This window comes from Hippopotamus amphibius, chromosome 4 (assembly GCF_030028045.1).
Source record: "Hippopotamus amphibius kiboko isolate mHipAmp2 chromosome 4, mHipAmp2.hap2, whole genome shotgun sequence".
NCBI classification, from domain to species: domain Eukaryota; kingdom Metazoa; phylum Chordata; class Mammalia; order Artiodactyla; family Hippopotamidae; genus Hippopotamus; species Hippopotamus amphibius.
The window spans coordinates 70,594,471-70,738,649 of record NC_080189.1 but is presented as its reverse complement, the minus strand read 5'-3'; the positions used below and the strand labels follow the sequence as shown (position 1 = coordinate 70,738,649).

At 36.4% G+C, this 144,179-nt stretch overlaps 1 protein-coding gene across 3 annotated transcripts; it reads right to left on the bottom strand.

Annotated features, from left to right (window-relative positions):
• Nucleotides 1-83,702: 83,702 nt before the first annotated feature.
• Nucleotides 83,703-128,800, bottom strand: AHR (aryl hydrocarbon receptor). 3 transcript variants are annotated; one of them, XM_057731297.1, is made up of 12 exons: nt 128,226-128,542; nt 118,623-118,707; nt 117,946-118,133; nt 104,194-104,297; nt 98,938-99,027; nt 96,638-96,761; nt 95,811-95,941; nt 94,230-94,432; nt 93,389-93,498; nt 92,625-92,766; nt 88,660-89,911; nt 83,717-86,285 (listed from the first exon to the last, which is right to left on the bottom strand). In XM_057731297.1, exons 2-12 carry the CDS (start codon nt 118,628-118,630, stop codon nt 86,151-86,153), a joined length of 2,487 nt encoding a protein of 828 aa, XP_057587280.1. In that variant the 5' UTR covers nt 118,631-118,707; nt 128,226-128,542; the 3' UTR covers nt 83,717-86,150. The 3 variants fall into 3 exon arrangements, with proteins under 3 accessions (XP_057587278.1, XP_057587280.1, XP_057587279.1); XM_057731295.1 differs by lacking the exon at nt 118,623-118,707 and having other exon boundaries at nt 83,703-86,285; nt 128,226-128,800; XM_057731296.1 differs by lacking the exon at nt 128,226-128,542 and having other exon boundaries at nt 118,538-118,642.
• Nucleotides 128,801-144,179: the final 15,379 nt, after the last annotated feature.

Below are 144,179 nucleotides of genomic sequence, written 5' to 3'. Positions count from 1 at the left end.
GGCTCTAAGGATAAGTCTCTCTGATGCAGAGCTCAAACTCTTTTAAAAAAAGTTATTTTATTTTATTTATTTTATTTTTGCGTTAAATTTTATCTGAGTATAGTTGCGTTACAGTGTTGTGTTAGTTTCTGCTGTACAGCAAAGTGAATCAGCTATACATATACATATAGCCCCTCTTTTTTGGATTTCCTTTCCATTCAGATCACCACAGAGTAGAGTTCCCTGTGCTATACAGTAGGTTCTCATTAGTTATCTATTTTATACATGGTAGGTATATATGTCAATCCCATCTTCCCAATTCATCCCACCACCACCCTCCCCCCTTGGTATTCAAACGTTTGTTCTCTACATCTGTGTCTCTATATCTGCTTTGCAAATAAGTTCATCTGTACCATTTTTCTAGATTCCACATGTAAGCAATATACGATACTTGTTTTTCTCTTTCTGACTCACTTCACTCTGTATGACAGTCTGTAGGCCCATCCATGTCTCTGCAGATGGCACAATTTCAGTCATTTATATGGCTGAGTAATATTCCATTATATATATGTACCCCATCTTCTTTATACATCCCTTTGTTGATGGACATTTAGGTTGCTTCCATGTCCTGGCTATTGTAAATAGTGCTGCAATGAACACTGGGGTGCATGTATCTTTTGGAATTATGGTTTGCTCCAGGTATATACACCCAGGAGCAGGATCTTACTTCCCAGACCAGGGATTGAACCAGTACCCCCTGCATGGGAAGCACAGAGTCTTAACCACTGGACAACCAGGGAAGTCCCTCAAACACTTTCTACTATGCCCTGCTCTCTGTGCCCTCTATGTTATCCTAGAAGGTATGTTTAGTTTCACTAGGAAAAGAAAGCCTTCTGAGAACATAGGAACCAAAGTCAGTACTCTTGGGGGAAGAGGACTATATAAAAGAATTTAAGATGTCAACATGGACACCTGAGAGGGTGTATGATGTGGGCATCTAGCAGAGTGCTTGGCGTGGCATTGAGGCTCAATGTATGGTACTATTTATGGAGGACAAGGAGGACCCAAGAGGCAGGTTTAGGCTGGATGGATAAACAGCCAAGTAGAAAGATTTTTCTTTTCCTTTGAATGAAATTTATTGGAGCCTGTGTGGAGTCCTATCAACTTCCCTCCCGTTTCAAAGAAATGGAGGGAAGCATACACAGCTGAGGTCATGCCAGAGATAGGGTTTCTGCAGGAATGAAAAAGAAACATCCCTTCAAGATCTGAGGTTTGGAGGCATGGTCTCCAAATCCCCCTGCCAACAGAGTGCATCCTTATCCCATCAGTCATCATGTGTGAAGGGCAAGGCACTTCAAAGAGTTGGGGCTTCAGAGGTTTAGGATATATATTTTCTTTACAATTGCTTGTTTTGTCACTTATTTCTGTTAAACTTGTAAAGCTGGCTCTGTGTTAAGTGCTTGCCAGGGAGAAAGTGATTGTTTGGTTCCTCATCTTTTCTCAGGCTTGCTGTAGATCACAAGGGGCTATTCATCAACACTGCTATCTGAGTTTCCACATCATTTTGTAAAAAGTTTCACTTTTTTCTCATGACATACTGAAATGATTTCGGGGCACTCATCATGACCTCGAACATTTTTCAAAAGAAAAAAATAGACATTTGAAATAAAGGAAAACCTTAAGTATTTAGAGGTATTTTGATTTTGATCAGGATGTGGTATGGAGAATTTGTACTAAATAGCAGAGCCATAGAAAGAGGCAGTCGAGCATGAAACCCTAGGTAACATTGACTAGAAGACCAAATAAAAGTTTCGGGTTTTTTTTTGAAATATCACATTTCTTAAGGTATCTTAACATGTCTGAACCATGCCTAAGTCCATCTTAGCAAAGTTGTGACTAAAAAGTTAGCTAAATGTTTTCACTCTACATTTTGAACATTTCTAGGGTAAAATTTTGGTCCCTTTCCTTTATATTTTGGTAGAAAATTATTGGTAGAAAATTTTTATTTCAAAATATACCCTGTAAGTATTTCATGGTTTCTGATTATAAAAAGTAAGGCATTATTTTCACTTTTCCAAAAGAAAAACATAAATAATCATCAAACTCAATTTGCAAACTACAGAACAATGTAAAAAGGAAACATAATCGCCATCCGAAGATAGCAATTTTGTATATTTCCTACATGGCTGTCTTTGGGACTGGAGAAGAATGATATGTTTTGATAGGACTTTTGTTCAGGCTGCCAAGATCAGGACCTGCGCTGCTCTTGTTTTTCCCTGGGACTGTTGCCTTTAAGAGAAGGATGGTTAGAAAATTCATAGCAATGGCTCTACAATCTAAGTCTGCACTTCCCAAGCAAAGGAAAGAAATGATTCTTTCCACGCTATAAAGTAATAAACCTGTGTCTAGAAAATGAACTGTTCCATAAATGTTTGAGAACAATTGCTTACAAATGTGTACCTTTTTAAAGTTACATACAATATTATCCAATCTGAAATTCCAGCATTTTTTTTCCGGGATTTTTTTTTATTAATAAACTTTATTTTTTAAGAGCAGTTTTCACAGGAAAAAAGAAAGAAAATGAACGACTAACTCTTTACATTATAGATAATATACAGAATGACTTCAGATTTTCCAGACTCAATCTGCATGATTTTGCATGTTCATAATTTGTAGATGATTCTGGAGACCAAGCGGCAACCTCTCCCCTTCTAATGTGGGCCTGGTTTCCAGGCTTCTAGCCTCATTTTTCTTTAAGGAATGATGTACCACGAGACTATTTTCATACTTCAATCTAAGGATACTCTTGGATTTCAGGTATGCATTTCCTTTTCTAGACATAGTCTATTAACTACACCCTGTTCTAGAGTAAGTTCCTATCTACGCTTCTTTTCAAAGAATCCTTTAACTCAGGCATTAAGCTGCACAGCCTCATTTTCAGCAATTCTTTAGGCAGGTATTGGTTTTACTGGTTCCTTGTTCCACATTATTTCTTATTTCCATACCTCTCTTTCTTGGATTCATGTTTCATTTGCTAGACTACGTTCACAGTGGCTCTCTGCACATCTGAAAGGTTTAAATTGGCTAGTTTTTGTGTAATACCTATTAACGATGCCTCAGAACAGGTGTTTCATGAAATACACTTTGGAAAACAATGTTATAAGTTTACTAAGCTTATGTTGACTGGACACACAGATTTTTGAAGCATGGCTTGATTTCGTTATTAAGATGAAACATTCTTGTGACCAAAGAACCCCCATAAATATTAGTTCAAATCGGCTCCACACAAATAATTGCCAGGAGTACACATTTACCTTATTGTAATGTATGACATATCAGTTCTACTTTCTCCCTCTGTTCTACTGCACTGCTGTGTTACAAACGGAAATAGGAAATTAAACACGTTTCACCTAAAGTCTTAGGGAAAAGTAAAAGCTTCTCAAAAAGGTAGGATAAGGGAAGCTGTAGGTTTATTAGTATTTCTTCTACTACATTAGCCTCACCCCCATCATAGGTAAATTAAATCATAGTTATGTACATAAGACAATAAGATAGCACACCCTATGCTTGTGAGCTAATATTACTAATGAGCTTCGTGTGGCCAAAATTACCTTTGCTAACAGGGTATGGAAAATGAGAAAACAAGGTTTGGGAAAGAATAAATGCTAAGGTAAGGAGTGAAGAGCCACACTTGTGAAATAAGACTTCCTAAGTAAGTGCTGGTCGTCTGTAACCGGAAATTTCCACCCTCCCTAGCCCCCCGACCTGCCCTAGTTACCTGTACTCGAAATTCATTGCCAGGGATGCCAACCCGTAGTGTGAAGGTGTTTAAGGAAACCATATCGGCAACGAGCTCTGGAAATATGGAGTCACATTTAAAAGACAAATCTCTCATTGGAGTCTGGTTACATTAGAATTTTCTGGCTATGGAAAATGAATACCGTGGCCTTTCCCTTCACTTCCTGGAGGAGCCCTGCCGTGCCCACCGGAATTCCTACTTGAGGACTTGAAACGAGATCTGATTTTCAGCCTCCACCATGTGCACATGGTGGAGCTCCGAATGGCTTCTAAGCCTTTTGATGTTCACGAAGAGGAAGGAGCAGGGAGCTGTTTCCTGGAAGAGTATGGGGCACCAGGGAGCATTAAAGAAAGAAACAATGGCAAAGGAAATGTCAGTCTTTTGCACTTATTATGTTCCTGTGAACAATCAATTTCATGAGTTTTGGGTCCTTGAATGCACATGTTACAGGTTCCAATCCTGTTCCCAGCACTGTCTGGGGGACCACACAGAATACTTTAGAATTACACTTGAGAAAACAACCAACATTGTACCTCCTTCCGCAGCTCACTTAGTGGGGATACTGGCTTATTTTAATTACAGACAATATGAAAAGCCTTTTGGAACATTTGTAGTTTGAAAATTTATTAAAAGGCATGATTGTATCGTCTTAGTGTTTCCACCCCTCAATTCCTCATGTTAATTTTCTCCTTCTTAAGGATAGAGAATACTAGAAAAACGTAAAGAGGAAAATAATAACCCTCTATATGTATACGTTAACTTCTCCCTAACTTTCAATATGTATCCTTACGGTTGTAAATGTGTATGTGTTGTTTTGCTCTTAAAGAATTAAGAGTTTTGTAAGTTATAACAAATGGGATTGATTTTTAAAATTTTAAGCACAGTTATTCAAATAGAAGTCATTTGTAGATTTTATTTCCTGCAACACTTTGTTTCTGCCAAACAACTACCCTAATTTTTATTTTCTCTGACCTTAAGGCACAGTAATGCTCTACAAATTTTTTAATGGATTTTGTACAACTCAGACATATCACATGTTTTATCCAGAACATATGCAAACCCTTAGGTTGCTCCGAAGTTACAGAAAGAGAAATCACGGTGATGTGGACAACGCCTTACTCAGAAATCTGTGTAGGAACTGTTCAGCTGACAAAGCCCCAGTCAGAGTCTAATCTACTCTTAAGCTTATTACCTTAGCACCTTCAGTGCGAATATGGTTGAACAGCAAATAACAAACTAGCACCTACAATTTCCAAAGAACTGTGTTAGAAACAAAAAGTAGAAGTCATGGTTCCTATGACCTTTCATCCCTGCCATGCTTTTAGAGAGGTATCTTAGGAGAATTATTCCATACTCAACCTCCACTGTGACACTCAACGTTAATTAACCATTCAGGAATGAGAGTTATTTAAATGTCAGGTATCCCCAGACCTGGCTTATTTCTCCCTACTTCCCTCATGTCTTAATTTAGAGCTGTGCCTCATGTTTTTCATTTCCCCTCCTCTTTTTTTTTTTTTTTTTAATAATTACCAACCCATTAAGAAGTATATAAATGAGGAGAAGAGAGTCTTTATTGAGTATTAAGCTGTTAGTAATACCCTATATTAGCATGTGCTTAGCACTTCAAAAATATTATCTACTCTTACCTCTTGCTTTGATATTGGTATTTATGATATCTATCTAATAGTTATTCACCCTCAAAATCCCATTCCCCCCTTTTCCTGGGCCCATGGCCTCTCTGTGATCCCATTTGTCAGTTTCTCATGCTCTTCCCCTTACATCCTATGGGTGAGAGCTCGTCATGTGATCAACGGAGGTGCAGTAAAGAGTAAAACCTTTGCGAGTGCAACTTATTTATAGAAGATGGTTCATCCTGGAATTCCTCTTTCCCCACTTGGTGCTGGCTGGCTGGATTTGCTGCGACCCAGCTGTGCCCTTGTAAAGCTGGAAGAGGGGCTGGAAGATGGAAGGAATCTGTGCTCCTAAATGTCTCAGAGGAGCAGAACCACCCACCCAGCTTAGAATGCCCACCTTAAAATAGTTCCACGAAAAGGAGAGACGCAAACCTCTAATGTAAGTCTTTGCCCCCCCCCTTTTTTTAAAGCATTGTATTTTGAAGTCTCTTTCAGCAGCTAGTCCTTACCTCATCTAAGAAAGATGTATTGATTTCATTTTGCAGATCAAGAAAAGAGAGGCTAACAGGGATAAGTTACTTACATATGAGGATTTTCCCAGCTTCCCCTCTTGCTCAGCAGAGCACATTTCTACTGAGACCCATTGGAATAGGAACAGAATAAAACCCCAAAGTGAATGGGCCCAGGACCAGAGAACACTCTGCTCCTGTAAGATCTAAGTCAAAACTCTCTTTATTCCATTTCTTGATCTCAAACCAGTGCCCTTTTGTTTAGCGGTTCTTCTCAGGTTTGCTTTCTCGGAACAGCTCATCCACACTGCAAGTTCAAAAAAGAGCTTTCAGGGTTGTAGGTCATGTGGCATCACCCCAGTTGATCTCAACACCTCTGACAGACCGCAGCGGAAGAAAGGACTCTTTCTACATGAGTTCCTCATCTGTCCCCATCTCTTAGGGAGGATATTCTTCCTTACCCCCAAAGGCTATCATCTTGTTCTACAAAGGCCAAATAAATATAATTAACACCAAATCTGTGTTCTGCTGACCAAACAGCATAGTCGTAAAAAGATAATCTTCATGAAATAAATGTTGAGGCCTCCTTGGATAAGTCAATAAGGCAAAAACCTTGAGAGTAAATCAAGACAAATGGGAAACCAGCTGGAAGAAATCAAACAGGCAAAGCAGGTGCGTTGGCTTGTGTTTGGGAAGATAAAACACAGCATGAGGCATCGCACATTTACACAAAAGCAAGATCTGTAACCTTTGTCAGGCTTTGAACTGAGCTAAATGCATGACTTATTTAAGAAGAACTGGTAGCTGGGAACTGGTTGAACTAAGAGTGTCAAGACCAATTCTGAAGATGTTTTCTCATACTTAGCCTATTTTCCTGTGCTCTGAGGATTGCCAAACAGCCAGTGGCAGATGGCCCTTCTGCTAAGTGTGTTTTAAGTGATGTGAGGGATGGTGTGATGGACCATTTCCCCAGAGAAGCAGGAAGAAGAAATTCTTGTAAAAAATGCTTCTGTTGTGTGGGGTGACTGTAAAACAGGCAAGGGGTGAGCAGACCTTCGACAGAACCACACTGGGCCAAACAGCCTTGAATGATTTCAGCACACATTTGTGGGCACTCAAGAGGGACAAAAGCATAAATACTGAACCACAGCACAGCCTGGAATACATACTTTAGGCAACATAATCCGGCACCCACTGACACTATCCCCTTTTCCATAGAAGGCTGCCTTGCCCTTGTGGAGGTAGATCTAGATATCACACTTGATTCCATTTGGGCAGCATTCATTAGGCCAAACATAATTGCCTCCTTCATTTCAGGCATCTGAGAATGCTTCAGAAGCTGTAGTCCAGGCATGCAAACACACACGCTGAAGAGTGCGGGAGTCTGAGTTCCAATAGTTTCTGGCTAAGAGCCTTTCCTGATTTCTCACACAAAAATTTGAAGACTAAGAAAAGCCACCAAAAATTTGAATTTTCAGAATCTGGGGGCTCTTACATCCAACTGCAAGATGGACAGAATTGGATGGAAAAATGCAGTTGAGACCCACCGATGCCAGATCTTTGCAACAGAGCAAGCTGCCCAGCTGGAAGAAGAGTAGAGAAATCTCCAAACTATTTGTCTTTTGGCTTCAAAATCTCAGAACTGTACCAGCAAGAAAATTGAGCAGCTGCCACTCTCCTGCACAGGTGTGCGGCCTCACGATGTATACTACAGCTAATACAGCTTTGCTGTGCAAATTAGAGATGGATGCTACCAGAAAAAACTTGAGAGGAGCATGGAGGAGGGTTGCCAGATTTAACAAATACAAATACAGGATGCCCAGTTAAATTTTAATTTCACATAAACTACAAATGTTTCAATATAACTATGTCCAAATAGTAAATGGAAAAAACAGCATAATTTTTTAGTGTGTGTCCCAAATACATGTGGGACATACTTACTCTAAAAGAATTATTTGTATTCTATCTGAAATTCAAACTTAACTGGGCTTCATGTGCTGGAGTAAGGAGGAAGGGAGAGAAGAGAATAGCATCGCCATATTATATCATGGAGATATAGATCCTACAGATAAACGTGTGGAAGGTTGAGGTAAAGTCACAAGAAGCCCTTATAACAGTGCTAACTGGGTGTTACAAATTTACATTTATTAAATCTGTTCAGAACAGCATAACCTGGGAAGGATAATACCCCAAATCTGCCCAATACACTTAAGAACTACTACAATGAAGACTGCATCTTAGAAACTAAGAATTGGGCTACAATGTCTATTCACTGACCTGCCTTCTAGCTGGTTTATAGCTAGATTCCAACAGACACTGAATGTCATGAAAGGAAATCCACATTCCCATCAATTGGCAAACACTGAGTCTAGACAGAGCTTGTTTCCTTAAGAATAAATAAAAGAGAGAAGACAAAATAAAACAAGGGAAATATATCAGAGAAAGTAACTACTAGCTGAAGAACAGAAGTATTTTTTATACTGCTTGACATACTCCATTTGCACTCCATGAAACAAGAGGCAGAAGTCATGAAGATGAATTGAGAAGCAAGATATGTGAGATAAAGAGATTGAGGAATTTAGAATTAAGTATAGTATGAGTATTAGAACTGTTATTGGAGCCAGTGAAGGAGTTAAAAATGTGTAACATTGATTCAGAGTTTAAATATGAGATGCTTTCATAATTTCTAAGAAAAAGTCAAAGATGAAAAAAAGAGATGATAGCTAGAAAGGATGGAGAGCCCTGCAAGTTTCAAGAAAAAACAAACCATCCAAATTAAAATAGAAAAAAAAGTTTGCATCAGACTTGCTTTCTGCAAATATAAATGCCAGGAGAGAGTGTGGAGATATAGCTATAAAATTTGAGTGACAATTGGTCCCCTGATGTCCACGTTTACCTAAATTATTCTTCTTGTGTAAAGAAATAAGATGTTCTCATATGTGAAATATTTGGAAAACATATCACATGTGCATGTTTCTTGAAAGTAAATTTCATTGAGAAGTTCAACATGTGATCAAGAAATTAATCAAATTAAGAATTCAAAACTAGGTAAGTCTTGGAGAAAGTGCCTTGATGCTTTCCGTAATCATCTGAAGGACAGCAGCATTCATGCTGGTGAAGCAGTGTGGTTCACAGCACTGGTTCTCAAATGTGGATGTGCATGAGAATTACCTGGGGAACATTTAGAACCACAAGCAATTAAGTCCCATTTCAGATTAATTAAATCAGAAATTTTGAGCAGGGGGGTGTTAATGGAGCTTTAAAAGCTCCACATTTGAGTTTAATATGTAGCCAGGGTTGAGACCCATTATTTAGATACAGAACAGACATGAAATTGGAAGGTGTGGGTTTAAACTCCTTGCCTGTGACTTGTGGGGCAAGTAGTGACTATAGGCAAATGGCTCAATCTATCTAGACTCAGTTTATTAATTTTTTTAGTAAAGCTTTGATAATAATAGTGGTAATAACAATAATACCTGTCACATATATTTGTCATTAGCATAAAATTGGGAAATATATGTGCCATTCACCAAAGGGGACTTATACAATTTCTAGCCACATCACAGTATTTTCTCTTTGCTGGGAATGGCAGCGTGCATGTGCATTTATTTTGTGTGTGTTATCATAAAGAAGGGTTTTGTAGTTTAGTCAGCCTTTCTCCCACAAACCACTAAATTTTATGTAATTCCAAACACATTTCAGTTCTACAGCGAGCAGCAGCTCACTTGCCAGCCTTGAAAGGACCTCTGAAATTTGGCCCCTTTTGTTTATTTCACTGTAAACCAATCAGGCTGCTCTCCTCACTGAATCCTCGCCCAGCCCTAGATGGCTCTGACCCAGCCCTGCTCACTCCTATCCTGATACCTTTGCTCCCTGCTCACGAGTTCCCACGCCTGCTACCTCCTCAAGGCCCAACTCATCTTTCCTCTCCACGGCTCTTTCCTGATGCCCCCAGGTCTCAGTGACCTTCCATAACACTCGTGTAAACTTAGCCCTATTTTCCGACACCTACCTTGTAAAATTTAGTACTCATTTATTATTTTGCGTGTATTTGCCCTAAGTAAACTTTAATTTCCTGTGAGGGAAAGAATACTTAAAAACCTACAAAATGCTCATGATATGGTACTGAAGCAAAAAAAAAGTTGGACACTGAATTGAATATACAATATTGACTCAATTATGGAAAACTGCATAAAGCCAAGACTGGAAAAATAAGGGTTGGCAGTGGTTATCTTAGTGGTCAGATTATGAGGAAATTTTATATGTTTTCTTCATACTTGTCTTTATTTCCCGTGAGCTGTATTTACTAATTCTATAAGTCAGAACATGTTTTATAAAGAAAATGGCATATTGACAGAATCAAACTTTTCAGAAAAAATGTATTATAAAAGTATGAGAATAGTGTATCAAAAATGTTAATAGCATACACCAAAAAAGGTATCTGAATGGCAAATAGGTACATGAAAAGCTTGCCAATTGTCACTATCAAGAAAATGCAAATTAAAGTCACAAGGAAATACCATTGCACTTATCAGAACATGATTAAATTAAAATGTCTGGCAACACCTAATAATAGCCAGGATGTACATCTGTATTCAATGTTGGCAGCAATACCTATAATAGAAAAAATTGGAAATAATTATCTAGCCCTATAGAAATCAGCAGAAAATTATTGTACCACTTAAAAACAGAATATTTTACAGTCAACAGAAATTATGTCTTGAGAGAATTTTAAATGATAGGTTAAAAGCTTATAATATTGAGAAAATGCATCAGATATCAACAATAGTTAATCTTTGGTGGTGGTAGAAGACAGTCAATTTTTTTCTTCACGCTTTTCCAAATGTTAGCGTATATTACGTCTATTAGAAGAAAAAACAAATGTTTTGATGTAATGACTTGTTTCTGGAATACAAATAGAATCACCTCAGCAAGGGAATTCAGTGACCTTTGCCGCTGATCTGTGAATGACTTGGGTTTCTAGGGCAATAGCTTTTCTTCATATATTGTATATTTTTGGTTTAATGACTGGTCAATTTGGTATTCTATATGGGAGTAATGCTCAGAATGTGGTATGTATCACTGGCAGTCTCTGGATTCAAAAACTATTTTCCTAATAATACTAGGACATTATTTGCCTTTTTCATAGTGTGACATTTGCACTGATGGCATGAAAGGAATAGCGGGTAAAACTTCTGGTGCCTTAGGGTAGTGGCACAAGGTAGTGGTACAAAACTGTACCAGTTGTTGTTGTATTCTTTGCTACCATGTACTCACTGCAAACAAACAAAGGATAAAAATATTTACTTCAGAATGTCCGCAAGGACGCAACCAAAATTACTTTATCAAATCTTAGTCCTTGAGTTCGTGTGTTTTTAATACTGTCTATGACACAAGAGGAAATAAACCTAAAGTATACCAAGTATGATGATTGTTTTAAGGGCAAGAACTTGGGCTATTATTGATTGAAATTCTGAGCAGAACTATTAGATTTTTTTTCATTTTTACTTGAAAGAATGACTGACAGAAGGCTATGGTTATCCCGATCTGGATTTTCAATATTTTTTTGAAAATGATCATAGTGAGCCTGTTACTTGAGGGAAAACAATAGGCAGTGTTTGTTGTCAGGGATAAAATCTGAGCTTTCTGATGAAAACGAGAATCTTGAAAAACTGATATCCACCACTATGAACTTAACAGCTTGCCAATACTTAACGACTTTTCTGATAAGCTTCATTCAGTATTACAGACTGTGATTTTTTTAATGTTACATGATGAATGGGTAGACATTTGGAAGAGCTATATAACTCACTGAACCAATATTTTCTAAATAACCAGAGCATGATGATACAGTTATGTTTGTGTGAAAGATCCCTTTGAAGTGCAAGGGAGACCAATATCTTTTAAAGTAACAGAGTAGGAAAAGTTCACGAACAGTTTCAGATTCCAACTTTTAAGAAGCTATTATTAAAATATCCTTTCCTTTTCTAACCATGAATATGAGGTGGCCTTTTCTTTATATACTGCAACCAAAATAACATAACAGATTGAATGCAGAAGCAGATATGATAATCCACTGAAGTTATTGTCAATAAATTCCTGAGTTGGGTTTATGAAGTCCTGAGTTTAGAAGCCCCACAGGTACTGTCTCAGATAAATGAGGATTACTGTCAATTTTCTGGTACCTATATTCAACAAAATAAAGGAAATAGCCTTTTCTTACAAAATTATCTTAATGAGACATTTCCTCTATTGCCTTACATATTGGAAAGAAGTAAATCAATTGCAACTTTATTTTTTGGAAATTATCCTAATGTTATTGACCCCAATATCAAAAATACATTATTCCAATGTATCCGTTAGGATTGTGTTTAGCAACATGTAATATAAAACCAAAATTACAGTGAAAGAGATTTTATTTTTTCTTACATAAAAAGAAGCTTTGATAGGTCCTCTAAGGCTGGTGTGGTGGTTCTACAATGTAGTCAATGTCTTAGGCTTGTTACATCTTTTTGCCTTGCTTCCTTGACATATGATTTTAATCTTCACGTTTGCAAGAGGGCTGCTCTACTACACATGCTCCAGGCAGGGAGAAGGAGGCAAGGGAACAGAGAGAAGCTTTTTACTTCGTTGGCCTGAACCGGGTCATGTGACTACTCACAGCTGAAAGAAATGCTGAGAAATTGAGTTTTAACTTTTACTGTCCTGTGGCAGTCATGGGCAGGGGAGAGATGGGTTTGAAACACAGATTGGATCAAGCAGTCCAAGTGTCTATAGTATGTAGTAAGAATAGGAGTAATGGAAAGAAAAAGAATAGATACTGACTAGCCCCAGGAAAAATTGAGATAGGCATATGCTTCCTCCTGGGTGAAATGAAAAACAATAGGGTTGACAGAGTGGCCAACGTGCTGTTAACTATACAAACATACTCTCTTGAGAGCAAAGAGTAAATGAAGAACTTACATTCTTAAAAACAAGGAGAAAAAGAGTTAGCCTTTAATTTTCCTTGTAGAAAAAAAAATCATTTTAGGATGATTAACCTAATTACAAAATAGAAGACTTAGCTGCAAAACTTCTTCATTTATGTGGCCCACACCATGCAAGGAAGCTAAAAGAAGGAAACACCAAATGATGTCTGTGAGTCAGTCCTTACTAGAAACAATTATCTGAAGATGACACCACAGACCCAGAATCAGTATGAAGTCTTCATTCCTTCCACATTCACTGTTTATCGAGCACAACTATGTGTCTGGCTCTCTGTAGCTATCATGAAGCAATGGGTAACGTATAGGTTTTCCTCTCAGGGAATTCAACATCCCTGAGAAATCTGCTCTGAATACTTGCCCATTACTTTATTTACAGGAGGTTTGATGAGCCAATTGATGTAAAACTGTATAAAAAATGTCTTGTTCTGACATCAAGAACTTGGCTTTTGTTTTACATACTTTATGCTATAGAGTACACTTTGCTCTGCAATTAGGGTACCAAGTACATAATAAATGACTTAGTGACTCTTATTGGATAAGAGCCTGAAGATAATTTTTTGAAGCCAAATTCGTAGGAATTATTTTAAAGTCAGAAGGAGGAAGAGAGTCATATAGCTTTGCTCAGAACAGGTTATTAATTGTTCCTGCACCAAGAAGGGGGATTTGAGGAGAAAAAATTAGGCTGGAAGTTTCTTTCAGCTGAAAGAAACAACTAAATTTTTATCTTCTTTCTTGGAAGAAGATAGCAATATGTAGATTTAAAAAATACTTAATATTTGAAGATCAAAATTGGATGCTTAAGCTTTCTAAAATTTCAGTGGTAGAAAATAATTGTATATATAATATTTTATCATACGCTGGGCTTTTTTTTTTTGTCTTGTTTTTAAATTTTTTAAGCCAAAATTTATTTGGAGCAGCTGTTAAACTTCTTGATGAGTTTTTCTCGTTTACAGTCTGCTATTAGTCCCGAATAAAACCAGATACCAACTAAGATATTTTTAACACTTTATCAAGATTAAATATGCCCAAACCATAACTTTTTTGTGGGTTTGAAATTCTAAATTCTGCTTTCAATGCTGCTTTGAAATCTTTAATTTGGTGAGAAAGGAGATAAAGAAATTTCCCAGTTTATGTGGCCTTTAGGGGAAGTCAGAAGGATAGAGCTGCTTTAGCCATGCCTCTATGTAAATATCCAGCCCTTTTCAACCCAAAGAGGCCCTCTAATAAGTCAGTTCTGCTTCTGTATAACTTTGGACACAACATTTTAGCATTCAGTCCTTTATACAAGTTATAATATTGGAATATCATTGCACATATGAACTTCTTAATTATGAAAAATGTGTGCTTGTTTTTGGGAGGGGGAAGGTCCGTTAAATATTTTATTGGGGAACCTTTATGAATATCAATTCTCTGCTTAGTTTTAAGTTTAAGCTAATATGATTTCTGGTTCTGGATCTATTACTCTAATGAAACAATTACTCCTACATCTGAAACTTTATTTCCTTTATTCTTTACTTGTTAGTTCTATTAAAAGTTCATACCTCTATAATAAAATTTAAACTTTAATTTTTTAAAATCACTCTGCTTGTGTGTAAAAGCCAAGGTATTTTTAGTATAGATATCAAGCGTTAGTATGATGAATACAGTTTTTGAATACAAGGAAAAAGAAAAGGGGAGAAAATATAGGCTCGGAGTGCAAAAGATCTGACCTTTGTCCCAATTCTGCCATCAATCAATTGTTAATCTTCCTTAAACTCCCTTTATTTTTTCATATAAAAAAGTTAGGATATTAAGACAAAATATCTATAAGGTTTTGTGTATTTCTCAAATTCCATAAATCTCTTAAGTATTAGAGAACAGAGTATACTGTGTTTACTATTTATATATCTTTAAATCTTTCCAGGATATTAGCACTCCAATGTTACAATATCATGGAGTACCTTACAGCTTACAAACTTACACATCATATACACTATTAGGTTATTATTTATTATCTCTTTACGCATATCTTCTAGGCAGACTTAATTATAAGGACTAGAACAAATTGTTTCATGGGAAATACTTCCATTGAATAAAGAGCAAGATTTGCGCTTTCAAAATCTCATCTACTATTTTTGTAAAATATATGACCTATTACATCTTAATTCAGAGCATACTTAATACTCAGTAAAACTTCGGCTATTTATGAAATCAAAAGGAAGTTAGATTAGAAAGCAAATGTACAAATTTTGCAAAAATCATACCAATGACCCCACCCTTTTTCATTAGCTTCATATCAAAATACAGTTTTATCCAGGACCCTGCTTCAGGCAACATCTGTTCCACGTTTACTTTACTATTACCAATCCTTTCAGTTTTCTTAACATCTACTTCTAAAGATAGACTTGATTTCGTAGGACTCTAATTTGCAACACTATAAAACAAAGCTTTCTTTGTTGCATTCATCATCTATAGTACTTAGATTATGGAAGTGTTTTTAATGAAAAACTTCATAGGAGGTATTTAGATTATTATTAACTTCAGAATATACCAGTGGGGACTATATTAGCATATTCCTTTCATTGTTTCTCACAAAGTGCTTGTGATGGTTTTATCACGTCCTCAATAGTTTGCTGTTCTTCTACAGATTTTTCCTGAGTTTCAGACTAACATGGTATTTCTCACCCAAAACGCTCTCAGGTAGTTAAACTGCTGTAACTGCCCTCTGGGGCATCTTTATTTCATCTCTAATGACTCATGCAAGAAACACACATGCACACACTCACTCTTAAACTCATTCACAAATATGAACACACACCTGTCATTCCATGGCTTTCGTAATATTTTCCACTTGCAAATATTACTCTATTCTTTCCATTCATGTATTCAATAAACCTTTATTGGGCACCTTTTATATACTGGGCACTATGCTAAGTGTTGCAGACCTAAAGGTAAATATTACATGGGGTTTTTTTTTTTTTGCCCTTAAGTAGAGTGCAATCTAGTGGCTAATACAAACATATACCTAAGTATTACAATGCATAGTGATTAGGTGCTATAAGTGAGGTAAGTGCAAAGTGCAAAGATAAATCAGAGTTGAAAGGATAGCTAGGAAAAAAAATTTAAAAATTGAAAGTAAGAATGAAGGCAAGAACCTAGCGCTACCACATTTGAAAACATTGTAAAGCTGGGACCTGGTGTTCTCTCCATCCTCAAGGGAAACCTGATTCTTCTTCCACACTGTGTCCACCCCACACAGAAGGTGATTATCCAAGCCTCCTAGCTTCCCAGCAACTCATCCATTCTCATTGTCAGATTCAAGCCACTCACTCTCATTCCTCAGGTGAAAACCTCTCTTACTTTGGGGCTCCTGCCATCTGGTTCCTTCCATCTGGTTCTTGTTCACCAACACCCTTGTCACTCCTTCACTTTCCTCAACGGCCTTAGACTCTGATCATTTCTTTTTCTAGGCACCATTTTCCTGGCCAGTTTCAATGTCATTACAGATGACCCCATCCAACCAACTTTCTTCACAGTTCCCCAATCTCTTCAATGCCGGGGACCAGCACCACGCACACCAGACCCCTCCTGGACTTCACCAGCATCCTCCTATTTTCCTGTTCCAGATTCTTAAAGTCTTGGCAGTTCCTTCCCTATCCTCACGTTTCTCTCAACCCCTTATTTTCAGCACTCCACTTACTTGGCCACATCAAGAACACCAACACATTGACTCTCCTTTTCCTCTCTGTCCTTCCACCCTCTCTTGTCTTCTGTTTCTGATTCGCATCTGCCTAAACCCCAGACATGCATTAATACATGAGCACAGGTGCGCCTGTTGCAGCACCTTCCGAGGAAAACACAAAGCCTAGCTCATTCCAGATCTTTCCTCTACTCTTATACCTGAGAATCTTGGCACAGCTGGAGAGAAGGAACAAATGGATCTGATGACATATTCACCGTCTCCAACTTGATGCATACTCTCCTCTTTCCCTGCCTCGCAGAAATCATTTTTAACTTCTGCCAGTCTCCTCGATGCCCTGACTTGCTATTTTACCTGTTAGTTTCAACAGATGACTGAAATCTGAATTCACGAGAAAACAGTGACCATCAGACCAGCGCCTCTTTGGCTTTTTGATCTCTTTCAGCCAATACCTATAAGTGTCATAAACAGTGCCCTTCAGTTTTAATGGGAAGAGAGACACCTACCTCTGATGAAAGCGATTCTTTCCACCTTCACCTGGTTTCCATTTCCTCTTGTAGCCTCAGTCACCTGATTCATCAATTGCCTTCTCTCTTCTACAGCCAGCCTTCCCTTTTCAGAAGATTCACATTCAAGTTTCTGTAACAAAAAAACCAGGACGCTTTTCTGATTCTGCTTTCTGCTCCAGGTATTTCTCTCCTTTCTCTTCTTTTCACATCTAAGCATCCACACACACACACACACACACACACACACACGAAGGGAACATACACTCTCAGCCTCCATGTCCTCACCTTCCACCCATGCTTCATCAATCATTGACTGTAAAATATTTCATGTGTATAATATGCATATAAAGTATATAAATGACAGTTTAAATAATCTGAGCTTATTTCCACAGCTCAGCTTAGGAAATAGAATATTACTAGCGGCTTTTTTTTTTAATTTATTTATTGGGTGCATTGGGTCTTCGTTGCTGTGCGTGGGCTTTCTCTAATTGCGGTGTGTGGGGGCTACTCTTCATGGCAGTGCACAGGCTTCTCGGTGCAGTGGCTTCTCTTGTTGCGGAGTACAAGCGCTAGGTGCCAGGGCTTCAGTAGTTGTGGCGCACAGGCTTAGTTGCTCCACGGCATATGGGATCTTCCTGCACCAGGGCTCCAGCTCGTGTCCCCTGCATTGGCAGGTGGATTCTCAACCACTGCACCACCAGGGAAGCCCATTACCAGTGCCTTTAAAATAGGTTTGTGTTTCCCAACCCACACCCTCCCCTATAAAGGACTCATTTTTGCTTGTTTTTCATTAGTTTCTTCATAATTTATACCCACCTAACCAATACATGGTTTATGCTCACATGTCTGGTTTTATATAAATTCTCTCATTGTTGGTAATATAATTCATTTTGTTTGTTGTTTTTGCTCCATATTAGCGCTGTGCAATTTATCTGTGTTGATAAACAGGGTGACTGTGGTTCGTAATGCAGTAGTTCATGACAGTTTACTATAATGGACACTGTTTTCAGTTGTTGCTATTATTACATTGAGCCACATGAAATTGCAGCTTTCGTAGATCAAAAACATTTGATTATCAGGATTTAGTATGGTTTAACCTATACCAACAACTCTGCTGCAGACATTCCTGTACATGTCTTCTTATGCCATGTGTGAGAATTTCTCAAGGTCAAGGTAGAAGTGGAATTTATTGTTCCAGTAAACATCTCCATATTTACTTCATAATGTCAAATTGGTTTTCAAAATTATTGTTCCAGTCAGTATCGCTACTATTAATATTTAAACGTCCTCACTGGTTCACATTGTCAACACAGATAGTGTAAGAGGAAAACATTTGCAAATCTGAGATATGTAAAATTACATTTCAGTATGTCTTAAAAAAATGGTCTTAATACAAAAAAAAAATAAGAGAGGTTGCACGTTCAAGCAAAATTGAGGGAAGGTACAGGGATTTTCCATATACATCCTCCCCCTACACACATACATAGCCTTTTCCATTATCAACACCTGCCACCAGAGGGGCACAGTTGCTACAACTGACCGATCTACATGGAAACATAACCACAGGAAGGCTATAGTTTACATTACGGTTCACTATGTGGGTTTGGATAAATGTATAATGACATGTATCCATCATTATGGTTTCATTATAGTGCCCTGAAACTCCTTTGTGCTCTGTCCGTTCATTCCTCCCCTCCCCCAACACCCAGCAACCACCTATCTTTTTGCTGCCTCCAGAGTTTTGCCTTTTCCACAGTGTTATATGATTGAAATCATACAATATGTAGCCTTCTCAGATTGGCCTCTTTCACTTAGTAATATTAATATTAATTACTTAATAAATTTCCTCTGGTTTTTTTCATGGCTTGATAGCTCATTCCTTTTAGCACTGAATAATATTGCATTGTTTGGGTGTACCACAGTTCATCCATTCACCTACTGAAGGACATCTTGGTTGCTTCCAAGTTGCTGCTATAAACATCTGCGTGCAGATCTTTGTGCGGAGATAAGGATTCGACTCCTTTTGGTAAATACCAAGGAGTGTGATACCTGAATCGTGTAGTAGGAGTATGTTTCGTTTCGTAAGAAACCACCAAAGTGGCTGTACTGTTTTGCACTCCCACCAGCAGTGAATGAGAGTTCCTGTTGCTCCATGTCCTCGCCAGCACTGGGTGTTGTCAGTGTTCCAGATTTTGGCCGTTCTAATTGGTGTGTAGTGATATCTCATAGTTTTTGTTCGCAGTACCCTGATGGCAAATAATGTGGAGCAACTTCTCATATGCTTTTTCCCATCTGTATACGTTCTTTGGTGAAGAGTCTGTTAAGGTCTTTGGCCCATTTTAAGTGGTTGTTTACTTTCTTACTGTTGAGTGATTAGGTCTCAGTCTTTGCAGGAGCCTGTATCTCTGGACTATGAACTTCACTCGTGTTTCTGTTTTTTTCTACCCCCTTAGGTGGGACAGGATGACTAGAGAAGACTGGAGTTGATATTTTGCTTCTCCCATGCAGAAGGTACAGCTGACTGCAGCTGAGATTCTCCACCCCGCCCCAGTCAGTTAGGTCCTTGATTATACGCCAGCAGGTTAGGCTCTGGTTAACTAGTTTCGCCTGAGGTCAAGCCTTGTTAAGAAGAACAAAGGTGTTAAGTTTTATTTTAAAGTGGTTCTTTGTCTCCTCCGTGTGCCAGGAGCATCACGGGACTTGTCTTTCCTATTTACTGTGGAACCTGGTTGAGCTCCTGGAAGTGAGTCTCACAATATTGTGGGGCGCCCCTAATGACGGGGCTCCCAGGGAGTTTTTAAGTCTCAGAGTTGTGCACACTGAGCCCCCATCAATTCCACAATTACGGCTCTGGCCTTTCTACCCTGGCACTGGCTCCCACGGGTGTTTCTGCTAGTGAGTCTCTGCTCAGGGAAGGGACAACACACATTCTTCCCTAGTCTGTCACTCCAGTCTTGGGGGCAGCAGTTTCCCCTCTGTCCTCCCCTCTTTTTTGGACCCAAGAATTTTTAATATTTCAGTTAGTTCAGCCTTTTACCTGTTGTTAGGATGGAATGACAACGTCCAAGCTCCTTATTTGCAAAGCCAGCTTTTATTATGTCTTAAATTTTCATTTTCCTGATTAGTAATGAGGTTATCTTTTCATATTTTAATTGGCCACATATGTTTTCTCTTTGATTTATGTTTATGTCCTTTTTTCTATTTAAAATTTGTTTGGTAAGACTTATCTATGAGTTCTGGATACTAATTGTTTGCCAGTGATACTATCGCAAATATATCTTTCTAGTTGTGGCATATTTTTCCTCCTTGATTTTCATGGTGTCTTTTGATGAACAGTGTAATGTTCTCAATGTTAATGGAGTCAAATTCACTGATTATTTTCTTTAGTTGTTGTTAAAGAATTCCTTTCCTACTCTACAAGAATAGTTTCCTATTTTGTGATGTAAAATTGTTAAAGTTTTGACTTTTACACTTTATTTTTAAATCCATTTAGAACTGATTTTTGTGTAAGATGTGAAGAAGAAATCCATTTTCAGTTTTTAAAAATATGGATATCGATTTCCAGAGCACCATCTATTGAATAGTTAATTTTTTACTCACACATCTCTATGCTGAATATCGTTTCCTTAAAAGCTTTGGTCTAATTCAGGCTTTTTTCTTCACTTCTTCTGGTTTATTTGTCTATTTCTGGACCAAAGAAGCCAAGATACCTGTGAGGGCTAATATCTACACTTCATTATTTTCTTCTTAAACTTTCAAATCAGTCTTTTAAATTACAAGAGAAGTTTAGTTTAGATTTTGGAAGAAATTTCATTGACTCTATATCAATTTAGGAATAACCAACATATTTAAAATATCGAATCTTGTTATTTATGAATATCTTTCAATTTAGATCTTTTAAAATGTATTTTAAAAGATATAAATTTCTCCATGAAAGGATTGACAATCTTTTATTAAACTGATTCCTAATTACCTACATTTGTTTTTATAATTTGAATTTTATTTTTAACTTTTGTTTATTGATCTAATGTAGTCATTGAACTAAGCTCTTTTAGTAATTTGAATTATTTGTAGCTTTCTTTTGGGTTTTCTATGAAGACAATCATGTCTTCTGCAAATGACATTTTTTTCTATCCTTGTTTTTAATCCTTACATATTTTTCATTTTCTTATTTTCTTGTGCTTTCTGGGGTACTCAGGTCAATGCTAATGTGTATGGTAATAGTAGGCATCTTTCTTTTGTTCCTCTCTTTTAAGAGAATGATTTTACCATTTACCAGTGACTATGTTTCTGTGAAATTTTTATAGATACTCTTTTGCCAATTAGGAAAGTTTCCTTCAATTCAAAGTTTGCTAAGACTTTCTAATATGGGTGAATATTGTGTCTGTTTTATCTGCGAAAACTGAAATGATTTTATGAGTTTTCATGGTTTTTCTGTTAATTTATATTCATAGTTTTTAAAATGTTATGTAGCTTTTTATTTCTTGGGTAAAGCCAGCTTAGTAATATGTGTGTGTGTCTCCCTGTGTGTGTTTTTAATATATTGCTGGATTTAATTTGCCAATATTCTATATAGGATTTTTGCATCTGTGTTCATAATTGAGACCTATAATTTTTTCTTTGAAACTTTCATTATTGGGTTTTGGAATCAAGATTATAATAATGATCTTATAAAACAGGCAAAAGAGGAGTGTGTCATTATTTTTTGTTTCCTGGAAGAATTTATGTGATGTTGGAATTGTTTGCTCCTTATATATCTAGTAGAATTTGTTGTCAAACTGTGGACTTCAGTTTTTTTTGGTGAGAAGACAACAGTTTAATTTCTTCAATGGTTATAAGATTACACAGGTTTTCTAGTTCTTTCATAAGTCAATTTTTGTAAGCGAGAATTTTCTGGCAATGCACCCATTTCATCTAAGTTGTCACAGTCTAAAGTTGTCTATAACATTCTGCTATGCTTCTGGTCTGTTTCTTCTGTAGCTATATTTCCTTTAACTTTGCTAATATTGTTTGTACCTTTCCTCTTTTTTCTTGATCAGTTTTATCAGAGACATCTAGATTTTGTTTTTTTTTAAAAAAACAGACGATTCTGTTTAACTGATTATTTTCTACTTTATTAGTTTTTATTATCTGTGTTAATTTTCTTCTAATTTTTGGGTTTGTCACTGTTTTCCTAAATTTAATTAGGTGCTTAATTTATTAATTATCAGCCTTCCTAACATGTATATAAGACTATAAATTTCTCTCTATGAACTATTTTATCTGTATGCTGCATGTTTTGATATAGAATTTTTCCTAATTGTTTAGTTCTTAGTTCTAAAATTTTCTAATATCTATTTGGATTGCTTTGTGTTTAGAAGTATTTTCAAATTTCTAACCACGAGTCTTTTCATAATCTTCAAACAATTTTGTGGTTAGAAAATATGACCATATCATATCAAATATTCTGTATTTGTTAAAACCAGTTTTATAGTTTATTACGTGGTTTCTATGTATTTATATAGGCAATATGCATCAAGTGTGCTTGAAAATTACATATTGTCTCTGTTTCGTGGTTTACATAATGCAGTTAGTTCAAGCGTGTTATTTGTAATTTCAAAGTCTTTTATATCTTACTGGTGGCTTTTTTTTTTTTCAGTTTGATCTATCAGTTGGCAGGCAATATGTCTCAAAAATCATCAACTGTGATCTGTTTCTCTCTCTTGCTAATATTTACTATCTACATTTTGAATTGTGAAATTTGGTGCATGGGATATTTTTATCACTAGGTAGTGTGACCCTCTAACTGAAATACTGCTTTTTACCTTAAGGTCTATTTTTATCTGACATTAGTATAGCCACATTAAATTTTGTTCACCATTTCATTTAAAAAGATGTTTTTGTGTTTATATTTTAGATTCTTGGTATATTTTGGCTAATTTCTACCATGTTATTTTGTTCTATTCATGCTTAATACAGTTTAAAATTAATCTGTATGTTTTTGAACTTTATACAAGGACTTTAGCATGCTTTCACTCTAATCATGCTCTTTCTGACTTACTCACTGTTTTAGTTTTATCTTGTTTTTTTGTCCCAACTTCTTTGTGCTGAACACACCCTAAGGTGACCCCCTATGAGTCATGCCTTTGCATAATTCTCTCCCCTTGAGTGTGAGCAGAAGTTATGCCTTGCTTGTAACTGATAGAGTATTGTAAAAATAATGGGATGTCACTCCCTTGATAAGATTACGCTATATGGCAAAGGTGATGGGGATGTCCTTTCAGTTACTGTGTTATGTTATGCAGACTGAAGAGAGAGATTCTCCTTACTGGCTTGAAGAAATTAGCTGTCCTGTTATGAGGGGTGTATGGAATGGGATGGCCTCTGGAAACTAAGGGTGGCTGCTAGCTGGCAGCCAGTAAAAGGTCTGGGCCCTCTGTAATAGAGCCTCATATAAATTATTCTGCTAAAAATGTGAACAAGCTTGAAAGTAGATCGTTCCTCAGTGGCCCTTCCAGATGAGAGCACAGCTTGTTTATGCCTTGATTGTAGCCCTCTGATACCCAGATCAGGGGACTCATTAAGCTGGATCCCAACTCATGACCCTTGGAAAATTAGGGACAACACATATGTGTTGTTATAAGCCACTAAATTTGTGGTATGTCATTACACAGCAGCAGGAAACCAATACATTCTCAAATTAGACTTTACTGTTTCATAGTTAATATTTGTTTGGATTCACTTATATCTACCACTTTATTTGCTTACCTTTTCTTCTTGAACTCAATAGTTTTTCTGAAATTATTTTCCTTTTTCTTGAAGTATGTATTTTAGGAGCTTCTGTAGGGAGGAGCTGCTTGTAGGAAATTTCTTGATTTAGTTGTATCTCAAAGTTTCATTATGCTACCATACAACAATTCTAAGTCTGTAGCTATAAATATTTTTTTTCATAATTTTGATTTTATCTCACAGATTTTGTGCTTGCTTTGTTATCATTTAGAATTCAGTTATCATTCTAATTTCTTCTTTGGATATAATGTTTTTGTCTCTTTTTTAAAGTTCTTTGGCATTTGTATTCTACAGCTTGGTTAAGATTGGGATTGTTTTGTTTCCTTAACCTGAGGATTCATATCATCTGGAATTCTGGAATGTCTCTGCTATTATTCTACATAATTTCTTCCAGAATAATTTCTCTCCTATTTTTTTTGCTATTTCTTTTTGGAATTCTGATTTGCCTGTATCCTTTACCTCTGTCAACTGATTTTGTATCCCATCTCTGTCTCTCTGTGCTCTCTTGGGGCTAATTGCTTTACGTCTATATTTCTAGTTTAGTTATTCTTTCTTCAGTCATGTGTAATAGGCTAAGTAGACACCTATTGTTTTTATTAATTCCCATTTTTAACTCTATATGTCCAATTTATTTTTGATTTTTTATTCCAACTGTTCAGTTATCTTTATAGTCACTTCTTTCTTATTCATACATTTGATTTTTTTGTTTGTTTTACTTTAAATGTTTACACACTAATCTCATGTTGTGAATGTGACAGTTACAATATCAGAACTCTTTCTTGGTCCGATTCTGTGTTTATTGTTTCTGCTGATGTTTGCTCCTACTCCTTTTTACCGCGTTTATTTTGTACTTAAATTCTGGCATAGGGACGTTACATGTAGAAATTCTTTGAGGCTTGATTTGATGGTTGATTCATCTAGAAAAAGTTATCATTTGCTTCTGACAGGCACTTAGGTAGGGAAGCTTTAAGACTGGGGTTGCTTGAGTCTTTTTCAGACTCTGCAGGAAGTGAGATGTGAGACCCTAGCCTGTATGAGGACTAGCTTGGGGTTATGAACTCACAGGGGACATTTCTTTGTTTCTTCATTCAAGGCATATTTTACTTATTTTGAATTTTTTTCTAATTCACACTTTCACTGAAGATGCAATTCTGTACAGGTCCTAGAATTTAATTCCAACTCTCCTGCCAGTGCAGACCTGAGTTTATCAAGGTCAGAAGCAAAGCTTTGGGTTTCTGGAATTAACAGATGACTTTGGTGCTTATAACTGCTTGAATTGCTTCTTCCCAGAATTTTTGGTTTCTGATGACTCTGGTAGTTTCTCTTACTCTTTGCAACTCAGTCGTGCATTAAAATATGTTTTTAATTTTGTATCTACTACTCTTAGGAGCTAGGATAAGCAGCAGGATCATTTTTCAGGAAATTTACTTTGCCAATATTGTTGGAAAAGGAAGTTTCTGTCTACTCTTCACCTTCCTGTAACCAAGGTTTGCCCTTAGCATTTTATAGACTCTACCCTTGCTCAGGTCACCGGTGACATCATAATTCCTAAATAAAGTAAATGCTCCTCAGATCTTTTCTCACTTTGTAGCCTTTGAAACTATTGTTCGCTTCGTCTATGAATTACTCTTCTGCCATATATTATCTGATGCCTCCCTCGTGTTACATAGTCATGTACCCTGACACACACTAATTTGGAATTTCCCACTGTCAACTGGTAGGATGGTATTTTCACACTGTCTATTATCCTAATAAGGTCAGTAAGAAATATTACCAAACCAAGGACTTTGTCCTAGCCCTATTTCTGTTCAATGGACTATTGGCCATACATCTCAATACCTTTGTTTCTTATTGCAATAACGGCTTGTCTCTCAAGCCTGCTTTGTCATTCATCTATTCTATAAATGCACCAGCCCATCTTAGAAGTTGTTTGTTACTTAAAATCCTATCACTTCTTGATTTTACTTCACCCTGCTTCACAGTTGATGGATTTACTTTGAATTACCAGTGGATAAATGGCTAAGTGCTTGTTTTAATGGCAACCTTCCAGTTCTGTAGAAGTGATGTCAACTTCAGTAAAGTTCCTTTTGCAATGATTGGGGTGGAAATTCCAGAGCTGTAAGTCACTTCACTACCACAACATCCAGTTGAGGTCTGATTTTCAGCTGTGCCCCTAAGGCAGGATGCAAGATCATCAGCGACCCTTCAGCAATGGCTAGTAAAGAGGGCCCCTTGGTGCCACTCTGGACATCCCTATGATACCTACCTCTCTCTGTTTTGTAGTAAAATGTCCTTTTAAATAAAAATCTATAAATTATGCTCATCAAGCTATATGTGATTGGAAATGTTCCTTTTTTTTCAAACTCAGAGAGAGAATGTCACTGAACATCAGATCAGATGTTAAGATCTGGACTTATTGCTTTAGTGGTTGGCAAGAAACGGGTAAAGCCTGTGCTGAGGAGAGCCCCCTCTGGACCAGAAGAAGACAGAGCCAGTTTCCCTTTCTGCTCCAGCTCCTGAGTTGCAGGCTCCTTCGCCGGCTTCACATTCACTCGGTCCTCTAAAATAGTACTCTTCCCACAGTGTGTGTTCTGCGCAATCATCTCTTCTCATTCCACCTGAGCTCCTTACGTGCAGTTCTTGGCACCACATTTACCCTCGTGACTCCCACACATGTGCTGTTAGCTCCGATAGCCATGTGAGTTTAAGATACAATGTCAAATACTTCCTGGTTATCTCATTTAGAGGCACCTAAAATTCAACATGACTGAAGGTGAACTCTCTCCCTCCTTGTTAGCTGTCAGTTCTCATCACACCAGCACTGAATAAAATCTCTTACTAGTTCACCCCTTACAAATTGCTCCATAAAATTAAAGAAAGCCTAAATACAGCTAAGGAATATCCCATCTTGCTTAATCGTTAGTAGTAATTTTGCCCACAACTTCAGCAGTTTCTGATGCCAGAGAGGTTCCATTCTTCACCTCTGAGTAAAGAAGTTAAACATGTTTTGCAATTTCTGAGTTCCTCTTAACCTTGAGGATGTACTCTCACCTCTGGGTTTACAGCTAAGCTCCTCATGACTGATACTGCTAAAAGCTTCATTTTAATAAAATATTGATGTATATATAAAAGAAATCATCTCACTAGAATTGCTTAATTTGAAGAAAAAGATTTAACGATAAAGACAGAAGCCAATATCCAGTCTCTCAGTAACGTAGACAATAAGAAGAAAAATAATCCTAAAGCATTGGCTTCCCAGAACCCAGGACCCAAAACCCAGCATCTCTCTCACGTCCGGCTTGAGGTGAAGGAAAGCAAAGAGATTTCATTCCTTACGTTGCCATGGTCACAAGATAAATATGAGCTGTCATTATTTTAAAATCAATAAAGAACTTTCCACTGCTACTTTGGCAGCTTTCTACACCAACCACTTCCCCCTCCTGACTCCAGGCAACGGTTCTCACACCTTCTGAGAAAAATAGGTGGAGGATATTTCCTGGAACCTCTGCTGCTGAGCTTGCCCACATTCAGGTAAAATCGCGGGAAACGGCCGAACCACTAAACACCTATTCCTGAAAGACAGAAGTAGAAAAAAAAATTTACACAGATGAGAAAGAGAAGTTGAGATGTTGGGGGTGGTGGTGGGGGAGCCAACTCAATGAGCTTCCTCTCAAGATAAAATAAAATAAAATTGAAGTGTCTGCTGCTATATCGGCAGAAGTCTTTTTATAGCGACCTCAGAGAGTATCTTCAGGATTGCCAAGTGTTTAAACATTTTCAGCTTTAGCACCTGGGGCAACAGGAAGGGTGTAGGCAACCGTGGTAGCAGCACCCTTTGGAAAGGAAGCTGGGTGAGCTCTTCAGGACGGCTTATCATTTCCCTTTTTTGAAGATAGGAAGAATTTAGTGACCTGTCCACGCTGCTTCATTTGAATTCCATGTGAGAGTAAAATAACAATATGATCACATTTCTTTGATACTTGTTATGTTTTAAGGTCTGCCTGAGGAGAACAAGAGCCAAGAAGAAAATAGTACTATGCATGCTCATCTCACCATTGGCTCTAGCTAGCTGATACGGAGGTTGAGTTTGGTATCCAGGTTACTAGGTCTTATTTCTGTGTCTTTTAACTTTTATTGTGTAGATGTTGAATCATAGGTGAGGGAGGGAGGGAGAGGGAGAGAGTGGGAGAGAGAGGGAGGGAGGATGTGAATTCAGAATAGTTCATTATAGTGTGATTTGATTTGGACTGGAAAGGACAGAGGGTCACTAAATAGAAAACCAGAATAGTTGAAATAACTGCCTCGGTGCCAAGAGAGAAAATAGGAGCATCTTGGTCTGGATTAAGGAAGAGTTTGGGTCAAACTGAGGAAAGGGAATGCAGCTGTCTTTCAGGTGAGACAATTATAGGAGTGATGGGAAACGAGAATTAAAAAAAAATATTTCTCTACATCATGGTCAAATGTCTCTTGGGCTCTTTTCAAGATGCTTCCATGGAGAATTAAATTGCCTTTCAGCTGCGGTTTATAGTTGCCCCTTGGATTACTGTGGGATACTGAGATGGGCTGTAAGGAAGAAGCAAGAGGTTCTAGCTGTTCACGTAATTTGTATCTGCCCCACTACAGCAGGGATTACGTTCTCCTTAAGAATAACCTGACGTACTTGTAAGCCACATCAACATTTTTGGCCCGGCTAGCACAGAGTTAAATAAATTAATTCTTTGATCATAGTAATTTGTTACTTTAGTTCTTGGTTGTGTTCACCCAATAATAATAAATATTAATATAATGAATAAGGAGTTGTGTTAAGTGCTATGCATGAGATAGTTTGATTAATCCCTCTAAGAACTCTAGGAGGTCGGTGCTATTTTTATCCTTATTTAAAGGTTGAAGACACTGAGACACAGAGATTTAACGATTTACCCAGTCATACAGCAAATAAGTGGCTAAGCCAGGATTTGAATGGAAGCTGCCTGATCTCTAAGCCTGAGATTTTAAGCTCTGCCTCAAAGGATCTGCTTGACTTATATTAATCTGAAAATGGACCCATCAACACAATTTTGTATTTAGAGTTTAAAAACACATACTTAGATTTTTAAAAGCACAGTCATGGGTAATATATCCTAAAGTCCTATCTTTGAATTGACTGGACTAGTTTTCCACTGGGAAAATTATATTGGTATCCTTTGCAGAGAAAATGATACCTGAATCCTGTCACTAGAGCTTCCTCCTAAAGAGATGTGTCCAGAGAGGGATTTGAAGTTGAAAAATGTTTCCTTTTCCTTAAGACTATTCCGCATACCATTCTAATTAAATGGGAAGATTTTACATTGTGAGATTCACTTGTTTCCTTCTTTTCCCAAATCTAAGAGATCCAAAACAGGATCTGACACCAGAGTAGACTCCCTGTCATTCATCATCTTTGAACATCACACTCATGAAATGTGACATGTTACCCTCAAGATACAATGAAATGGACCAAAGAGATACAGAGAGTTCTATTTTTAGCTTCTCATTCCACAATTTCAAAACTTGGCTTCTGTAAGTCTGCAGGTGGGCTTTGAAAACAATATCTTGTTCTTCCAGATGGCTATGAAAATGAATGAATATGTGAAAGAAAAAGGGCATTTCTATTCTTTAGATCTTGACATTTCAGTGACTGTCTGTCTTTCTATTCACACACACACACACACACACACACACACACACACACCCCTTCCAGCTTCTACTCTGAGTCTCTACAATGATATGCATATCACATGCATACACATGTACACATATGCAAACACTTATATATATCATAAGACTTTTTATGTTTAGGTCACTATTCTTTTTAACACTCTAAAGCTCTAAACAATACTATTGATGACTTCTAAACTGCAAACTTCTAGCAGTCTAAGAATGTGGAGTTCTGGAAAGTCCCTCAACGGACGCCACAACACAAATAAAAAGTGTACTTTGAACAGTTGCCTCTCAAATGACCACACACTTATTCACCTGGGTTATCTGACAACATGTAATGGGAAGAAATAGTAATGCAACCTGATTAGCTTTAGAAAGGCAAGGATGGCAAATGGCTGCCCCAAGAAATATATTCACCTACATGCAATGTGTGTTTCTTTATGGAAAACATACTGAGAGGAAATGAATAATTATACCTTGAATTGGCTATATGAGTATATGACACACAAATACAAATAATGCATTAAAGTCAGCCTACTCTGGTTATGAGAAAATTATAGATTTTTTTTTGAAAAAAGAGAAGTTTCTGGAAACTAAGCCCTAAAATTCTTTTGCTTGGCTTTCCTCTCTTCTAAGTACTTGCTGACATGATTATTTGGCATTTTGACATGCTGAAACACAGAAGTATTTTCTTCAAGGACTTGGGAAGTGTTTTAACACCCTGACTATAGAAAATATAGGTCACATCCATGTATACATGCACACATGCACAAATGCACGCATGCACACACACATCTTCCAGCTTCGACTCCCCTGCCTTCATCGCAAACCACTCAACAGCCAGAGTAATTCCTTTAAAAATGTTGATACATGAGTGTATAGGCACATGGAATTATTTAATTAACTGATCAACTTCCTTTCAAATAAATGTTTCTGGCTTCTAATGCCCCTCCATTTTCACCTCATACTGCCTGCAGTTATCTCACAAGAAACTGTGAAGTTATGGTGAATTTTACAATAAAGGGAGGCAATACAAGATGCTTAACATAGGTGTTGGTGGACCTGTAAGACAGAAAAACAACCAGTTAACTAAGGAGATTTTACTAGCAATGTAACTTTTCTGCAAGAATTCCAGGGTCAGCCCAGACCTTAGAACTCAGATTTTATTGTACTTCAGTGACTATTTTGAACTTTGACTCTATCATCCATACTGGCTCCCCAACTTCTTCTGGTAATTGGCAAGTAGAAAACAAAACCAGTCCACTTGATGGTTTGTATTGTGTAGACCTAGGAGCAAGTTAGCCAAATTCATTGTTCACTAGTTATTATGGTGCCGTGTTGACCCTGCCTTTAGCTTTAGACGTTCTGCGAAGTAGTCACTTAAACTATCCTATTTGAAAGTGGTCACATTGTTGATGGCTGCTACTTACTAAGGCACAGAAAAGAACATCTGTCTGTTAATATGGCTCTGAAGAATCTTAGAGAGTGTTTCCATCGTTTCATTGAAAAATACAAATTAGAGCACTTCACATATGTCAGCTGCCCATAGTGATTGACAAGTAGAAATAAATTCCTCCCTATGGTATGAACATTTTTGATTGAGCTTTTGGAAAATGAAAAGTAACTCTTGATGCACCGTAGATCCATCCTCGGAATGGCTCCTCTTTCCTTAACACCATCTTTCAGCTCTTCCTCAGTATAGAGCTTCCGCAGTTGCTAACTTTCCTGCCATTACTAGTTCCACAGTACTTGCTAATTATCTAGGGTAAGCCTACTTTTCAGACTAATGGCACAAGTATTAAGAAAGAAAAACTAGTATTTTCTCATAAAAATGTATAGATAAATTGACACAGTGTACAAACCTTAGAGAAACTTATGCGGACTCTTTAGGCCAGCTTTGGACCACTGCTTGTTAAGCTACATTTGATGACAGAAAACTTTCATTATCTTCCTTTAGATGGTTGAGTAAAATAATTGCTCAAAAATGTGTACGTTATGCATTTCAATTTTTAAAATTCAGACACGTAGGATTAATCTTGTGGCTGGGAAATGAAACAAAAGCCAAGTTACTAACTCCAACATACTGTATTTTGAAAAACAAACAAAAGACAAACCAGTAGTCCCTGTGTTGGATCCATAAGCAATACATTTCATATGTATGACCAAGAAAAATTAGGACAAAACTCGTGTAATTCCAGGTAAATGATTCTTAGGAAGAAATTTCTCAGTTGAGGAAGAGATTTTACAATTTTGGCTTGACACAATACTTTTCAAATGTTAGCAGTTGCTTCTTTTTTTAACCCAAGGGCATAGAAACATGCATTGGTTCTTTGAATTTACAAAAAAAGTGGAAAGAAAAATAGGAGTTTATTAGCATTGGATGCTTTGGTGCTTATGTAACAAAAAAAAAGTCTGGCTGCAGTGCTTTGGCAAGTATACAATGCATCATATAGGGCAATAACTTAGGGTGTTTGGAAGAAAAATAAAAGCTGCTAAGATATTGTGGTTTTGAACTTGGCAAAAGAGTTGTAGAATGAAATTGGCCCATGTGCTTTCATAAGAACCTTCACAATGGATAACAGACTTTCTAAGTATCATAAATAATGAGCCGATAAGCAACGTACTATGTTGAATCCTACTGTAACCTTTTTAGTTTCCATAGATTAAGAGAGTCTTAAAGGGAGATTATTTTATAGAGAAGGGTCCTTGGTACATCAATAAATGAACCTTTTGAATATAGTTCAAGAAAGTCATAATTTATCTTATATTTGAGGGATTGCAATATAGCTAATTTTAATTTCACATCAAATATTTAGTGAATACCTCCTATGTGCTGGTATCTATAGAGGATACAAATACTAACTAGTAAGAAAAGACACCGTGCCTTTGTAGAATTTGTTTTATGATCTCCCGTGTTGGCATATAGCCATAACAGTTCTATAGGCAAAATAATGTAAGTTTACAAGACAGGTAAAATATTTCTCTGTTTCAGGTAGTGGGTCAGGAAAAGGCTTTGCTGGTATCACTCTCCAGTCTCTAGGCAAGAGCTGACTATTCCCATTCTCACAACCAACACCAAAACATGAATCAAAAAATAAAATCACTTTCTTCAAAGATGGAAAAATAATATGAGAACAAGTATATGATGAACAAAAGGAAATCCTCAAATATGCTGATTTAAGATATTACAGTAGTGAGTGGAGCAGTCATTCATTTCATGGGAGGATAGAAGAGTTTAAATTTCCTCTTTGTGGTGCTTTCTTCCCTGAATGCTGATATGGCTGATGTGGTCTTTATGGGAGCGTCCAGGGTTCTGAAGCAGCATCCGGTATAGGGCTTTTGGAAAAGGAGGCACCTCTGACTCTTGGCATTGTAGTAAAGGGCAGCGGGTGAATTACAAACTACCCAGGTTTGTGTGCGAGAGCAGGAGGGAGCTGAATATTTGTTGCTAATTCTTATTTGGAAATCAGGAACCTATCTTTTTTTTTTTTTTGGAGTGAATCCCATGAAAATAACCCTCAGAATTAAGAAGAGGTGTTATCATAGGCCACTGGCGGCTCATAAAGGATTTTAGGACTTGGCATGTCAGCTGTTTCTTCTTTATAGGCTTTATGAAAGATCTTTTGAAGTTAGCCTTGAAAGTCACAAAGGATTTCGAGTGGCAGAAATCAGAGGAAGAACACTCTAGAAAAAGGAAGTAGTGTATATATAGGTGTGCAGAAGAAAGGGGGCAGGTTGGGGATGGGGTAGCAGAGCTGGAAAAAATAAGTATTTCAAGAGAGGCAATGCTGGAAAGAGAGGTTGGGGTTGTATTGAAAGCCGGGAGGAGAAAGTTGTGATAAATTTAGTTAGCATGCCTCCAACATTTCTGCTTGAGCACACAACCACCATACCTTTCATATATTCCTTAGGAAGATGTCCTTGCCACCCCCCCCCCCTTTTTTACTTCTGTCCCTTTGAATCTGCTCCATAGACTTCACCCTCCCATTCCTAGATGGAATAATTTTGTATAGATCTGGTAACTTACCCAGGTAATAAATAAATAGTCTCTTTTTCCAAGTATTGAAACACCTTGTCCAGTGTTGTATCAAAACCCAAAGCTGTCATCCGATTTACAACTTCTATTCTTTATTGGGCTGGAAATCTTTTTAAAAATATACACTTGTTTGTTTTCATTCATGATTTCATTTCAGGGTTATTGAGGTATAATATATACATAACAAATTTCACTGTGTTTCAACGTTCAGTTAATGAGCTTTTAAAAATGTATGTTGTCCTGTAACAACACCATGATCAAGATTATAGACCGTTTTCACTCTAACAGAAAGCTTTCTCTCAGTCCTTGCTGTCTCCCCCTTCTCCCAGTCCTTACCAGCCATGGATCTGATTTTTGCCACTATAGTTTTGCCTTCTCTAGGATGTCATATAAACGAAATCATAGAGTATGTATGTTTCACGGTTGGGCTTCTTTCTCTAGCATAATGCTTTGGATATGCATCTAAGTTGTTGCCTGTATCAGTACATTCTTTTTGTTGCTGAGTAGTATGCCAGTGTATGATGTACCTCAACAAGTTATCCGTTTAAGGTTGATGAATATTTCAGTTGTTTCCAGTTTTTGACTATTACGAAAGCTGCTATGAACATCCACATACAGGTCTTTGTGCAGAAATATGTTTTCAGTTCTCTTGGTTTAATACCTAGAAGTGGAATTGCTGGCTCATATGATAAGTTTATACTTAATTTTATATAAGAAACTGCCAAAGTATTTTCTAAAATGGCTTTACCATTTTGTATTCCTGTCAGCAATGTATGAGAATTTTCCATTTTAGCAATTCCAGTGGACATGTTCTGAATGATGTTTGAAGATATCTTTACTAATGATGTCCTTGCCTGGTTTTGGTATTGTATAAAGGGAATGCTGGCCTCATAAAATGACTGAGGAAAAATGCATTCGCTTCTATTTTCTGGAAAAATTTACTTACTCCTTAAATATTTGGCAGAATTTACCAGCGAAGCCATCTGAGCCTGGCTTTTGTTTTCCAGGAAAAAAACCTTTTTTTCCTTTCAGTTTTATTGAGATATAATTGACATACTACACTGTATAAATTTGAGGTGTACAGCATAATGACTTGATGTACATATATTGTAAAATGATTACCACAATAAGTTTATTTAACATCCATCATCTCATACAAACACACACAAAAATAATTCTTTTCCTCTCGTGATGAGAACTTTTAGGATCTACTCTCTTTGAAACTTTCAAATAGATCATACAGCCGTGTAAGCTACAGTCATCATGTTGTACACCCCCAACACTAAGTTACCTTCTAACAGGAAATTTGTACCTTTTGACCAGCTTCATCTAAATTTCCATGGGCTGGGAATCTTGCAGTGGGGAATGGGGAGTAGTTCTCCCTTGAAATACCTCTTCCCTTGCTTTCTAGCTGCATTTTCTGGTGATCAAAGAAAGGCAGAGAGAAGAGGGAAGGGAAGAGACGTCTTACTTGGTTGATACAGTTAATAGGGCACTGGGTACTCTCTAATTGTGGCAGATGACAAAACCTGACTCTCTCGTGGGTGACTTTTGAGAGTTCCTTGGACCCCGTGCCCCCCTCACCTCCCAGACCTTCCACTGCCTTTACCTGGAGCCTACTCAGTTTCAATAATGGATGGATGTTGTACCCACAGCCAGAAGCCCTCTTCCTTTTCAAGAGTGCCACCAGCTCCCCACCTAGCCCATGGAAAATGTGCATCCTTTATTTACCACTGGTCGAAGGACAGCGCTTTATTTATTCCCTCTTTCTTCTCAGAATGCTGCCAAATTATGGCTCTGGGTTATTTTTAGACCGTTGCCTAGCCCCACACTCCGAGGGAAATATGACAAGTTCTTCAAGTGGTTCTTTCAAAGCTCCCTTCATTGACTTGAGACAAATGGGAAGACTCTCTTTCCCCTCGCCCATGGGAGAAGCATGTAACACATTTACTGCTTGCTTCAAAGTTATTACTATCTTCTTCGTGCAAGGATTTGTTCTGTATAAGCTGGATGTGGATGATCAGTTGGACAGTTTAGCATGTGCTGCATAGGGGGTCTTGTGCCTCCATTTAGGATCTTGGGCTTCTTGGAACTTTGCTGGTTTTAGGGGCCTCTGCTGAAATTTGATCACAGGGAAGGTCTAATTTACAATGCATTCCATACATCAACAGGAGATCCAGTGTTTATGAATAGTGTATCTAAAGGTCCACTTGTGAGTTATTTTTTGGAACATTAAAATCATGTTCCCTAAAAACCATGTATAATCATCATACATGAGGTTCAGAGAGGACCTCAAAGATCTGTGTTTGTGTGAGTCACAATTACCAATATTTAACATATTGAAACAGAAACTTTTTAAAACAAGAGTATACAAGCACATGTTCCATTAGACGTCAGAGCGATGACATCATGTGTCACATAGCTTCTGGAAAACTTTGATGTGTACTTGAGAAAAAACAAGTGAAAAAGGCAAATATTTGGCATTATTATGAAAATAGTTTTGGCAGTGTGAACCCCTTGAAAGGATCTCAGGAACCACCCCCCGCCCCCCAGGGGTCCCTGGATGGTGCTTTGATATTTGCCTGTCTAGGGTGAGGAGGGGCTGGGATTTAGGAAAGAAGCATTGTGTTCAGTGCTCTCAAGTGAGGAATTCAGATAATGCTTAGGAGAAGAAGGGGTAATGGAAATAAGGCAATCCATGCATAATGCTCTGAAAATGCTGCATCAGCGGAATACAGCACTGGAAACACAATGCTTATCTGTAGATAAGACAGAGACCTTGCTCCCACAGAGTGTGCGTTTTGCTTTGTAGAGGCAGAGAACATAGTAAACAAAAGCACACGTTAATTTGAAAATCATGAGAAGTTTAAAAGAAGAAGTAATTTGGATAAAACATGAATAGAGAAATCTAGGGTTGAATTGAAGCTTCAGGAGATGGCTCAGTATTCAGAAAAATTATGGGATCATTTCAGGATACATAACACAAAGGTGTGTTTCTTCATGTAGAATGGAAGGAGGAAACAGTAGGCCTGATAATGCTGCTCAGAAGTCTCTCGTCCTCATTCAGCTCTGAAGTCAGAGCAAGACTTCAGAGGAAACAAGATGGAGAAAGAATTTGTGTCATTTTAAATCACAAATTTACTTAGAAACCAATCTCTGATTACAAACAAGGAGGGTAAGAGCACGTGGAGAGGATGAGCCATGCTCTCTCACATCTGCTATGAGAATGCATTTTTGTATCTATGAAAAGTTCTGCCAAGGAATTAACAGTGGTCATTGTTCTGCCATCGAGAACTTTCTTTACAAAGACCTTAGATTGGTGATTATTCAGCGAATTTCACACCTGAATTGACCTTTTATCTATTCTACTTCTAAGTACATAGTCTTTATGTATTGGTGTAGATGTCATAGGTGTGCATTTGGGAATGTGTTTTCTGTGGAAGTATTTCCATAATTATTTACACCATTATCCTTCATTATTAAAGTTAATCAGATCTGTCTGGATGTCTGATTTAAAATCCTGATTAGAGTTATAATAAATCTATTCTCTCCTACATTCTTAGGAGTTTATATATCATTTCAACCTCAGACTTAAAATATTTTAGGATTTTGTTGTTTTGTTTTTGTTTTTTGATGAGTAGTGAGGTTTGTCCTTTGTTTATCCAGAATTATTAAACCATTGTTGGCAAAATATTTTGCCTTGCATGATTTTTTATGGTAAAAAAATTTAGGTAGAATACTTGGAGAAGACCTGGTAGGAATACTTAAGGGCTTAAGATTGTGATCAAAAGTTTCTTATGTATGTATGATATGTGTATAAAATACAAATTTTATTCCATTTCTTCTGGGCCAAAACCTGTGAAATTCAATAGGACACTGTACCAGCACCAACTCTTGGCTTGATGACTTTAGTTGCTTCAGATCACCCCCAATGGCATACAACTTAAGTCCCAGGCCAATTGTAATAAGCTTTTTTGTTGTACCTGGATTTTGTAAGACTCTGTATTGAGCCCTCCACAGTGCACATGTGTGACCAAGACAGAGCTCTTGGTATTAACTGCTTGAATATTTAGAGAAAACAAATATATTTTTCTTACATTTGATCATTTTCTCAACCATACTGCTAAATCAATAAATTGATTAGAGGTTGAGTAATGATTATTTAAAAACCTATTCTATCTACTTTTTTAAAGTGAAAGAAAATAGGCATGAATATTTCATAACTCTGAAGAAGGAAGGGCTCCTAGACTTAAAAAGGGTAGAAGAAATCACAGTTTAAAAAGCAAAAGATAAAAGTTTTGAACTTTGATATTTCTGGAAATAACTGAAATAGATAGCCAAACATAGACATAATCTAAGTAATTCCAGTGGGAATACTGTTACATCTTTTATAGAACTGTTTATTCAAGCTGATAAGAAAAATACTGAGATGTCTAATAAATTAATGGTCAAAGAACTGGAATGGACTTCACAAAAGGCAATTTGCATAAAAGTATTGATCTCCACTAGCAATGGAAGGGACATAAATATACATAAAGATATGTTTACCCATGAAATTAACCAATTTAAGTTATTAAAAAATTCAGTGGTAGTGATATGTGGTCACTAGAGTACTCTTTAGCAACTGTATCCAGGAACCATAATTTTAAAAACTTTTTTAGAAAACAATTTAGTAATAAGTCTTCAAATAATCACATCTTTTGATCCAGTAATTCACTTGGATTGTTGCTTTATCTTAAAAAAAAAAGTCTTGGGCACCAAAATAGTTACAGTGCCATTTTAAATGACAAAAATAAAAGCAACATAAATGTCAATATCAAGAAAATGATTAAGTAAATTATGGCGCCTCAACATGATGGAGCACTTTGCTTCTACTTGAAAAGATATTTGCTTCTTTTAGAAAGCAGTGTTATCTGCAGCCTGACATTTTTCAAATCCCCACGTAGTAGCCATGTGTCCTTGGGCAAGTGACATAACCTCATAACACACAATGATTGTCTTAATTTTAAGAAGGGGAAATTATTGAAGCATTTGAATTTAATAAAGAAGGGCATGATATCTGTCCTCATGAAGTTAAGAATTCAACAGAGGACTAAAGTTAAGAACAGGAAGAATTAGCATTTAGGGCAGAATGTATTAATTACTAGCACAAAGAAAGTAGGGGATCGATCCAACAGAAGATAGATGAGATGCTTCACAGGGAAGTAGCATTTGGCTAAGGCCTGACTGAATTATATTTAAGTACATGGGAAGAGCTAAACTTTTCAGACTGTAACAGCAACGAGGACAAAGGCAAGAATGTGGAAGGACCAGTTGCTGACAAGTCACTTGGACCGATTGGAACATACGATACTTGTACAAAAATTGAAAAGGCTGTTTGGAATCCATAATGGAAGGTCTTAAATGTTTTCTGAAAGCAATTGGATATATTCAGGTTTTTATTATCAATCATCTTTTTAAAGAAGAATATAGAGGAGGTTTAACTCCCGCTGAAATATTATCTTCTACCTAAAAATATTAAACCGTAAAACAACATTACCGCAGCCCTTTGATTCTTCGCAATGAGCAAATCCTTAGCGAACTTGCTCATGTTAGTAGCTAAGGGCCCCTGGGGTCTGCTTGCAACCAACTTCCCCAGCCCTCTCTGTGTTTACCCACACCTGGTGGGCTACCATCCATCTCCTGAGCAAATACTCCTTCCAACTTTGGTCAAGAAACCCTTTTGTCCTCCAGCTTATCTTTTTGACTGCAATGCTGATTTATTTCCACACTCAGCTCAGTTTTTGATTCCATCTCTGCCAGGACAGTCCTCTGTGACTCTCTGTGCTTGTTCTCTCCAGAGACACATACATTTAGTCTATTGCGTACTGCCTTGAGATCCCTCAATATTCTTGCTGTGCATATATGTGTTGGGCCTGGTACTCATTTTTAGGAGTTAAAAGTATATTTGGGTTCAGGGTCAATTGCGATGCTTCTTGGTGTCCTCCATGAACAATCATTTACACCCAGTCAGTGTTCAGCTCATTTTTGTGGTGCATATTTCTTTGACCCAGTCAATAAATTACGGAGCAGCACTCTGGATGTACAAGAAGAGCTCACTTCATGGATCCCATTCTGTTTTTGCTCAGGTCTGTCAGGAAATAGGATTTTCTCATGAAATCCATCTAATTTTCAGATGTTATTAGTATCTGTAATTCTTATGAAGAGTTTTAGATGTTTAGCTGTTATTTCCAAATACTGTAGCCAAACCAAATTGTTTTCTAGTCTAAGATTATTTCTCCTGGTATGATTTTTAGATGTAAATGAAAATAATGAGATCTATATTTAGAAAATTACTGGATTTAAGTGGATAATATTTATAGTTTAAAGCAGTCCATTTGGAGACAGTTAAATTAGCTTCAGTTTTGCAACTAATAAAAAAAAAGATGCATGAAACCGGGGAAAAGTCTAGTGGATAGTGGGAGGATTCTCAATTAAAGGCATTTCATGATAAATGCCCTGAGAAGTGATATTGAGGTTTATGCTGATCATTTTTCCTTGTATCCTTGATACAAGCATGCAAATGAAATATTTATAATTTCAACTCAGTTTCACATTAAAAATAGCACTGGCAAGGATTTTTAAATGACAGAACTCAGAGATTGGCAAGACTGTAACAAATGAGCACTTCCCTACATTGCTAGTGAGGGTGTTGATTGATTCCATATTCGGCAGCATAATTGAATCCATATTGCCAGAAGCTTTAAAAAGAGCATATCCTTTTAATATAGCCGACTTCTAGGAATTTTTTCCTAAGGAAATAATCCTGGATGTGCACACAAATATAGCTATGAAGACGCTTGTTGTGATCATTTTTGTAACGTGTAGAATATCAGATCACTGTGTCGTACACCAGGAACTCACACAATATTGTAGGTCAATTATCCTTTAAAAACAAACAAACGAACTTGTAGAAAAAGAGATCAGGTTTGTGGTTACCAGAGATGGGGAGTCGAGGGGAGAAGGAATTGAATAAAAGTAGTCAGAAGGGACAAACTTCCAGTTAGAAGGTTAAATAAGTCCTAGGGTTGTAATGTACAACATGGTAAATATAATTAAAACTGCTGATGTTATATATGAAGGTTGTTAAGAAAGTGAATCCTAAGAGTTCTCATCACAAGGAAGAAATATTTTTTCCTTTTATTTTGTGTCTAAGAGATTCATGGGTGTCCACTAAACCTATTAGCGTAATCATTTCATGATGCATGTAAGTTAAATTATTGTGTTGTACACTTTAAACGTGTGCAGTGCTATGTGTCAATTATATCTCAACAAAACTGGAAGAAAAAAAGATTCAAAGTGGTAAAAGAAATTTAATAATGTATACCAAAAACATTGTAAACTTTTTTTATTTTATTTTATTTTATTTTTTTTTTATTTTTTGGGGGGTACACCAAGTTCAATCATCTGTCTCTACACACAAATCCCCACATTCTCTCCCCCCCGACTCCCCCCCCACCCTCCCTCGAGTCCCCCCCACCCTCCCCGTCCCAGTCCTCCAAGGCATCTTCCATTGTATACTTTAAATGGAGGAATTGTATTTCATTGTGAGATTAGACATAGTTAGGTAAGTGAATTATATCTCAGTAAAGCCGTTTAAAAACAGAAACAACTGCTGTTTGGAAAACCATGGCTCATGAGCCAAATCTGGAACACCATCTGTTTTTGTAAATAAAATACTATTGGAACAACAACAACAGCAACAACACACAAAAACAACAACAAAGATGTTTACCACTTTATGATCAACATAGTGGAAAATTGGAAAAGACCAAAATGTCCCGCATTTGAAACTCTGACATTTTAGACTGATAAAAATAATTTATGACACACACATAAACACAGAGTCACTGGATATAGCCACCACATGATGTTCTGGGAAAATATTTTCTGACATGGAAAAATGTTCATGGTATGGTCAGTTCCAATTAACAGACCTACAAATACTTCCTGAAAAATAAAAATGTGCCTGACATTGGTTGTAGTTGATATAAACATGTCAAGAGACATACTTCAACCACAAACAAATGAATTTCAGGTACTGCTATGGACTAAAAAGAAAATAAAATTAGGGTGTTGTCATCAAGAGTAAAAGGGCGGCTGGGGAGGGGCTGCTTTGTCTAGACGGGGCAGAGAAGGCCTCTCTACAGAGGTGACATTTGAATTGAAACCTGAATGAGGCAGGCACACGTTGATCTGGGGAAGAATATTTTAAGCAAAAGAAGCAGAAGTGGAAAGGCCTTAGGACAGGAACGAGGTCTATAAATATGTGTATCAGAATGCTAACTAATAATGGTGAGTTCCTACTGGTGAGATTATAGATTAATTAAAAAATTAATTTTTACTTTATTGTATTTGCTTACCTGTAATAGTCTAAGTTTTCTATAGTCAACGTGGATTTTTAATAAGAAAAAATGAAAGGTAATAATAAATACCACTTTCATCTATATGCTTTAGGTGGCAGTTTCCCAAAATGATTGCCTACAGTAACAAAGATAAGGCCTTAATCTAGAAAGTAAATAGGGCATACTTTGCCAACTGTGTGACTGAAATGGCCTATTTTATAGATCATTCTTATCTTGCTGTTTTCTTTGACTGGGAAGTAATTCATTTAACCTAGTTAAGATTTTCTCTGAAAGCGTAAGGGTAGTTTAGAGTTGCACATTCGCCAAAGAAACTAGGTCTAGGCTAACATGATGGCCGTACATAGATTGGGGCAAATTTATTCTGGCTCAGTGTTACGATAAGCGAAATGCAACCCACTTACACAGTGTTAACATCACATAGGACCGGGGCAGCAGTCTTTCACACATGACTGCCAGTAACCCAAATCCACATTTAGATGCAAACATGCTAAATATCATCTTCTGTACAGGACTTACATAGAATACCGATTGCCAGGGAGGAAAAAGAAGACATCTGCTTTCTATTGATTCTGTAGGGAGCAACTCACTGAATCATCACATTTCTTCCCAGTGAAATAAGCACTTTGGTCTTTGGTCCATTTTCTGATAAGAGGTTAATAAATAATCCAAAGGAAAATACACGTTTGGAATCATGCTGTATAGCGATTCTGAATTTTTTATTTAAATCAGTTTTACTTAATCTCTAAACACTGGTTGTTTGCTGTGGCAGCAGAGAGAAATGTGATTAGAACCACACAGCTGGTTAATTCACTAAAGATGCAGAAGGTCTATGGAGAAAGGAACTATTCCTTTGCAAATAATGTAAAGTTAACAATGCAAATGTACTTTGGCAAAAGAAAGAGGAGGCTTTGAACTGGGCTAAATTTTTATGAGCAGTTGTACCACAAAATTGAAATTCAGTTGTGTGTGGGATTTGGATTAAGTACACCTTTGGGGATATAGAAAAAGGGAAGGATGGATGTTTTGGAGGAAGACCAGGGGAAAAATCACTTTCTGAAAATTTTGCTTTACTTTGGCTCTGCCTAAGGGATTTTTAGGATTTATCTGATTTCTGAAGTTCTATCAGACTTTACCTTTTAATGAAAAGCAGATTAGATGTAGAGTCATAAGGGGCTCACTTGGTAGAAACTTTAATTAAAATTGACGGTTTGTAAGAATATTTATATTAAGCCTTCAGTCTTCTCATTTTTCTTTCAGATGCATTTATTGTCAAAAAATGTTTTTTAATTTCTCTGAAGAAATGAGGCCATGGTTTAAAGCAGTTTATAAAGCAGACAGAGCTGTGTGCTTTCTGTAGACCAAAGGACCTCACAAAGTCTTGGTAGGACAGATAATAAAGGGTAGTTTTGCTTGGATTACATGGAAGTCAAATAAAAATGCATCAGATTAATATCTTGAATAACGGAAGAGACAGAACATTTGGTATTATTTTGAAGTGCTAAAAAGGGTTATTGTAGTTACTGCATTTATAAATGAAAAAGATTGGCCCTTCAGAGGGCATGATAAAAATAAGATGTTTTTCAAATAATGGAAATTTCATGGAAATCACAGAATCATTAAATTGCTGATTTGGATCTATTTTTACAAAGGTTGCTGGGAAAGAGTCAGGATTCAAAAAACAATTTTATTTACCCCTCCCAAAACTTGTTAGAATTAATCAAAATAATAGGAAAATGTAAACCAAATGAAGTGCTAAATAGATTAAATAAAAGTCAACTATGAGTCCATCATTGCAGATTCTGCCCCGAATGTGACCAGCACAAATCAGTTGGTAATTATTGTGTGCGGCTATTAAAATGAACAATCCTGTGAGCCTTTTAAACTTTTTTCTTTCTTGCCAACTAAAACCCCCTCTGTGACTTGACTTAACCAAGGAGCTCTGGACAATTGTACCTGCAATTGAAAGACTGACGGAATTTATGATGAGTCTTGATAATAAGGTATAGACAGTCTTCTTTCAAATGCGTTAATAAATACACAGAATATGTCCAGGAGCAGCTCATTCTCTAAATTTCATTCAAGGAAGAGCCACCTCCAGGACAACCTGAAGTTGTGGACTATTTATATATTTTTGCAACAGTTACATATTTATATCTTGTTTTCAGGTTTGTCTTTAAAAATGAAGTATTTTAAAAACATATACCAAATTAGATTTGTCCGTTAAAGAATTTAAATATAATGAGGTGGGTTGCCCATTGCAAAGGTCTTTAGGCCTTGCAAGAAGCACAATGATACCTTTTTTCTTTTTCTTTTTAATTGAGATATAATTGACACAAACATGATTGTTTCAGGTATACAGCATAGTGATTCGATATATATATATATTGTGAAATGCTCACCACACTAAGTCAAGTTCATATTCATTATCATACCTAGTTACAATTTTCTTCTTGGGATGAAACTTTTAAGAATATTTTAAAAGGCATAGAAGAGAACCTCCAACTCAAGCAAGATACAATATTTATTTTAAAAGTTAATAAAGCTCAAATACACCATTTTAAACTGTAAGTTGTAAAGATATTTAGAACATTTCGATAAAACAGGTGAGAAACTATAGACTTCTTTTTTTGAACTATCTTAATTTGTCATCTTGAGATTTATTAAGGAACTAAGGGAAAATGTTGATAAAATCATTAGAATTATAACAAAAGCAATAAATAGTAAAGTCAAGTTAAATTATTCCAACATCTAGAAAAATATTGTAACAAAAAGTTTTCAATAGATAAACTGCAATATGTCTCTAAATTCTGAAAGGCTGTGAATGACTAAGGATGCTACTGGCTTGTGGAAAGCACTTTGGACACACATTTGTAGTCCGTGACTTATGACTGCAGAAATGCACTAAGAATCCAGGCATTGGTGTCAAAATGGACCAAATATTAGTAGCTTGTTCTCTGTTTATATAAAAAGTACATTTAAATCTAAGATCTGACATTAACTCCCTGCACCCTGTTGGATCCTTCCAGTGCATTTCCTGGGAGGCAAGAACAATGCTTTAGAGACTACTGCTCCTAGGTGTTTTCATGCTGTAAAATTCTAAGATCAGGTCACTATAACACTCCAGTCCATAACTAATTCATCAGGCTTTGATCCAGATGATATTAATTATTCATCTGGGTAACATTCCTTCTGTGACTAATGATCAGTTTTTCCTTAATATAAATACTTAACATGAGCCAGTTAACATATTCATATTAATCCTTTGGTTTCTGGGGATGAAAAATAAAGATGCCTGACCATTTTGCATGTAATTTACCTAAACACTTCACACTTTTCTCCATGTTTAAAATATTTGGAGATATATATATGGTAACTTATAATTAATAGAAAGACATTATTAATGGAAATGTACCACCCATATGGAAAACTGCATTGGAAGAAAGTGCTTTGGGATAAATCTTGGATTAGAAGTTTCAGGGTAAATCCTAAGAGCTGTGTGATTAAAAATAGTAAAACACAGTCTGTTAGACATGCTGCCCAGCAGTTCTCAGAACCCTCTAGTAATCTAGTGACCACATAGTTAGAGCCGAGAGATGGCAATCATCCAACTGAACTTTGTAATTCAACTTAATATAGTTAAAAAAATTATATTTCTATAAATGTCCTTTTCAGTTCATCATGTTAATCATGAAAATAGGCAGTGGTGGATGCATGTAGCTGTCTAGAGAGTATGCACACCTTAACGTTTTGGAGAAAGGAGGTAAGAATACTTCATTATTTGGTGAACTTGGCTAACTTTCTTTTAAATTAGCTTTTTAAACTTGACAATTTTAACATGCATTTCAAGGTCATATAGGTGCATATTCTTGGTCCAAATTCCATGATATTTTAAATAAACCTATAACATGAGGCATTACTGCAGATGTAACTGTGATTTAACAGCCATTAGATAAAATCTTTTGCCTTAAATACATGTCATTTTGCATATGATTTTGAGTGTGAGTACACCTCCAAGAATTTCACACTCGTCACCAGGATCATCCTGCCACCCTCCCATGAGTGTCCCTTTCTATGAGAGTCACAGAAAGTCTCAGATGACATGTTGCTGCATGTAATGCTTGGCTGCAGAAGGGGTAGAAATTTAGCTCTTAATATTTAGCAGTTTTCATTGCTCAGAGTTAAACCTACCTTTGAGTTTAAGGAGATCCATTGTTTTATGATGTTAATCCCACAAGTGGATTATTATTTATAGTGTGAGACACATGATCAAGAAAGTTAAAAAGAGAGCCATGGAGAGGTAGAGTGTGTTCTACTAAGTAAACCCTGTTATTTATTTTTTTTACTTTGGGAAAAATATCAAATATTCCCCTAAATATTAGGGAACAACAAATAGCAGTTTAGGAAACACCCTTTGAACTATATGCCACCAATAAAAAAACTAAAGATGCATCAATTCTTGAAATGACAGCCAAATGAAAGGTGTTCCCAGGTCCTTGGAAGACTAATGCCATGAGAGGGAGGGAAGGAAAATAATCTCTGGGAAAACACATGCACATTCACAAACACGGACATCTACACAGTAACCCATGATAAGCCACTCATGGTCATCCACACGTGTCTATTTGTACCTCTGAATGTTCTCATTGCTAAGTTTAGCTATGTATTTTCTACGAGCCTCTTCATTTAGCTATTTTTCTAAGTCAACAATTTATACAAACTCTTTACTCTGTCTAAAACACACAGACCAAAGCTCTAGAGCACAGACCATTTACAATTAATAGGCTTCATGTACTTTTGTTTCCAAGCAATTGAGTTTTGTCTTGACTGAGGTTCATTTTTATTTGTCTCAAACCTGTAGTTATAAATATTACAAGTGAAGTAAGTGTAACAAGGAAGAAATTTGCTGTGCCTATAAAAATTCAGTTAAATTTTTAAGATGTTTTTGAGAAAGGGAGTTATTAAAAAATGCTTTTGAATTAAGTGTAGGTGGGAAAGTTGTTAGAGATCAGGAAAGAAAATGTTAACATTCTAGAGAGAATCTGCACTCAGCTTTCTTTACAAGTGTCTCTGAGTTCTCATTCCATTTAAAAAAATGGGACTAGTAGTTAATGACAGATGTGATAGATACAAGAAAGACAGTGACAAGCTCCATCAGTAGATCTTTTTCTAAAGACAAGGGCTTGGCTCTATGTCAAAAGATCAATTAAAAGATGCACAATTTTATATTTTCAGTTAAAATAAAAATTTTAAAGTGTGTGTACATCATGTTTTCCTAAAGCCCTGCATTTAATTGTATTTTTCAGCTAATCTATTACCTATTAGCCTGGATGTCATCATAGAAAAGTACTTCTAATGTAATTAACTTATGCTGGTACCATTCCACAAAGTACTTGAATCACCTTACAAGAACACAGATACTTTTATGAAATTATATAAAATGTATGTATGTAAAATGTGCATAAATATTATATAATAATATAGAGCCAAAGCTGAGATTTTAAGGAAGAAAGGGAAAAAAGGGAGAGAAAATAATAAAGTCAGTTTTATTTAGTTCTTGAGATTTGGGTCAAATTAGTTTTCCAATGGCCAAAGCAAAGAGAGAGATTGACCACAAGATTCACAGCATCCAAATTAAAATAAAAGAAAAGCAAAAACAGACTAGGTACTTAGGCAAAGCACAGCTTTTCCTGATACTGAGAAAAATCTGGTAAATAGCAGGTCAATCTGGCATGGTTGTTTGAATACTAAAATGTATCTGAAATAAAATACATTTACAAAATGCTTGAAAAACCCGAGGACTTTTATTACATGGCAGTATTTCAGAGTAAACCTCCAAGACAACCTTATATGAATACCAGCTCATTTCTGAGTATTTAAACATTACCAGAAACAGTTCATGGTTTGTACGGATTATCTCATTATTCGTCACTGCACCCACAGGGTAGGTGGCATCAAAGTGCCATTTTAAAGACAAGAATCTGAGGCGCAGAGGCCAAGGTTAGAAGGCTAGCAAGCAGAAGACCAAGCCCCAGATGCCATACCTCTGACCAGTATCATGCTGACATTTACCTTCTCAAGTATTTTTAGTCCATCCCACTGAACCAAGGAAGAAGTCCTTGGACATCTTCCTTGAGCTACTTTTTCTTGTATTTACAATCAAACCTGCTGGCACATTAGAATCACCTAGGCAGTTTAAAAAAAAAGTACTTTTGATGAATGGGGAGATTGGGGTTGACATATATACACTAATATGTATAAAATAGATAACTAATGAGAACCTGCTGTATAGCACAGGGAGCTCCACTTCGCTGTACAGTAGAAACAAACACAACATCGTAGAACAACTATACCCCGATTAAAAAAATTAAACTAAAAAAAATACTTTTGGACTTCACCCCCTGCCCCGACCCCTCCCCGCCCCAGAGACTGTGACTCAGTCTGGGGTTGGGACTTGGCATTAGTATTTTTTTAAATCCCCTATATTGAGGACCTGTGGAGGCGGGGGACAAGCATTTCCTTATTCTTAGTGAGAAATGATGCTCTGCAAAACGAGTGTCCTGCTCCTCATCTTCCGGGGTTCCTGTCGCCTGTGGACATGACATCATCCTCCTCCCCCTTGTCCCTCCACCTCCTTCCCGCTCTAAATGCAGATGGCTGGGCTAAAGCAACGAAAGTTACTTCAGTCTCCTCTCTGGGAGGCTTCGCCGATATCTAGGGAAAATTTTCTTAGAACCACCTTTTACCTGGCTTGGATTCACTGGGGATGACCCATAGGAAAGGAAGGGGAAAGCTGCTTGTTACAAATCATAAAGCGTCCGTCACAGTTCTCCTCCACCTCCTTCCCACCCTACTTCTCCATCCTGTCCTCAAGTACCCTGGGGACTGGGGTGATTGTAGAATGGCCTATTCTGCGGCCCCTGTGTTTGCTAGTGCTCAATATAATTGATATACTTAGAACACCTCACTTTTCCAGCTTTATGGCTTTAGTCACAATTCCAGGTTAGCATAAAAGTTTCATTTCCCATCCCATTATAATAACTTTTAGTCAACCTTGAAGACTTTTCTGGTTACTTATTGCTGCGTAACAAACCACCTCAAAACTTAAAGGCATAAAACACCACCATCTCATGATCTCCTCACATTCGATGGGTCAGGGATCTGGACAGGATGGCTGCACGGTGTGGGCTCAGACAGCTACAAGTGACTTGAATGACAGTGGGCGGGAATCACCTAGAGGCTTCTTTTCTCAGGTCTCTGGTGCCTGGGCTGGAAGGATGTGAAGGCTGGCTGCAGCTGGGACTGTCTCTGCTGCCTCACACGTGGGCTCTCCATGTGGCCTGGGCTTCCTCACACCTTCGCAGCTTTGCCTTATATGGCAGATCAGGGCTCTGAGCGGGAAAGTTCTACCTGATATTCAGCCTTTCCAGCTGTGGACCGTCACTCTGCATCACTTCTGCTAAGCTCTATTGACTGAAGCAGACACAAACCTCTCAGAGTCCAGAGGAGGAGACCAACTCCCCACAGGTGCTTTTAGACTCAAGAATAAAATCTATCTTTATGTCTCCCTCTAAGTATATAATGCCTACCTTTTTTTAAAAGAGATTTTATTGAGATATAATTGACATACAGTAAACTGCATGTATTTAAAGTGTACAATATTTTTTCTTATTAGTAATGTATATATGGCAATCCCAATCTCCCAATTATAATGCCTACTTAATAGGAACTATTTAAATATTTGTTGAACTAGTACAGCTGTTGTACTATAGTTTATAATGATTTTTTAATTAATTTATTAGTTGTGTTGGGTCTTCATTGCTGTGTGTGGGCTTTCTCTAGTTGTGGCAAGTGAAGGCTCCTCTTCGTTGCAGTGCACAGCCTCCTCATTGCAGTGGCTTCTCTTGTTGTGGATTATGGGCTCTAGGCATGCGGGCTTCAGTAGTTGTGGCACACGGGCTCAGTAGCTGTGGCTCATGGGCTCTAGAGCGCAGGCTCAGTAGTTGTGGCACACGGGCTCAGTAGCTGTGGCTCATGGGCTCTAGAGCACAGGCTCAGTAGTTGTGGCACACGGGCTTAGTTGCTCCATAGCATGTGGGATCTTCCTGGAGCAGGGCTCGAACCCATGTCCCTTGCATTGGCAGGCAGATTCTTAACCACTCTGCCACCAGGGAAGTCCTATAATGACTTTTTTACATCTACTGGAAGATAATAGAACTGAATTCTTTAGGGTGCACTTTACTGAACAAGCAAAAGGTCTAAGCAGCTGACTCAGGTAATCAGAGCAGAGTACTTAGTGAAAAGATATCTGCACTGTACTCTAACTCCAAACACTTTTTTTCATAAATGTATAGCATTAGTTATGAATGGGGTCTGGGTAAAAAGAATGGTTCAAATCAAGCTAATCAATCTATCTGGAAAATAACTCAAAACCACGGTTCTATGGATTGTTACTTAGCAATGTCTTTGATAAACAGAGCAAAGTTCTGGGGTTTTTGGATCATTTCTTAGTTTTCATTTCATTTCCATGGAACAAGTTACAATTACAGGGCATCTCAATAATCTCAGGAAGCCTCACTCCTGGGTTTTATACAACAATGAAAAATGCCAGATTTGTATTAGTACATTGGATTAAAATTAATCAGTCAGTGAATTTTTTCCAGGCCTATTTCTTTTTTACTTAAACTGGTTCAGTTAATTAGTTGGCTCCCTACCAATTCTTAACTAAATTTTGAAGTTTGTTTCAGCATTGTGATAAAATGGATAATAGCCCCCTAAATGCCCAAAGCCTAATCCCTAGAACCTGTGAGTATGTTACTTTACATGATAAGAGACTTCTCAGATGTGATTAAGGATCTTGGGATGGGGAGATTAGCCTGGATTATCATTATCAGAGTGGGCCCAGCGTAATCATGAGCATCCTTATAAGAGGCAGGCAGGAGACCAGATGAGCAGTGGTAAACACAAGCAAGAGTTTGGAGTGATGTGAAAACGTCAGGGACCAAAGAATGCAGGTGGCCACTAGAAACTGACGAAGGCAAGAAAATCGTTTGTCCTCCTGTTCCAGAAGCAACCAGCCCTGTCCGTACTTTGGCTTTAGCCCAGCGAGACTGATTTTAGATCTCTGGCCTCTAGGACAATAAGATAATAAATTCGTGGTGTTTTAAGCCATTAAGTTTATGGCGGTTTGTTATAGCAGCAATAGGCAACTAATAAACACATTCAGGATAGACAGCTGTACGTTCCATTAGATTGGTCTAAATATTGATGTTAATATTTGATTCCTACAGCATCTACTTCATCCCTGTAAAAATATAACCTGTTGTTTAGATTTTTGATGACTTGAGAAAATATATGTCCATCTTTGAGCAAACTTTTAAGTAAAAATTCAAAAGTAAGAATCAGATAAAGGGTGGCTCATCATTTTACCCAAGGATGTTTTGTTTAGTCAAAGGCAAATTTATTTCATGAGTCTTAAATATTGAAACTAAATTTACTAAAACTTTTTGAAAGTGAGTCAACTTAGAAAATTGCGCTTTGTTGCCCAATTTTGGGAGCACATCTACTGCATAAAGAAATCAAGCAAGAAAGGCAGTGATAAAGATAAAATAAAAATTAGAAATTTTTTTTTAAATGAAAGTAATTTATTTTTTTTGAGCGCAAAGAACTCTAAAATAGGCTTGGCATTGTTAGCCTTAATGTTTTCCTTATATTCCCCAATAGTGTCCAAACATATTGTTGTAAAAATTAAGATAAATTTTGTGGAGGTGCCTGAATTAGCATCTGGCACGTGGTAGGTATATAAGTAACGTTAGCTGAGTGTGAATAGAGGTGGTGTGAAAGCTGCAGGGCAGCAGACTGTTTGTTGGAAGGCGATGGATGTCATCCCCAGGTTAGAGCTGACAGAGGGACCAGCTTTTCCTTTTTCTTTTCAGTAGAAGAGAGGGGAAAGAGGGCCCCTTTAATCTGGCCCTGTGTCAGGGCCTTAAGCTGTTAATATTAGCCACCATAAATAACTTGTGTTGACACTAACACACTTCTGGGCCATCACGTTTGCATAATGTTGGAGAATCCATGAACATGAAATGAGTTTTTAAGTACTTAAAATATGTGTTTTACTTCGGAGGTCTCTTAACAGTGAGCTAACAGATCTAATAACAAGTGGTTCCTCTAGTAGACCATTGTGGTTCAGCAGTTGCCAAAAGGCAAATGTCTGATGAATTGCTCTGTCTCTCTCACTCTCTCTCTTGTCAATAGCGTATTAGTAAAACATGTGTCACTAATACTGCAGTGAGAAAGCCTCTCTCGAAATCCTGTGGTGCATGTTGTAAGCTGACCGCCTGTCGCCGAATGTAAACCCAAGCTGGTCCAGAATCTAGCTAGCTGACTAGAGCGCTGAGAAGCTGTGCGTACGGGGTGAGGAACGTTATCTTGAAGTAACGTCCGTACATTTGCACTTTATTTATGGGAGACTGAAGACACTTCGCACCCCAGCTGGTTAGTGCCTCATCTGGGGACATGTTGGCACCTCCATGCAGCCCTGGTCGCACCTTTTCTAAGTTTGTACTGATGACAATAGAGACAAGTATGGATTCCTCCCCACCCCCCACCGCATCAGCAAAGGCTCCATCTTGACCTGGAGTCTCAGATTTTGCTTAATTGAAGTTTGTACCATTGAAAAATGGAATATTGAAAATACCTTGACTTCACTATTTGATCAGCAGGAAACGTGTCCAATAGTAATAAGCGTCTTTCTGACTTAAATTCAGTATGTGAGCCCAAGATGCAGGAAGAGCTCTAAGATTCCTTTCAGATCTAAAGTTGTATAATTTTATGTTTTAAACTAGTTGGCTTTTCCAGCATAGTACTATTACTTTTTAAAGCAGTGGTTTCCAGCTGGAGGTGATGTTGCCTCCTATGGAATATTTGGCAATTTCTGGAGACATATATGTTTGTCACAACCGGTGATGTGGTGCTACTGGCATCTAGTGGGTCGTAATGGACTGTTAGTGTCCCCCTCAAAATTCATATGTTCACATACCTCGTTCATTCGCATACCTAATGTGATGGTATTTGGAGATGGGGCCTTTGGGAGGTAATTAGGTCATGAACCTCTGTGATGAAATTACTGTTCTTATAAAAAGAGGAAGAAAGCTAGCTCTTGGTCTGTTTTTGCCAAGTGAGGATCTAAGAAGACAGCTCTCTCTAAATCAAGAAGAAGGCCTTTTCCAAGAACTCAATCATGCTGGCACCCTGATTGTGGTCTTCCAGCCCTTAGAACTACAAGAAATAAATGCACAGTGTTTCAGTCACCGCTTCTAGGGTTTTCTAGGGTATTCTGTTATAGCAGCCTGAACTAAGACATGACCAGAGCCCAGAGATGCTGCTAAACATCCTACAATGCACAGGACAGCTCCCCACAACCAAGAATGACCAGTCCCCAAATGGCAGTAGTGCTGCAATTGAGAAAACCATGAATGAGAGCCTGCAGGAAAGAACAGAGTGGGTTAGGGGAGGGAACTTGTTATGAGCAAAAGATAGCAGTTGTATTTCCTGGGAACATTTTGCTAGTTGCCTAGTTGCAATTTTGCAATGTTGATTATTACTTAAGAGGAAGCAAACATGCTCCGACTGAGTGGGAGACACAGACCGTGAACTTTCTGAATTAGGAGGTTCCTCTGGCAAGAACACTCAGAAATATAATCTGTGTACTTACACAGATAGAAGACATTTAAATGTATCCATCCTATTAGTTTTACTTTTCTTCTGAAAGAAGCACTCACAAGAAATTCCATTTGCCTTAGACACAGCAAAATAATTTTCTGATGAGCACTCCTTACCATACCAGGAAACAATTAATTCTCAGTAGGAAGTCTTGCATACCATTCTGCTGGAGGCTGAGGTCCCCACACATAAGGCCAGGGCATTACCTATAGACACTTGATATTCAAAAGTATAATCCAGCAGCTCGGGCACCACCTGGCAGCTTGTTAGCAGTGCAGACGCTGAGGCCCAGCCCTGACCTACTGAATCAGAATCTGCACTGTAACAAGATGGGGGTGGGGGTGGGGGTAGATGGCTCTGCATGTTTAGGATGAAGAAGCACTACTAGATGATCTTCATTCTACAGTAGTCAAGCCCTAATTTTTTCTTTATTTATGTATTTATTTTATTGGCTGTGTTGGGTCTTCGTTGCTGCACGCAGGCTTTCTGTAGTTGTAGAGAGCGGGGTCTACTCTTCATTGTGGTGGGCAGGCTTCTTACTGCGGTGGCCTCTCTCATTGCAGTGCATGGGTTCTAGGTGCGCAGGCTTCAGTAGTTGAGGTGCAGGGTCTTAGCTGCTCCACAGTATGTGGGATCTTCCCAGACCAGGGCTCAAACCTGTATCCCCTCAAACCAGGTGGATTCTTAACCACTGAGCCCCCAGGGAAGCCCAAACCCTAATTTTTGAGCCTGTGAATAAAATGCATTTTACTCTTTTCAGAATATGTGGGCATTTGTTTATGACCAGTTCTGTTGTACTGGGCAAATTGGTTCACCTTTTGTAGTCTCATTTTTGAGAAGAGGAAATGATGGTGAGAGGATCTCTAAGTTCTTTTCTGCTTCTAACATGATGTCAGAAGTAGAATATTTTTCATCCAGTGTAAACATCATTTATAACTGCCTGAGTTATCCTGGTGAATGTAAGCTTAAGAAAAAGAAGTTCCCTGACCAGTACATACCATAGATACACAGACCCATGTCAATAGTCACTGAGTTTTTATGCAAAATATTCCACCTCCAAGCCTACTGAAACTGAGCCTACTAAAGTCAGGGTGTGCCTCTTGATTGGCACTTGGACCTGCTCTTTGCAGGAGTCTTCCTTGCCTCCCTAGTCACCTGAGCATCATGTATAAATGAACCATCACCAAGCACCAGCCTTGTGTGTACACGCAGGCTCTGCCTGGGTGTGCCGCATGGGCCCCTGTGCACTGCCTACTTGCTCCTGATCACCCCACTGAAACCGAAAGCAGAGGTCACTCAGCTGCTGTCTTCCAGCCTGTACCACTTGAAAACAGAAAACCTGGGTGTAGGAAGATCCTCCAGCACAACCACAAAGATGATGTGTCTGCAATTCAGCTTCTTTGAAGAGATACCTCTGGAGTGTGATTGGGGGAGATGATACTTTGGCTTTTTTGTTTTGCACAGTTCAAGAGGCCACAAGGTCACAAACGCCAGCCCAATCACCAGACACCACCATACATCTGAAGCACAGGAGGGACCCTCGAAATTCTTTTTCCTCTGGAAAAGATGAAATGATTAAGTGGAAAAGTGAGATTTATTTTCACTATAAACCAGAGCATAGAAAAATGTAATAGTTTATTATTGTCTAGGTAGCCAGTGTAAACTGCTCTACGATCTAGAGTTGGAAATAATGTCACATTTCTTCATCTCCCAAATCAAATTAGAACTGAGCCCAGCTGCCAACCATCAGATGAGCAGAACATCCAGTATCAATGTCCTCTCCCAAGATTAAGAACTCAAAGGGCTGGTGCCTTGGCAGGTGATGAGATGGGAGACCTGGGATGGCATCTGGACTGTGGCTACTGCAGGCTTGGCACTGGTCCTCATGCTGGGCTCTGCTCACACACGGTCTGCATGGCCTTGCAGCCCCATCCACGTGCAGCTTCCTGCCCAGGCCAGTGGGGTCTTCACGGATGGGTTAGTCCACTTCCACTGTCCCATTAGAAAGAGGTCAGGCCTTAGAAAAGACTAGGTCTTCCACACCTCAAGATAGAAAAATTTTATCTTTCATTCCTTGACACATCCCAGTCTGCCTTCTATCATAATGGTAAAGATTATAAAATGATTATTAATAGTTGGTGCATTTTTAAACACTCACAGGATGTACATTGCTACCATCTTTTTGGAGGGCAATTTGGCTGTTATCTTTCAATATTTTAAATGTACACATACTTCACTGTGGATATCCCAATACTAAGAATTTATCAAACAGAAATATCTCCAAAAGTATATGAAGATGTACCTATAAAGATGATTATTTCTTCTTTGTAAAATAGTTACAAAATATTATAAACAACCTAAATTTCCATTAATAGGGGTTAGTTGGATGATTTTTGGCATATGCATACAGTAAATCCCTACACAAATTATTAGTAAGGAAAAATTGAATTATGTATATAATCATTCAGTAGAAAATATGTTAAGTGAAAAAGCTTCGTACACCACCCACACACACGAAACATTGAAATGATTGCATATAGGGTATGAAAGTATATACAGCAATGCAGCAGGCCATTAAAAATGGCAAACCCTGGAGAGAGTTTGTTTTATGCGTTCTTTACTCTAAATATTTTGCAGTAGCAGGAATTACTTTTGCAAACATAGTTAATATTTGACTTTTTACAGTGGAAATGCATTATATCTATAATCTGAAATAAATGACAAAGATGGACACTTTTGATTGTATAATATTACCAATCCCACCACTGTTTTGTAATGAACATACTGTCAACCCTTACTCATTGTGCATAATTTATTGTGTCAAAGGCCTCCCTTCTTGGTCTCTCTGTGAATAATTGTCTCCCTTCTAATTGACCCTGTCTGCTAGGTGATCTATTACAACTAGCCTCCACAGAACAAAGAGCTATTTACTAATTTCAAGGAGGCTGTTGGAAAAGAGAACGATACAGGAGTTAGGTAGGAACTCTCACAAACCACCATTTAATTTCATTTCCTGGATCATCTGTAACACATGAAACTGTTCTTTTGGAAATGCGCCTTCTTTCATTAGTTGTTTTCAATCAAGGGTGATTCTCGTCCCCACCCTCACTCCTCCCCGCCCCCCCCCCCATCTCCAGATGCATTTGGCAATATCTGGAGAAATTTTTCACACCTGAAGGTGGGGCTGTTACTGTCATTAGGTAGAGGCCAGGAATGCAGCTAAGCATCCTACAATGCCCAGGCCAGCCCTTCCCACAGGGAAGAATTGTCCCAAAATGTCAATAGTGCCATGCGCGAGAAACCCTGCTCCACATCAAGACAAAAAGGGCATTTTTAAAAATCTGGTAGGGAAACTCTATGCATGCCTCAGAAGGTTAGCTTCTACCATTCATAACTATCTTTTTGTCCCAGCTTTTTTGAAGTATAATTTACAAAGATAATTTTAAGATATTTATAGTGTACAACATCAGGATTTGAGATATATATATTGTGAAAAGATTCCCCCCAAATTAATTAACATAGACATATTTACCCCCTCCCTTTTTTTGCAGTGAGAACATTTAAGTTTACTCTCTTAGCAAATATCAATTATATCATACAGAATTATCAACAATAGGCATCATGTTATACATTAGATCCTGAGACTTTATTCTTCCTATGGCTGAAATTTTGTACCCTTTTACCAGCTCGTCCTTATTTCCCCCATACTTCATCCATTGGCAACTCTTTTCTACTCTCTTGTCTCTTTTCTTTTTTCTTTTCCTTTCTTTTCTTTTCTTTCTTTTTTTTAAGATTCAACATGTAATTGCTATCATGCAGTTTTTGTCTTTCTCTGTCTGGCTTGAAGTTAGCATAATACCCTCCAGGTTCATCCATGCTGTTGCAAATGACAGGAATTTCTTTTTTTTTTTTTTAAGGCTGACTAATATTCCATTGTATGTATATACCACATTTTCTTGATCCATTTATTTGTCAATGAACACAGGTTGTTTCCATACCTGGACTATTGTGATCAATGCTACAATGAACAAGGGAGTACAGATACCTCTTCGAAATAATGGTCTCGCATCCTTTGGATAAATACCCAGAAGGAGATTGCTGGATCATATGGTTGTTCTGTATTTAATTTCTTGAGAAACCTCATACTATTTTCCATAATAGCTGTGCCAGTTTACATTCCCAGCAATGTATAAAGGGTTCCCTTTTTTCCACATCATTGCCAGAATTTTTTATATCTTTTTGATAATAACTATCCTAAAAGGTGTGTGTGTATATCTCATTGTGGTTTTGATTTGCGTTTCTATGATGATTAGTGATGTTGAGCATCTTTTTGTGTACATGTTGGCCATTTGTACGTCTTTGGACAAAAACATCTATTCGGGTCCTTTCTCCATTTTTAATCAAATTATTTGCTTTTTTTCACTATTGGGTTGTATGTGTTCCTTGTATAGTTTGGATATTAACTTTTTACCAGATATGGGGTTTGCCTTTTCATCTGTTGATCATTTCCTTTGCTGAGCAAAAGACTTTGGTTTGCTGCTGTCCCACTTGTTGATTTTTACTTTTGTTGCCTTTGCTTTTGGTGTCAAATCCAAAAAAATCATTGCCAAGGCCAAAGTCAAGGGGCATACCACTTATGTTTTCTTTTAGGATTTTAAAGGTTTCAGGTCTTACTTTCAAGTCTAATCCATTTTGAGTTGATTTTTGTGTATGGTGTAAGTTAGGGGTCCAGTTTCATTCTTTTGCATGTGGTTGTCCAGTTTTCCCAACACCATTTATTGATGAGACTATCCTTTCTCCACTGAGTATTTTTGGATCCCTTGTAAAATATTGGTTGACCATATATGCAAGGGTTTATTTCTGGGCTTTCTATCCTGTTCCATTCATCTATATGGCTGTTTTTATACTAATGCTATACTGTTTTAGTTACAGTAGCTTAGTTTGAAATCAGGGTGTGTGATGCCTCCAGCTTTGTATTTAGTTCCCAGGATTGCTTTGGCTATCTGGGGTCTTTCGTGGTTCCATACATGTTTTAGTGTTGTTTTTTCTATTTCTGTGAAAAATGCTGTTTGAATGTTGATAGATATTGCATTGAATCTGGAGACTGCTTTGGGTAGTATGGACTTTTTAACAATATTCTTCCATTCCATGAGCACAGAATATCTTTCTATTTATTTGTGTCTTTGTCAATTTTTTTTCATCAGTATCTTATAGTTTTCAGTGTATAGATCTTTCACCACCTTGGTTAAATTTATTCCTAGGTAGTGTATTTTTTTTTGATGCTATTATAAATGGGACTGTTTTCTTAATTTCTCTTTCTGATAATTCATTGTTAGTATGTAGAAACACAATTGATTTTTGTATATTGAGTTTGTATCCTGCACCTTCGCTGAATTCATTTATTAGTTCTAACCATTACTTGGTGGAGTCTTGTGAATTTTCTTTATGTTATATCACATCATCTGTAAATACAGACAGTTTTATTTTATCCTTCCTGATTTGGATGGCTTTTTCTTTTTTTCTTTTTCTTTTCTTTTTTTTTTTTTTTTGGCTGATTGCTCTGGCTAGTACTTGCAGTACTATGTTGAACAGAAGTAACAAGAGTGAGCATCCTTGTCTTGTTCGAGATCTTAGAGGAAAAGTTTCAGCTTTTCACCACTCAGTATAATATTAGCTGTGGGCTTGTCATATATGGCCTTTATTATGTTGAGGTACATCCCCTCTCTAGCAAGATTCTTGAAATACTTTATCATGAAAAGATGTTGAATTTTGTGAAATGCTTTCTCTATGTTGATTGAGATGATTATATAATTTTATTCTCCATTTTGTTAATGTGGTGTATCACAATAATTGATTTGTGCATGTTGAACTGTCCTTGCATTTCAGGAGTAAATCTTGATTATGGTATATGATCCTTTTAATGTATTATTGAATTCAGTTTGCTAACATTTCGTTGATAATTTTTGTACCTATATTTATTGAAGACATTGGCTTATAATTTTATTTTCTCGAAGTGTCTTTTTCTGGTTTTGGTATGAGATTAACTCTACTCTCGTAAAATGAGTTTGGAAGTGTTCTCTCCTCTCCTATTTTTTTGGAATGGTTTGAGAAGTATTGCTACTAATTCTTCTTTAAATGTTTGGTAGAATTTACCAGGAATCCATCTGTTGGATGGTTATTTGCTGAAAGGTTTTGATTTTGGATTCAACTTCCTTACTAGCAACTAGATTTTCTATATCTTCATGAATCAGTCTTGGTACTTTGTATGTTTCTAAGAATATATTCATTTCTTATAGGTTGTCCAATTTGTTGGCATATAATTGTTTATAGTAGTCTCTTATGATTCTTTGTATTTCTGTGGTATCAGTTATAATGTCCCCGCTTTCATTTCTAATTTTATTTATTTGAGTCATTTCTCTTTTTTCCTTGGTTAGTCTGGCTAAAGGTTTGGCAATTTTATCCTTTCAGAGAACCAACTCTTAGTTTCATTGATCTTTCCTGTGTCTTTTTAGTCTCGATTTCCTTTATTTACACTCTCATCTTTGTATTTCCTTCCTTCTATTGACTTTGGGCTTAGTTCTTTTTTTCTAGTTCCTTATGTCGTAAAGTTAGCTCGTTTATTTGAGATCTTTCTTGTTTCTTAATCTAGACATTTATCACTATGAATTTTCTTGTAGAACTGCTTTTGCTGCATAGCATAAGTTCGGTATGTTGTGCTGTCATTTTCACTTATTTCAAGATATTTTTATTTTATTTTATTTTATTTAGTCTTTGACCCATTGATTGTTCAGTAGTGTATTATTTACTGTCCACATATTTGTGAATTATCCAGTTTTATTCCTGTAATTTTCTAGTTTCTTACCATTGTTGTTGGAAAAGATGCTTAATATGATTTCCATCTCCTTAAATTTATTAAGACTGAGAAGAATGTGTTCTGCTGCTTTTGAATGGAATATACTGTAAATGTCTGTTAGGTCTATCTGCTCTAACAGCTTGTGTTCATTTTCTTATTGGTTTTCAGTGTATGTGATCCATTCACTGTTGAAAGTGGGATATTGAAGTTCCCTGACATTATTGTATTGAAATTTATTTCTCTCTTCAGATAAATTAGTATTTGCTTTAAATATTTAGGTGTTCATATGTTGGGTGCATTAATATTTTTTAGTGTGATATCCTCCTAATGAATGGACTCCTTTATCATTATGTAATAACCTTCTTTGTCTCTTGTTACAGCCTTTTTGGTTAAAAGTCTATTTTGTCTGATGTAAGTATAGATACACCTGCTTTCTTTCGGTTTCCACTCGCATGGGATATATTTTTCCATCCCTTCAGTTTCAGCCTATGTATGTCCTTAATCTAGAAAAATAGTACTAATGAACCTAGTGGCAGTGTAGGAATAGAGATGAAGATGTAGAGAACGGACTTAAGGATGCCAGGGGGAGGGGAAGCTGGGACATAGTGAAAGAGTAGCATTGACATATACACACTACCAAATGTAAAACAGATGGCTAGTGGGAAGCTACTACAGAGCACAGGAAGATCAGCTTGATGCTTTGTGAAGACCTAAAGGGGTGGGATAGGGAGGTTGGGAGGGAGGCTCAAGTGGGAGGGAATATGGGGATATATGTATACATATAGCTGATTCACTTTGTTGTACAACAGAAACTAACAAAATACTGTAAAGCAATTATACTCCAATAAACATTAAAAAAAAAAAAAGCTAGTGAGTCTCTTGTAGACAGCATATAGTTGGGTCTTGGTTTTGTATCCATTCTGTCTCTGTATGTTTCTTAATTAGAGAACTTAGTTCATTTCTATTTAAGGTAATTATTGACATGTGTGACTTACTATTGCAATTTTGTCAGTCGTTTTCTGGTTGTTTTATAAATCCTCTGTTCCTTTCTTACTCTTTTGTTCTCTTCCTTTGTGATTTGATGATTTTCTATAGTGGTATGCTTAGATTCCTTTTTCTTTATCCTCTGTGTATGTGCTATAAGTTTTTGCTTTGTGATTATCATAAGCCTACATAAAACATGTTATATTTGTAACAGTCTATTTTAAGCTGATAACAACTTCAAATGCACACAAAAGCTCTAAATTTTAAATCTCCCTCCTTGCATTTTGTGTTTTGATGTCAAAACTTACATATTTTTACTGTGTGTCCATTAACAAATAATTGTAATTATGGTCATTTTAATATGTTTGTCTTTTGGTTTTTGTACTAGAGTTATAAGTGATTTACCCACCTCCATTACCACATTCAAGTGTTCTGAATTTAATTATGTATTTACTTTTACCAGTGAGTTTTATACTATCATCTGTTTTCATGTTACTAATTAACATCTTTTTGTTTCAGCTTAAAGAATCCCCTTTAACTTTTCTCATAGGGCTGGTCTCATGGTGATGAACTCCTTAAGCTTGTGTTTGTTTAGAAAATTATTTTTCCTTTGAATATGAAAGAGAATTTTGCGGTATAGTATTCTTGTTGGCAATTTTTTTCTTTCAGCATTTTGGCTAAATCATGCTTCTCCCTTCTGCTTGCAAAGTTTCTGCTACAAATTCTGATGATAGGGTTCCCTTATATGTAAAAAGTTGCTTTTGTCTTGATGCTTGTAAGGTTTTTTTTTCTTGTTTTTAACTTTTGACAGTTTAATTATGATGTGTCTTGGTGTAGGTCTCTTTGGGTTTCCCTTATTTGGAATTCTGTTGGCTTCCTGAACTGAAAATCTGTTTATTTTTTAGGTTAGGGAAGTTTTCAGTCATTATTTCTTTGAACTAGTTTTCTGTTCCTTTCTCTCTCCTTTTAGGATTCCTAATAGTTTGAATATTGGTCTGCTTGATGGTGTCCCATAATTTCCTTATGCTATCTTCATTTTTTTTTTCATTCATTTTTCCTTTACCTCTTGATTGGATGAACTACACTGCCTTGTCTGAGTTTGCTGATTTTTTTTCCCTTGGTTGATCTAGTCTGTTGTTAAACTCCTCTATTGAATTTTTCAGTTTAACTATTATATTCTTCAGCTCTGTGATTTCTCTTTGATATTTTTTTAATATTTTCTCTCTCTTTGTTGAAATTCTTCCTTTGTTCATGCATTGCTCTCCTAACCTTGATGAGCATCTTTAGGAGCATTATTTTGAACTGTCTATCAGGTTAATTACTAAAGTTTGTGTCATTAAGATCTGTTTCTAGAGATCTATCTTGTTCTTTTATTTGAAACATATTCCTGTTTCTTCATTTTCCTTGACTGTATTGGTGTGTGTGCATGAGATAAAGCAGCCACCTTTCCCAGTCTTGACAGAGTGGTCTCATATAGGAGATGAACGTCATCAATCAGCCCAGCCAAGATCCTGGTTTTCTCTCAAGAGTTTGTAATTGACCAGGCTGCCCTATTTGTTCTTAGTGACTTCCAGTAGCTGGGGGTGTGCCAAGACCTGTCAGTGTCCATAGAGGGAGGATCATATTCAATGCCTAGAATGTGGACCCTCAGGCGGAAGGGAATGTATGTAGTTAAGTCCCTTTCAGAGAGAAACTGGAGATGGGCATTTTTTTCCCTGCTTCCTTTGTACTGGATCCAGATGTATAGCTGCAGGGGTTTACCTGTAATTGCCATACTCCTGTTGGACCTGTGAAGGGAAGCTCCATTGGCTATCAGCACCAGACATGCCAGGGACTTGCCCCTTGTGCAGCAGCTGCAAAAGCTGGGGCACAGACATATGTACAAGCTCCTTCCAGGGAGATACTGGTGATTTGGAGCAGGCTACCAGGAGTCAACAAGAAAGGTGTTTGTTAATTTCCCTGGTCTCCAGGAATTTCCAGCTAGCTCCTATATGTGCTAAATCAAAAGCTTAAATTTCAGGCAGCAGCTTTCACAGTATGCAAATGGACTCCTTTTGGGGAAAGATTAGGAAATGGGCAATTTTGCCTGCTCTCTCCGTACTGAACCCTGGGAGAATACCTCTATTGCAAGCACTTGGATACCCGTTAACAATAGTTCCTTTGTTGCTATAGTCTTATAGGCACAAGGCTCACTGACTTTAAGAAATAGATGTTTCAGGGGCCTATACCTCAGCTGAGAGTTTTAAAAGTTGGGGTATTAAATGTTGGAGCAAACTCTTCGCTCCTCAAGGAAAATCTGAAAGTTAGGAGTTCCCTTCCAATTATATGGTACTGTGCCAGGGGTAGGGTTTATGGCATGCGTATATGTCACCCTTTTCTACCCATTTTGATGTGGGCAATTTTCTAATTTGTTTGATACATAGGAGTTGTTCCCTAGTTTCAGATTTCTTTCAGAGGTAATTGCTCTTTGTGCAGCTGTAGATTCAGTGTGTACATAGGAGGAGGAGAATTCAGGAACCTCCTGTATTGCCATCTTGGTTGACTTCCCTGTTCATAACTATCTTGGTCACACGTTTAGATACTCATGGATTTTAACTGAAGCAGTTAAGGAGGATTGAAGGATTTGGATCCTTTAATGTGCATGCTGGCACTGTTATAAAACCAGAAAAAAATTAGCTACCATGAACTTTGTTGACGTGCATTCCAAATTGAACTATGAATGTTAAATGCTCACCCAGTATCAGTTATATCTGGTATCACAGCTTCTAGTAATCAAGAACTACTAAAACCGGAGTTAGTTTTCTTGGTTTTTTTACATTCTTTGTTTTGTTCTTTTATCAAATCATTCCAAAAGGGAAAAATAAATTTGATTAAAATGAGAATACATAAAATAGTATAGCAGGAAAAAAAATAAATGCAAGATAACAGCAGAGAAAACATAAATTAGAATGAGAGGTTAACACAAGTTAGAGAGAGGTGAAAATATAGCACAAATGTGCAGTCTGTAAGAGCATAAATCATTGATCTAGTTGTGCCCTGACTTGGTTTTAAACTTCCTGGTGTTCAGAATAAAAAAGAGACTCAGTTATAGTTTGATGAGGAGCAAACATGCTGCTTTCCTAGTTTTAATACTAAAAAAAAAAGCATATGGATCTTTTCGAAGGGAGTTAAATATAATCGCTATAGTAATTGCCATAATATATCTCATAAGACTGCTTTTCCTACTACTGCTCAACAAAAACTAAGATCAAAACCTCCCAAAATAAACTCAATAAAACTCTTTCTGCATATGGTCAAAATAATATGGCTAAATTACAGAGTTTTTTGATGGTCAAGCTTGATCAAAAGAAAAGCTTACAATATTTTTATAGTTGCTGTAGAGAAGAGCCCCTACAGTGAGTACTTGAGGTATAAAAATAACATTAAACTCTTCCACATAGTGAAAAGCTGGATTGGGGAAATCTGTGTGCTTAGGCAGAGAAATGGCAGATAATTTCAATGTGGATGGGTACATCATAGGTATTCCAAATCATATCTATAAAATAAGGACTCTGAGCCATAGGAACGATCCAAGAGAAGAACCTGGAATCTTCTACCATAGATCAGATTTTCTCAAAGTATTCTCCTTGGTATACTAACATCATGTGATAAGGTCGGAAAACAGTTCCAGTGTCAAATTTGGAAATATTACATACTAGTTCCATCTCTTGGAAAATTAGTAGTAGTACTACATGGTAATACTACACAGCACAGTAATATGTTAGAGACCTGTAATAAAGGAATCTGATTAACTTTTCTTTGCCTAGTGTTTCCCAAACTTACTTGATTATCAGATCCACATGTTAACATTTGGTGTGAATAATAGTCTGTAAAATACTGAAAAACATCTCATAGTTTCTGATGACATTGACTCAATGTGTTATTAAGATTAAAATCACTTTAAAAAAACATCATTGTGAAGAATGTTCTAGGAAACAAAACAGACATTTTCCCAAAGGTCTTGCACACCCATAGCCAGAATAGGATTCTGGTATATCTATTTCAAACAAATATAAAGTGGACATATGGCTTCCTCAAAACCCAAAAGGCTAATGAAAATTTATATATTGGATGTTTAGAACATGGATGGTAATCAGAAGTCGAAATTCTTTAGTATAAAATCTGTTCGGTAACTTGATTTTTAAATGAATTTTCAAACACCATAGTTTGTGAATTCAGGAAAAATATGGGAGTCTATTATCTGTGTTCTCATACTTTTGTTTTTAAGTGAGGTATTCTCATAAATTTTTATTTTTTAAATTTTATTTATTTATTTATTTATTGGTTGTGTTGGGTCTTTGTTGCTGCACTCGGGCTTCTTCTAGTTCCGGCGAGTGGGGGCTAATCTTTGTTGCAGTGTGCAGGCTTCTCATTGCTGTGCCTTCTCTTGTTGTGGAGCACGGGCTCTAGGCATGCAGGCTTCAGTAGTTGTGGCACATGGGCTCAGTAGCTGGGGTTCACGGGCTCTAGAGCACAGGCTCAGCAGTTGTGGCACACAGGCTTAGTTGCTCCGTAGCATGTGAGATCTTCCTGGACCAGGGCTTGAACCCGTGTCCCCTGCATTGGCAGGTGGGTTCTTAACCACTGTGCCACCAGGGAAGCCTTCATAAATTTTTTTTTTTTTGCTTCATAAATTTTTAAAAGTCCAATTTGCAGCTTAGGACTTTTCTTTGATACATACACAAATATAAGACTATCTTTTGTCAGTGGCCTTTGTGCAGAGGCACATGTGAATTTTCTAGGAACAATGAAGTTTTGTCAAGAACAAAGAACCATCTTGAATAGCCTAGCTGGTATGAATGTTCAGTGGAAGACAGTTTCATATCTCACTTGAATCAGGCAGAGAAACCTAAAAATTGATCAGCCAAATGACCAGATGAATCTTAAATCTGGTTATAATAATTTTCTAGACAAATAAAGGGCATTTTAGGGAGAACAAGCATTAATTATCTCACATTCTAGCTTCAATTTCCTCAACTGTAGGAATTCCTCAATAGTCTTTCCTCAACAGATTCCACACACAGGTATTCCTGCCCTGCTATCTGAAGATTAACCCACAGTGTAGCATCTCAATTTTAAGGGAAATTTTAACTGCTTGCTGTCTGTAGTTAAACCAGTGATTCAATTCCTGTTGTATCCTATTGAAGGCCAATCTGAAATATCCTTAAAAATTTTTTGAACTTGGAGGTCAGATGACTTGAGCACAATTTTGACGCTACCAGTTACTAGCTGTATGGTGTGACATAATCTTGGATTCTTCCTTTTCCATAAAAACTCACCTTATTGTAGTATAGTTGTTGGAATCAGTTCTGATAATGGTTGTGAAATTTCTGTCCAAATAAAGCCCTGACCAGATATATGCTGCCCTGTGTTCAGAAAAGAAAATCTTTCTGACAGTTCTGGGTCACTTATTCTTTTTCAATGGTATTTTCTTAGACGCAACTGTGTGAGAACATCATGGTGTAGGTAAAAATGTGTTTTTCCCCAGGTACAAAAACCTCAGATGCATAGGTGCAAATAGCATCCTCAAGGTGGCTTTATTAATTTTAAAATGAGAACAAACACTTAAAGCTATATAACTGATACTGCTTGTGTAATGTCTAAGTTACTGTAGGAAAGCCATTCTTCTGCTAGGAATCAGGCCAATTTTTCAGGATATTTGCAAAGACCAGAAACATTTATCAGGATCCTTCTTCAGAAACACATGTGGGCTGTAAGCAGTGTGTTTCCTGGCTTGAGCTAAACATCTGGAAAAGGCAAAGCTGTAATGAAACTGTGTGTTGGCTGTATTCTTCCACATTTCTTTGCAAAGGCAAGGCTGGCGCCCATAAGGTACCACTATCGTCTATAAAGTGGAGTTTCTTTTGCAGGCCCAGATGTATCTGAGGGTGGAGTGGAGGGATAGGAAGTAGTGCCAGACCTTTCTGGTCCTCTCTTGCAGAATAGCCAGGGAGAGGTACAGAGAACGGCTCTTCTATTCTTCTCTAGACATGATTATAATGGAGGAGTAAGTGTTTTCTTCCCAAATGCCTCCCTTGCCTTCTTAAAATTGATAATCCCTTATTGGTTTCCTATTGATGGAGTTCCAAATTACCACAAACTTAGTGGTTTAAAACAATACAAATTAATTATGTTACAGTACTGGAGGTCAGAAACCCTAAAATCAAGGTATCTACAGGGCTGCCTTCCTTCTGAAGGCACTAGGGGAGAATTGGTTTCCTTGCCTTTTCCAGCTTTTAGAGGCTGCCTGCATTTCTTGGCCTGTGGCCCTCCATCTTCAAGACCAGCAGCAGAGTATATTTAAATCTTCTCTCTCTCTCTTTCTCTTTCTTTCTCTCTCTCATCTCTCTTTCCGTCATCACATCTCCTCCTTTGACTCTGACCCTCCTGCCTTCTTCTTATAAGGCCTCTTGTGATTACATGGGTCCACCAAGGTAATAGAGGATAACCATTCCATCTCAAGCTTCCTCCCTTAGTAACATTTGTGACAACCCTCTTGCCATCCAATCTGGGAATCAGAATATACACATCTTTGGGGGGAGGCATTTATCTATCTACCACCACCATCTTGGTTGTTTTGATTGTTTTTAAAATAGTTTCATTGTGTGTAAAGTTGGGACAATTATATTCACCTCCTGGGGATATAGAGTTAATGAGATAGCCTGGCTTCAGCATCACGGCAAAACACTCACATGGTGGCTATTAGAAGTTTATTTTTTGTAAGTGCTCTTAATTCAGAGGTGCAAAGTCTAGGTTCTATACCCACTACTGCCTACATCACAACCTCCTTACACTGTCACCTGCTTATTTACAGGAATGTTAAGGCAGGGTTTTGTATGTATCCACACATCAGTTCTCCCAAGTTTTTCCACTCTGGGCCCTTTGGTTTACTCAGGTCCAGAAAAGAAAGGATAGGAAATAGTAAAAGGTATGACAACCACAACTGGGAACATTAGAGGGGTCAAAAAGTAAAGAATTTCATGGACAGTGCAAATAATTTTAAATTAGCAGTGTCAGAGAATGATCATGAAAAATGTCACAGCTCTGGAAAGTCAGACAAGCCTGAAACCACTCTTCATAGTCATCCTCCCTTCATCTTCAGGCTACTTCTATGCTGAGCCAATCTATCTCCTGCAAATGCTCCCAAGTTTAATTGGCCCACATTTTCCCTGAAAGCAATCATGGATAGCATGTTTCTCTCTCTTCAACACTTTTTCTACATCACTGCATTTACTTGCATCCTTATTGCATCTTTATAAGGATAATTTATATCCTACCTAAGAAATTGTGGCAGCTGACATGAAAACTTTAAAAAAAGTGGTGATGTCTAGAGGAAAGTAACAGATGAAGCAGGGAGAGTAGTCAGGCAGAAGCACAAATAACTCTGCAGGAAATAAAGGCAGAGGGAAGCTGTTGCACTGAGTACAAAACCTAATTCTGTGCTTCCTGCCAGAGCAAAGAGGTAAATGAAAGAAAATTATACAGCGCTTTGATAGAAGAGATGAATCGTTTTTCTCAGTCTAAACTCCGACTTAGTTCTGCATCTCATCAGTGCCATTGAACCAAATAATGGACAATGGGCAGGGCCCTTAACAGAAGTTTTTCCCAAATTAGTTTACTTTATAATAATAATGATGATGGTGGTGGTGATGGTCATGTTTGGACAGGAAAATCTTTTTCCAATTGCTCAAGTTTCTATGAGGAAGGATGAGCACTCCTAGCCTCTGCTTTATCCCTTAATTCTCCCCATGGTAGAAAGGCTGGGTAGGTGACAGTGACTGTGCAGTCTCCTCAGATATGTGAAGCACATCTATCAACGGCCCAGGCATGAGGAATTTGGTCTATTTTTTCCTTTTTGTCTATCTGGAGCTGCAAGAGGCAGTGACATAGAAAAGTAGGCTGGCTCTGCCCCCTGAAGATACACCAGAAGAGTCTACTCTAAAGTCTAGATAAAAGATTGGGGAAGGGAGTGGTCAATCCCCATTTGACTCTTCTAAGTTATAGTTTCTAAGAAGGATGACATTTTCCCTCTGTTTATACTTTTTTCTTATTTCTTAATAGCTTCAAAATTCAATTGGAATAGAGAATTGCTATTTATTTTTTACTTGGTCCTTTCAGTTGCCCACCAGAATCTGTTTCTTCTTTTTCCATAGATATAGAATTGTTGCTGGGCAGATGGCTGCAGCCAGTTGTGACCATAGGACTAAGTTCATGGGTACCAAATGTGGGCAGAAGGAATGTATGCACCTTCTGACTTAAGCTCTCAAAGATCCTTGGCCTGCACAAGTTCTTTCCTTTCCTTTCTCCTGGTAGGAAAAGGCAGTGGCTGGAGTCTATTGAGTATAGAAGAGTTGCTCCACCAGCCTGGGTGGCATTCTGGAGCAGAGCCCGCTTACATGAGACAAAAGTCTATTTTTGAAACAAATCATTCTTTGATCTCTTCATTATACCAAGTTGTTCTTTACCCTAACTAATACAGACTCCAAAAACAATAAGAGCTAACAATTCTTTAACACTGTTTTTTGAGCCTTTTTAAAAAAATTTTTTTTATTTTATATTGGTGCATAGTTGGTTAACGTTGTGTTAGTTTCAGGTGTACAGCAAAGTGATTGTTATACATATACATGTATCTTTTATTTTTCAAATTCTTTTCCCATTCAGGTTATTACAGAATACTGAGCAGAGTTCCCTGTGCTGTACAGTAGGTCCTTGTTGGTTATCCATTTTATTTATTTATTTATTTTTAATACATCTTTATTGGAGTATAATTGCTTTACAGTGTTGTGCTAGTTTCTGCTGACAACAAAGTGACTCAGGTATATGTATACATACATCCCCATTTTCCCCATTTCTCCTCCCTCTTGAGCCTCCCTCCCACCCTCCCTATCCCATCCCTCTAGGTCGTCACAAAGGACCGAGCTTATCTCCCTGTGTATGCAGCAGCTTCCCAGTAGCTACCTACTTTACCTTTGGTAGTATATATATGTCAATGCTACTCTCTCACTACATCCCAGCTCCCCCTTCCCACCTCTGTGTCCTCTAGTCCATTCTCTACATCTGCATCTTTATCCCTGCTCTGCCACTCTGTTCATCAGTACCATTTTTTCTAGATTCCATATATATGCATTAGCATACAGTACTTCACTCTGTATTACAGTCTCTAGGTCCATCTACCTCACTACAAATAACTCAATTTCATTCCATTTTATGGCTGAGTAATAGTCCATTGTATATACGTACCACATCTTCTTTATGTATTCATGTGTCGATGGGCATTTAGGTTGTTTCCATGTCCTGGCTGTTGTAAATAGTGCTGCAATGAACATTGTGGTACATGTACCTTTTTGAATTATGGTTTTCTCAGGGTATTTGAGTAGTAGAGGGATTGCTGGGTCATAATAGTTCTATTTTTAATTTTATAAGGAATCTGCATACTCTTTTCCATAGTGGCTGTATCAATTTACATTCCTACCAATATTGCAGGAGGGTTCCCTTTTCTCTACACTCTCTCCAGCATTTATTGTTCCTAGATTTTTTGATGATGGTCATGCTGACTGGTGTGAGGTGATACCTCATTGTGATTTGAATTTCTCTAATGATTAGTGCTGTTGAGCAGCTTTTCACATGCCTCTTGGCCATTTGTATGTCTTCTTTGGAGAAATGTCTGTTTAGGTCTTCCACCGATTTTTGGGTGGGGTTTTTTTTTTTTAGATATTGAGCTGCATGAACTGCTTACATATTTTGGAGATTAATCCTTTGTCAGTTGCTTAATTTGCAAATATTTTCCTCCATTCTGAGGGTTGACTTTTCATGTTGTTTATAGTTTCCTTTGCTATGTAAAAGCTTTTAAGTTTCATTAGGTCCCATTTGTTTATTTTTGTTTTTATTTCCATTACTCTAGGAGGTGGGTCAAAAAGGATCTTGCTGTCATTTATGTCATAGAGTGTTCTGCCTATGTTTTCCTCTAAGAATTTTATAGTGTCTGGCCTCACATTTAGGTCTTTAATCCATTTTGAGTTTATTTTTGTGTATGGTGTTAGGAAGTGTTCTAATTTCATTCTTTTACATGTAGCTGTCCGATTTTCCCAGCACCCACTTATTGAAGAGGCTGTCTTTTCTCCATTTTATATCTTGCCTCCTTTGTCCAAGATAAGGTGCCCATATGTGCGTGGGTTTATCTCTGGGCTTTCTATCCCATTCCATTAATCTGCATTTCTGTGTTTGTGCCAGTACCATACTGTCTTGATTACTATAGCTTTGTAGGATAGTTTGAAGTCAGGGAGCTTGATTCCTCCAGCTCCGTTTTTCTTTCTTAAGATTGCTTTAGCTATTTAGGGTCTTTCGTGTTTCCATATAAATTTTATAATATTTTGTTCTGGTTCTATGAAAAATGCCATTGGTAATTTGATGGGGATTGCACTGAATCTGTAGATTTCTTTGGGTAGTATAGTCATTTTGACGATGTTGATTCTTCCAATCCAAGGACATGGTATATCTCTCCATCTGTTAGTATTGTCTTTGATTTCTTTCATCAGTGTCTTATAGTTTTCTGTATACAGATCTTTTGCCTCCTTAGTTCAATTTATCCCTAGGTATTTTATTCTTTTTGTTACAATGGTAATTGGGAGTGTTTCCTTAATTTCTCTTTCTGATTTTTCATTGTGAGTGTATAGGAATGCAAGAGATTTCTGTGCATTAATTTTGCATCCTGCTAATTTACAAGGTTCTTTGATTAGCTCTAGTAGTTTTCTGGAGACATCTTTAGGATTTTCTATATATAGTATCTTGTCATTTGCAAACAGTGACAGTTTTACTTCTTCTTTTCCAATTTGTAATTTTTTAATTTCTTTTTCTTCTCTGATTGCTGTGGCTAGGACTTCCAAAACTATGTTGACTAATAGTGGTGAGAATGGGCACCCTTGTCTTGTTTCTGATCTTAGAGGAAATGCTTTCAGTTTTTCACTATTGAGAATGATGTTCTCTGGGTTTGTCATATATGGCCTTTATTTTGTTGAGGTAATTTCCCTCCATGCCCACTTTCTGGAGAATTTTAATCATAAATGGGTGTTGAATTTTGTCAAAAGCTTTTTTGATGTCAAAAGCCTTGGTGCCCAGCCCCCTACACCCCAGTGAGCAAGCAGACAAGTGTCTCAGGCTGGGAAGTGCTGGTTGGCACTGATCCTCTGTGTGGGAATCTCTCAGCTCTGACCTCCACACACCTGTTGCTGCCCTCTCCTCCAAGGCTCTGAAGCTCCCCCCATCCCCACCAGTGAGGAGGCTTCCTAGTGTGTGGAAACTTTTCCCTCTTCACAGCTTCTGTGTGTGGGCAGGTTCCATTTTGAGTCCTTCATTTCTTTTTTTTCTTTTTTTCTTTTTTCTTTTGCTCTACCCAGTTACATGGGGATTTTCTTGCATTTTTGGAAGTCTGAAGTCCCCTGCCAGTGTTCAGTAGGTGTTCTGTAGGGGCTTTTCCACATGTAGATGTATTCTTTTTATATTTGTGGGGAGGAAAGTGATCTCCATGTCTTATTCCTCCACCATCTTCCAATGACCTCTTGGTTATCCATTTTAAATATAGCAGTGTGTACATGTCAATCTCAAACTCCCAATATATCTCTCCCCCACACCCTTCCCCACTGGTAACCATAAGTTCAATCTCTAAGTCTGTGAGTGTGTTTCTGTTTTGTAAATAAGTTCATTTGTATCATTTTTTTTTTAGATTTCACATATAAGTGATATCATATATTCACCTTTCTCTGAGTGACTTACTTTACTTAGTATGATAATCTCCAGGTGTATCCATGTTGCTGCAAATGGCATTATTTCATCCTTTTTAATGGCTGAGTAGTATTCCATTGTATATATGTACCACACCTTCTTTATCCATTCATTTGTCCATGGGCATTTAGGTTGCATCCATATCTTGGCTATTGTAAACAGTGCTGCAATAAACATTGGGACACATGTATCCTTCTGAACCATGTTTTTCTCTGGATACATGCCCAGGAGTGGGATTGGTGGATCATATTTTATAGCTCTATTTTTAGTTTTTTAAGGAACCTCCATACTGTTCTCCATAGTCGCCATGCCAATTCACATTCCCAACAACAGTGTAGGAGGATTCCCATTTCTCCACACTCTCTCCAGCATTTATTATTTATAGACTTTTTGATGTGGCTATTCTGACTGGTATGAGGTGATATCTCATTGTAGTTTTGATTTGCATTTCTCTAATGATTAGAGCATCTTTTCATGTGCCTCTTGGGCATTTGTATGTCTTCTTTGGAGAAATGTCTATTTAGGTCTTCTGCCCATTTTTTGATTGGATTGTTTTTGTTATACTGAGCTGCATGAGCTGTTTGTAAATTTTGGAGACTAATCCTTTTCAGTCACATTGTTTTCAAATATTTTCTCCCATTCTGTGGACTGTCTTTGTGTTTTGTCTGTAGTTTCCTTTGCTGTGCAAAAGCCTTTGAGTTTAATTAGGTCCCATTTGTTTATTTTCGTTTTTATTGCCATCACTTTAGGAGATGGCTCAAAAAAGATATTTTTGTAACTTATGTCAGAGTGTTCCGCCTATGTTTTCCTCTAAGATATTTATATTATCCAGTCTTATATTTAGGTCTTTAATCCATTTTGAGTTTGTTTTTGTATATAATATTAAAAAATGTTCTAATTTCATTTTTTACATGTAGCTAACCAGTTTTTCTCAGGACCATTTATTGAAGAGACTGTCTTTCCTCTGTTGTATACTCTTGCCTCCTTTGTTGTAGATTAATTGACCATAGGTGCGTGGGTTTATTTTTGGGCTTTATATCCTGTTCCATTGATCTATATTTCTGTTTTTGTGCCAGTACCATACTGTTTTGATGACTGTAGTTTATGTGAAGTACAGTATAGTCTGAAGGCAGGGAGCCTGATTCCTCCATCTGTGGTTTTTTTTGTTTGTTTGTTTTTCTCAAGATTGCTTTGGCTATCAGGGACTTTTGTGTTTCCATACAAATTTAAAAATTTTTTGTTCTAGTTCTGAGAAATGCCATTGGTAATTTGATAGGGACTGCATTGAATCTGTAGATTTCTTTGGGTAGTATAGTCATTTTGACAATGTTGATTCTTCCAATCCAAGAACGTGGTATATTTTTCCATCTGTTTGTGTCATCTTCAGTTTCTTTCATCAGCATCTTATAGTTTTCGGAGTGCAGGTCTTCTGTCTCCTCAGGTAGATTTATTTCTAGATATTTTATTCTTTTTGATGCTATGGTAAATGGGACTGTTTCTTTAATTTCTCTTTCTGATCTTTCATTGTTAGTGTATAGGAATGCAAGAGATTTCTATGTATTAATTTTGTATCTTTCAACTTTACCGAATTCATTGTTGAGCTCTAGTAGTTTTCTGGTAGTTTTCTGGTACGCTACCAGAAAAATCTTTAGGATTTTCTATGTATAGTACCATGTCATCTGCAAATAGTGACAGTTTTACTTCTTCTTTTCCAGTTTGGATTCCTTTGATTTCTTTTTCTTCTCTGGCTTCCAAAACGATGTTGAATAAAAGTGGCAAGAGTGGACATCCTTGTCTTGTTCCTGATCTTAGAGGAAATGCTTTCAGCTTTTCACCATTGAGTATGATGTTAGCTGTAGGTTTGTCATATATGGCCTTTATTATGTTGACGTATGTTCCCTCTATGCCCACTATTTGAGAGTTTTTTTCATAAATGGGTGTTGAATTTTGTCAGAAGCTTTTTCTGCAACTGTTGAGATGATCTATGGTTTTTATTCTTCAATTTGTTAATGTGGTATATGACATTGATTGATTTGTGGATACTGGAAGATCCTTGCATCCTTGGGATAAATCCTACTTGATCATGGTGTATGATCCTTTTAGTGTATTGTTGGATTTGGATCGCTAGTATTTGTTGAGGATTTTTGCGTCTATGAACATCAGTGATACTGGCCTGTAATTTTCTTTTTTTGTGATATCTGCCTGGTTTTGGTATCAGGGTGACAGTGGCCTCATAGAATGAGTTTGGGAGAATTCCTTCCTCTGCAGTGTTTTGGAATAGTTTCGGAAGGATGGTTTTAACTCTTCTCTAAATGTTTGATAGAATTTGCCTGTGAAGCCATCTGGTCCTGAAATTTTGTTTGCTGGGTGTTTTTAAATCACAGTTTCAATTTCAGTACTTGTGATTGGTCCTCTTTAACACTTATTATCATGTGCCAGTGTCTGTGCTGATCACTTTGCATGTTTTATGTCATTTAGGTCTCATAAAGGTGCTATAAGGTAAAGTCACTACATCTTTTTACAGAGGAAGGAATGAAGGCACAGAAAGGTTAAATGAGCAATTTATACTACACATCTAGCAAGGGAAAAGAGTCAGAGTTCAAACCCAGTGTCCCCTGCCCTGAATCTTAAACATCATGGTGTCTTGCCCTTTACAAGGACTTGGAGCAGAGACTTAAAGGCAGAGTTTCAGAGCTATTTTTGTGGAAAGTCAGAATAATTTAACTTGAGGATAGAAAATGTTTCAGCTTTGCCGTGCTCCCCTTCTCAAAGAACAGTTGTCTCTGCAGTCAGAAGAGGAGGCAGTCAACAGAGGAAGGATGAAATTCTTACTTGAAAGGACAAGCAGAACCCATCAGGTTAAGTGCTGGAGACCATTCTCCGAGCGTCTCTTGTGTTTCTGCATGTGTTGCAAGCAGAGGTAATGACTGCTTTTGTTCTGAACCATCTCTCCAAGGATGTTTGTGAACAGCCTTAGAAGGTAGTGACAGTGTCTCCCTTCAGAGTAAAGGGTCAGGCATGTGTACCACCATCACAAAACGTTTGGGTTCCCTAAGTTCAGAGTTCCTCTCCTGTAACTGCATGTGGGGATGTTTGTCTTGCCTTGTGGGGAACCAACACTGGCTGCTGTTACTGTTGTAAGTAATCAACTGCCCTTTGCCCCCGATCCAGGAATCATATATCTTTCTGCAGCTGGTTAACCTGTTGGCTTGAATGTAGGGTAGAATCTCAGACCATTTACAATTTACCTTGACAATAAGGTAAATTTTTCTGTCCCCTTTTAAGTGCAATGAATGACTCAATATTCAAAGGCAGCTGGTCTGGATTTTCTATGTCAGTTGATTGAATAAGGAGGAAGGGAATGGTCTTCACAGACAATGGAAATTAACACCTTTGAAATAGATATCCACTTAGAATTCATGTTAACCTATCTCTGAAACACAGATTTCAGTCTCATTTCTAAATTTTTATGGCAAAGTGTCCAAATTAGATTTCAATACCCTAAAATGTCAACAAATATATGGTTTAAAATTTCTTGAAGATACAGCGTGATGGGGAAATGGAGTTGAGATAAATTTTTAGACTTTCCACAAGCATTAGGATGTCCAGCTCTATTGGAAAGGAGGGTGAAACTATAATTCCGAATAGAAGGAAAACAAAAATTTCGTACATAAAGGTTAAAAAATAAGGTTATTTGAACATTTTGCTTTCCCTAAGTGGAGACTAAAGCCAACTTCCTGTGTTGGGAAAAGAATACTGGACCAGAACTCAAGATAGGTGAGATCATTTTATAACTAATTGTGAGACTTGTACAGGATAGTATCTGGACCTTGTTTTTTCTTTAAACGTAAAACAGGGGACATGCAATACATTTCAAAGCTCACATCTAACATAGAAGTTAATGGAATCACAGACTCTCAGAAGTAGACAGAAACAGTAGTGATAAAGTGTAACATATCAGAATTTTGAATTATTTTCTCAGCATAAATTCTAAGTGGTGTTTCTAGAGATAACAAGGTCATTACATTTCAAATCAGCCTATTTCATCTCCAGACATCTTTCAGTAATAGAGTCTTTTTTATATTGAGATAAAGTCTGCTAACTGGTAACTTTTCTCATTGATCCTGGATTAACTTCTGGACCATAAATGACAAGAATACTCTCCCCCCACCCCATGCTAGCATATTAGTTATTTGAAGTAGGTAATCACATCACAGATCATTCTTTTCTAATCTATTAACCCCTGATTCCTATAAATTCTTCCATATATGAGTTAGTGTTCCTGCAAAATTCTGACTGGTCTTAAGTTGTAAGCTGTTTCATGTAGGCCTGCATACTTTAGACAGCACAAATAGAGTTCTGTCCATTGCTCTTCGTGAAAAATTTTGCTAGAGATGGGAGGTAGAAGAACTGGTATCAGAAACTGATCTCCGGGGACTGAGGATCCTGTCCAAGATGGTGGTGGTGGGGTTGGAGATGGGGAGAGGAAGCCAGGGCCGGTTCTGCCTGATGAAATTTTAAAAGTCTAAACTCATCAGTACAGGAAAGCTAATAGGGCAGACTTAAATTCCATGCAAGCATATGGTGATATCCTAAAGATCACATACCAGGAGAGAAGGGCAGTTCACCTAATAAATGTGATTCTACTTCTCAGTTGGGAGCCAGAGGATCAACTGGGGTCACTCAAGGCACTGTGTAGCCTGGGGCAGGCCTCCCTAGTCTAATACTTACGTTGTAAGATTATCCTGGTGGTTTTCATATTTTAAGGTACATACAAATCATCAGAGTAGCTTGTTAAAAATAAGATTCTCAGGCCTACAAACTGGATTCAGTGAGCATGGGGTGTCCACTAATCTAATTTTCAATAGCTCTCTCCATAGACAGAGATGCAGATGGCTCATGGACACTCAGTAAAATACAGTTTCTGGTTCTTTTGAGATCAGGGACACCAAGTCCTGAGGACCGCACCATAGACAGGTCCCACCATGACAGAGTAAAATAGAGACTATTCAGCTGGATGCTTTAAGGTCAACCTAGAATGGCTCCATATAGCACTGGATGGCTAAATATTTGTTGAATGAATGAATGACTCCCTACTCCTCCTCCCTAACCACCCCCAAATCCTTGTTTGTTGAAACCATGTTTGTTTTTAATTTTGAAACTTCTCTCAATCCCTACAATCAGTCTCTCCCTACATGTTCCTGTCCAATCATTGGTAGAAGCTTTTTTCTTCTCAATATCTTTTCTTACTGCAGATTGGCAGATCATTCTCGCTGAGTTCCTAACTAAAGTTTCAATCTAAAGTGTCTCAGATTATAAGTACAGAAGTAAATAATTCCATTGTCCAGTGGGACCAACTACTGTGGTAAGAGAGAGGGACAGACGTGAGGATTTGGGTTTGGGTTCCTAGAAGATGGAAATGGATGTGTTAACAAAAAATGATAGGCGAATCCCTAAACTTAGGAGGGAAAATGAGTCATTCAGTTTTGCTCAAAGACAATTTAAGGTGCTGGTAGGATATTAAAAAAAAAAATTATACTACATTGTATAAAATATACCATTGGAGATCTGGGCCAGGAACTCAGAAAAGAGGTCTAGGTTACATACTGAGTTATACACAGTGATATGATTAGGTGAGACTATAGAGAGAGAGAGGTATAGGGAGGATAGGAAAAAGGACACAGACCAAACCTTAAACAAACAAACAAACAAACAAAAGCCCATCTGTAGCATTATAGAAGGAGAGAGTAATGAAGTCAGGAAAATAATTAGAATACAATGTTACAGAAACCAAGGTAAGAAAGTATGGCCTAAGGAAGATTTCTTGACTTAATAGAACATTTGTACAAACAAATTGGTAGTAAATTCATGCTGTTAAGATTTAAGAAATAAGATGTCAGTAATGAAGAAAGCAAGTTGTAGCAAGCTGCTCTGTTCAGATATAAAACAATAAAAAATGAATGAGTGAATTGATGCCTAGGGAAAAGAATCAAATAGTAGTTTGATTTATTGTCCTTAGAAGAAAATGGATGATGCTTGTATGCTGGATAAACCAACACGCTCAATGACTGAAAATGCAAGAAAAAGGAGTAAGGAAAATCTGAGAGGATAACTGAGAGATAGCAATGTAAAAGTAAAAAAGGAGGAAACTGAAAATTATATCAGACTTTTTTGAGTCAAGTTGGAGATAACATCATTGGAGAGAGAGAGAAGATGAAGATACCATGGGTGGGCAGTGGGGGTGGGATAGATAATAGAATGATGGGTTAACCAAGGCAGAAGTCTATTTATCTCTTATATAAAAGAAGTCACAAGGTAGGCAGACAGGGTTTACTTGGTGGTTCCAAACACGTGGTTCCAAGTCATGAGGGACCCCGGCTCATCCTGTTTGCACTTCACCATCCTAGTTTATGGCTTCTGCCTTCATAATTCAAGAAAGCTGTTGGATCGCCACTGATCACACCCACGTGTGCTGGCTAGAAAGGAAAAGCAGAAAAGTAAAAAAGGCTCCTTGAAGCTGCATTAAGTCTCTTTCAGCAGCCTTTTTGGAAGTATCCCAAAAGTTTTGCTTTCATGTATTTGGCCAGAACTTGTATCAGCTACACCTATCCATAAAGGAGGCTGGAAAACATAGTTTTGTTGCCTCAATGTGAGCAGAGAAATGTCAGGGTTCTCTTACCAAGAAGGAAGGGAAGATGATACTGGTGTTAGGTAATTGTCAGTTTCTGCCATAGACATGATAAAACATTTGTGGTGAGGCCCTTATTCCAGTTTTATCACTTTCTCTAGCAAAACTGGTTATCAGGAAAAGCAGTGTTTTGGCCCGGGCTATGGATTGGAGTGGCAGTTTCCAATGAGGAAGTGAGCAATTCCAGGGTACAAGCAAGCGTATTGCTGAAACCCTGATACTGAGGTCCAGGCAGATGGACTGAAAAAGAACAATGTGTACTCAAGTGGCTGGAGATTACAAGGAGGGCAAAGAGCTAGTTGAACAAAGAAGAAAAGATTGGGAAAGTGGGAAAAAAGATGGTGTGATTAGAAGAGGAAATGTCAAGTTGGCAAAAATAATGTAGTTACAAATGCTCAGAGTTTGAGATGTGATTGTTCTTAGCTGGAATGGAAAAATAGACTATTATATTGATGTGTAGGAGTTATGGAAACAAGACTAGCTGGATCACTGATAAGGATGATATCATTGATAAGGATGATTAAAGTAGAAAGGAACACTGAACTAGAGCCTAAAAGCCTAGATACTCGTGAAATCAGTAGTGAACGGCATGAGAAGCAGCAGTGACAGTGTAGAGACTGACCTACGACTGAGAAGAGACTGGAAATCACAGGCAAATGTTAGTAACGGCAGACGTGTACTGACTACTTGCCATGTGACAACCAAGAAACCGTGTTTTTCATATAACAGTTATTTTTAAATAAACTATTTAGGAATAATTTTAGATTTACATAGAAGTTGTAAAGATATAGTTTCTTTCTTCCCTTCGTCCATTTTCCTCTAAACTTCACCTCTTACATAACTGCGATACACTGGTAAAGCTAGGAAATGACATTGGTATGATACTATGAACTAAGCTTTATTCAGCTTTCTGCAGTTGTTCCACTAATGCCTCTTTTCTATTCCAGAATGCAATCCAAGATACCCTGTTGTATTTTGTACTTCGTCGTCATGCCTCCTTAGTCTCCTCAGATCTGTGACGTCTCAACCTCTGTCTTTCTTGACCAAAACACTTTAAAGAATACTCACAGGAATCTTGTGGAATGTCTCTCAATTTGGGTTTCTCTGACTTCTTCTGATGATTAGACTAGAGCTGTTTATGAGAAAATACCACAGAGCCTAAGTGTGCTGATCATATAAGCATCATATCAGGGGGAACACCATGACTTGTCATTGATATCAAACTCGACTGCTTGGTTAAAGTGGTGCTGGCATGCCAGATTTCTACAATGTAAACTTTTTTTTCCCTTTCTATACTGTATTCTTTGGAAGCAAGAGGCTGAGTTTAGCCCACACTCAGGGGAGGGGTATTAAGTTCCATCTACTGGAAGGCATAGGCATCTACATTTGGGATTCTCCTGTAAGGAAAATTTGCCCTTTCTTCCCCATTTATTTATTTATTCAGTCATTTATTTATATCAGGATGGACTCATGGATATTTTATTCTTTGGGTTGTAATCCAATGCTATTGCTTTTTTGCTCAAATTGTTCCAGGTTTGGCAACTGAGAACTGTTTTTACATAAATTATTTACTGAGTCCTCCAACAATCTAGTGAGGCACGTATTATTGTTATCCTTATTTTGCAGAAATGGAAATTCAGGCTCAGAGAGTAAGAAACCTTCCCAATGACTCACATCATGTGTATGTTGAAGCCTGGAGTCTGACTTCTGACTCTGTGTGCTTAGCTTTGCTGTGCTGCTTTTAGAGGGAAAAGATGCTCAATGAAAGTCAATCAGAGATAAGGTGTCTTTATCTCACCCCTTTTCAGAGGTGAGATCACAGATTTTGAGGGGATTCGTCATAAAGGCAGTAGTTGCAGAATGGATGAGCTTCCAAAGGGTCAGTATGTAGAGAAAGACCCACACATGGTGGTCAGAACTAAGCCTGTTGCCAGGTGGGAGGAGGGGAGAGTAGCTAACAAAGGCAAATGAAGGAATAAGTAGGATGCAGGAATAAATAAATGAAGGAATAAACTAATATCACAGATGCTAAGGGAGGAAAAAAGTTCAGTGAGGGTGCAGGGTCACAGAGAATCGGCCTGTGGTAAGAAGGAAGTTAAGTGAACTTCAACAAAGCAGCATGATGGGAGGAAAACAAGATTTCAGGAGATCAACGATATTTAGAGAAAGGAGCAAAGAAGTAATTAAATAAGAGGAGGGATGCAGAATCACCTAATTTTGTTTTCCAGGACAGAGGATGACCTGTATATAGAGAAGCCTATAGGAGAAAGAAGAGACTCTGGAAGAAGGAAATATAGTAGCTGAGTGTAGGAGAACTGGAAAGGAAGGGTGTTTGCTTTTTTATTGAAGTAGAGTTGATGTACAATGTTGTGTTAATTTCCGCTGTACAGCAAAGTCATTCAGTTACACATATGTACATGCACATTCTTTTTTTTTCATATTCTTTCCCATTATGGTTTATCATAGGATACTGAATATAGTTCTCTTTGCTGTATAGTAGGACCTTGTTGTTTATCCATTACAAATATATTAGCTTCCATCTACTAACCCCAACCTCTGGACATAGAGAACAGACTTGTGGTTGCCAAGGGGGAGGGATGGAGTGGGAGGTTGTGGTTAGGAAGGGCGTTAATCTTGAGGCAGGGGAGCTTCTCCTTCCCCCATGTTGGAGGTTGGCCTAAGAGCAGAGGACAGTGGTATTGTTGAGGTGTAAGTACAGACACACCTAGGATGTGCTATGGGGTTTTGATGGTCTCAGTTGTATTAGTGGAACTGGAAGCATGGTCCTCTGCAGACATTGAGAAAAAGCTTAGAAATCCCCTAGTCTTGTGCGTAGCTAAACTAACATCCCTGGTCCAGTATTTGACAGGCTTGGTGACAAGGGGCCAAACTGAAGTCATTCATGCTGATGGAAATCATTTGAGTGAAAGCAAGAATCAGAAATACGATTATCTGGATTCTTCTTGATTCTTTCAAATCAAATAGTTAAAACTGAATATATATGCACTTCTTAGACAAAAGACAATTTTGGTCTTTCTTGAATATTCAGAATTAAGCATGGTGCTAATTTACTATGTTTCTTTTGACTTGTTGAGAAAAATACCTAATGATTAAGAATAAATGTAAAATTAATGTAAAAAATTGTTAGTAGAATGAAAACTTTTTCTCAGGAATTTTTCTTCAATTCTAACTGCAGAATTCTTGGTGAGTGTTTAATAGTTACGAATTTAACACCAAAGGCTTAACATGCCATTTATATTTGTTAGAGACATAAATTTGGGCAATAACTTTTCTAATCTAAGCACGAAATAGAATATGGGTTGTTTAAATTTTTTTCATAAATATTCTTAAAATATTACCTATTAAAATGGAATTTTGGATTTTAATCTGAGATACTAACACCACTAAACTACAACACTAATACAAAGCTTAAAAGAAAAGTTCATTTCAGAAACATTTTAACCCATGAAGTTACTTGGTGTGTTTTTTTATACTCTGGTCATTGCCAAAATATCCAGGGAGAAGTTTATGAATTACTGACTTAACCTATCCTTAAATATTGTAGGCTGCTTTCATCTAACATAATTATAACACTGTACTATAAATACTCACTTCCTTTATATGGACCAGAAAGAATAATTTGCATTAAAACATACTATTCATACTTGGTGATTATTTTATTACCATATATATTATTGTATACAATTTTTTGATAAGGATATTATAAATCACATTTTAAATAAAAATGTATGCATGGCATATGTAAGCAGTAACATCTTGAAGGAGAGAATACCCATGAAAACATTTACCTAAAATTTAGTAATACTGAAAAACACTAGTTTGTGCATAGTAATGATTAAAAGCTACATAATACATTGGAACACTGGTAAATCTTTGGGTACTGTAAGAACAGCCTGGCATAGGAAAAAGATCCAATTAGACACATCCACATCCTTAAAAGTGCACATCACCTAAAAATAAATCCCTCAATATAGCAGTACACAAACCCTTCTTCCTTTGTTTGGCACTTAGCAATACAGACAAAGGTGTATTTGGTTTAATGTGACTTTATTATTCTTAGATAAATTTTAGTTACTTTATATAGGTAAAAATATACAATATTGCTTTAAATTTTTTTAAATTTTATAAGTGTATACTTGATTGTCATCATATTCACAATTTAAAAAGCCTATTTTTTTCCCACTAAATAATTCATCCAGTAACATGTGGAAGAGACTAACAAAAATGGTTTATAATGACTTTTAATGAAAGGTTTAGATGTAAACATGGAATACTAATCTGGACCACTGATCTAAATCTTTATTGATACCTCATGCTGGAAACATGCTGGAAATGTTTTAGACAAATTCATTTTTTTCAACACTTAAATTGATTCTACAGATTTAAAATTTTCTCTGAAAATGCATAAAACTGACATGTTTTGTCTGAAGTCACTTTTATATACATTAATTTACTAAAAAAAGAAATAGAAAATGTATTTTAATACTACATTTAAGTTTGGGATTCCATCATGAATACATGGAAAATGTGTCTATGCCTTTGAGATGTCATATTTAAATAAAAGAAAGGCAGATGGTGGCACTTTTAAGTCACCTGAGGATGGTAAAGTTATTAGTAGCACGATTAATTTGCCTTACTGATAACAGAGGTCACTATATCATAGAAAGAACCTAATATTTGAAGTTAGGAGAACTGCATGGTTGTCTTTTTCTTAATATCAACTTTTGAAAGAAGTTGGATTCATTGACACACGGATAAAATACGTTAAGACCCAAACAAATTATTTGTGTGCATATATAAGGTATGCACTATTTTTAAATGAAAGACTGAAAATATTATACAAATAATTTTGTTCATTATAAACTATACAATGCACCATTCTTTTCACTCATACCAATACTTTGCACCAAAGATTGCTATATTCAATCTTAACACTCCTCAAATATGAGAAAAATAGTTTCCACTGTACTAAGAAGTGAAATTTATAAAGTCAACATACTACAACATCTTAAAGGGGTATAGATCTAAAACAGTTTTTAAAGACTTTATACATATTGAAATGGGTGCTTTACTTATTAAAGAGCTAAAAATAAAGCTGCTTCTCTTTTTTTTTAAGTTAATACACAGGGTTGCATTTAACAGCAGATTCTTTATACTGCAACGTTCAACTATTAAGGTGGAGATTTTAGTAAAACTAAATGATGGTATATCTCTTACATCTGAAAACTGTTGAAATTCTGGTGCTGCTGTCTTAAATATTTATGTGATGATTAAAAAATAATTTGGAAAGACATTTTCACTTTCAAAATTTTTCAACATAAGGCACAAGGCAACATTAAAGTCTAGAAGCAACTAGATTATGTAATAAATAATTATCTTTTCAATCATTATTTGACCTTTACCTGAAGAAAGTGGGTGAATAGTGCAGTTAAAACATGCCTGGATTAATAAAAATGACTGAATTTAAGAAATACCAATAATATTCGTGTGCAGAATGTTATTAATCTTAAAAAGAGAAAGTATATTTTATGTAAAATATACTCCTACAGTGTTATAGGTAGAAAAAATTATGAGGCACTTACACTACCAAGGAAGGAGGAGAACATTGAGATTATCTTTTTATGAAAGCACCAAACGACTCATTTTAACATCTGAGATAAAAGCAGAAGCTAAAAATAAAAGGAAATAGTTCATATTTGGTACACTAATAAGAATCTTGAAGTTCAAAACTCAAAGTATTTCATTTTATTCTGACAATTCCAACAAAGAAAATTTTATTTAAAAGTGTCATAATATCCCCCTGAATATATACGTATAATTGTATATTCTGTGGTATTTCAGAATACTGTAAAATGTAAATAGTACGTCACTCCTCTGTGGCAGCATACTTTCTATTTTAATGATGGTAGTATGTGTAATTAACTCCTCTTATAAAAACATTAAAATTTGGTTTGGAATAACAGTGAGAACTACATACATCAACGCCTCCACGTGAACTTGCTAACGTCCAACAGTGACAGTTTTATTAGTCCATAACGTTTCACAAACTAATCAAAAAACCAAGGTGCAAAGTGGGCTTGGAATTACAGGAATCCACTGGATGTCATGTCAGGGAAAGGTCTGGCTTCTGATGGGTGAAGATGGGTGGTAGGCTGAGTGTTATTCATGCTACTTAATTCAGCTGGATAGGTTTCATTTAAAACTCCTCCGTTCTGAAACTGAAAACAAAAATAGCAATGGTAACTTATTAGAACAGATCCTTCATGTAACTTAAGCCATTAGATTTTAAAAATCTTTGTCCTGCATGTTGTTAAATTTCAAATTCCTTTCCTGCTGTTAAATTATTCAGTGAAGACATACTGAATATATATTCTGTTATTAGTTGTTTACAACCTTTGGTTTCTCTATTAGATGGCAGAGATGAGTAATAGCATTGTCTCACTTCAGATTTGGCATTCCGTACATCGAGAGAGTATTTGATCAATGAACTGCCTTCAGTTTGGATAGGAACTGATGGGTCAGAGAGTACCAGTCATGAACCACAGTTACTACATTCTCTGTCTTGTTTTGACCAGATTTTACCTAAGTGCTAGGTACCAATGAATTACTTTGAAGATCACTACAGTGGACTACAGATAACCTAGAACTTTCTTGAAAGAGGTAAGTTTTGATTTGCAAGAGGTTTCTTAATATTCCTAACATATTACACCATGGGTATGACTGCTAGAACCAATTTTTTATTCATAATATGCTTTCAATAATAAATACTACTAAAATTACTGTCCTAATTATGGAAATAAAAGTTACCAAAGTAAAATGCTTGCTCTTGCCTTGTAACAGTGAAATTAGTTTGATTTCCAGAACTGCTATGAAAAAAAGGAGGGAGGACAGAGATACATAGTTCCATAGGATTTTTATATAGAACCTTTTGTATCTTAGTAAATAGTGAAAATAACATTATAATCATACCCTTAATTGCTCTGAATGAAATCTACCTTTCTAAAGCCTACTGTAACATTAGGTCTCAGTAATCAGAACAGACTGCTTCTAAAATTGGTTGAGTTTTCAAAGGGAAGGTAGTTAAGTGCCCAGAGAAGGGCAGGTTTTGAATAAATTACTCTTATCAGTCATAACACAGTGCACATCAGCAATTCTCTTTAAATATATTGCCTAGAGCAGTGCTGTCCCACAGACTACAACGTGAGCCACAGATGGAATTTTAATTTTCTTTAGTTTTAATAACTCCTTGGGGGAACATATGTCTAGAATTCTTATCTTACTAGTCACAAAAAAGTAATACAAAACAGTGGAGAAGAAAACTGTAAGTAACGCATGCTAATGCAGGCCTGTTCATCATGCTAATGCAGGCCTGTTCAAAATGTAATTTTACATAATTAACTTGTACAGTAAACTGTAGAGAAGTCACCTACCTATGCTCACTTCACAGCAATGTTGTGAGACAGACTATAACTGACTGTTAAATAACTGAAGGAAGTCAGGAATGAGGATAAGAAAAACTTGCACAGCCATTTTCTATTAAAAAGCTCATATATAATCAGACAAAACCAAGTGTATAAAAAAGGCCAGAAAGAACAATTGGTGAAAAGATTCAAGTAACACTTATGAACTATTATTATACATAGTCTAATAATCAAGATTTGCTTCAAAACTAAACTTAAATATCCTATAAAATGAACTACATATTTTCTAATGGAAAGCATAAATGCAAACACTTATGATATATTCCTGGATGGCCACAGACAGCAGCAATCTCAGCAAGCACTTTTTAAGTTACCATGATGCTAGAGGGTTCGAATGACACGTTTCAACAAAGATAAAACAGCTAGCTTGAGTCCCACGATGGAAAGCCAGCTGAGTTACATCTCCCCGCCTTTTTTTCCTTTTTTTAAGAATGCCAGGAAACAGACTATTCTACCTCAAAGGGTAAAACGAGGATCTGGCAGATCACATAGAGATCACTGCCAGAGAATATACCACGGAGCCCAGGACGGAATGCCAGAGATCATCTAGGGCCAAAGCATTTGAAGGAAGCACATCTAGACCGATTTTAACCCAATTTCAACAGAAATGGAGCCAATATTTAATAACTTTAGAGTATAAGCTATAAAAATACCAAATTACCATTGTATACCTGAAAGTAACTGTAAGTCAATTATATGTCAGTAAAAAAATTGAGCTTTGTAGAAACTATTTTTAAAAATTTAAATCTCTTTGAAATCTGAACCTTGATTTTTAAAAATATGAAAAGACCATATTTTTAAAAATCAACATTATTCTGAACAATATACTTGTAACTAATTTCACCTGGTAACTTAGACACGTTGCTTTTGTGTTTGATTTCTTTCTCCTTTCACGTAAATATGATATACTTGTATTACTAACACACTGAAAAAGTACCAGCTTATTAAAAAAAAAAATAGTAGTCACAGATAAAATTAAACATGCCTTCTCATGTATGCTACAAATAATAGATTAAAATCAGCCACTGACATAGAAAATTTATAACTCATGTCTATTTATAATGTACGAAGAATCATCTACAGGGCTTATTCAGTTTGGTAAAAGCCTTACCTTGTTTAAAAATGCCTGTGGGCCTGGCATTGTTGGGTTGTACTGCATCTGAGCCACATGGCTGTGCTGAGGTTCCGGCTGGCACTGGTACATTGACACAGCCCCAGCGTAACACGTCTGAGGAGTTACTATGGCTGACTGTGGATTAAGTCCATGCTTTTGGTTTTCAGGGACTTGTAAACATGTGACAAAATCTTCTAAATTAGAAGAAGTGGTAGGGTATGGCGCTGGTTCAAAATTCCCGATGGGAAAGTCTAGCTGTGTACCCTTAGAATGTGGTGGCAACCCAGACTGACTGCAGTGAATAAAGTTCTGTGCATAAGGCATAGCATCAATCTCAGATTTGTAGGGAAACTCTTGACTGGTCCCAGGTAAGTTGGAAAAGACACTGTACTGCTGTAGGTCTTGCAGAGGACAATTAAAAGGCACGGACTGGTCAGAGTTCCAGTTTGCGAACATGCCATTCACTTGCATGTGCTTCATTTTCTGACACAGTTGTTGCTGCTGCTCCACTGCCACGTGCTTCTGGTGGTGCTGTAGCTGCTGCTGCTGCTGTTCTAGCTGGAGGTGCTCCTGTACCATACAGCTTGGGTTCAGAGCCATGGACTGTTGCTGATGGTAACCTGAACACCCCAAGGCAGACTGATTTAGAGAGTCTTCGACGTAGGTCAGAATTTCATCTGTTAAGTCAATATCTCTGAAGTCATCCTCACCAGAAAAGTCAGTTCTGAAAAATTCCTCATTCTGTTGCATGTGTTTGATATCTTCAAAATCAATGCCTAGGTGTTTCATAATGCTGTACAAGTCACTATTTCTATTATCTGGAAAGAGCCCTGCATGATCTCCAGAGAGTGTTGGGTTCACTTCCTGAGACTGACCGATCTGCTCGTGTTTTAGGATATTATCACTTCCCATCGGTGCAACACTGTTTTGCCAATTACTGCACTCATTCAGAGAGTCACTGAAAAAATTTCTTTCGAAAGGTGTACTACTTGAAGCAGGATAGAGATAAATAGATTCATCTTGTTGCATCATGGCATTCAGCAGGGAACTGGGATTGAGGGAATCCTTATTCAGAGTTGATTTGGTAGCAGAATCTTTTCCCCCAGCACCAGTTTTAGTCCTTATTGGTAAGGGATCCATCATGGGAGGAAAAGGGTTGGTTACCTCATATAAAACAGCTTCTCCAGTGGCAAACATAAAAGGCATCTTCATATTTCGTTTTTGTAAATGTTCTGTTCCTTCTTCATCTCTAAAATTGTGCGCAAGAAAGTTTGTATATATTAGGAAGAATTGCATCATAAACATTTCAAAATAAGACATTTTAGAAAAGAAAAAGTAGCACACAAAATACACTGTATTTGAGTTTCACAGCAAGGAACAGGAACTTTGAGAGAAATCTTTCTGATAAGTACTTAAAATTGTTTTTTAGACAAGTAATTTAGAATATGTCCAAAAACTTAATGCAGTCATTAATTTCACACTCAGGTTCCACCCCTACCTGAAAAAATAAATTATGAATGGAATAAAGATCCAAATATAAAAATCAGGCATGTTGCAATAAAATATAAAACCCAGAAGCTCTAAAGGAAGACTGACATATGAAAATTAAAAATTTTGCATGAGGGAAGAATTCATAAATCAAGTTAAGGCATGAAGAAAATGTCATAGTTATGGTTTCATATATACTACATGGAGTGTGTATATATGTAAAATTTAATATCCGTTTTAGGTAAAGAGCTCCAATGGGTCTAATAACCTCTTAATAACTAATAGAACAAGCGAACAAAAATATCAAATGTAGAAAAACATGAATAACACAAACCAGATCACTGATATATAAAGAACACTATACATACAACAGAACATGTATTTTTGATAAGAGCACATGGACTATTTTACCAACACTGACCATATACCAGATCATAGAATAAGCCACTACAAATTTCAGAGGACTGACATCATTCAGACACTATTCTCTCACTTCAGTGCAATTAAAGTAACAGAAAAGACAACTAGAAAATCTCCTAACATCAAAAAGTATGGTAACACTATATTTCTTAATAATTCGTGAATAAAGTCAAAATAAATACTAGCAAATATTTTCAATTGAATGATAAAAATAAGACATACCAAAACATGAGGATTGTAGTTAGGCACACTTAAAGGAAAACTGACAGCTTTAACCATATACATTAAAAAAAAAAGTTGGGAGAAAATTCAAATTATACCCAAAAAGAGTAGAAGAAAGGAAATAATAATGAGCAGACATAAATAAAATGGATAACAAATATATAACCAAAAGCTGGCTCCTTGAGAGGAATAATAAAATTAATGACCTTCTAGTAATAGTGATCAAAAGAGGGCACAAATTCCTAATTCTAGGAAATATTTCTTAAAATTATATCACTACAGAACTTATAAAGGAGACAAATCATGATGTCAATGAATGGAGAGGAAGTATCTGGTAAAGTTCAACAACCATTCATGATGATAACTTTTAGTAAACTAAAGATTTCAAATCTGAAGTAGGAAAAAACAGTATTCACAAAAATAACAATACACTACTTACAAACACTACTTACAGTTTTTACCATTGCATATCATATGCAATGGTAAAATATTAAAGGCTCTCACCCTTAAGGTTGGGAATAAGACAAAAATGAATTATTATTTCCATTACATATTACTGAGGGCCTACCCAGTTCAATAAGAGAATTAACAACAACAAAATTAAGTCTAAATGATAAAAAGAAAAAACTCATTTGCAAATAACATGGTATACAGTAGAAAACCTTAAAAAGTCTACAGACACCTTATTAGAATTAATAAGTGAATTTTACTAAGGTCACTGGATATAATAAACCAATATTAAAATCAACTATTTCTATATATTAAAAATTATATATAATATATACACCACTTAAAACAACATCACAGAACACAAAATATTTTGGAATAAAATTAAAAGATGTATAAGACTAAGCTAAGAAAAATACAACCCATTATTGAGATAAAGACATGGATATATACGTACACATGTACCCATCTGCACATATATACATTCACCATGTTCAGGGGTTGGAAGATTCAATATTATAAAGATGTTAATTCTCCCAAAAGAAACTATAATTTCAATGTAGTCCCCTTCAAAATTTCAACAAATTTTCCTATGGGAATTGACACCTGAGTTTTAAAATGTATATATAGAAATATAAGTAGTAAAGAGCCAAGATTCTCTCGAAGGAGAACAAGAAAAATTCTGAACAAATGAGGGTAGGCATATACTCAGATATCAAGGCAATTAAGATACAGAATAGTTAAAACAATGTGCTCTGGTCTAAAAATAGACAACTAGACCAATGGAACCCAGAAACAGAAGCACAGATACACACACACCCCCCCCCCCCCCCGGTTGAAGTGCAGTGGGGGAAAATATGGTCTTTTCAAAACACCATCTTTTCAATAAATGTTACTAGTCACCTAGATATCCATATAAGGGAAAAAAAAATAATCTTGGTCCTTACCCTCAAAACCACATACAAAAATCAATTCTCCAGAGATGGAGAAAACATTTGACAAAATACTTCTAGAATACATGAGAAACTTAAAAATCACTGCCTGCTTATTAGCAAATATGCTAAACAAAGCACTGTTATGTTTTTATTGTATTTGACAGATGGCACTGGCTTTTCATCTTTCCTTCACGTACCCAGGAATCTTCTTTCATTATTCTCTTTCTGTAGCTCTGTGTACGTGGTTGTTCAAGAAAGTTTGTTAACTCTGTTTCTCAATGTCCTCACCCTATGCCTTCTTCTTTCTATACATATTACCTCTCAATTTTTATTTCCAGTGTAAATTCTCTTAAAATTTATTTTTAGGTTTTCATGTAAGAGCATTTATAAACCAAAGTGTGATTAAAATAAAAACCCAAAACATGAAACATTCTAGGTCTTTGTGCTTACGTTAGAGGTCTCTGAGTTGCAATGATATAATCTGGTCTTCCGTTTTTATAAACTAAGCGTGCATTTGACTGCACCCAAGTCCATCGATTGCTTTTCGTAAGAAGCCTGAACACTATCATGCCACTCTCTCCAGTCTTAATCACTAAAACAAAAAAGAATTAAATTATCAAATCCAAAATCAACACAATGAAGAAAATCTCTGTAATATTTCTAGATGTAATTCACACATCAGCAAAGATGATAAATATACTGACGCCTTTTAAGCACAGTATATTAAAATGCATCAAAATACTGCTTCAGCATTGCTATTTTTTCCTATTTCAGATTAAATTTACTATTTAAGTGGTTCAAGGAAAGATTGAGTCAGACAATTCTAGTAACACGTGCAACTAGAGAGAGTATAGAGTTTGGAGGGGAAATTGTTTTCATTAAAAAAAAAAAAAAGGAACATTTCCTACAGCCCAATCATTTACTATACAATTTTAAAGTATAATCTATATTAACATTAATGGCATCATTTTTAATTCATAAATTTAACTCCTGAGCAAAACATGGGACAAAATGGTCATTTTCAGAGTAAACTACTACATTCCTATACAGCAGCAAATGAATACAGTACAACTCAGATTAATCATAATTGTGTGATGCTGAGTAGAAGTTTATCCAAATAGTTTCCTTAAACACATTACATCAGTAATAATTTGAAACATGTGCTAGAGTCTAAGCTGTTTTCTCAGCCAAGTTCATAAGAAACTACAACTTACTCCGGATATGGTACTCAGCACAATAAAGCATATCAGCAGCATGAACGAATTGATATCCTGATCCTCTCATGCACAGCTCTGATTCGGTATAGCCCAAAACAATTTTTCCTCTGTTTAAAACAAAGAAGCAAAATAAGAATGAAATTAAAATTTAACTTAAATGAAGTAGCCAACATAAATTCATTAGTTATATGCTATTTCCTGCACTATGTTGACATTCAGAATTTCAGACTAAAAACAAACACATTTCTGTAACTGCTCTCTTTTGCCTATGGCTACAAATTTCAGTTTTAGACTATTTTCTTCTCCTGAATAAAGACCATGAAAATTATCACTGATGATGAGTCTAAGATAGTAGATTATACAGGTGAATCACAAACTCTTTCTTTAATTACATTCTAGAATACTTATACTCCATTTTGAGGGGCAGGGTTTCTCAAATCTGTCTGCATTCCCATATTAGGAAGGAGAAAAGCAGTAAGATGCTTTGGTTACTAAACTTCTAGGGCTAAAAGTCAAAGTTTGTACGATTTAAAAATGTAAAACAAGCCAAAAATAAATGTCATCAGCATACTGAATCTTATTAATAGAAGCACATCATCTGTATAGTATAGAAATTGTCAAGTATTGTAAAATATTGTAAAATAATAAAATGATTTCTGAACGTGATGAAGTTATTTTGTTTTAAAAGTCTATGCTATAAAGTATGAAATAATAATACATACTATATTAATAAACAATATTATAATCAACACCATATGGAAAACATATACATGCTAAGATAGACTTACTGCAACAAAATATACATTTGGTGAAATAAACCTGAAAAAATTTCACTTACTTGGCATCACAACCAGTAGGTGTGAAGTCTAGTTTGTGTTTGGTTCTAAAAATGAAATTTTTGGTTCGGATTTCAAGTATGGATGGTGGCTGCAGTGGAGTAGCTACGGCAAACAAAGCCAACTGAGGTGGAAGTATTGATCCATCTTTCCCTTTCTTGTTCTGTCCATGAAGATACTTCAACCTCCCTTGGAAATTCATTGCCTTAAAAAACCAAAAAAAAAAAAAAAGGCTTTAAAATGTTCCTTTTTAAAAGGCTCAATCAAGGCCATTTCCAGTATTCTTGATAATTCCATAAAAGTTCATGAGGCTCTCAAATGGTCCTTTAATTCCTTTCTTCCCAGGAAGCGCATTAAAAATACCCCAAAAGGTAGCATGAGGACTATCCTTAAGGAATTGGTAAGTGAACCATTCCTTGCTGTAACAGGTCACAACAGGAAGACCTACATAGTTTTCTGAACTTGCGGCTGTCCTTTCATCCATGCCTAGCACAGGTCTGTGCACACTGCACACTCAAAATCTACTTCCTGAACGAATGAAAAGTGATAAAAGTCGCCAAGTACACACTGATTTTCAGATACACATGAGCCATATTCCATAGTTCACAGTCTATTTCAAAATTTATGGGAATCTTTTACATAGAGATAAAACAGATGGTTAAAAACACCAAAATGAATCATAAAACCATACAAAAATGCAGAACTCTATTAAAGATAAAGAATAATTTTAGAAGACAGAGGAAACAGACAATTTAATCATGACCATGATCAATTTGGTTGCTTAAAACAGTACTGACCAGGCCAAGGGATGATTCTGACATCAATAATGATAGCAGCACAAGGGAGAAAAGGCCCAGTTACACAAAGAAATTCCACCTAGAAATACATACTAATTGATCCTCAGTACTAGGAAAATTATCTCAAAGCACAACTCTAATTCTGGATCAGCAAAATTATCTTCGGATATCAACACATCAACAAAAAATCATTGTTTGCTAACAGATTTGATTATCTGTTTCAAATTCCTGATATGTGATATGCAACATAGTTTGTATTTTCTTCTGTGCCTGGTGAAGTGCACTATCTTAAGGATACAGACAACTGAGAAGCCGGACCATCTCCATTCTTAGTGTCCGGCCTGTGCTGCTCCTGTCGTCCTACTCAGGAGTTCACACTACACAAGAGCATCTCATACTAGATGAGGATCCTGCAATCATGAATATACAACCATTTTTCTATGTGGCAGTTATTCTAGCCATGTGGAAAAGGCTATGATAATTTTTCCATTTGGCAGGCGTTAAATCCAAAGAGGGTAAGCAGTCGGCTAAGGGCAAAATACAGGGTTCCATGTTATTCCACTCAGTCTTTGTTACTGCATCCTAAAGGAGAGAGATTTTGAGTTATGGAAAATACTTTTGAAAATCTAAAAAGATTTTAAAAAGTTACTTTCCTTTATAAAATTAGTTAATAAAGTAGATTTCTATAACCTGAACTCAAATACATTCAAAATAAATTGGTTTCACTTTTCTTTTTAATTTTCTAAAACTAAATAGTAAATGCCAGTATAAGATTTTGCACCTTACCAGAAAACCGGATGAATTATCCAGCAGACACCTTAGTCTGCAAATGAAGCACCTCTCCATAAATGAAGAATTCTCTGGAGGAATCTGGTCTGGGTTATAATAGACTGTTGGCTGAGAAAGGCCATTAGCTTCTGTAGATATAATAGCAACACAAAGTTACTTTTCACTTTGCTGTAAAATTAATTGTTTGAACAGCTGAAATTTGTGTTATTTTCTAAACCAAAGTCTGTATTCTTATTATCAAAAAAAAAAAAAAATCACTTTCAGAAGAGGAGCTAGTGAAAAGAAATTAAAACTTATTGAATAACATTTTCACTACATAGAACTTTACCTAGTCAGCTGTTTTTACTTCTATTGAGCTATCACTGTCAACAATTTCTGCATTTTCTAACACCTTTTTTCTTTTTAACACTCTCACACATGTGTGAAAACACTGCTTGCATTGAAAAAAAATTTTTTATCCTTGCATATGCTAGTTTGCTTTTGTATCTGGTCCATTTTAAACACAGAACAATTTATACTCCAGAATCAACCTTGTACCTTCCTTCCCCTCTTTCACAACAGTGTTAAGTTACTTTTATACAATATATTACTGAGTATATGGCTATACTTTATCGCTTAAAAGTCATCAATGACTGTCATCTGTCAAAACCCTCCTTAGGTCATCAGGCTCCTTGTGACCTGGCTCTGGCCCACAGCTAGAGATTCGTCTTTCCCCTTCTTCCCAATCTTCACCAGGAAGTTCTATGGCCCTAAAGGATCTCTCCCTCCTCTCACAGAATTATATCAAAAAATCCCCAACACTACCTTTTGGTAAACATTCTTACCATCAATCCTTTGTCCAGAGTCTGGACACTGTGAAGGGTTTAATGCCCAGTGCAGCTGGCGCTGAAATTCAGCTCGGTCTTCAGTATGGATCAGTTCATACACACTCTGATGGATGACATCAGACTAAAGAAAAAAGATACAAGGAAATTAACAGGAAGCACTGATTTTTAAAAATGTGGCTAATATCAAAATCTTGCTAGATTAGTGGGTGCTTGTTAGTGGTGATGAATGCAATTCAAATGATGGCAGAGCTCTCCAGGAATTCGAGACAGGAAAAGCTAGAAAGAGACTAGCACTACAGATGATAACTCAAAATTTATTTGCAAGAAGAAGAAAAAAGAAACAGGAAAAAAAAAGTTATTTGCCATCACTTCCCTATGTGAACACTTTTCAGTCAAATAAGTCACAGACCGTTTCTTAATTGCAGCACATTAAGTTCTGCTGATTTTTATCTATTTACTGGTCTTTTAAAATCCTCCTTCTTTCACAAACCCTTGTCTGCACACCCAGTTACATCTGACTTCTCTAAACTTAACAGTATTATGTATTTCCTTCACTGCTCTCTAATAATTTTCCTTATATATGAAGTTTTTACTTCTAGTAGATTCCATAAGAATAAGGGATTATGCCTTTACCAGGTCAGAATCCTTCCTCCACCTCTTGCTTCTCAGCATTTACCATGGTGCGGAGCCCTTAGCCCTTCCACCAGAATTGTTCTTTTTTTTTAATTGCAAATCATGGCAAGAAATACATTTTCCATCCATCGCATGTGTGCCTGTGTGTATACACACACGGAAAAAGGTTTCACAGAACACTTCTTTTGTGTGTGACAATACTGTGTTCTATTTTATTTCATTTTAAGCAACTAAAAAGAATGATTGATGGTGATCCACTATATCAATTTCATCACCCACTGATGAGTCAGAACCTGCAGTTTTAAAAAAAAGGTGCCATAAGCCACCACCAATGTCAGATATGAATGTTTCCTTAAAGAATATCTAGGTTATGTGTACATATGAAGAAAAAACAGAAGGGAAACAGCTAATCTTTTTGATTTCTAACTGTTATGAATCACATCAAATAATAATTAAGCTAGTTATGTAATTAAATTTCAAATAGGCTTTTCCATGGATATTAGTATATTTCTTTAAAATTCAAAAATAAGTTAGGCTTTGTGTCAGTAGCCAGATTCCACCACTTTAGCTATCTGGACTTAAATCTTCCTATGAACTTTATCTTCTAGCATGAAGTCATCTCTATGCCATCCATTACACAACTGCCAGAGTTATCTTCTGAAATATAGACTGGAGCATACATGTTCCCTTTAAAAAAAAACATTCAGTGGCTTCTGTAGTGTGTATGACATAATTTAAACTTCAGTCTATATAACAGTGCAGACAGTGCTATTCAACCATCAGTCTTGGCATCACCTGTGAGCCTGTTAGGAATGAAGTACATGGGCCTCACTCTGACATACTGAATCAGATTATATGGGAATAAGGCCCAAATTTTATAACATTTTATCAATCTCTTCAGGTGATTCTTATGCACGTTAGAATTTAAGAACTACTAATACATAAGAGTAGCTAGCATTCAAATGTACTTACAAAGTTCTCAAATCATACTGGATGTTCTTGACCCTCAAATATGCCGAACACCTTATAACTCCAGTTATTCACCATATACTCAGTAACATTAAACCAGACACGGTCACCTCCTTCAAGGCCTTCCAGCCTACTGCCTACAGCACATCTAGCTCTTCTTCTGTGTTCCCTCCACAACTGTCTGCCAATCTGGATCCTACACTTTCTTTAGGTTAGCTTAAATACCATTTCCTTCAGGAAAGCTTCCATAATCCACACAAGTCAGAATAAAAGGGATGAGCCATAATATTTTGTCTGTACCTTTACATATCATCTCCTTCATTTCATAGTTGTCACATGCCCTCCAGTATTCGTAACTAATTTGATGGAAAATATTCTCCTGTCTGCCCCCATCCAAACCCTAGCTGCCCCACCCTAGGCTTTCTTGTACATAAGAATTCCTTATAAGTGAAAGAAGAAACACAAAATCCATGAATCATATATACTTTTAAGGAAATTGTAATGCAGTCAATTATTAAAAGTATAAAAATATATTAGCTTCAAACATATGCTTTTTATTCTACAGTATATGTATTTTAATTATATTTTGTATATACAAAGTATCACTTGTGTCCCTAAAGTATAAGATAAATAAAAAGTAGAAAGTTCATTTTCCAAAAATAAATTTTTTAATGACCTAAGAAAAATATATTTACCTGCTGAAATCCCAGGTAATCTTGTATAGTAGAAGAAGCATAAAAGACCAAAGCATCTGTAGTGACAACCAATACAAAGCCATTCAGTGCCTATAAGGAAAAAAGTTACAAAATCAGTAATGTGACTAAATAACAATATTATCATTCATAAATACTGACCTCAGTTAATGCTGTTACTTTTATTGATGAAAAATCTTTAAAATGGTTAATGTTATTACACCCCACAGATGCAGACACACCACACACCCCAGGAGTGAGAAGAATCTATTCACACCTTTTGATTTGGCCAAAGAAAAATTTAGAGCTAATTTAATACTCAATCACAATAACTTTAATAGAATATTGATTTCTTCTTCTTCCTCATGCTTTAGAGTTTCTATTTTAAATGCACTGTACATTTTTTTTAAACGTAATTGTATACACATCATTTACTGTAATATGTCACACTGCTTTCAAAGGAAGATAGTGTGTAAAGATGTTGGTTAGAACCTTAAAAGAAATTTTATAGGAGAAAAGCTCTGTGCAAAGATAGTTTAAGCACTGCAGAGTTTGAAATTTGGATACTCTCAAAGTATAAAACATTTAAAAACTTTTTATTAGAAAAGGAATACACAAATGGACTATACATAAAATACACATGTAGAACAAACACATACATGAAAGACAAGTATACAGCAAAAGCAATCTGCTTAAATTTAATATAAGTACTAATATGTTTAGGTTTAAAGCTGTCATTTTATAGATCTTATTTTTATTTGTTCCACCTATACTATGCTGCTTTTTCTTTTCATTTTGCCTGTTTTGGGCCAATTATTTTTTATTACTCCATCTTGTTTCTTTTAGTTTAGAAGTTGTACTCTCTTTTCATATTCTTTTAGTGGTTGTTCAAGTCCAATGTTAACATCTCTGTACTCTAAGGTAATAAAAGTATTTATATCACCTTAAACATTAATTGTGATCACATATTTTAATTCCAAAGCCCTCATTATTTCCTGCTTGAGTTCAATTCAGCACTTGTTTTACGCTATGCTATGTGATCACTGTTAAGCCTTCCTGAGACACTCTTCTTCATGTAAAATGAGAGATGGAATGGTTCAGTTTAAGAACCACAGAGTTTGGAGTCAGAATTTGGGCTGGATTCTTGTTTCTTACTAATTGTGTGGTTTTGTTAAGTTATTTACCCCTTCAAGCTTTAGTGTCATTGTTTGAAAAACAGGCACTTTAGCAGATGGGTATGATGACTGTCTCATCTAACTCAGTGCCTGGTACAGAGCTGCCGCTCAATTCACATAAGGCACCATTACTATAATATGAGGTTATGGAAAAGAGCAGATAAAGATTTACATGATCAAGCTTTGTGCACTATAAAGAGATATATAAACAAGTAGATTATTCAACACTTAATGAAATATGAGATACCAAAGAGGACGCATGCTAAGTACTGAGATTCAAAACTGAACAGGCTATTGCACCTGTGCTGATGATGCTCAGTCTAGCGGATGCCCTCATTATTAGATGAGGTAAAAGAAACAGTGACTGCCTTCCTTTTCACTCAAACTCCTTTCACCTTCAAGATCCCTCATCTATAGTATACATCTGAGAACTTGATTACACAGACGACGGAGAGCACCTACTATTTAACAGCCACTTTTCTAAATGCATTTTTATGTATTCAAGTACCTTAATTCCCGCAGCAATCCACTGAAGTAGGTGTCATATTCCAGTTTTTAACTCAAGGAAACTGAGGTCAAGAGCTGCACAGTAACTTGCCCAAGGCCACACGGCTAGGAAAAAGCTGAGCCAGAAGGTAAACTCAGTCTGGCTCTAAAGCCTGCCCACTTAGCGTCATATCATGATCTGCTGCCTTTGTGTGTTACTCCTCACCAACTGTTACACAGCTATAACTCATGTAATCACAACTGGGATCTAGGATCCCTGACTTTAGATATTATGCCTTCTAATACCTGGAATTCCCCCAGGGTGAAGAAGGGCGATGGCACCCACCAACAACTTAAATGTTTTATGATTAACACCCCCGAATTGAGCATTCTTAAATTTTAGTTGGCAGTAATAGTATATATCCATTACCGTATTTTTTTATCTTGAAAATGTCTTTCTTCTAGAAAACAGTATCCGTTGATCATATGCATATTATTTTGTAGAATATCATATTTTTCAAACAGTGGAACAAATTTAGTACTTTACAATAAGCTCATGAGTGCATGACCGGCGACACAAAGATAATTTAGGATATGATAGTAAACACTTTTAGACAAATGTTAATTGTCAGAAATAAAACAAAAAGCCTCAAAAGAATATACACATACCAATTATATATATATATATAAAATTATATATAATATATATATAAAATGATCTTAAGTACCATATGGAGCAAGGTTATTACTTATATTGAGTTATCTTAGTAAATTATAAGAAGGAATTAATTTGGTAATTACATATGAATAAGAGATTATTACTCTTTAGTCTAAGTCACAACTCTCTCTCCAAAGATCATGTTGAGCTTCACTTACTATTTAATAAGAGAAATCAACTGCAATTAATACTGTTATTTATAATTTCAACTGCTGTTATCAAAAATGAAGCTGCAGATTTTAATAAGCATAGTATTAAGCAGCAATGGATAGAACATATTTAAATATACGAAAATAAACAACTAAAGTAATAGATAATGAAAAGATACAAAAAGTTATTTTATTGTTTTTTTATTCCTTATAAAACAGTAATAAATTTAAGCTAATCAAGAAAATAAATATTTTAAACTTTCGTTAAATATTCTGTAATACCTTCTTCATCTGCCTGTGTTAAAACCAAAGGAAAAGATTTCTTATCAAAAGTTTCAAGCCAAATGATATACTGTACCTCTGGAAACATCCTCTACATTTAAGTGGTAACCAGCTGATAACCACACGCTGGAAATACAAAGTCAGATGCCATTATGGCAACTGTATATAATGAAATATGCCATTTTCACGTATCTACTATGCTTTTGGTCATCTGCTTCATAGGAGATAACAGGTATGGTCCTAAGCAAATTGTATAGTATGTGATGCTTCCTATGTGGGAGAGTCATCTACAAATGGCATCCAACAGAATTAATAACAGGACCATCTATTTTAAATACCTAAATGTTTCCAATTTTCAGAAAATTAAAAAATTAACACTAGTTTTACAACAGTATATTTTTATTCTGGGTCCTTAACATAGGATATGTTTACAGTTTGTCTAAATATTCTAGGGGAAAAATGAAAATCACTGGCCTGTAATTTAAACCAGTTTAACAAGTGTTAAGCATGCCACATTTGTCTGTTTTCACTTGAGATAAAGAACTTCCTTATTACTTTACTACATAAACCAAAACATTAAATAGCAATTGTTAGACTGCTTTCCTGTGACCCAAATAAGGAGTCTTTACATTCAGCTAATATACATAAAAATCCTCAGCCAAAGGCAGGAGGTGGACAACTCATGACTGAATATATTTTATTTTTTCTAAAATAATGGAAGTAAAAGTTAAGTTTCGCTATTAGGGATTTGAACACAATTACAAAATTACAATAAAATCTTATAAATTGTTAGGTTACACTTAAGCATTTACTGAATGAATGGAGCTACTGAAACTTATAGCTACTTTTTTTTTCTCCAATTCTTTTTTTTTTTATTATTTTTTTGGGGGTACACCAAGTTCAATCATCTGTTTTTATACACATATCCCCGTATTCCCTCCCTTCTTTGACTCCCCCCCTCGAGTCCCCCCCACCCTCCCCGCCCCAGTCCTCTAAGGCATCTTCCATCCTCAAGTTGGACTCCCTTTGTTATACAACAACTTCCCACTGACTATCTATTTTACAGTTGGTAGTATATATATGTCTGTGCTACTCTCTCGCTTCGTCTCAGCTTTCCCTTCACCCCCCGCCCCCTCCCAAACCTCAAGTTCTCCAGTCCATCCTCTGTATCTGCGTCCTTGTTCTTGTCACTGAGTTCATCAGTACCATTTTTAGATTCCATATATGTGAGTTAGCATACAATATTTGTCTTTCTCTTTCTGACTTACTTCACTCTGTATGACAGATTGTAGTTCTATCCACCTGATTACATATAGCTCCATCTCATCCCTTTTTATAGCTGAGTAATATTCCATTGTATATATATGCCACATCTTCTTGATCCATTCATTTGTTGATGGGCATTTAGGTTGCTTCCACGTCCTGGCTATTGTAAATAGTGCTGCAATAAACATTATGGTACCAGTTTCTTTTGGGATTATGGTTTTCTTTGGGTATATGCCCAGTAGTGGGATTACTGGATCATATGGTAGTTCTATTTGCAGTTTTTTAAGGAACCTCCAAATTGTTTTCCATAGTGGCTGTACCAACTTATAGCTACTTTTGTCATAATGGCAAATTCTCTACTCAGTTCACTGGGTAGAATTGAAAATTATTATGTAATAGTAATAGCGCAGATTATAGCACACATCTTTTTTGTTTTGTTTTATTTAGCTAGTTTTTTTTTTTTACCTTTTTTTAATTGAAATATAGTTAGTTTACAGTGTTGAGTTAGTTTCAGATGTACAGCAAAGTGATACAGTTATATATATATATATTCTTTATAGCATACACCTTTATTCTATCTTTCTTTAACAGAATAAATACCTGAGAATTTTAACTGAGAATCAAGCATTGTATCAGATTTAAGAGGAAGAAAAATAGGAAAAGATTTAAGACACTTTAATAGACAAATCTACTAGAAACTCTCCAAGTTCTAGCACATGACAACAGGGCTGATGGTTGTTGAAAAAAATCTATAGCATGTTGATAAGTCACACATAGCTGCTAAAGGAAAATACAGTTACAAGAACACATTGAAAAAAATAAAGTTCAGGTTAAGAACAATTTCAAACTATTAAACAAATAAAATTAATTATTTTAATGGAGCTATATTCCTGAAAACATATATGTAAATCCAATGTCTTAAATGAGAACCTTTAAAATAATCTAGTTCTTGCTATTTAAAGAAATGCAACAGGGAAAGTGATAACTAGACTTCTAATAAATCTACTTCATAAAATTCCTTTTTTTCATGTATAATGCTAGCATTACACCACTACTGTAGTCCAGATGAGTGTGGTATGAAACGCTGGGCGAATCCTAAATAAACTGGGGATAATTAAACGGCTGTTAAGTTTCCATTTATAATTGTCCTTAACGAAACAGAACTACATTTACTACAATTTACCTGGAGTAAGAATTCTCCTTCCTGCAAGTTCAGGCCTTCTCTGAATTTTGTCCTACAGTTGTCTTGAACTCCATTTCTGTCAGCTGGGGAGGACTTTAATGCAACTGTTGAAAAGAGGGAAAAATAATGATATAGTAGGTAGTTTTTAAAATAAGCAATTTCAAAGAGCTATAATAAAAACCCTCTGAACACCAAACAGAGATAATTTGAAAAACTGGTATCTACTGGTACTACAATGACAAAGTAAATAATCCTTTGCCAATGGGTGGTTTCTAACTGTCAGCTGACAGATTCTTAAAAAATAATTTTTGGTGAGTACACAATATGATTTTTGGCATATTACTTAGGGAGTTTCAAAGAATTGCATGACCTGGCTATAAAAACTCCTCCCGTTCTTACCTATTTAGAAGAATAAGGTTCCTCACAACCTAACCTATAAAAATATTTTTAATCTCTCTCTCTATATTTATTTTAACATCTGTGAACGAGCAGTGGTGACGAGAAAAAAATCACCCAAATGCCTTATTAAGAAATATATGTCCACTGAGGTTAGCATCCTCTTGTCTAGTTTTAGGGTAAAAAAACTTAGTATTAAGTTCATATTAAGTTTATAAATCAATTCACGGAGAATTAACATCTTCATGATGTTGACTCAGTCTATCCGAGAACATGTATGTGTTCCCATTTGTCCAAGCCTATATTTCTTTGTCACGCTAGAATGTTTTGAAGTTGTCCACAGAAAAGTATTTTTATGTCTATTCCTAGACACGAAAATAGGTATTACACCTTGTAATGTGGCTTCTCTTTCCTTATCATCTTCTAACTGCTTGTGGATTGCATACATGAAGGGTCATCTGGTGGGTTGGTGGGATACTCACTACAGGAGATAGCGTGCTGTAATGCTGCATCTCCCCACCTTCCCATCTCTCTTCCCATATGTGTCTATGTGGGGTGTGTGTGTGTGTGTGTGTGTGTGTGTGTGTGTGTGCGCGCGTTTATAGTCTGGGAGGCAGAACAGCTGAAAAGAAATAACAATAGCTACCATATCCTTATTTAGCATTTTTCTAAGCACTCTCAACTATTTTCTCAGTTAAAACATATGGACATTGATATCTGACAGAATTGAGTTCAAATCTCAGTTCTGCCATCTCCTAAATGTGTGAGCTTTCTGAGTCTATCTCCTAATATGCAAAGTAGTAATTGAAAAAACAAACAACAAAAAAACACCCTGCAGGGCTGTTGTGAAGAATAATTAGAACATATGTGAAGTTCCTGACATACAGCAGCTCAATAATAGTTCAGTAAATGGCAGCTTTAACTATTATCAGTATCTCCCAAAGCTTATGGATTGCCCTGTTATTAAGTTTAAACTTTTAGACACTATTACAATACCTTCCTATTTTTCTGATCTTTTTTTAAACCTGTGAGATTTAAAATAAGAGAAGCCATTAAGCAAAACCAAGTTTGACATTCCCTTTAAGAGTTCTTATTTATTAGATTTTTATGTGCTGAGGATAATGTGGCTCAGTGATAAACTGGAGATCTATTAATAACCAGATTTTCTCTGGTCTGAGCAAAGCATCACATATAAAACATTTTCATGTCTCAAGTATATTTTCTGGTAAATCATCAGTGCATGTGTCACACTGGAATCTTATGCCAAGTTCTTGCCTTTGCAGAGCTTGAAACATATCTCTTTGAAAGAAGAGGCCAAAAACCTGGCCTCTGAATATAACAATTCCAAAAGGCCGCAGAACAGATTTCCTTAGGCCAAAAAATAGTTTGAGGTAAATTAACTGATCTAACAGTTAACCAAGACCAAAGGAAAGGCTTAATCTTTTCTTATTGAAAGGTAAAGGACAGAAAGGCCGTTTCTCCCATTCTATCCTCTAAGTTTTGTTGTTCCTTGCTTTCCAGTGGCCACATTTGCTTGAATGCATTAAAACCTCACAATGTCAGGGTTAACTACAGTCTCCTACTTTTCCAAAAGCTCCAGTACGAGGCACAATTTAAGAGTTATACCAAATATCAAGAATATTTGCTATTAAAAAGAAAACAACAAAATCAAAACCCTGACATTATGAAAGAAGCAAAGTCATCCTAAAAATGAATAATATTAATACTGTCAAATTTTAAATGTCTAAACTTTCTTATTAGGAATCTTTTAAAATTAACTTTTAATCAATGGAATGATGTCAGTTCCCTCTAGAGTTACTGGACCACTGAGAAGCTGAACAAGAAATGAAAGAGGCTATTCTTCTCAATAATTTACAATTTGTTTCTGGTCTTGTATTGGGGATATTAGCCAATGTAATTAGACATTAGACAGACTCTGCCTTTAAGTAGGGCATATAAGCTATGGAAATAAAGAATTAGAAAAAGAATGTCAAAAATATTTAAGTATCAGGATGGAATTTAATTAAAGTATTAGAGGAACTTGAAAGAGAAAAATTCTTTCTAAACAACAATGCTTACATTTCTAAATGTTGGATGGACAATATTTAATATGTACATATAACTACTGCTTAAGTAGAAAAAGTGATAAGTGCATTTGGGAGAAGGATCACTGGAGGGTTCTTCCAAAAACAAGCAAACAAGTATTTTTGTTGCTCTCATGTTTAAGGCTAATAATCAGTTAAGAATTTTAGTAAATATTGTGCAAAGATGAGTCCAGGAAGGGTACACTCCCTTCTCATTCTCATCTAAAAAATACTAATATGACTTTTTAAAAAACTTATTTTATGTCCTAGCCTCCTGACCCAAACTATGTAATTTTTGCCCTTCCATGAAGTTTGTCCTCTCCTCTCCTTTCTTAAAATTACTGGAAGATGTATTAATTAATACTACTCACTTTCATGTATACATTTCTTGCCTTGATTAGAAAGCAATAGAAGAGTAAGAAGATGATGTAGGGATATGACTTCCTACCATCTGAGTGGCCTTAAATAATTTCCTTAGTAATAATATGCGATACTAAGAGCCCACACTGTATGCCAAGCAGTTTCCATGTATTACATCTTATTTAATCTTCATAAGAGTTCTATGAGACTGGCCTCATTGTCCTTTCAGTAGATTAGGAAACTGAGACTTAAGGAGGTTAAGAAACTTTCCCAAGGTTACAGCTTTAAGTGATAGAGCCTAGATAAGAACCCAGGTAGCCTGATGCTAAGTGCATAAGCTATTATTAACCACCTACCAGAATTCTCCCCCATGCTAACCACCTTTGACCTTTAGTTTCCTCATCTTTATATTAGGATAATGATACCTCTGGAGACAAACTCTTGTGAGGGATGAAATAACATGTAGAGTTCCTGGGTAATACCTGAATTTATAACTGACCGTCAAGGATAGAAAAAATTGGCCAAATGCAGAGTTTACATGACCTCAAACCATTATGGAAGCCGACACTAAAAGCTGCGAACCAGGGATAATTGAGTATTTTCTCATCTCTAAACAAGGAGCATTAATGAGTGTCTAATAGGACTGCTATGATGACTATACAAGGTAAATCTGAAGGTGCTTCAAACTTGTAAATTGTTATAAAATCTATATGCATAATCAGAAGATACTTTAATCATTACACTCCTGGAATTACATACGTGGCAGTTCATAGAAACAAAATATAGTATCTGAAAATAAGTCATGAGCCAATTCTGCTACTTGGGAAACACTGGCCGTACTGAACAGACATTTGTTAAAATCCTCCCACATCTGCAGGAACGGCACACCTTTCAAAGTTAAGGCTCTGACTTTGAGCATTCAGCAGAATATTAAGATAATAAACCATCAAAATACTTCAAATATTTCCTCTTTGAGAGATCAGTGATGCAATTAAACAAGAATTTTATTGATAAGGGAATTTAGAGTGTAAATACATCACAGCATTATCAGATTGTAATATTATCAATATAATATTTTCCCATATTCAAGTCTTATTCTCATGTGCATTTAATCATATCCATGTTTCTAATATGGTACTTTCCTTCCTTATACATCTAAGCTCAGATTTTCATTTCTCCCTACAAGCCAAATATTTCCTCTTCAAAAAACACATTCCGAATTGTTCAAGAGAGAAATTTATGGGGAACAAGTATTGGCATGTGGTAAACTATACTTTGTATTTTGTTACTATAGTTTGCATTTAAACAGAGAGATGACATAGTAAATGTCAAGAAAAAGCATAAGCCCTTTTAATCGCTAATTGTTGATATAAATTCAACTTATTTTACAATAATATTTATCATCCCCTTTATTACTTCTGGCAGGAAAAGTTAAATTCCATTCCCACATTCATATAAGCATGAAAGAGAACAAAGCTATCACGTATTATAAAATTCAACCAACTACATCTATAAATTAGAAAGGGTTAAGTAATGTATTATTTCTTGAATATAAGGAAAACATCCCCAGGCTAGTATGGATGAGTATTTATAAATAATTTCCAATCATCTATAAGTGTACCTAAAAAGAGTTTCTTCTAGATTCTCTGAGTTAATAGACATTTCACTTCAGTGACGTGAAGTAAGTTTGTTTGATAAATGAAGCACTGTCCTTTTGAGGGAAAGAAAGGAGAAACTGCAATTTTTTTGAAAAACATGTTATATTCTAAGTTTCCAGGAGACAAAGATTAGGTGTACATTGTTTGGTGCTTTCTGATGATATTCACAGGTTATTTTTTTTCTGCCTAGAAGTTTCTACTTACCAAGGCAGAATAAAAGTAAATTCAGTTTTTAAAAATGCAAATGTTAGTGTATATCTTCATGAATGAATGTAAGCTGCATAACTGGTGGTTACTGTCTTTTTAGCAAATCAAAAGGCATCATTCTAAAGCTAGAAAAAATCCTTCCAAAGATGTTACTCAATATTTTTTCAGTTTTACATTTAGTTACATGCAATTCTATTGTAACTATATGTTAGGTCTCTGAATTAATGAAGCCAACAAGAGCAATTAATTTACCTCTTCAGTGGGGAATGAGCCGCATTTAGCTTTCCACGTAAACAAGAGTGGAATGAAAACTGCATTCTAAGGAGGAGCAGTGATTTTCAAACTTTCATAGACGTTAGAATCATCTGGAAGGCTATTGAAACACATTGCTGGACTCCACCCTCTAGAATTTCTGCTTCAGTAGTCTAGGATGGGGCCCAACAGTCTGCATTCCTAACAAGTTCCCAAGTGATGCTGAGGAGGAAGTACCACATTTTGAGAACTAGTGACTTAGAAAATCAGGATTTAGGAAACAACTCACAAATGTTCTGGATCTCATTGCTTCATATTGTCTAAAATTATTATTCCTCTGCTTAAAGAGTTCATTATTAATATGAATGTCTTCAGGAGGTAATTCTAATCCCAATTTTATAAAGGTGAAAGCAGAACCACATAATTTACTACTGAAACACAAGGCAATAACAAAAAATTCTATATGTACAACTGACCTGTGAACAACATGGGGTTTGAACTGGGCAAGTCCATTTATATGTGGGTTTTTCCCAGTAAATAACACAGAACTACGCGATTGTGATTGGTTGAATCCATGGATGCAGAATTTGGGATATGGAGGAACCATGGATGTGGAAAGCCAACTGTAAAGTTATATGATGATTTTCGACTAACCCTCATGTTGTTCAAGGGTCAACTGTATACAATTTTAGTTTTATAATTTGACTCACAAAGATCTTTCTTTTTAAGATAAACCCACTGCAAACTTAAAATATCAGGCAGACAAGCACTCTTATTGTCCATGCTGAGAAGATGAATGAAGACTCTGTGGAACAGTGATGACAAAAGGTCTAATCTAAAGCCACAAGGTTAGTAACTGAACTACCTTCTATGCCCCCTGCCTGTTGGTACTCTCCTTACATGACACAATCTCCCTCTACTGGGCCAGGACAAAGAGAGGGCAGCTGCCTCTGTAACACAGAGACTAGACCCTTGACACCAGACACTATCAAAAATCCAGTGGACAACAAAATATTCTGTAAAGCTGACTGTAAAGGGACTCCCACATCATGTGGGCAAAGTTAAGGCTAGAAGAATTCAATACAGGCAATTTTAGATTCACTAAGTTGATCTAACTTGACTGTCTCTCCTCTCAACCTCCCACTACTGACACCTGAGTGGCTTTCTGTCTTTCATGGCCAACCGAGAACCAGAAATTACCTCATCTAGTATTATTATTTTTCTATAGACTTTAACTTCATTTTAGCCTGCATTTTCACGTGCAATTTTCTCTTTGACCATCTAAGAGCCTGAAACACTGAATGAAGTCATCTTTGAGCCTACTCATTATCACCATAGCACAGTTTCAGATCCACACACACACAGATGTGCTTTCCTCTCTCTCTGCCCATCCTCAAAACATTTCATCTTTGGTATTTTCCTTCTTATTCTATATGCTTTCCCCAGGAATATTTTATTCACATTCATAGTTTAAAATACTATTTCAGTGAGATTATGATGACCCCAAAATCTAAATCTCTAGCTATGAACAAATAAATGAATTTGAGCTGATTAAAAATGATGGATCAAAAAGTAAGAAGGCCATAAGAGCAGGATTAAAAAATAACACATAAATATAATGACTAAATAAAAATGATTAGTGGTAATATAACTGTTTTATTACAGACCCTCAAGTGATTAGTTTTATATTACATGTGAAAGTACTTTCTAAAACACTGTAAGATGGCAGATGTATATTTCCATTAACCCGATTAGCAAAGACTCACAAAAAGTCAAACAATTTAACTACAGATATTTAAAATCTGTATTGGGAAAAAAAGAAAACAACTGCTGAAAGTTGGTTGGCTTTAATATTCCCTCCACGGTAATCTTCCTTTAAAAAAGAAAGCTAAGCCCATAAATTTATGACCAACTGGAACTGTTCATGGCCAAGCAATTAAGGATCTTAGAGTCATATAACACTAGGAAATGATCAAAGAGAAAATCCATTAAAGCAGTAAGTTTAAAAGAGACAAGAAAGAAGCAAAACATATAATAAAGGATATAATGAGTGTAGGTTCAGTTTGAAACTCTGATGTATATTTGTCACTGTTTCTAAAAATACTTGTCAAAGCAAAGGAAAACACTCAGATAAAAGTATCCTATATAAAATATCATAAAATTATTTTTTATTTTATTAATTTATTCATAGAATTTGACTCTTCCAGTGTAAGTTAGGATATATGAGGAAAAGACACATTAAATTCCTGATCCAAAGAAGTCATATTATTAACCATAAGAGCCAGGATTTGAATACCACTATACCCTGACTCAATAAGAATGTCCTACCATTCTTTTCATTCATCTGTGTTTCGATTTGCATAGATTTGATTTAAAATTTAAAAGAATCTCTAAATCTTATAGTTTTAGTTATGGAAGGTATCATGAATGATAGAGTTTCATATTTTCAAATGTGAATTTGGGAAAAAAAAACACAGCTAAATTACCACCTAAAATTGATAACACCATGGGTTAATGAAACCACACTATTTGATGATTTCAAATGTGATCTTTTAGGCAAAAAACCTACTTTTGATTAAGAAATCACAGTTGCTGTGATACTGAAAGTTTAGTAAATTACCTGATATACAGGAATTTTTTTTTTTTTACAAAAAGCATATAAAATTAGTACACCAATACTATGAATGTAAAAAACACACATACAAACCTCTTAAACTTTATAAAACATCAACCCTTAAAAAGGCTTTTTATTTAATTCATTTTTACTGCTTGTTCGAGCTAATTCTTCACATATATACATGCATATATACTTGTTTTTCAAGATAATGTTCTGAAATCCATAGAAACACACAAGCTGAAGATGAGTAAACACAATAGCTCTTTTTTGAAAACGTAATGAACTGGAAACGAACTGTTACAGTATCTACAAAAGGGAGACCAAGAAAAGAGCACATACGATTTTTAATGTAAAGGCAACAAAGATTCATGGTAAACAATGAGGTTGAATAAATTTCAGATCATCATGTAATGTAAGTTAACACTCATCATCCTCTCCTCTCATACCATTTTTAGACTTTGTGAGTTTAAAATACTCCAATATGTAAAATATTTACACTTTATAAGATGGTGATTATTTTAAACATGTATAATGATTCATGACTCATTGCCCCTATATTACCTCATTTTAAAAATAACCAGAAAATGATTCCCTATGACAACTGCAATTGCAGGACTTTGGAATTAGAAACTCAGATTCCCAAACGCACCTGTGTCAGGCTTACTGCAGCCTAGGCAAAATCACCTTTTTCTTGTGTATAGGTTTTCCTTTCCACAAACTAAATCTGTACATCTCAATTATAGAGACGTCATAAAGAGTAACTCATGACAGAGATTAATGAAGGATGTAAAAGGTTTCACCGTTAATGACGAGATGTTAAAAATATAACTACTGAGAATATTTTACAGAATTAACAAATAGTACATGCCCTTGACACTTACAATTGTCCCAAAGAAAGAAAACGCTTCTGCCTTTTTTACCTCATTAGACGTTAGTCTCCACAGAGAACATGGATTAGTCATTCTCACCAATTTGGGGGACTGCTGTCAAAAAGGAGAATAATTTAAACAATCCTTACATGATGATGAATATTTTTTAAAATGACAGTGAAATCTAATTCAAATTTTTTTGCATGTTAACATTACTCTTACTAAGAATAAAACATTACCATACTGATTCAGACTGATTAACAAGTGCGAGGTCCACTTTGTGACATGGGTCTTCCCTTAATTTTCTACTTTTCTTTTTAAATTAGAAGAGGATAGTTTAATTTTAACAGCTGAAATTTGATGAAAAAGTGTGAACATGATGCTCAAGATTTTAGGCTTTCAGTCTGTATTTCCAAGACCGAAGTCCACACTGACTTGCCAGGTCATAGCTCCACTTGGTCATTTTCTGTCCTCAGGCTCCCCTCTACTTTGATTTAATTTATCAAGAGGCAAATATTGCACTTTACTGTGTTTAATTACCAACATCAGAAAACAGCAATTTTTAATTTTTAAAATTTGTCTTCTAAAAATAGAAAAGACTCTACAGAAAGACTTCAAAGATACATAATTTAGAAAAGTCTTTAAACAGTTAAAATAAGCAGGGAGGACTAGAAGGTAACACAGAGGACCAATGTTACTGAGGAAACTGAATAGAACTTAAACACCTTCTACAATTTCCATTAATCTATTACTAATATATCATTGTCATTAACCCTTAAACATGTCTAAATATTTCCACTGTGTAGTAACTAAAGATAAAGTATCACTTTATTCTGGAATTTTTAATCTATCAAATTTACAAAGGGAGTGATTTTTTCCTTTAAATTCAGAGACCCATTTGTACATCCCATCTACACTGGCAAAACTGAAAAATACACCGAGATTGCCAGACTACTGGGAAGTATCAATACAACAGGAACATCCAGCAGAGAAGAAAATGACCATTGGCCCAGGAACAAGGCAATGAACACAAAGTGAACGCAAAGGAGCAAAGGAGATGCCGCAAGAATGCAAGGGGCAGTACTGAAAGCACTGAGAAAGGGCACAGTGATTGTTCAAAGAAGATAGAATCCTTATATACCTCTACACATTTCACTGTATGATCCAGCCCATCAATTAATTAAAGACCCTGTAAAAAATTTCTTACTGCTAATTCCTTGCATCTGTATATTTAGAAATAGAGAATGAATAATTGATTAGAACCAATAATCATAATTGGCTATTAACAGAAAGATTGTCTGGAAACAGCAAAATATTAACATCATAAACCAAGCCCTAGAGACATATTTCTAAGTGTATCATTTAGAATTTCAACATGAATTTTACATTGTTTTTCAGATATGTTAATACAATTAAGTTAATAAACATACATTGAGTGCCCACTCTGGGGCAGGCATTGTCCTAGGTGTTTAAGGTGTAACAGTAAACATACTGATAATATTCTCAAAGAGCTCCCATTCTAGTGAGAAAAACAGGCAATAAATGGCATGTTTAAGTGCACCAAAAAAATAAAGCATTATGAAAATGAAAATTTTATAGTGATTACTTCATCATCTGTAAAATAAGTAGAACAAACTGATAAACAATTCTCTGAGCTTTCCTGTCTAGAATACATATAGTTCAAGACTCTTCAAGGATTAAGCATTCAAAGATTCCCACTAGTTCCTCAGCTGAAACCAAAACTAATAACTAACAAAACTTGTAATCCTCTTCCCTCTCTTGAAAATGCTCCCTAAATGTTGCATTATACATATTTAATGTGCACATTTTTAAAGGATTTCACATACTGTATTTATCACAGTTTCTGAGACACTTGACTTTGAGCTATTAGAGGGCAGAAGCCTTTTTCCCCCTTTTCTCCTTCATGAATTCAGCCCAGTGTGCAGTATTTGGAAGCACAACCCTGAATTACAAAATGTATTAAAAATAATTTCAATTTAACAATGTCAAAGAAACACCTTCTAACTTTACCATAATGACTGTCTTGTTCAAGTACTTTGAAGTTATATTTTAGAATGTTTTGATTAATTAGAAATAAAGATTAATGTTGTACTTGAAACTGAAGTGTTGCTTTTCAGACAGTCTTAGAGGTATACTCATGGCTCCAAAGTTTAAGAAGATCCCATCCAAGCTGGATTATTTAAACTCGCAATAAATAGATGTATTTTCTTGGAAAAATATCTATTGTTACAGTAAAACTTGAGTTTCCTTTCTAACAAGATTGTATGATTACTCGTTTATATTGTTCTTTCCGCAGGAATTAGCACACCCCCTGTTTGCATCCTGTTATTCACTTAGAGCTTCCCTTCGCTTTGCTCTACTCTTTCCCTAATAGTGGGCGAGTGGTTTTAACCACACACAAAACTCCTAATCACTGTCTGCCTGCTCCAAGTCTACTCATTTGCATTTAGTACTTGTTTAGGCTATAAGAATTACTTGCAAATTTTATTCTCTGTGTTTTTTCAAAATATTGCATTGCCTTCCTAGAGCACTGGAAGTCTGGGGAAAACTCTGGGATTTTTCACTGATTATTTCCCTCACCTTCCATCTAACTCTGTTCCTGCACTGAACAACCCTACGCAACTGCTTAGAATACACGCTACCCTGCAATCCAAGCAAGCACACTTACAGTCTTTCTAAAACTTTGTACATTTGGATCTTTCTAAAGGCAAAGAAAAAAAATTTAAGTAATTCAGGACATAATTAAAACCAGGTTATATCACTGCCTCAGACTCATTTAGGATACTGATAAAAATACAGATTCCTGGGTTCTACATAAACCTACACAGACTCAGGATAAAAGGAACATGCCCTAGAATGTGCATTTTAACAGGCTTTCCAGGTTATGCTGATGCACGCTGAAGTATAAAAACCAGTAATTCTAAGGACTTAAAGATAATATAATTGATGAAGGAATGACACAAATAGGGTAATAAAATCTTACTGTTGAATACACTGAACCAGAATAAAAAATAAACTTATTAATGAAGAGCCAAACAAATACTTTTTAACAAGTAAGAATTCCATAATGAGCCCTGCTAAACTATGAGATTCTTTACAAGGTAGATTTTCGAATTGCTTTTACTTGAAGTATTGAACAGGATACACATCCAATCATGAAAAAAAATATATATATATAGCTTTTTACATTAAATATACATATATTAATGTGTATAAGTATGTGTGTAAGCATATACACATATACACACACAGAGACAGCCTAGAAAGTGGTATGTTAACACTGAAATGGCACACTGGCTATTCTCCAAACAGCTTCAATCCTGCTCCACTGCTTCTAAACAGGGAACAACCCATACATTTTTTTCCTCTTTTTAACATGTAATTTGATTTCCCATTTTAGAGGAGCAGGAAACAAAAAGGCAAAATGATCACATCAACACATCTTTACAAGAGTCAAGGAATAATGCCTCCCTGGCTTCTAGACTATAAACCCTCTAAGGGCAGAGACCACATCTTACATGGCATGGAGCCCCCCATCACAAGGTCAAACAGTCAGCACAGCATGCAAATAAATGCTGAAGATCAGGACTGCATCCCAGGAAGCTGAGAGTGACCTTGTGGTTATAATCTACAATGGGGGCTCCCAAGCGTGCCACACCACCAGTGTTTATGATTCCACTGATCTAGGCTAGAGCCCAAGAGCTGGCATTTCTAGCAAATGCCCAGGTGACGCTAATGCTGACTGTCTGGGGTCTACACTTTGAGAATCGAGGATCTAGGGAACAGTTCCCAGGATTCTGCTATATATGGTTCCCAGGAAAGAGAAGTAATTGAGATATGGTCAGTAAACACAACAGAGGAAATGTAGAAACCTAGTTCTAGCTCTATCACAAAATGAGTATATAGCACACGCGTGCGTGGACACATACACACACACACCCCACTGAACATCACGTGACTCACCCAGAGGATGAAGGGTCTGGAATACATGAAGACTGACAATTCAAAAGCTTTTTATATAGATCAGAGAAAACATAAGTGTCTACTCTGAACCCTTAAATATATAATCTTCCCTGAAATTATTATCCTCAAATCAGTGTCTATGCCCAGATTACAATGGTTAAACTATGTAATTTTTAATCCAAAATGAAGAACATGCAACATGCAAACAAATCAATAAATACAAATGATGCTCAGACTAAACACAGCAAACTGTCTAAACATAAACCTAAAGAGAAATAACTGTTTTACAATATTTTACACACAAATTGCAAATTCAAGTATCTGTAAATATGTCAAGGGCCACAGGATCAGCATCCTCTGACAGTTTGTAAGAAGTGCAAACTCTCTGGCTACACCAAAACCTACTAAATAAGAACCTTAATCTTATCAGGGTCCCTATGTGATTTGCAAGCATGTTAAAGTTTAAGAAGCACTGACATAAGTCACTGAGATTTTATCATTAATTCTTTACAACTATTGGTAAAATGACATGATATATTTAGAAGACTGAACAGTTCCTAAAAAAATCTATTTCTGACATATAAACAGACAAAAAGAGAAATCAAGGAATTATTTTACATGAGAAGGCACACTGAAACATTATTTTCAAACAAAAACTTCTATTTAAAATACTTTATGACCATGATATACTGTGATTAAAATGTAACAAATATCACCTAGTTCAAATCCCTAGCATACAGCTGAGTAAACTGATGCTAACAGGTTAAAGTCAAATAGTTGTCAGTGACACAACGGAAACCGAAATCCAATTCTGCCGACTCCAGTAACGAAATGCTCTTTCCAGTGGGGAAAAAAAACTTTAATTACATTTTCCTGGAGCAAGCACATAGTTAATATAAAGCAGTAGAAGTATACATAATTCTGAAAGGATAAATGAAATGATGTATCTGTGAAACATACCGAAGAAAACCCAGCAAAAATATATCATAGTAGCTAATATGCGTTTTATTCTTTCCATTAAAAAAAAAGGCCTTAGAAAAATGAGTTGGAAGGAGAACAGAAAATGTCACACTTAATATGAGTGCTATGATTTTCAAAGAATGACACCACATATCATTTAAGTGGCAGCACCTGTTTGATGAATCAATCTGGAAAAATGATTTTTAGAAATACTAAATATTTGGCTTTGCTACCTAAGTTTTATTATACAGCAATAAACAAGACTTTTTCACATAGGGCTAATTTTTGCAGTTTTCAACACAGAAGCAGAAACAGCCATATTCAACGTTAAGCGATTACAGAAAAATTAAACCCTTCTGTCTTACCGTCAAAGAAGCTCTTGGCTCTTAGATAACTGACACTGAGCCTAAGAACTGAAAGTTTGTCCAGCTTATTAATAACATCTTGTGGAAAAGGCAGCAGGCTGGCCAAACGGTCCAATTCTGTATTAAGTCGGTCTCTATGCCGCTTGGAAGGATTCGACTTGATTCCTTCAGCTGGGACTGGCTTGACACTGAAAAACAAACAAAATTCCACAAAACACATTAAAATCTATAAAGCAGAAATTTCTATTGCATTATAATATATCCTTAACTATTTTTCTAACAAAGCAAACATCTAAAGTCTACTTCAAGTTTACATAAATCCCTTCAAAATGTTCCCTTCATATCTTAATTAAGAAAAACAAGGGAATGGGTAAACTCCTTCATAATGTTTTATTAAAAACTTATGAACCCATCACAGGAAAATGCTCAGTACCTCTTAAATACCTCATATATTTGTGGTACATGATTCCCAATTAACGAATCTACTAAGATTTTTTCCCCTTCAAACACAGCCATTGTTAGGGGGAAGAAAGAAATCTGCAATAAGAAATGGGAAAATTATGCTTCCTTTGCTATCTTCCACAAAAATCACCTGGGCATCATTTATGTTGTAAATGAACAGGAGCAACCTTAAATAAAAAGCCATTCTCCATCATCCTCAGCTTCCTATACTTAACACTTTCATCCTGTCAGTGACAACTTCTCAAAGCCATTCTGGTATCTCCACAGGGTCATCCAGCCATCTAATGGGGTCCTCCAATACTAATGCAAGAAAAGATCTGACTTTAGTTATTGATATTTGTTGACTGACAAATATTAGAAGTTAACTGTTTACCAGAAATTACCGGCAAATTCTACTTTTATGGCCAGTCAGTAATCCTACTTAATTAGTAGCCATCACACTGTGTGTCTCAATTAGAAAATCCGATGATATTCCAACATTTAGCAGGATTTTCATCCGAGAGAAAAGCTACTTTGAGAAATTGAACTTCACACAAAGGCCTTAATCCATTAAAGTGAATTTACAGATCATCAGACACCAATGTTGAAATATAAAAAAAGAAGATATTAAAAAAACAAAGAAATTTTTAGATCATGTCTCTGAACCTTTCCATTTGCCAGAAAAATAAAGAATTATCCAGAGCGTTCTTGTGATGAAGACTTTTTTCCTCCAGTTTTACTGAAAAGACAGGCATTTTTGATAATTCAAATTAAATTATTGCATCTTAAAAAGGAGAACTTGGCTTGAGTATAATGCTATTAGTTTGATTCAATCAAAACATTTCTAGATAACATGTTTTCAATGTTACATGAAGTAACATGAAGAAGTAATACTTTATGCAAAAAGCTGATAGAAAGTAATATGAAAATTTAACGTTTTTTTCATTGTCCCTACCCAGCATATTTCCTCAGAACTTGTCTATTTCTGTTTTTTTCTATTACAGTTTATGTTATTTCTAGAAAAAATAAGAGTAAGAAATTGGTAAAGTGGCATATATACAAAATAAGTCAGTAGATACTTTCTCTAGACAATGTGTTTGCATACTTAACAGAAATTGGTGACTATTTCTCTGGCTATTTTCCCTAATCACATGTATAATCAAATTCAAGTCACACCTAATTACTGCACCTCTCCAATTAATCAACTGAATCTCAACTTTTACCTGTAATGCATGTCTATCTCATTGAATAATTCTCTACTAACTACCTGTTAAAACAAATATTGATTTGCATCTATCATGTCCTGGGCAGTCCAGGAAAACATTCTTCTCCTATATACTCAAAAAGTGTGACAGGAGCTGAGTACAGTGAGCAACTGCTTGAAAAAGGATTTTTATGCAAAAAGTGGTATCTGAATAGCATCTTGAAAGGGTAACAGGATTTCAGGAGGGGGCATGACTGAGGAGTGGTGAACTATGAGAGGGCCTATCTGTGAAGCACAGGGTACGAGAGAGAGAGGGGGAAGCTGGTTAGGGCCACCTTCCTTCAGCAAATACTGACCACCCTCCAGGTGCCAAGCACAGAACACTGAGCGGTGCACAAAACGTACTAAAGCTCCTGTTCTCCTGAAGCTTACATGCCAATGGAAGGATGCATAAATATATGTGAATTAATAAAAAAATAAGCACATAACTTTCTGGGCCAGTAAGTGTTAAGAAGAAAAATAAAGCACGATAAGGAAGTAAGGGTGACAGGGGTGCTGGTTTTGATAGGCAAGGAAGGTCTCTGACGTGATGTTTCAGCACAGACATGACTACAGTGAAGGAGTGAGCCGTGTGGGTGTCTGATGGAAAAAAAATTCATAAACGAGGAAACAGCAAGTTTCCCCACAGAGATGGTATAAAATTGGCCTTGGGTATCTGGGAGTCATCTTAAGCTTTCAGCTAGGATTTACATGACCAGTCTTGTGTTTCACTAAGCTGACTCTGGTCATGGAGAGGATGGAATGCAGGGCAGATCGCACTGAAGCCAGTCCTTCTTTCTCAAATATAAATCTGTCACCCCTCTGAATCAAACCTTTCAGCAGCTCTGCACAGTCCACGTTCCTTAGCCAGCAAACAAAACCCGTCTTGATCTTTCTATGGCCCCTAACTATTCCTCTGTTCTCTTTTCCTCCAGGCAAAGCCTTCCTTGTCTGTTATGCTCCAGAGCAAAGAAATGACTTAGTTATCAATATGTACTCTGGTGCTTTCATACATGTTACTCCCCAGAATCCCCTGGTTCTGCCTCACCAGCTTCAAAGCGCTGCTCAATTAGATCACTTTTGTAGAGTCTTCCCTGACCCACTCCCACTGGATTCCTCCCACAGGACTACTGTACTTTATGCATCTTATGCAAATGCCTTAAACACCCATTCCATTAAGGAATATTCTGTGCAGACAGCATTTCCCATAGTCAAAAATAAAATCTAGCCGTGCACTCTTGGTAGCTTTCCAGTAATGATTACAGAACACTGGGGAGAAGACAGTGACACAAACACTGAAGCAAGACAAGCTGCTATGACACAGAAAGAAAGAACAATAACAGTAGGATACAGAGGTTTAGAGCTGTCTCTCCATGTGACACTGCTGCCTATCTTGTGCTGGCTCTTCGCAGTAGTCACCCCTGCACTAGACGAGACTATTTCTTTACACAATGCAAAACTGTCCACAGCTCTAATGTGTATTACTATGCACATTATGGAATATTAAGCATGAGATCAAATGTTATGCAACCTATATTGGATAGACTTGCTTGTGGCTCTTATTACAATGTAAATAATCATTTTGTATCTCCAGTGCTCAGATAGTACCTGACATAGAGTGGACTCTCAATCAATGGTTGCTGATCAGAAGTGTCCAGAAAGGAAATGATTGGAGCCTGACCAAAGGGAGTGACAGTGGGATAGTAAGTAAGGCCTGGCTTGAGATTTTTTAAACACAGCACTTTGTACCTACCACAAAGCTCGGTACAGAGCCAGATTCAAATGCTCACTCAATTAAACTGACTTGCTGACTTCCTAGGTATAGGAAGTAAGGGAGAGGAAAACGGTGAGTGAGGAGAGAGGTTGCAAATGACTGGGATTTGTAGCTTAGGATAACAACTATATTTCCTAATGGAAGGTATGCCAAATGAAGAGAAAAAAGACTTGAGGACAGACCTCAATGACACCAACAATTAAGTATAAGGTCGAGGAAAGGGCTCGGGCAAAGAGGACAGAGGAGGAACGATAAGGCAGACAGGAAAAGAATGAGGGTGAAACATTGTGGAGGTCACAGAACAAAGTCAAATGCACAAAGTTATTACGGAAAGTCAGGGCTGAGAAGTACCCACTGGACTTAGCATTTCAAATCCACTGTTGTTAAAGCTGAAGTAATAGATTTGACACAACTTTTCATCAATTTTATGAGAAATATTCAGAACTATTTTGTGAAAACCTTCATACTATCCACACCTATTAAAGATGCACTGAATAATTAAAAATAGAGAGTAATTCTACGTCAATTACACTTGACTTGCATTATGCCAGTACTTCTACATTTGTATTGTCTTTAAACCTATGCCAAAACATACTGCCAACCATCTATTTAAATAAAAGGCTACCCTTGAAATATAAGTAAATGTCCCCGCAAGATTGGATTTGGGATATCTGGAATTCAGACATTTCCTGAAATAGACTGTAGATGTTGATCAGGTACAGGAGCAATTTATTATTTTTTTTAAACCTTAACCTCAAAAATCTTGTCCCAACCTGTAAGTCAAAATTATTGTGAAAGCAAGACTTTAGCTGACTGCACGCCACGCTTCTGTTTTAGAAGCCCTGCATGCCGTAAGTACCAGCGGTAACAGGCCCAATAGCATGTCCAATGCCAGCCTGTATGCTCTCTTTAAAGCCTTTTTAATATCTCAGGCTAAATGTCTCTTAGGCTCATCACTTGTGCTCAGTGTTTGAAACAGAGTTGAAAAACAAAACAACCCAGTTTAATCATAAATTACTATAATTGTAAATGTTTAATTTTTATATGACATTTACCATAAAACTTCAAAATGACATGCAAAGACATAGTTTCAGTAATCCTATGAGATTAAGGTGACATTTTCTAACGGAGATTACCTATTACAGTACTGAGTTTGCTCTATCAGCTTTTTCCTGTGTGTGATTTAATCTACTCTCACTGCTTCAGTCTACTTACCAATAACCTGTTTATTTCCAGCCCCTCTGCCTGAATGTTCTCACATTCATATTTTTCAGAACTTGGGCACTGCTTCTCTGCATCTACAATGGTATGACTCTCATTCCAATAGCTAGGAAATTAAAGTATTTCTCAATAAATCTCTCTGCCACACTACCTATACCCCATAAAGCCCAGCTCTTAAGCCCATTCATTCTTCATTTCTTCCCCATGGCTTCAGTGCATGCTTACTTATCTCTGTATATAAATGTTGAATGTTTATCATCATAAATTATATGCTTAATGTGATATTAGAGAGGGGATCTGTGACACAAAGTCAAATTTCACTGTTAGGCTGAATACAGCTGGATATTTTACTTCCCTATGTGAGGCAAAAAACATCTAAACGAAAACTTTTGAGAATTCTGGCTAGCAGTTACTTGTAAGGAGTCCGAATTCTTCAGTCACTCTCCTGCAGCCACGTTATAATTGTGATGGGTTCTCCCCTTTCCCTCTTTTGCTATGCTTAAGGAGTGGTGATGAGGTAGAAACAGCACATAGTGTTTAGCACAGGAGCTTAACAATGAAAACTGGAACATGAAAAATGCCCTAGAAATCACTGTTACTTCCAAAATCCTGAAAGAAATCATTAAGGATGTTGCCCAATAACCATAACTATTCACAATAAAACATCCACAGACAATGCCTAGCGTGCTAAACTGAAGATAACATTATACACATATTACTGCTTTTTTAACGTGCATGTTATTTAAAACGAATACTTCTCAAAATAGTATTTCTCTGAAAATAAGGTAAAAGAACAAACTGAAAAACAAAAGACAAAGAAAATCAGTATGTAAAGGACATCTAAGTAGAAAAATCTGCAAACACACAGACTATTATTCCACACTTACAATCCCAACATAGAAGTTCAATTACCCACTCCATCTTTTTTGCTTATGAAGTTGACAATTAATATTTTTAGGATATAGACACTCCTACAGACTACCAAAAAGAATGTAAAATTTTTGCAGAGTAATTTGACAGTATGTTTCAGAGCATAATATTTGGCTCAACCTTAAAAGTATAATGCATTTTTGTACCCCATATTTCCACTTACAGGAATCTTTCCTAAAGAACGAATTAAAAGTTTGCATAGAAATTCACATAGCTCAAGGATATTTTCTGTAGTTGAAATATTTAAAGATTGGAAATAACAGAATTTCCGCCTCAAAATAAATTACATAACTTTAACAGAAGGTAGTACCATGCAGCCACTGAAAACAATGTTTTAAAGGAGGGGAGGTAGGTAGCACATCAATGAAAATAGGAGGAAAAGACCCTAAGAAGAGAGGGCATGAATGCAAGTATGGAGTTAAGCTAGCACAAATCGTATATGGGCAATGGTAAATAATTTATTTCAGAACACTATCTGAGAAGAAACGGTGAACATTAAGGAAATCCCTAGTATATGGGTGTAACATGCACATCACTGAACTTACTCACCTGGGCAGTACTGGGAAGTTGGAACAAACATAAGCTTTGGAGCCAAAAGACCTGGAATCTGATATTAAAACTCAGCCTTTCATTGCCTAACAATTTTGAATCTGAACCTTAGGTCCCTATCTAGAAAACTGAAATAATAATACCTTTCCATACTATTATAAAAATGAAATGAAATAAAATGATGTCTGTAAAACACTGTGCACGCTTATGTCACGATAAGTACTAACAAACAGTAGTTTTTTGTTACATTAAACCAGTATGCAAAAAAATCAATTTTAAAAGAAGCGTGGAAGTAGAAAGGTACTGTTGTTAAAGATTTACATGGTGCTAATTTCTAAGTAATTGTCTGAATTATATGCATCAATAAGCATGTACTATGTAAGTTTTTTAACCAGTGGTAGCACATTTTATTATCCACAATCGAGAACACAATCATATACTGCCTCTTACTGTTTCACAGGAGAAACGATTGCTTTGTGATAATGTAAGCTAAAATCATTTAAGAAGAGAATCTATGTTTCTCTTTCATCTATATCATTAGAAGTCTTTACAGCTTATAAAACACTTTTCTACTACTAATTTTAGTTGTGAGAGTGGCAAGGTAGGTGTTGACTGCCTGCCTTATTGGTCGATCATTTGCCCAGACCTACAGAAAGTGAGGAAAACAGACGTCATCTTTTAGTTTAGAATTAGTGCTTTTTCAATTTATATCTCACGGTTTCCTCTTTTCACCATTTATTTTTATAAATGCTACCATTAACTTACCACTTTCACTTATTTATTTCAGAGATCCAACATGTAAGAGCCTTTATATCCACTATGTATAAGCTATCTGACCAAGCTTATGTGAAAGAAAAACAACAGTGGAGAAACAACTATGTAACTAAAAAGACCTATATTTTTATTTTAGAAGCTATTTAGGAAATTGTACCATGGTGCATTTAAATCAAACGTTTTCAGTAAAACATTACATAATTTTATTCAACTCAGTAAGTATTATGTAAGTGAGGCTCGTTAGATTTAAATAGAATGAACAGCAATTTAGCAAACATAGCAAGGAAGACACTGCTTTTATACTAATGTTATTACTGTGTTAAAGTAGAAAGGGTCAACTAAAGCTAAGAAGTTATTTCCAACTCTGACACTTCATGATGGCTGGCTTGATCACCATTACTGCTGGTATCATTTTTAAGTGTAGATTTCATTTACTCAATTCCTATTATTTGCCAATATTCAACACTAATTTTCTAGAAATAGGGTAAATTGAAATACCGTCAAAACTTTTTAACAACCAAAAATATACATCCAAAGTTATTATCATCAGGGGAAAAAACCCAGACTCTATTTAATTCAATAGTGTGCTTTTCACCTATCTTCATGAGGCAAAGTAATTAAAGAAATGAACAAAAAGGCTTTCATCTCCAAAGAAAATAAAACAAGAAGAAGATTTAAGTTAAAAATTTTTTTTCTTTAATTTTTTTGGTTTTTTTTTTTGATCAGGGTTATTTTAAGGAACATTTAAGGAAACAGTAGAACCTATTCCTAAGGGTATCTTTGAAAATTTCTTTAGGAACATGGATCGGATACAAGGTTGCTTCATATCCTTTAATTTTCCAACTTTCTTTACTCCAAAAAGAAAAGAAACATTTACTGAGTGTCTACTATGTACAAGATACTTTAGTGGGATTCAATTTAACACATTTAAAATGTATTTTGTACTAAGATAACTGTCAATGTTGCACTTTGCCACTAGGGGGAGTTTATCTTGTTTAATAAATTCCATTGAAAATTGACTGGAAGAGCTTCAAGTTAAAATTATGCCTCCCACTTGATTCCAAAATCTTATGGAACTGTATATTTAAATGGGCATCTTATTAACAGTCCTCTAATTATACTACAATATATTTTCTCTTTAAGTAAAATACAGTGGCTCACTTAGGGGGTCAAAGTTAAATAGATCTCAATAACATTTTCAACTCAAACAAAATGAATTTTTCTGACAATGCGCCAACATATTACAGAGCCTATTAGCTACAAACTAATAATTTAACCAAAAAAACACATTAAACTTAATATTGGGTTTATGGCCCCATTCTCAAAATGGACTCTAACTGCATTTTAAGTTAATCATTTTTTCATTCAGGTAAAAACAACTTTATAAACAATTTCATGTGATTCTGTAAATGCCAGCACTAGGCTTTTCTTATGGAGTAGCGATGTTTTAAGGCATTTATATGATTAAAAACAATGCATGATGCTCAATAACATCTAATAAACATTTATACTAACTAAATAAAATACGGGTGGATGTGGAAATGCTTTAGTTGTATTGTATTACAGGAAATTATTAAATGCAAATATACTAACATCTTAGAAAGTATATTAAAATGTTAAGATAAAATAATAAAAGGTACATCTTATGTAAATAAAAGAAAACGTACAGTACTATGTTTAAAGGGACAATCTTTAATAAAATGTTAATGAGAAGCCAAAAATCTTAAACTTTATAATTAAAGCCTTCTATTAAAATCATCTAGGTCTTTTTGTAACACACTGAGTGAAAAGCAATAACTTAGAAATCCATCAGGGACATCTTCAGATTTTCTGACCATATACATAAAACTTATGATATCTTTATTATATATTAAGCCAAGCGTACTATTGTACTGATAAATACATAGAAGTGTTTGTGATGCCTCTCAATTTTCAATAACCATTATGGACAAATTCAAATTAGACAGATACACTTTTATATAAGAAACCACTCTATAAAACACAAGTATTGTAAACCAATGTCAAAAAAACTGCCAAGACAAAAACTGTTGACTCGGCAGTATTCCTAACGTCAGCCACACTGCAGGATAAATCTTCCAAATTTTAATCAGTCTATTTATAGATGAATATCCTCTGTTAATGCCAAGTCTAGATCTGAAGGACTATAATTATTGAAATTCTAAAAGGAAATTAAAACAGCCGAATAATTGAAACTTTTAAACTGGTCTTAAATATTAATCTTAAAGTGTTATTTTTCTGGTTTGGATTAGTGACCTAAACTAAGTTTTAAGCCAAATGCGCACTTCTGATTTGTTCTGGGTAACCGTTTAATGTGTTCTTAAACTTGTTTATGAAAGTTTGAAAAATGTGAAGTCAAATAACTCAGGGATAATAATTAGGAATAAACACATGAATACTGCCAACTCACAAAAGTACATCTGTCCCAAGCACGGATTTTTCTTTTTTCTAAAAAATAAAGTATTCCCCATCTCACACAAATATCCCACCAAAACAAACATATAAAAAAATCTAAGTTTGTAATCTATCAGAACTGACAAAACTTGGTAGTAGAGGGAAAAGGGAATTAGAGAAAGACGCTAAGAATGAAAACGTCTGTTTCCATAATTCCAGCTCCAAATCATTTACAGACCCTAAAACCACCTCCAAAATGATAAGAAAGCTGCCCCAAAAGGTGACTGAAAATTCAAATCCGCTACTGTATCCTGGCTACTACACTCACTCAAACCTGCCACCGTCTCTATACATTTTAACGATATGTTCATGCTGAGCGCTACAAAATTACTGCCAAAAAAGTAAATAAAAGAGCAAGAGAAAGCCAGTTGCACCGGACCAAAAAATACCTTCAGAGGCACTCAGCCCCTTTCTTGCAGACAAGCACGTGTTTAGCTCTTTAAAGCATCTCGCCCTACCAGGAGTGAGAATGGTGACCGTCCTCTAACCTAACCGAGGAGGATATTAAATGTGAAAGGGGATTTCAAGACGGGCTTAGGTTAACTAATCCACCAGCCCCACAGGGCAGACCAGAGCTGTCAACAAATTAGCACCACAGCACAGTCAACAGTGCTGCAAATGAGTGGGGGCGTGAGAGGGTGCGTGTGCGCGGGAGATTGGGGGGCGGGGGGCACAATTTTTTAAATGCAATCATTAAACACGGAAAACTCCAAGGCCCGCGTTTCTCGACCGGCCTCCAAAGCTCGATTCCACGGACTGCGTAGGGAAGGGACCTAATCCCCCGGCGGCGGGGATTTGGGGGCGGGGTGGGGTGACCTCCCGCACCCGCGCGCCTGAGCGCCCACCCCCGCGCCGCCGACGCGCTCCGACACTCACGTTTTCTGCACCGGCTTCCGCCGCTTGCGACTGGCGTAGGTGATGTTGGCGCTGCTGCCGTTCATGGTGCCCGGCTGGCGGCGGCTCCTCCCCGGGCGCGGGCTCGGACTGCCCGGTCCCCGGGACCTGGCGGCGACCGGGACGGCGGCGGCCGGCGCCGGGTTCCACGCAGCCGCACCCGCTCCACCTGCGCCCTCCCTGGGCGGTGGCGCAGAGCCTCAGCTCCCGCAGCCCCGCGCGTCCAGGTGCGCTGCCCCCGCCTGGCGCCGGGGGGCTAGGGGCGGGGACCGGTGAGCCGGGCGGCGCAGGTGCCGTCTATCCCAGCGGAGGCGGAGCGGCGCTGCCCGAAGGTGAGGCGGCCGAATGGAGGAGGAGCCTGGGCCGCCTGTTTGGAATCCCGGCCTGGGTCGCGCGCTGTGGCGCCGCGCCCCGTGACCGTCGCCGCGGCCCCTCGGGTGAGGGAGGCGCCGCCGCGCTGCTCCCGGGGCTTCCCCGATCCCGGGTGCTTCCCGCCTGCGGAGCTCGGACTCCGGCCGCCGCTCTCGGTGCCACCAGCTTCCGCTCAGCTACGCGGCTGCCTCTGGTCTGAGCCGGTGGTCCCGGTCACGCTTTCGGAACCTAGAGTCGAGGGGACTCGCCTGGCGCTGCCTCCCGTTGCCGCTTACACCGGCTGAATAGCAGAAGCGCCCCCGACCCCCCTCTGGCCCCGCCCCGCCCCTCGTAGTCCCGCCCCGTCCTACTTGGCCCCGCCTTTCGCTATATTCCCATTTGAGGGCCCCACCCTCCCGGCACGTGATGACGTAGGGCGTAATGGCGCCCCCCAGGAGCCATCTTCTTGAGGTCAAGGGGAGGACTCTCTGGACACTTTTCCACCTCAGAAAGGTGTGAGAACAAATTATGCGTGGCCAAACGCTTTGTAATTAGACAAGGCTAAGGACAGAAATGCCAAATAGTGAGCTTAAATTCACCTATATAAAAGACAGTGACTCAGCTAAGTTTTGGCTAAGAATTACAGTGAGTTGGCAGATAATCAGTGGAACTATAGATTTTCCTAGAGAAGCAGCCTTCAGGAGGCCACATCTGAGTTGAACTAGAAGGCTAGGCGTTTACTTGTCTTTTTGTTTGGGTTTGGTTTTTGTCTCCATACTAGAGACAAAAGTATAATATCCTTTCCCCACACAGAATAACTTTGTTATGCTATGATCAGATTTTCAATAAGGTGGAAAGGAAGTAAGGCAGCAGGAGAGATTTGAGGATAAGTAGTCTGGTATGGTTGGAGAGAGGAGCTGAAAGTGAAATTCAGAATTCTAGAATCAAATCATAAAGCCTTGATCGAGAGTCCAAATTTTATTCTGCAGTCAATGGAAATGTTTTGAGGATCCACAGCAGGAAAGTGACATTCTGGTGTCTTGGAAAAGTCACCCTGAAATGAAAGTGCAAACTGGATTACAGGAGAGCAAGACTGGATGCAGGGAGAGTAGTTACGGAGTTGTTGAAATAGTCCAGGTAAAAGTTCAGGGAAGTGACAGTAGGATGGAGAAAAAAAGAAAGAATAGATAATAGGGAAATAGATGCGGAGAGAGAGCAATCTCAAGTGGCCCCAGCATTTCTGACTCCTTCTGCGCCTTTAACCAGGATATTGAACACAGAGGAGTATGTTTTGCTTGTCAGGAGCAGAAGGGCAACCAGACTAAGATGTCTAGATGAAACCTCACACCTTTTCCATTCCTACATTTCAAAATGTCATCAAGCTATTTCCGCCTGGCAAGTTTGTTACCTTAAATTCAAAACATCAATAAATTGAACATCATTTTCTTTAGCTGAAACCTTGCTCTGTCATTGGCTCAACCATTCTCCAATGAACCTATGAGACATCTTCAACTCCCCTACCACTTACATCTAAATATTCCAGCAAATACTATTAAATTTAGTGCTTTGCAACATTCCTAATTCATCTTTCTCCACCCTATTCTTCAATGATAACACAGAGAGTGCCATATCATTTGAAATTTCTACCCAAATATTGTGAATGTTATGCCTGCTACACATTAATTCAGTCAGATGTTTTGAGGGTATTTGCCTGTGTCCCAAGATTGTGCTAATACTGAGGAGACAAGGGTGAACAAAAACAGAAAAGTACCACACTCTCAGGAAATCCTGTAATGGAGAAGCACATGATTCAGTATGGTCTCCTAGCAGAGAAATTTGACCTAGTCATTGAGGCAAACATAGGCTTTCCCAAAATCATGACGGTTGAGTTGAGGTCTGAAGGATAAAGTCTTAGGAGAAAAAAAAGGAAGAGCATTCCAAGCCAATGAATAGTACAAGCAACATCACTTTAATGGAAAGGAGCCTGGTAAGTAGTGTGAGGGACTAAAACAAGTCCAGGATGAGTGGGGGAGGAGGGCAAAATGATCAAATTTGTGTTTCGAAATATCACCGTATCTGCAGGGTGTAGAACAGATAAAAGAGGGAGGAGCAGGATGGAATGGAAATGATACTCCTTGGGAAACCACTTACAGTAGCCCAGCCAAGAGATGACAGTTACTGATACAAAGATGGAGGTGATAGTGTATATGGAAAAAAGTGAATAGATTCCATAGAATTAGAGAAAGTCTTGAAAGGTGGAATGGATGAATATACGACAGGGAGGGAAGAGGATGTGTCAAAAACATAATAGTTTTTTGGACTATGTTTCAGGCTATGTGATAATGGCATGTACTGCTAGAAAATTATTAATTTAGCTTGGATCTCTTGTGTTTGACTTACCTTTGAGACATCTAAGGTGTCAAGTAGGCCATAGAATATGTAGGTTTGTTAACTCAAAGATGTATGAGCTAGAGATATTTCAGAAGTAATTTGCATTTAAGTGACAAAGAAGAGATTATGAAGGTTGTAGGGTGGGACTATAAGTTAGAAAAGGAGGACTGGTCCCCGAAAAACTTCTCTATGTGATATCTAATGGCTGGACAGAAGATGATGGTGCTGTAAAACTGTCTGGAGAAGAGTTGCTAGAGTGGTAACAGGAAAATAAGGAGACTCTTGTCATGGAGGACAAAGTGGAAAAATGAATGCTGTTGAGAGGTTCAAATAATATGAGAACTGAAAATGTTCTTTTTGGCTTCTCAACATGGGGTAATTTGTAACTTTAGTGAACACTGTTGGTGGGCTAATGGACCTACAGATGAGATGGAAAGGGGAACAGAACTGAATTGGAGATGAGGGAGTGACATCAGCAAACACAGAACAGTTGTTTTTTTAAAAAGTTTGTGAAAGTGAGAGACCTAGGATGGCAGCTAGGGGGAGTAAAGGGTTAAATTAGGATTATTTATTTATTTATTTAAAGTGAGTGATACTTAAGCAGATGAGAGAGAGGTGTGAGAGAGATTGAAATTGACTGTGTAAAAAAGACAAAGAACATCAAGAAGAATAGATACTAAAAATAGTAAAGGCAGGAGAGAAAGTATGCCAAAGCAGAAAGGTGGAGTGAGGATTACTGTCGTGTAGATAATAGCAGAAACAGCTCTTCTAGTGCTTTCCTCAGAGTGGTCCACAGCTTCTCATGAGAATTATGAGAAATGTAGAACCTCTGTGTGTCCTTGCTGAGTCAGAATCTGCATTTAATAAGCTCTCCCAAGTGATTCAAATGTACATAAAGTTTGAGGAACATTACAGAAGCTGGGGGACAGAAGTGTGGTGGGTGAGATAGAGTAGGCTGGTAATTTTGGATCAGAAAGATGAAGAAGGTGTGATGAGGAGGGATTTATAGCATGACCTACAAAGGGACAGGTGTGTTTTGTGGTCGATGGTTTTTGTTTTATTTTAATTTTACAAGACTGTAAGGTAAAATTGACCCAGGAAGTGGCAATACGGAACTAGGTGGACATTACCCCTATATCCCAGATATGTGGTAAAAGAAATTAGGCACCATTTGAGAGTTGATAGCCTTGGGGAGAGCTTTTAGTTTAAGGCAAAAGATGGAAAGATGGAACAAGTTCCCAAAGAAGGCAGTGCATACAGGGGAGTTTGCTATTTATGGATTAGCAATTCCAGGGCCACAGAATCAACAATCTTTACCTTACCTTCTCTTTGATTTCCCCATCTCTGTGTTTTTATCCATAGCCATTCTGTCTAAAATGTATAAAGTGTAAACAAATAATTTCCTCCTTGCGTAGGAATTTTAAGGGTGAAAAATGCATAACAAAACATAACTTATCGATTCTGTACCTTAAAGTGCCTTTTCAGAAAACAGATATACTAAATGTACAAATCCCATAAATCAATCTTAATTTACTGTTTTAAAAAAAGTCCACCCTTTTTAAGGTTGTTACTTATTTAATAAAATCCTTTGCTATCTTATTTTGTCCTACTTCCATATCCTCATTTTCTGTTTGACTTTAGGATTCTGTTTGACTTTATTTTAGTAATTGATCTTTAAACCAGGATTAAAATAGGATATCAATAAGATTTTCAGAATTCATTTCATTTCAATAGTGACATCATGCACTTTCCTTAAAATTTGTGCTACGTACGTCAATGAAATTAGGCTTTGTAGTAGAATACCATTAAAAAAAAAAGAATAAGTTGCCACTTTTTAGAAACTATCACTTTCTACTTCTAACATCACCACTGCAGAACATGGTTCTCAAAGTGCAGTTTGTGGCCTTTGCTAAGATTTTAAAATTTTCTACGAGCATTTTTTTTTTGTAATAACGACTTTTTCTACTACAAAGCTACAGTAATCAAAATAGTATGGTACTGGCACAAAAACAGAAATATAGATCAATGAAACAGGATAGAAAGTCCAGAGGTTAAACCCATGCACCTATGGACACATAATCTATGACAAAGGAGACAAGAATATACAATGGAAAAAAGACAGTTTCTTCAATAAGTTGTGCTGGGAAAACTGGACAGCTACATGTATAAGAATGAAATTAAAACATTCTCTAATACCATACACAAAAATAAACTCAAAATGGATTAAAGACCTAAATGAAATATGGGATACTATAAAACTCTTAGAGGAAAACATAGGCAGAACATTCTCTGACATAAATCACAGCAAGATCTTTTTTGATCCACCTCCAAGAGTATTGAAAATGTAAACAAAAATAAATAGGACCTAATTAAACATAAAAGCTTTTGCACAGCAAAGGAAACCATAAATAAAAAAAAAGACAACCCACAGAATGGGAGAAAATATTTGCAAATGAAACGACTGACAAGGGATTAGTTGCCAAAATATATGAACAGCTCATGCAGCTCAATATCAAAACAAACAAAAACCCAATCAAAAAATGGGCAGAAGATCTAAATAGACACTTCTCCACAGAAGACATACAGATGGCCAAGAGGCACATGAAAAGGTGCTCAACATCACTAATTATTAGAGAAATGCAAATCAAAACTACAATGAGATATCACCTCACATCAGTCTGAATGGCCATCATCAAAAAAATGTATAAACAATAAATACTGAAGAGGGTGTCAAGAAAAGAGAACCCTCCTACAGTGTTGGTGGGAATGTAAATTGGTACAGCCACTTTGGAGCACAGTATAGATGTTCCTTAAAAAACTAAAACTGAAGCTACCATATAATCCAGCAATCCCACTCCTGGGCATATATCTGGTGAAAACCATAATTCAAAAAGATACATGTACCCCAATGTTCATTGCAGCACTATTTACAACAGACAGGTCATGGAAGCAACCTAAATGTCCACTGACAGAGGAATGGATAAAGAAGAGGTGGTACATATATACAATGGAATACTACTCAGCCATAAAAAAGCGCAAAATAATGCCATTTGCAGTGACATGGATAAACCCAGAGATGGTCATACGGAATGAAGTCAGACAGAGAAAGACAAACATCAAATGATATCGCTTATTTGTGGACTCTTAAAAAATGGTACAATTGAACCTATTTACAAAACAGAAATAGAGTCACAGATGTATAAAACAAACATGGTTACCAAGGGGAAAAGGAGGGAGGGATAAATTGGAAGATTGAGATTGACATATACACACTACTGTATATAAGATAACTAATTGACATATTCACACTATTGTGTTTAGCCCAGGGAACTCTACTCAGTACTCTATAACGACCTGTATGGGAATAGAATCTAAAAAAGAGTGAATATATGTATATGTATAATTGATTCACTTTGCTGTACAGCAGAAACACAACACTGTAAATCAACTATACACCAATAAAAGTTACTTTAAAAAATAAAAAATAAATCACACCTTCCAAAAATGACTTTTTCTTATAAAATTAATTTGCCTATAAGAGTTTATGAATATTTGACTGCCTTATCCAAAACAACATTATCCTTTTATTTAGTTCATGTGAGATTGCTTTCTGAGGTTTATGATGAGCTTTATGTCTATGGATTCCTTTTTCCTGCTAAATATTATGAGAAAAAGAAATAAGTTTTAGGAATGCCATTTTAGAATTAAAAAGAACTGAAATGAATGCTAACCTTATTCTGTCAGCGTATGTGTGCATTTATTCATTTCAATTAGCAAGGTTTTAGCTCCTATAATATACCAGACTGTGGGATGCAGTGCTGGTAGCAGACATATTCGTAGCTTCTTAGAGCTTACATTCTAATGAGAGAGAGAGAAGTTATACAAGTAGTTATACAAATAAATGTGAAATTGCCACTCTGATAAGTGCTATGAGATAAGTACTCTGAGAGTGTGTAATAGGTGAATTTGACTTGATTAAGGGAGATGCCCTGAGGAAGCGTGAGCCGAATTGTGAGGCCCAGGTAGGCATTTCATAGGTGACATGGGGAGGGAAAGTGCACCCCATGCAGGCAGACATTTATTATAATTTTTACCTTCTTTTCAATCCTGCAGCTTCTTAGCCCAGACCTTCAGGATGATCTATTTCACTCATCCCCTGCTTCTACATCTTAGGTCACGTATTACAGTTACATCAAATATTTCAGAGAGCATAGCCCATCCTTCACAAACTGTGTACTGAGGTACCCCAAGGGCACCACAACAAACTCGAAGTGGCACCCTCGTGGGATACTTAAAATTTCCAAGGCCAACATACTGAGATCAGTTAGACACCACGCAAAAACACTACCTCTAATTAGTGTAGAACTTCAACATGAAATTGTACTCAGTCCTTTTGATGACATCTTTTGAGGCAGGGTTTTGTAAGTTGCGCTTATAAAACACAAGAACCATGGAAATATGCCTGTGGCACAGGAAACGAGGACATTGGTTTCCTGTCCAATTCCAAAGTTTCAGAGGTTGCAAAGCCCAGCAAACATGCACGTGCCATTCAGAACACAACAAAAATTTTTTAAAATGTATGTGTGTTATTTTTTTAAAATAGTCATTAAGTTGTTAGGACAGACATACATAAGTTTGGACCTAACTACTTAATAAATGTAACTGTTAGGTATTTCTTTTAGATTCCACACCATGAAAACATTTCTGAGACACTAAGAGAGCCATGAACTGGGAAAGTTTGGGAGTCTTTGGCATAGCTAAACCATTCATTAACAGATGAGAAACCTAATGATAAAGTAGCCTGCTAATCAGAGTCTGGAATTCAGGTCTGGTGACTTCTCTTCCAGTCAAAAATGTGTAATTTATCTCACTGTGAACTGGTTTGATTCATTTCTTGAAAAATAATCTGTTTATGACTTGCTTGCTTTGACTCTAACACACAAAAAAACAGATATAAATATCTCAGGGCTATTTCTAAATGTTTTAATGCCCTCTTTCCTTGCTTAGATATTCTACACAATGTTGTAGTCAAAAGCCAAAAAAAAGTGAAACTTTTCAGGCTAATGCTAATCTTACACTGATAAAGAAACTAAAATAAAATGTAGGAATAATTTGTTACTGGTCAAAATTATTTCTACTTACCTAGGCATAATGCTTTGTTGTAAAAAAGTCAAGATTTTTAACAAATGAAAAAACGTTATCTGTTAAAATATTAACATGTAGTAGGTTTAGATTTTGACTTTGCTTGCTGGACCTTTTATTCTTATGAACGTGAAATTTGATTATGAAAAAGTTATGAAGATGGTTTATATTTTACATGCTAAGATTCATATCTGACATTAAACAGTTTATTACATAATGTATACATATAAACATTTTTTGCTTAAAGTTATTTAGCTTTTGAGATAAATATATTTAGGATTTACATAACAATACATATTTTATGCATTTAAAATCATGATATAGAAGACACTGAAATGAAGATCAAATATATTTATATTAGATAAACATTATAAAAGAAAATTATATTAACATAAGAAAAACTTATGGAAATATAAATTATTATGACACTCTGTCCTAAAATCTATAATTTAGAGGTGTTAAACTTTAAAAGACTAACACATTCTTATGCATATTTAAAAACAAAAATAATGTATTCTTTGTTGAAAATATTTAACTCAAATTTAATCATTCTGTAGACAATAATCCTCAACTTTTTATTGTACATTGTGATCACCAGGGAGCTTTAAAAAATATTGATGCCTAGGGTCCCCTTCAAGAGATTTTTTATTTAGTTGATGTAGGTTGTGGCCAGGACATCAGGATTTTTAGAGGTAATAGTTATGTGGTGGTTATGAAGGCGATCTCAGGAAATGCATGCTGCAACATCTAAGTGTGAAATATTCTGATGTCAAACTTATTTAAGAAAAAAAATTGTATATACATATATATGTATATTTATACTTACAATTGTGGAGGGAATATAGGTATTTGTTGTGTTATACTTTCAATTTTTTTTTACATGTTAAAAATGTTTACAAGAAAAAGAGAAAAAAATAAGAGCAAAACAAATAGCCATTTATCCTCAAGTTCAGAATTTCCAGACAACATAATTATTTGAAGCCTGATAACTGTTTCAGTGAGACCAGGACTGATATATTACCCACCCAGCTCTTACATGAGATAAAGCTTTAGAACTTGCTCTAGCCCTTGATATTCCAGGAAACAGATGGAAGATAAGTGAAAGAAGACAAATGAAATTTCTGCACTTCTCTGGTTTGAGAACAAACTTAGAAGCCCAGATTCCCATTTTTCAGCATCTGTGGACTGAAGAATGTATGTGTACAGTAGTCAGTTGTGCATTTCAAGAATTTAGCTAGTTTAAGCTAACAACAAATTATTCATTTTGTTGTACCCACCAGTTACTTATATATATTAAAACGCTAATAGTTTCCACTACCTTACAAATATTTTTCACTTGTTCTTGTGCTATAAATTTGAAATTTTCTTATCCACTTTTTTGCATATACTCCCTGACTTGTGTAAGACTTTATAGTGCATCAGTAGTCAGGATTTACATCTGTAAGGCTTACATGCTAAACTAAAAGCTTTTAAAAAATCTTTTGGGAAAAATATTAACTTGCACCCCAAGTTAAATTTTTTCATATAATGTTATGCCAAACAAGTACAATAAGTAAGGTTCTTAGGACCCTCCTAAAGCAAACACTATAGCAAGCATCAGAAAAATTTGCCATTACCTGATTGGTAAATAATGGTAAAGGAGATCTGGTTACTTAATTAATCAAGGGGATGTAGCTGAGGGTGGAGTGTCCTGTGTAACTGTGGGTTCTCCACCCTTCCCTTCTAAGGCAGGGTGGAAGAATTTCCCTTGTAAAACTTTAAACTTTAGTTGAGTTGCTTTCCTGCCTGAACATAAATTGACTTCCCATCTGCCTTTGCAGTGGCAAGGAGTCCTAATGGGAATGGCTTAGAAGGATTCAATTTATTCCCAGCTTTGGATAAATCTTTTACATTCTTTTTGTCCCTGTTTTAGGTTGAATCCATTCTGGTTATCTGGATCTATAAATAAAGAATCACATAAAGCAAATGTGTTTCTGAAAAAAAGCATGGAAATCAATAATTGTTTTGGAGTGCATTGGTATTTAATAGAATACCAACTGGATTATTTTATAAGTAAATAATCCTTATCTAAACTCCTCAGGAAATAGGATTTTCAATTATTAATTTATTAAATATTGTATTTTTCCATATTTATTTATTTAAACTAAGATTTTGTGATCTCAGATTTATGTCAACTTTTTGCATGGTTCTTTGAAGCAAAGCATCACTACCACCACCATCAAAACATACACCTGTGTTAGTAAAAATACCAATCTAAATCCTGCTAGAGTGCTTTGACAGTAGATGAAAAGCATATGAAAGAAAAAATTCAATCTTTGACTCTTTTTATTCTTGAACAGCTCAGAGTTAAATGCTAACTTTGACAGGAACTGAATTTTTTATGTAGTAACATGAATTTAGCCCCTTCTTTAATTTTAACATAGTATTATTAAGTCTAAATAGACATGTTATCTAGTAATTTATATTTTTCTTTTAATGTATAGATAAGAAATTTCTGTACTTAGATCATTAAATGTGCATATACAAATATGTTCCCAAAGTTGCTTTAAAAAGCATTTGGAATGAAAGTTGTGATTTAATGTCTATTAATGATATTACAGATGCATTAAAATTTTCCCATTTATCCAAATATTTTATTTGAATATTCCATATTTTTAATTTCAATCTTGAAGTATACACTTAGGAAGATTTCTCAAAGAAGAGTTTCAGTCTTCTATGTTTCTTTTATGCATGATTAAAATTCAAGAGCATTTAGCATCCCAAATCTTTTCTTTTTAAATGTTTTCCTTGTGCTGTTAGCAGAAAGCGCAAATTAAAATAAAGATAAGATACAAATATTGCCATATTGGCTGTCTTACCCAGCAGAAAGAAAGGCACTAATGTACTCTAACAATGTCCTTTCCCCCATTTTAATAAGAAGGTTTGTGTTGTTCTGACATTAAATGGATTAAGCAGCAAGCCTGCTGAGAAAAATACTCAAAGGTATTAAACCTTTGCAGTGTTGGTTTAACTGTAAATACTGTAAAATAAGATTAAGTCTGAGTTTGGAAGAAGAACTAGATTTGACATAATACTAAAGGGTAACAATATTCACAGATGCCTGAATTAATGCTTCATTGAAAAATATAATTAGCACAAGATTTGAAAATATGTCTCCTTTGGCAAATGTCTTCAGAGAATAATGAGTGCTGTAGACTGATGTAGTGGAAAGAGCACTGGGCAAGTAGCCAAAAATCTCTGAATTCAAGTTTATTGCTCTAGCACTTGCTAGTTCTGTGACCTTGGATAAGAAATTTCTGAAGTCTTTGAATCACATAAGGTGAATGTGGCCGGCTGGCAACCATTCTCCACTTTGTAGTGTGCATCTCTGTCCTGCAGAAGCTTGAAGGCTAAAAACGGCACTTCCCAGACTCCTGTGCAATTAAAGTTGCAGATGCAAATTAGGTTCGGCCAATTAGATGCACTTATTGAGATTTAGAGGGCAGAAGTCAAGTGGAGGTCATCTTCCTGCTGCTTGCATTGTTTTCTGCTAATAAGTAAGATTGTGAAGACACGATTTTTGTGTGATAGATTCCAGCATCCAAGTTCTACATTTCATGTGTTTTGAGAGGCTATTGCAGTGGCAGCAGTGGTGGTTTCTTGATTCCTTACTTGTTGCTACAGCAGTGTGCTTTTGAACTCCAATTCTGTAGTGACTTCTGGATTCTTTACCTTTTTGACTGAAGCAGAAGTAGTGGTTCCCCTAATAGGTCAGTTCTGCAGTGTTCTGGAAACATTTCTGGATGCCCATCCTAAGCCTCCATCTCTAGCCTTTCCAATTACTCTGTAAGCTTTTAATTCCCTGTATTCAGTTTCCTGTCCTGATACACACATATGCAAATTTCATTCAAACCGCATAGGGTCATTGAGAAAACCAACCCGTACTATCTAAGTGTATTTAATATTGCTTCCTTTTTTAAAAAAATGGGTATTCATGCCATGACAAGCAGCTGTTAAAAATGTCTCATGGTATTTTCCTGTCATTAATTTTACTCAGATAATATTGGTCTAAACACATTTTGTGAAATATGGTTCTGTTGGGCAAATAACACAGGAGCAGCAACTGTATATTCTATAGGTATCTAGATGTTATAAGTCTCTAGTCTTAAGAATGCCCACAGGTTTGAATGATACCTTTCTTATAAGTGAAGTGAAAAATCTTCACTTCAATTTTGTATTTTCCTGCTATTTTTACATTTATATGGTGATAATTATTAGAAGCACTATGATGATTCTGTAAGTGGAAACGGACTGACAGACATAACTATGTCTGTCAAGATTTTGAGCAGATTTGGAAAAACTTTGCTCTGTGCTCTCTGACCTCATACTTTTTAAAGTAATAAAATAATTTTTTTTATCATCTTTTCCCCCCAGAAACAGTTTTTGTTGCATCTGTGGAGATGAGAGACTTTTTATCTTTAAACCAGCCCACATGCCAAACCACCATTAAGGCACCGATATTCTTCAAGTCAGTGACATATTTCTTGACTTTGCTTCATCCCTGTCTGGTTTCAGCCTGGCTCCTGATTTGTCTCCATTTCTGTGTGTGTCTTCTGCTGTGCCCTTGAGACAGACAGACAGACACAAACACACACCTACATACCTACCTATCTATCTATCTATCTATCTATCTATCTATCTATCTATCTATCTATCTAAACTAGGATAAAACTAGGAATGGTTTTGGTCCCTCGGGACTTAAATTTATTCATTTGGACCTCAATTATGATAAACACTCTCCAGTTCTTTCCAATGGGAGAATTCAGAAAATAAGGGAATTACACTAAACATCTATGACCTTCTTACATAATATTAAATATTGGACAGAATAAACCATGTCAAATTTTCTAGTGCTCTGTATATAGAAACCTATTTATTTACTCCCATATATATAAAATTCTATCCTATAACCCTATTTTCTTGATTTCATGTAAAATTTTCTTATTGGCCAATTCTAATCTGAGTAAAATAGTTCCCAATGTTCAGATTTACCTTGAATTAGCCCATCTCATCTTATATACTGCCACAAACTTTGTTCTGAAAACATTTTGTTCTGAATAAACATGCCACTTCCCTTCTCAAGAACGTGTAACTTCTTGTTCATCAAATCAAGTTTAATTAGCCATACTAAAATACCCCATAACTAATCTAACACTCCTTTCTTATCTAATTGTTTCTCTTCCCCATTCCCTAGCACAGGCCCTCCACTTCAATCAGACTGATTTCCTTGAGATTTCCTGAATATGTCAAATTCATACTTCTGTCTTCATCACCATGCTTAGTTGGAAAACCTACTCTCCATTTACTCAACTTGAACCCATCAATCTCATAAAGTACTTGCTTGTGCCATGTGTTTGTTCCTTAACTTCTACTTTATATTATTTATGATTTTTTTCATTAATAAGCCATAATTCTCATGTGATTGAAAACCATGTTGGCGAAATGTTAAGTGCTTAATCAATATGTGGTTGAGTTGAATTTATATACTTAACATGATATAGCCTGAACATATTTGATTGTTGAACTTAAACATCCTAAAAATTACATTCCTGTTATGCTTAATCATTGGTTTGGTAACTGGCAAGTTTTCTGAGCTACCATGTTTCTTTTTTTCAGATGTCAATAACAAATTTGATATATTACTTGTAATTCAAGATGATCTAGGTCATTTGGGTTATATGCTGAAGCCAGATCATTTCATTAATTGTACAGAATAGTATTTATTTGATAGGCATAAGGGATGCATTCATTCAACAGATTTTAAGTACCTGAGTGCACTGAGTAATGGGGATAGCATCAAGAATAAGACACCTTGCCTTACTTTCAGAAAATATACTGAGTATTGGGGTGAGGGGAGTGAACAGGAAATCACAATGGAGTATGATGAGTTTGAGGATTACAGTAAACGCAAGGTACGCTGAAAGCAGATAAAAATGATGCCCAGCCTAACCTCAGGGGTTCTGAAGTGATAAGCTAACAGCTGAACACCAGGCTTTACCCAGCAAACAAGACTTGAGGAAGTCAGAAGAAACCTGGGGCAAGGTCTGAAGGCAGTGAAAGGGAAGTCTTATTTGGTTCATGAAAAATTTAAAGACAGAGGAAAAATTATTTAATTACTTACATTTTTTTCTGCTGGTATATTCAGTTCTGATTCAGGTTTCATTTGATTCTAGCTCATATCTTAAAATCTAACAAAATTACCTAAAACTGAAAGAACATTCTGGGAAAAATATATTTTAAAATGTTTCATTAACAATTATTGTTCCTAAAATGGTCTCAAGGGAAAACTCCTTTTCCTCTGTCTTAGGGCACGTTCCTAAGAGCTTTTACAGAGGGACTGCTCTCGGGAGAAGAGGATGTGGGAAGTAGGATAGGGAGGGGGAAGACCCAGGCAGGAGAGTAGTCACCGCTGGAGCCTAGCCTGGTCCTGTGGGCGAGCCTGGAACGTGAACTGTATCACAGAGTTGGTCCACCTAGAGGCAAGAAGGCTGGCTCGTGTCAGGGAGGAAGGAAAGATGGATAACCTCCTGGATGTGGGACATAGAGGCTTCCATTAAGCAGGGGGAAATGTTAAGGAGAAGGGAAAGCAATGAGCCTGGTCAGCCAACATGCAGAGCATCTAAGGGATGGGTGCAGCTGCCTGCAGCACCTGGTAAAGGGGATCTGGGTGGGGAACCAACAGGACCTTTAAACCTTATTTCTTACATTTTAGGAATTCTGAGTTCCAACAACAAAAATACTCTTTCGAATGTCTAGTATACTTTCATGTGTCATAAAACTTAATTGGGCACTTCCCGGTTGTGCAGTGGTTACAAGTCTGCCTGCCAATGCAGGGAACATGGGTTCTAACCCTAGTCAGGGACGATCCCACATGCAGCAGAGCAACTAAGCACATGTGCCACAACTACTGAGCCTGCACTCCTGAGCCCAAGAGCCACAACTACTGAGCCCAAGTGCCACAACTACTGAAGCCTGCGCACCTAGAGCCCGTGCTCTGCAACAAAGAGAAGCCACCACAATGAGAAGCCTGCCCACCACAAAGAAGAGTAGCCCCTGCTCGCTACAACTAGAGAAAGCTTTCATGCAACAACGAAGACCCAACATAGGCAATAAATAAATTAATTGATTAAAAAACTTAATTGGTTTTGTTGATTTTTAGAAAAGAAAGGGGAATCAAGAAGTTATATGCTATATATGTAGCCTACGACACAGCTATATGACAGTATGAACTCAGTCTTGGTGAGATTAGAGTCATTTCTTTTCAGTTTTATTATATACTAGAAATTTGCCAAAATAGACATTAGCCATTAGGTTGGAAAAGAACAGTCAGGCTGTCATGAACTGTTTTATAGCTGTTTTTTTAAGATAAAGCCCTTAGTTTATTTTCTTTAGTTTTTCTTCCTATGATTTTTCTTTTGTTTTTTTTTAATTTATTCTATTTTTCCCTTTTAAATTTTTCTTTAATTTTTCTCTCTCCTTTTCCTCCCTCCCTTCATTCTTTCCTTCCTTCCTTTTTTTTTTCTTTATTTCTTTTCCCACTGTTATGAACTTCCTGACATAGTATAAGCAAAGTTAATCCTGGAATCAAAAGAAACACATGGTTCAGGAAATTAAGTATGCTTTCTTTCTTTCTTTTTTTTTTTAATTTTTCATTTCGCCTAAAACTTTGTGAACGATTTGATGACTGTGGTCTTATCTGAATTTTAATCTCTGACATACTTCCAAAATTTGTTTCATCATCATTCCACTATGATGAATTTCTAGAATGTTCTTTGAAATTACCTTCTTGAGAAAGTTAAGTTCCTTAGATATCCCACAACCTAGGAAGCAGGATTTCCTAAAACTGTTGTACTTAGCTAAGTTGCTTACCTATTTCTGTAAGGAGTCAACTTGTCATCAAAACAAAATTAATATTGCATTCTCCTTGGTCAAGGAGATGGTAAACATTTACTGCAGCACACACATCTCTCAGGAATGCAGAATCATAAACAATTAGCTCTCTACAGTTCTTAT

Excerpts from the sequence above, each read along its gene's own strand:
- AHR (XM_057731295.1), bottom strand. The coding sequence starts at position 128,290 with ATGAACGGCAGCAGCGCCAACATCACCTACGCCAGTCGCAAGCGGCGG. Across the intron at positions 104,298-117,945 it reads AGCCAAGAGCTTCTTTGACG|TTGCATTAAAGTCCTCCCCA; the intron begins GTAAGACAGAAG and ends TCTTTTCAACAG. Across the intron at positions 96,762-98,937 it reads ATTACCTGGGATTTCAGCAG|TCTGATGTCATCCATCAGAG; the intron begins GTAAATATATTT and ends TTTTTTCTTTAG.